The 100,939-nt window shown below is 47.1% G+C and overlaps 4 protein-coding genes across 6 annotated transcripts in view; 1 reads left to right on the top strand and 3 right to left on the bottom strand.

Moving 5' to 3' along the window:
* Window positions 1–549: 549 nt before the first annotated feature.
* oclnb (occludin b) lies at window positions 550–24,953 on the bottom strand. 2 transcript variants are annotated; one of them, XM_084322000.1, is made up of 9 exons: window positions 24,845–24,953; window positions 23,860–23,931; window positions 22,042–22,753; window positions 19,532–19,696; window positions 15,593–15,699; window positions 10,473–10,571; window positions 4,108–4,279; window positions 3,258–3,299; window positions 550–1,650 (listed from the first exon to the last, which is right to left on the bottom strand). In XM_084322000.1, exons 2-9 carry the CDS (start codon window positions 23,889–23,891, stop codon window positions 1,552–1,554), a joined length of 1,428 nt encoding a protein of 475 aa, XP_084178126.1. In that variant the 5' UTR covers window positions 23,892–23,931; window positions 24,845–24,953; the 3' UTR covers window positions 550–1,551. The 2 variants fall into 2 exon arrangements, with proteins under 2 accessions (XP_084178126.1, XP_084178127.1); XM_084322001.1 differs by having other exon boundaries at window positions 23,860–23,926; window positions 24,845–24,889.
* A 2,243-nt stretch (window positions 24,954–27,196) lies between these two features.
* marveld2b (MARVEL domain containing 2b) lies at window positions 27,197–64,419 on the bottom strand. 2 transcript variants are annotated; one of them, XM_084312571.1, is made up of 7 exons: window positions 64,343–64,419; window positions 53,332–54,579; window positions 51,447–51,482; window positions 43,427–43,611; window positions 32,531–32,702; window positions 32,247–32,297; window positions 27,197–28,621 (listed from the first exon to the last, which is right to left on the bottom strand). In XM_084312571.1, the coding sequence occupies exons 2-7, from the start codon at window positions 54,553–54,555 to the stop codon at window positions 28,499–28,501; spliced, it is 1,791 nt and encodes a 596-aa protein (XP_084168697.1). In that variant the 5' UTR covers window positions 54,556–54,579; window positions 64,343–64,419; the 3' UTR covers window positions 27,197–28,498. The 2 variants fall into 2 exon arrangements, with proteins under 2 accessions (XP_084168697.1, XP_084168696.1); XM_084312570.1 differs by lacking the exon at window positions 64,343–64,419 and adding an exon at window positions 62,020–62,149.
* Window positions 64,420–67,940: 3,521 nt separating this feature from the next.
* On the bottom strand, window positions 67,941–85,452 carry ak6 (adenylate kinase 6). The gene is made up of 5 exons (XM_084329144.1): window positions 85,292–85,452; window positions 81,389–81,481; window positions 78,608–78,666; window positions 71,508–71,653; window positions 67,941–68,462 (listed from the first exon to the last, which is right to left on the bottom strand). Exons 1-5 carry the CDS (start codon window positions 85,326–85,328, stop codon window positions 68,273–68,275), a joined length of 525 nt encoding a protein of 174 aa, XP_084185270.1. The 5' UTR covers window positions 85,329–85,452; the 3' UTR covers window positions 67,941–68,272.
* A 2,184-nt stretch (window positions 85,453–87,636) lies between these two features.
* The window catches only part of rad17 (RAD17 checkpoint clamp loader component), a 37,911-nt gene continuing 24,608 nt past the window's right edge, over window positions 87,637–100,939 (top strand). Inside the window, exons 1-4 of the mRNA XM_084338150.1 lie at window positions 87,637–87,721; window positions 90,827–91,090; window positions 95,397–95,477; window positions 95,600–95,765. Coding sequence (XP_084194276.1) covers window positions 87,680–87,721; window positions 90,827–91,090; window positions 95,397–95,477; window positions 95,600–95,765 — 553 coding nt within the window. The 5' untranslated portion in view covers window positions 87,637–87,679. The remainder of the gene's footprint in view (window positions 87,722–90,826; window positions 91,091–95,396; window positions 95,478–95,599; window positions 95,766–100,939) is intronic.

Below are 100,939 nucleotides of genomic sequence, written 5' to 3'. Positions count from 1 at the left end.
TTTCTCTGGTCTGCATCCCCTTAACAATTGTGTGTATTGAGCCGTACTGTATTGTACAGTGTCCCCCCCCCCTACCCACCCCCCCCCCCCCCCCCCACCTCCAATGTACAGCCCCACCCCACCTACCCAACGCACAGTTTCTATGTCAAATGTATGTACTCTTCTTCTGGATTTTTTTTAGTATCACAAACAGTACTGTATTTGAAAATCTGGTATGTCATAAATGTATAGATGTAGCAGTACTGTCTATCTGTATGTCATGTGTGTCATATGATGAATTGAAAATGGGGGACCCTGATGGAAACAAGACGAAAGTCTTTCTCAGGTCTGCATCCTCTTAACAATTGTATGTATTGAGCTGTACTGTACTGTACCCATTCTGCAATCTGTTAATAAACTTTTCAATCAATCAATCAATCAATCAATCAATCGTACCCATTCTGCAATCTGTTAATACAGTTTTCAATCAATCAATCAACTGTAGTGTTTGAAAACATTCGTTTCTTTGGTAAACTCAAAGCGCAATATATTATGATGATGCGATATCTGTGACCGATGACAAAAATACTTTATTAAATCACTTTAATTCCATATTTACACAACAAAAAGTAACACATTTAGATTTTTGACCTTGGTACTTGCTTTCTGCAGAGCTAAACAGCAGTGGATATACTATTCTTATAAAACTAAAACAAACAAATAATCTCACATAAACCAGTTCCATCAAAAACTTAAAATAAATCAAATACACATAAATCCTGTGGAATAAAACTTGGTAGTATATTAAAAGGCAATGCAGAATTGTTCTTAGGCTTATAAACAGAGGGGTAATAACCTCTTTGGGTAACAATCTGAAATTCATCAAAAGACGGTATTTGTGAATGGTTGCAAGTCTAGTGTCCTAGAGTATGCAGTGAATGAGATGCAGTGAATTAAGAGACAATTAAGAGACATATGGTCATAGAGACGGTGAAAAAATAAGCTGTGTTTTATGCAGTGAATTAATCACAAACACTGACTTTTTATGAACAATTAAAATAGCTAAATTTGATTAAAGAAAACAATTAAAATAGCAATAGCTACACAGGTCAAATGCACCACGATGAAGTCCCTACCTAGGGGGTGTGCTGCTAAAACAACACATTACATTTGTACTCGACCTTCATTGTTCAAGACATACTATTTATATTAAAAAGAAAAAAAAAGTATAAACCATAAAAACATAAGTAAAACTTCACAAGAACAGCTTAGGACACAGGAGTCAACATTAAAAAAAAGAAAAAAATCTTAAGGAGAAAAAGGAAATAAATACAATTCACGTGCCTCATTTCATCCTCAAAAAAGGTTTCACCTGGACTCTCTGAGGGTTGACGGACTGACCAACGGGAGGTTAATACAAAATGCACGCACACTTCCTTCATCCCTTCCTTCCTGGAGGAAACCACAGAACGGGCCAGACTGTATGGATAAAGCCGTCATATTAGGCCACAGGCTCCGATCATCCCACTGATCAACACGCCTGCATGTGGGGGGGGGGTCAAAGGTCAGGGTTCACGGCCGACGGTCGTACTCGCTGACCTTCCTCTTGATGTGCGACAGTTTGGACTTGAAGTACTTGCACCTCTTCTTCTTCACCAGGTAGTCGGAGGACTAATGAGAGGAGAGACACAAACGGTCATATTTTATTCACATATCTTCACCTGGTAGTCGGAGGACTAATACGTTATGCAGGTGTGTAACTCCAGGAGCTCACAGGGAATGTTTTTGTTGTGTATTTGGTAAGGCTGAGACCACTTATCGATTTATAGATAATTATCGATAACTGCGTAAAATCTAAAAAAAAAAATGCATGTGTAAAATATATATATATATTTTTTATATACTTTATACTATACTAAAATACTAGGTCTTGTGGCATGTTTTAGTTAAAACATCCCCATTTCATGTATTCAGTTGAATTGCAACTCTGCACTGTAAATTCAATATGCAGCGCACTCCTCCATCACATCCAGAGACCAGACTGTAACATGAGAAGGATCACTGTGGTCACTAAAGATGGCAGCAAGGACAAAGAATTGCTGCAAAATAAACATAAATTTGTTGTTTAAAAAATTAACGATAATTTTGTCCCGATTTATCGATTCTTCCAAATGGCATATCGTCTCAGCCTTAGTATTTGGCAGGTTTGTTGTCCACATTCACCAGCTTTCATACCAACACCAAACGGTGGCATCATGGCATGGTCAGACACGCCGAGTTTCCTCACGTGTCGATGCCGATGATGCAACAGTGAGCTGTACAGGATATGATGATTCTGCTTGGTGTTCAATCATTCACTGCTCATCAGCACACAATCCTCTCCGCTGTGCCCACATTGGTTGGTGTTTCGTGTGAATTCACCAATTTGAACTTTGACCAAGTGAATGAGGCAGGATTTCGCAACGGAAGGTGAAAAAGGCAGTCGTGTGGTTTTTGAAAGATGGCGAACGAGAGACGAAGACACATTGGTGCACACGGCGTCACTATTCATCCTCCTTTGCTAAGAAATAAGCCTCACTCATTTGGTCAAAAGTTCAAAATGAGTGAAATCACAGAAAACACCAACCAATGTGGGCATGGCTGAGAGGACCTCGGCTGGCGGGCAGTGCATGTGAATGATTGAATGAACCCCCCTTTAGCCAAAATGTTTCCAAATTACTTCAACTTCAACATTGTGAAATGGCACAACACACCTATGCCCGACCCATATGGGAGCAGCAGAGGGGACTTCGGCAGTGAATGTGACTGAATGAACCCCTAGTATCATGTTCAGTCCAGCCCATTGTTGGCACAACTTGGGAATAAACCTATTGTGACCGCAGCATGATACTGGGTTTATAAAAAAAAAAAGGAAAAGAAAATAGCCACGTAGAAATATAAATACACAGTATTATTACACTAGTATTTGGCCGTGCCAGCCAGGTAGTCTTGCATGTTGGGCTGAACTGGATATAATGCTGCCGGGAGTCCAATCAATCACTGCTCATCAGCCAAAATCCTCTCAGCTGCTCCCACATTGGTTGAGGATAGGTGTGTCGAGAGACTTCGCAGGTCAAAGTTGAACTAAATTTGAACTTTGACCAAGCGAGCAAGGTAGTATTTCTAAGCAGCAGAAGGCAAAAAAAAGGAGGTGAATCACATACATTTTCCCATAGACAAGGTGTTTGGATCCACTGTGCATTTGTAACTTGTGTGCTCCATTAAGAACGTTCTTTTACCTTTTTAATGTTCTTCAGTCTGGTGTATTCATCCATGGCATCCTGGGGTTTACAGAAGACCAAGAGAAAAGGTCAATGTCTTCAACGCCAATGACACCAAATAAAAACAATATGATGTGAATGACTTGAATTCTATCATCTAAGAAAAACCACATAGGTGGGTGCCAGGGGTGGCCCGATGGTCAAAGAGTGACCAAACCGTAACGGGAAGGTCATAGGTTCGATCCCTGCAACAGCCAATGTGTCAAAGTACCGTTGAGCAAGACACTGAAGCCCCATCTCTTCCAGAGGCACCACAAATGGCTGACCCCTAACCTCTGACCCCTAACCCCTCTGGAGAAATGCCTACATGATGGTGCGTCTCAGAGGGATATGGCAAGAAATACATTCTTAATGTGTTATATGGTGATCGAGCGCTCTCTAAATGGCTAAATCACTGGCCATTTCAACACCTGGCCCAGGGACTATGGTGGAGAATTTGCCGTTTGGCTAACATTGGCACATGTGCAGTGATGTCGATCAATGTGCACAAACTTTTTACTTTGTAAAAAAAATAAAGTGGGAAATAAATACTAAATAAATTCCTAACATTAAATATAACGTCTAATATACACATGCTTGATCGCATTCACCCACCAACACAAATGCACGCAAACGCGCACACACACACACGGACATAACACACTATACAGTATGATATTTATTCATTCCTATACTTCATATTATTTCAATATGTAAATGCATATACATCCATTTAGGGCACTATTTTGAATTTCCTGTTGGATGCCAAGTGGCACGTCGTGGTCTCCGTACTTGTACTCGGACTGTAAAGTTGAACACTAAAACCCACCAGGAACTGGGGGCTGCCCTCCGGGTGTCGGTCCAGCTGCTTGTCCAGGTCGGCCAGGCCCTGGTTGATGTCGTCCAGCTCTGCCTGCAGGGCCTTGTAGTCCTGGTGGTCCCGGTCAAACTCCTTCTTGTAGTCCTGGCGCTCCTGCTCGTCCACGATGGGAGGAAACTCACTGGAAGAACGGAGGATGAAGTCAATTCAGATACCGAGCTGAAATTAGAAAAGCTTGTCGTGCGACGATTACCCTCCTATTAGTTACATTAAATTAAAAAAATTATATTTCTTGATTCTGAACAATTTTATCATGGATGAACAAAACTCTCAATGCGAATGGTTGATTTGAATTTTAAGGACTTTTTAAGCACCTTGTTTAAAAAAATTTGCTGTTTTCAAGGAATTCCAGGCCTCTGCTTTTTTTTTGGTAAAAAAATCAAGCACTTTAAGCACTTCAAGGACCTTGTGCGAACCCTGATTTGATCAGTTTGGATGAACTCAGGCAGCCCCAGTGTGCAGCTCCCACCTCTGCTGCGCTCAGTCAGCACTCCACCAACCAGACAGACAGACAGACAGGAGAGACAGAGAGACAAAGAGACAGACAGACAGGAGAGACAGAGAGACAGAAAGACAGGCAGCCAGACAGACAGGCAGCCAGACAGGAGAGACAGAGAGACAGAGAGACAGAGCGACAGAGAGACAGGCAGCCAGACAGACAGACAGACAGACAGGAGAGACAGAGAGACAGGCAGACAGACAGGAGAGACAGAGAGACAGGCAGACAGACAGACAGACAGGAGAGACAGAGACAGAGAGACAGGCAGCCAGACAGACAGGCAGCCAGACAGGAGAGACAGAGAGACAGAGAGACAGAGAGACAGAGAGACAGGCAGCCAGACAGACAGAGAGACAGGCAGACAGACAGGAGAGACAGAGAGACAGGCAGACAGACAGACAGACAGGAGAGACAGAGAGACAGAGAGACAGGCAGCCAGACAGACAGGAGAGACAGACAGACAGACAGACAGACAGACAGACAGACAGACAGACAGACAGACAGACAGACAGGAGAGACAGAGAGACAGAGAGACAGACAGACAGACATACAGGCAGACAGACAGGAGAGACAGACAGACAAGCAGCCAGACAGGAGAGACAGAGAGACAGAGAGACAGGCAGGAGAGACAGGCAGCCAGACAGACAGACAGGAGAGACAGAGAGACAGACAGACAGACAGGAGAGACAGACAGACAGACAGACAGACAGGAGAGACAAAGAGACAGACAGGCAGCAGACAGACAGAAAGGAGAGACAGAGAGACAGGCAGACAGACAGACAGACAGAAAGGAGAGACAGAGAGACAGACAGGCAGACAGAAAGGAGAGACAGAGAGACAGACAGGCAGGCAGACAGACAGACAGAAAGGAGAGACAGACAGACAGACAGACAGACAGACAGACAGACAGACAGACAGACAGACAGACAGAAAGGAGAGACAGACAGACAGACAGACAGACAGACAGACAGACAGACAGACAGACAGACAGACAGACAGAAAAGAGAGACAGACAGAAAGGAGAGACAGAGAGACAGACAGGCAGCAGGCAGACAGACAGGAGAGACAGAGAGAGAGACAGGCAGACAGACAGACAGGAGAGACAAAGAGACAGGCAGGCAGCAGGCAGACAGAAAGGAGAGACAGAGAGACAGGCAGACAGACAGAGAGACAGGAGAGACAGAGAGACAGGCAGGCAGACAGGAGAGACAGGCAGACAGACAGGAGAGACAGGCAGACAGACAGGAGAGACAGGCAGACAGACAGGAGAGACAGGCAGACAGACAGGAGAGACAGACAGACAGACAGGAGAGACAGGCAGACAGACAGGAGAGACAGGCAGACAGACAGGAGAGACAGGCAGACAGACAGGAGAGACAGAGAGACAGACAGGAGAGACAGAGAGACAGGCAGGCAGACAGAGAGACAGACAGACAGAGACAGACAGACAGGAGAGACAGAGAGACAGGCAGACAGACAGAGAGACAGAGAGACAGGCAGGCAGACAGGAGAGACAGAGAGACAGGCAGGCAGACAGGAGAGACAGGCAGACAGACAGGAGAGACAGACAGGCAGACAGACAGAGAGACAGAGAGACTGACGGGCAGACAGACAGGAGAGACAGAGAGACAGACAGGCAGACAGACAGAGAGAGAGACAGAGAGACTGACGGGCAGACAGACAGAGAGACAGAGAGACAGACAGGCAGACAGACAGAGAGACAGAGAGACAGAGAGACTGACGGGCAGACAGACAGACTGACGGGCAGACAGACAGAGAGACAGAGAGACAGACAGGCAGACAGACAGAGAGACAGAGAGACTGACGGGCAGACAGACAGAGAGACAGAGAGACAGACAGGCAGACAGACAGAGAGACAGAGAGACTGACGGGCAGACAGACAGAGAGACAGAGAGACTGACGGGCAGACAGACAGAGAGACAGAGAGACAGAGAGACTGACGGGCAGACAGACAGAGAGACAGAGAGACAGAGAGACTGACGGGCAGACAGACAGAGAGACAGAGAGACAGGCAGGCAGACAGACAGAGAGACAGAGAGAGAGAGACAGAGAGACTGACGGGCAGACAGACAGAGAGACAGAGAGACAGAGAGACAGAGAGACTGACGGGCAGACAGACAGAGAGACAGAGAGACAGAGAGACTGACGGGCAGACAGACAGAGAGACAGAGAGACAGGCAGGCAGACAGACAGAGAGACAGAGAGACAGAGAGACAGAGAGACTGACGGGCAGACAGACAGAGAGACAGAGAGACAGAGAGACAGAGAGACTGACGGGCAGACAGACAGAGAGACAGAGAGACAGGCAGCCAGACAGACAGGAGAGACAGACAGACAGACAGACAGACAGACAGACAGACAGACAGACAGACAGACAGACAGACAGGAGAGACAGAGAGACAGAGAGACAGACAGACAGACAGACATACAGGCAGACAGACAGGAGAGACAGACAGACAAGCAGCCAGACAGGAGAGACAGAGAGACAGAGAGACAGGCAGGAGAGACAGGCAGCCAGACAGACAGACAGGAGAGACAGAGAGACAGACAGACAGACAGGAGAGACAGACAGACAGACAGGAGAGACAAAGAGACAGACAGGCAGCAGACAGACAGAAAGGAGAGACAGAGAGACAGGCAGACAGACAGACAGACAGAAAGGAGAGACAGAGAGACAGACAGGCAGACAGAAAGGAGAGACAGAGAGACAGACAGGCAGGCAGACAGACAGACAGAAAGGAGAGACAGACAGACAGACAGACAGACAGACAGACAGACAGACAGACAGAAAGGAGAGACAGAGAGACAGACAGACAGACAGACAGACAGGCAGGCAGACAGACAGGCAGGCAGACAGACAGACAGACAGACAGACAGAAAGGAGAGACAGACAGAAAGGAGAGACAGAGAGACAGACAGGCAGCAGGCAGACAGACAGGAGAGACAGAGAGAGAGACAGGCAGACAGACAGACAGGAGAGACAAAGAGACAGGCAGGCAGCAGGCAGACAGAAAGGAGAGACAGAGAGACAGGCAGACAGACAGAGAGACAGGAGAGACAGAGAGACAGGCAGGCAGACAGGAGAGACAGGCAGACAGACAGGAGAGACAGGCAGACAGACAGGAGAGACAGGCAGACAGACAGGAGAGACAGGCAGACAGACAGGAGAGACAGACAGACAGACAGGAGAGACAGGCAGACAGACAGGAGAGACAGGCAGACAGACAGGAGAGACAGGCAGACAGACAGGAGAGACAGAGAGACAGACAGGAGAGACAGAGAGACAGACAGGAGAGACAGAGAGACAGGCAGGCAGACAGAGAGACAGACAGACAGAGACAGACAGACAGGAGAGACAGAGAGACAGGCAGACAGACAGAGAGACAGGCAGACAGACAGAGAGACAGAGAGACAGGCAGGCAGACAGGAGAGACAGAGAGACAGGCAGGCAGACAGGAGAGACAGGCAGACAGACAGGAGAGACAGACAGGCAGACAGACAGAGAGACAGAGAGACTGACGGGCAGACAGACAGGAGAGACAGAGAGACAGACAGGCAGACAGACAGAGAGACAGAGAGACTGACGGGCAGACAGACAGAGAGACAGAGAGACAGACAGGCAGACAGACAGAGAGACAGAGAGACAGAGAGACTGACGGGCAGACAGACAGAGAGACAGAGAGACTGACGGGCAGACAGACAGAGAGACAGAGAGACAGAGAGACAGACAGGCAGACAGACAGAGAGACAGAGAGACAGAGAGACTGACGGGCAGACAGACAGAGAGACAGAGAGACAGACAGGCAGACAGACAGAGAGACAGAGAGACTGACGGGCAGACAGACAGAGAGACAGAGAGACTGACGGGCAGACAGACAGAGAGACAGAGAGACAGAGAGACTGACGGGCAGACAGACAGAGAGACAGAGAGACAGAGAGACTGACGGGCAGACAGACAGAGAGACAGAGAGACAGGCAGGCAGACAGACAGAGAGACAGAGAGACAGAGAGACTGACGGGCAGACAGACAGAGAGACAGAGAGACAGAGAGACTGACGGGCAGACAGACAGAGAGACAGAGAGACAGAGAGACTGACGGGCAGACAGACAGAGAGACAGAGAGACAGGCAGGCAGACAGACAGAGAGACAGAGAGACAGAGAGACAGAGAGACAGAGAGACTGACGGGCAGACAGACAGAGAGACAGAGAGACAGAGAGACTGACGGGCAGACAGACAGAGAGACAGAGAGACTGACGGGCAGACAGACAGAGAGACAGAGAGACAGGCAGACAGACAGACAGGAGAGACAGAGAGACAGGCAGGCAGCACCTGGTCCTTTTTAATTCTGTCACATCATTACAGTTGGAACAGTTAACAGTTTGCCAGGTTCGATATTTGGAGAAAGAAAGTGACGGCCCTGATAAGGAGATTCCATCATCTCTCTTTCACATCCACTCGTCTGCAATCTCCTATAGGGCTGGGCGATATGGCCAAAAATGTTATCACGATATATCACGATAACATTTTTCATATCGTTCGATAATTATCTATATTTTTATTAGTATTAAAAAAAATATATATATATTTTTTTTTAATTATTATTTAAACAACAAATGTATGTTTATTTTGCAGCAATTCTTTGTCGTTGCCGCCATCTTTAGTGTTACATCCCCTCACACTCCAGTTCTCAGGCTGCAGCTGGTTTGAAAGCGAAAGTAAACAGGCTTCTCTGCTGGCTGTGGCTCCAGGGGAGTTGAACAGTTCTGGCTCTGCTAGTTTCTTTTCTATCTTTTTTGGTGGACAAACCACCGCACATGTGCACCGTGACTCGTGACTGGAGTCTAGCTCTGCTAGCACACATAGCCTACTGTGTACAGACAGTTTCAAACTGTATTTTAAATTAGAAAGCAAACAAAATAAATGGACAAGAGAAAAATAAATCTCAATTTGGTCAGTATTGTCATTTGGACAAGCAAAGCCATTACTTTAAGTTGCGGGCAAGAAAGACAGGTCTGTCCACCGTCTCTGGTTTTAAAGCTGCCCTGTTGCAGCTCACAATACAAATAAATTTAATTTGTTTTAATCTATATTATTTTTATTATCGATTATTGCTCCAGTAGAGTTGCTCAGTGGCTAATGGTGTCAGACTGTGGTTGTACTGGGCAGCTCCCAGGTGTCAGACTGTGGTTGTAACTGGGCAGCTCCCAGGTGTCAGACTGTGGTTGTAACTGGGCAGCTCCCAGGTGTCAGACTGTGGTTGTACTGGGCAGCTCCCAGGTGTCAGACTGTGGTTGTACTGGGCAGCTCCCAGGTGTCAGACTGTGGTTGTACTGGGCAGCTCCCAGGTGTCAGACTGTGGTTGTAACTGGGCAGCTCCCAGGTGTCAGACTGTGGTTGTACTGGGCAGCTCCCAGGTGTCAGACTGTGGTTGTACTGGGCAGCTCCCAGGTGTCAGACTGTGGTTGTACTGGGCAGCTCCCAGGTGTCAGACTGTGGTTGTACTGGGCAGCTCCCAGGTGTCAGACTGTGGTTGTACTGGGCAGCTCCCAGGTGTCAGACTGTGGTTGTACTGGGCAGCTCCCAGGTGTCAGGCTGTGGTTGTAACTGGGCAGCTCCCAGGTGTGAATGGAACTGTGTGAATGTGAAGCAGGGCGTAGCTGAAAAAGAGCATCTGTGCTCAGCGAACCTACCCTGGGTAAATAAATGTTAAACAAACAATATCGCGATAATTATCGTTATCGTTTTATCGCCCAGCCCTGAATCTCCCGCCCCTTCCCCGATCATCCACTCACGTGTTGAAGTCCACCTCGTCCAGCTCGTCTCCAGACTCTGCGTCGAGGTCCCTCAGCTTGCCCTTCAGTCCCCCCAGAGAGCTGGTCATGTCGGAGTCTCTGCAGACGCAACACACATCGTCATCAACCCCGTCACTGCTGGGGAGCGCCGCTTGACCCTTTCACTGCCACACGACAGAAGGTTAACCCTTTACTATCACACTACCGACGGTTAACCTTCTGTCGTGTGGCAGTGAAAGGGTTAACCTGATGTCGTGTGGCAGTGGAAGGGTTAACCTGCTGTGTATTGTTGCAGTGAAAGGGTTAACTAGTCAAATAATAAGACTTTGTTGACTAATCAATTAGTTGATTTAAAAATGGACAAATCTGTACAATTGCGTTTCCCACACGTGCAATTAAGCAGAAAAACCTCTTTAGAACTAGTGCGTACCAGAAGATATGCTTATCATTTCTCAGGAAATAAGTAATTTGGATGGAAAAAACGGCATAGAAAATTATAAATGAACAAAGTCTTGGTTGACGAAGACCACACCGACGGATACATGGACCTACCTTGCTGGGGAGACATTCTATTGTCTATATGTTTGCTCACTGAATCACTGAATAAAATATTGAGCTATTAAAATACCCCACACTATACTTTTAGGGTGTAAGCTGGCCCTGAGTGAGTCTTTATTGATCTCTGAACTTGAAGGTACATCTGGTTGTAAGCAGAAGCTAGTATACACAGCATGCATATTATATTATATTATATTATATTATTATTATTATTATATAAAATATATTCAATATAGGTGAGAAGACGAGACACAGAAGTCCGGCCCCGGCTTAGATTATTTCACCCTCCCTAGCGGTTTATAATTAAAGATAACCAGTGCAAATCTTTGTCCTTCAGACGAGCAGCACATACCGAGTGAAACCGCACTGTTTCCCTGATCCAATACACAGCAAGAGTTTCTATGACAGTGCTCCAACCAAGCAGCCATTCATACCCATCATGAGAGACTTCTTGTTTGTCTGTTGTCAATATCTGTGATTGAAGCTTCTAAATTGTTGTGATTTTATATTTAAAAAAATTATATATATAATATATATGTGGAGAAAAAAAGGGCTTTTGTGGCAGAGTACTGTCCAAAAGGATCTCAAAAAGTAACTTAGAGCAGCCAAGGACAGCTAGAAGAACAGACTGGATGGTCTACAGGCCAACAGCCCCAGAGGGGAGTGTGTGTGTGTGTGTGTGTGTGTGTGTGTGGGGGGGGGGGGGGGGGTCAAGGCATGGCTGGCGAGTTGAACTCGTTTTTCAACAGGTTTGACCAGATGAGCCCCAGGGCGCCTATTGCTTATTAACAGCGGAGCAGTGCTGCCGTTGCTTCCGCGTTTTCCCTGATTGGCTGCGACACGCCCCGCGGCAGGCGCGGCAACCGCAGAGCGGAGCAATGCCGCGGAGCGGAGCGGCAGAGCTTGCGGCATTATGTAGTCCTAATCCGCCATGATTTTCATTCGAAGCTCAGCTCACCTGGCAGCGCAGCGGTCCTGCGGTCCGTTGTTGACAAGTTCGAATCCCATCAATTTCTTTTTTTTTACGTGTATTATTTCGCCGGTTAAGGTAAGGCATGGTTAAGGTTAAGGTTAAGGTTAGGCATTGTTTCGGAGTTGGTTAAGGTTAGAACGGTTACGTTTAGGCGCTGTTAAGGAGCTGGTTAAGGTTAGAGTTTGTCTTAGAGAATGGCAATATTCTTTCTATGGTTAAGGTTAAGGTTAGGCATGGTTAAGGTTAAGGTTAAGGTTAGGCATTGTTTCGGAGTTGGTTAAGGTTAGAACGGTTAAGTTTAGGCGCTGTTAAGGAGCTGGTTAAGGTTAGCGTTTGTCTTAGAGAATGGCAATAGACAGCCTATTTCCGCACTGCCGCTCTCCCGCGTTGCCGCGGTCACATGGTCAAATTGTCACATTCTTGCACTCCTCCGCTGTTAGAAAGCAACACGCAGCCCGTAGGGGTGGGAATCACCAGTGTTCTGAAGGATCAGATTAAACCGAATATATATATTTATTTATATATATATATTTAATTGTATTTGTATATCCCCTGATATCCCCTGATATCCCCTGTATATTCCTTGTACAATATGCATTGAATATCCCTTCTAGTCTACTGAACATCCCATAATAGTCTCCATTCTACCATTGGACGAGACCTTGGTGCCAGGTCGCCATACCCCTCAGACCAAGTTCAATCGTACCGCTCAACATGTATGGACAAGTCCTAGTTCCGCGTAGGAATATGTCTACCGCACCACTAATGGTACTATTTATTCATAGTGCGTATATATACTGCGCTATTAAAGTAGAACTTTCTTTTAGTCCAGTTCCTTATCCTCCAACAGAGTGACAGACGCAAAAGCCTCCCCGCGAACCACGTGTGGGCAGTAAGGCCAATTCGGCCCAGTATCGGCATTGAGACATCGTGTATATTAATATTTGAATAGTCATATTTGGCACTATATCGTCGAGTTGGACGTATTCTATTAAGCTAATAATAGTCTATTCATATATAGTGCCTCGTGCGGTAAGAGTTCTATAGTAATCAGCACCCCCATCGTTTCGGGCATCAGCTGGACGCTTATCCAGGGTGGTTGACCCCACGTGAAGCTGCACCCGAGGAGCTCCAGGCCAAAGAGCGAGTGGACCTGTATATTGGATTATTCTACCGACGACGGCTAGCCTTCCCCGGCTTGGATTATGCTTTGAGTACTTTGATTATTCTATGGATAAAGGCCAACACTGCGGTGTGTTGGAAATACCCCCCCCCGGAGAGGATGACAGGTGAGACGGCGCTCTGCACAGTGAGGTCGCCTCACGTCTCTCCGTCGTGGACCGGAGGACGCCGGCCACAGAGGGTCCAACTGCATTCATCTGTGTATCGAGGATCGTTGGGCACCGTGTCGCACAACTGTGGACTCTCCCAAGATACCCTCGGCCAGACGGGATCCAGCCAGACTCTACCCCCCCCCCTCCAGCTGTCCTACAAGCAGTCGGAACCTTCCCCTAGTGTATCCAGCTATATAATCATTCAAGTATCATCGCTATTGTTCCCTAAATATTCCAGGTTGTATATTTGCTTCCTGCGCAATCAGAGATTGGACATTCGATATTGATCTACCTACGAATACTCATTTGCCATAAAAGTGCATACTATTTCAAATCATAAATGTAATTAAGTGATCGTTGTACATACCTTTTGCTATGTATTAAAACTCAAACTTTCGATTTGGTACATTTGTGTTGGATCCGTTTATCAGGTGGGAGTGTTCAACATATTCATACCTAGTACTGGGTGGCCAGAGTCTAAAGTACAAGAGGTAGTGGTAGTAAGTATCATATCTAACCATACAGTCAGGGAATTGTACCCCTCAGTTACAACCAGTATCCATCACGATACGATATCGATTCGCTGGAGACATTTAAGTCCGACTAAAAACACACTTTTACTCCCTAGTCTTCAATAAACCCCGATTTTCCCACACGCTAACTCACACACTCATGCAATTGATCCTGCCCCTTCCCTCTTGTACCTGTGCTTGTGTTCTACTGTCCCCTGTGCCACTCTGTGCTCCATTATCCTGTAGGTTGCTTCATTGTACTTTAGTAAATAACCCCACGTCTAGTGTTCTGCTATTGTCCCATGTGCTATATTGTACTTTGTGCTACTCTATCCATGTGTTGGCTTACTGTTGTCTTATTGTACCGTCTTGTCCTGCTGTGCCTTTTTGTATTATGACTTTTTATGCTTTTGACTGTACACAGCACTTGAGTTTTTAAATGTGCTTTATAAATAAATTACTTGTTATTATTATCGACAGTATACATACGCCTCACCTGCCCAGCTGATTAGACCCTCACCTTTATTTATATTTGATTAATAGTTTAACGTGTTCTTTTCTTCTGATATTTCTATTCTATATTATTTTGTTATTTCTATTACCCTGCCTGTACCTCCCCTCCCCCGTGCTGCTATGACACCGGCATTGCAGGGGGACTAATAAAGAAACATCTCATCTTAATTCAACAGGCCGACTACTTTTAATTTAGGTTGGATAGAAAATGGTGTTGCAGTCACTGACGGTTTACAATATGAGCCGTTTCAGCCTCTAAAAACATGTCAACATGACTTGCACCACACACAGAGTTTCGATCCGATGACTCAAATGCATTCCCGAGATTCCGCAGACACAACTTCTGCTAAAGTGTCTAAAATGTATTTTTTTGGCGCAGATATGCTACAGGGATTGCTAAATAATCACTTACACGGTGCCACGACAAGACAAGTGTTACTTTATCAAATTATTATGCAAGGACTTGATTTTGTTTGTCTGCCTGGATTGACACTGAAGATAAATGTGCTAAATCCAGAAATCACCACTAGATTTAACCTAAATTTCATTCTACCATAGCATGTTGCATACACACACATATATACAGTGTATATATATATATATATATATATATATATATATACACATACACACACATCTATATATTTATTTTTTGTTTGCCTCTATCGCCCCTCCCAAGCCATTGGAATGCTTTGCAAAACACATTCCGTTTAGGAAATACTTTAGCCTCCTCTAGTAGGTGACACTATGCGGGTGAGATGACCTAGAATCTATTATCCACCAAATAAGGCCTTTACAAAACACAACACCACCTACTTTGCCTACCTAGTCAGTGAAGGTATTACCTACCAATAGATTGTTCTGCCAGTTAAGGCTTTCTTTATCCCAACATCATGCCAAGTTCACTCAAGAGACTTTACGGCCAGAGCCATCGATAAACCAAAGAAAGTCATTGTAGTTTGATGGCAATTTAAGTTTTTACCATCCACCGTTTAAATAATTTACCACGTTATACCATGGTAAAAGTCAAGTATCACCATGCTACCGCTTCTACTTGGTATTATACCATTTAAACCATGATACGGATGGTATTGGCATCATTTCCTGGTCACTACCACAATGGCAGAGGCTAAAAAAAACAGACCGGAAATATCATGATCCTTTTTTTGGTAAGGGATAATCCAACTTCCTGTGTAGTTGTGGTTGAAAACGCTGTTGCTCGCGGCTCACCCAGGCAGGTAGAGGGGCTTGTTGTAGGCCAGCTGGTCCCTGGATCCCCCCACCTGGTCGTTATAGTCGTGCAGCATGGCCTCCGGCTCACCAGACACATTGTTCACCTGCACATGGTGATAAAGGGGAGGGGTCGGTGGTTACAGACGGTGGCCAGGACAGAAAGCTATAGGGCTTAGCGTAGCGGGTGGGGAGTGAAGACATTTTGCTATACGGCGTCATGTATGCCGGGCGCCATCTTTGGTGGGTCACCTACATCAACTTGTTTTTCGAGAAATTGCTCAAATGTTTACGGGAGGTAGAAGGTGAAGAAAAAGAAGGGTTGAGGTTTTTCCACACAAGATTTCCCCAAACGATCTTTTATTGCAGAAATCCACCGTTAACAACATACACAGTCAACCAGAGCGATTCTCTACAGACGGCGGCTTTGTGACGTCCCCAAGCCCAGGAGGGGCTCCGATATCACCTACAATATGACCGACCGTACATCCACTCACTCCAGAAGGGAGTATGGCTCCTAAGTTTGAGAACTTTCATAAACCAGTTGCTAACGGTTAGTAGAGACGGTTGCACCGGAATTCTGTCGCCAGTGAACAGCTTGGACCCAAGTGTATTTCCTGTCAGCTTGGACCCAAGTGTATTTCCTGTCAGCTTGGACCTAAGTGTATTTCCTGTCAGCTTGGACCTAAGTGTATTTCCTGTCAGCTTGGACCCAAGTGTATTTCCTGTCAGCTTGGACCCAAGTGTATTTCCTGTCAACTATTGCGCTGCGACAGGAAATAACCTCCTTTTAGAAAGTTATTGTTGTCACTTTGAAACAGTCTATAGGACTCACTTTTAAGAGGACACCAATGGGGGAGCTCTGAACCGACACTAGGGCTGGGTGATATCAGAAAAGAGAAATCACGATATCGAGAACACATGATATAGGATAAGATTTTCCTTTATTGATCCCCTTGGGGAAATTCAGGTATCATAGCAGCACAGGGGGGGGGGGGTACAGGCAGGGTAATAGAAATGACAATACAATAGAGAATAGAAATATCAGATAGATAACAAGATAAAATATGAATAATAAAAACAAGATAAAATATGAATAATAAAAACATTAAAAACCAAAACAAAATGTAAGATAAAAAAGGTGAAGGTCTCGTCAGTCGGACAGGTGAGACATATGTATACTCTATCGATAATGATAACACACTGTACATATGTATACTTGATCGATAATGATAACACACTGTACATATGTATACTCTATCGATAATGATAACACACTGCACCAGAGTCCGTGCAGGTTTCAGTAGTTAAGAGTTAAATAGGTCTAACAGTTCTCAAGTACTCCAGACGTTAGTTCTCTAGATGTTGGCAGCAGTCCTTGCCAATGTTTAGGGTTAGTAGCCTGATGGCTACCGACATGAAGGACTGGCCGAGGCGATTTGTGGTGTGGCAGGTGGGCTAGACTCCCACTAGCCAGCTTGTTAGTGTCTCTTGAGTTGATGTTAAACCCCCCCCCCCCCCCCCCCACCAAAAAAAAGTCTATTGCACGCGTTGAAGGACCAGAGTCTCGTCAGGTCGATACCTGTTGGGTTATGGAAAATATCATGTTAGGTCATCCATTTTGGACTGTATAGTAATGGGAAGTGTGATACAATAAACTGAAACTGTGAATTTCAGCTGACATTCGCAAATATTACAGGAATCACTTTGGACAAACTTTTTAGCATTGATTTAGGGAAAGAAAATCGTGTATCACAATTCATGAAAAAGTTAATAACTACAATACGACACAAGTTGTTGCCGAGCCGTAAATTAACACCGAAGTAACACAAACCAATTTTCAAATAGCTTCCAATTCAGAGGGTCCCTTACTGGTTCACTTAGGAGATACTTGACCTAATTAAGACTGCAGTGACCGGTCATCTGCATGAGGTAAGCACTGGTCTGGGACCGACGGGTGCAGTGACCGGTCATCTGCATGAGGTCAACACTGGTCTGGGACCGACGGGTGCAGTGACCGGTCATCTGCATGAGGTCAACACTGGTCTGGGACCGACGGGTGCAGTGACTGGCCATCTGCATGAGATCAACACTGGTCTGGGACCGACGGGTGCAGTGACCGGTCATCTGCATGAGGTCAACACTGGTCTGGGACCGACGGGTGCAGTGACTGGCCATCTGCATGAGGTAAACACTGGTCTGGGACAGACCGGTTCAGCTACTTCGCCATGCATGCCTGAACTTCCACAGATACTATCACTGTCAGAGCTTTCAGCCAATCACATGCCAGAACACCACAGATGATACCATGTCACAGATGGAAAGCTTTCAGCCAATCACAGCCAACAAAACATCAGCGCACGATGAACGCACAGGTGGGAAGGTTCTAGCAATTTGAATAGAAACAACACTCGTTTTCAGAACCCAGATGGAGGAAATAATAATAATAAACTTTATTTGTATAGCACCTTTCATACAGAAAGTGCAGCTCAAAGTGCTTCACAACAGGAAAATAAAGTGAGGCATAAAATGAGCACATAAAGTGCAGACATATGAAATCACAGGTTTTCACATTAGGATCCAACAGGCCACCTTGTTTATGGTTCGATTCAGTTTTAAAGTAGTAGTCGACAGAGTTTCTTTCCCGCCACTGTCCACGTGGCGTACATCATAAAGAGGGTAGTACTGTACGTCTAAGGATAATTAGCTTCCTACGAATGTCTTAGCCGAGGATATCATGTTTGAGGAGTGATAGTAAAACCTAGTATTCTGTCAACATCTTCTTATCCAAGGCCGTCGTTCTATTTAGAAGCTGCTCGGCACGACGGGGGTAAGACAACAAACGAGAGTGCCTTAGGAGGCCACACCCAGAAACTGGAGTCCCTTCCCCCGCTGCCCGCCCTCACAAAGACACACACTGTCACCCTGCCTTTACTCACTACAGCAAGGTGACTGGGTCTCGTTTGAATATATACACTAGAGCAGCGTGCAGACCGGATTCAGAGCTCTATTCACACAGTGTACTGTAAATAATGCAAGTATAATTACAGTAAATAACCCTTTAGTACACTTGCACAAAATGCACTCAAGTGGTTTCTTTCCCTCTCTCTCCTCCCCCCCCCCCCCCCCCCACACACACACACACGCACACACACACACACACACGGTAAATTCCATAGACTTGCATTTGCATTCATTCCCCAACTCCTTACCCTAACCTTAATCATAACGACTAGATGCCTAACCCTCACCCTTAACCCAACCCTAACATTAACCCTAACATTAACCTAACCTAAAAAATAGCTCCTTTGCCTTGTGGGGTCTGGCCAATGTCCGCAAAAATCTTGTTTTCATCACATGTAGGGACATTTGGCCCCCACAACGGTAGAAAAACAAGAGCACAGACACAAACTATATATATATATATATATATATATATATATATATATATATATATATTAAGGCTGAGACCACTTATCGATTTATCGATAACTGTGAACGTTTTTTGCATGTGTAAATTTAAATACTTTATACTATACTAAAAGACTAGGTCTTGTGGCATGTTTTAGTTAAAACATCCCCATTTCATGTAAATTCAGTTGAATTGCAACTCTGCACTGTGCGTTCAATATGCAGCGCACTCCTCCATCACATCCAGAGACCAGACTGTAACATGAGAAGGATCACTGTGGTCGTTTTGAACGGGGAAATCTGTAACACTAAAGATGGCGGCAACAACAAAAAATTTCTGCAAAATAAAATTTTTTTTTTTTAATATACTAATAAAAATATCGATATTTATCGATAATTGAGCCGATTTTTTTGGCATATCGTCTCAGCCTAAATATATATACACACATACACACAGACATACACACATATATATATACACACACACACACATACAGACATACACGCACGCACAGTTTGCACACTCACCCATTCTCCGGTAGTGTTGGCCAGACCGTTGTTCATGAGCTTGACATCTTCCCAGAGGATGCGGTCTTTGCCCCAGCGCCTGATCAGGTTGCGGGTCCTGCCAGCGAACACGGCCAGGATGATGAGGGCCACGCACACCACGAAGCCCAGGACGATGGCTATAGCCTGGGAGGAGACGAGAGAGAGAGAGGGGACACACAGCCGGACGTCAGGAGCGCTTCGATCCAACACCCCCCGATACGTACGGTTACAGACCCGCCACAAAACGCTAAACATTCTAAATTGGTCCAGGTTTATTTCCCGTCGCAGTGTTTGCGAATACAAGAGCTGACTTTAACCCTTTCACTGCCTCACTGCCAAAGGGTTAACCCTTTCGCCGCGACAATACAGAAGGTTAACACTTTCACTACCACACTACAGACGTGGTAGTGAAAGGGTTAACCTTCTGTAGTGTGATAGTGAAGGGTTAACCGTCTGTATTGTCGCGGCGAAAGGGTTAACCTTCTGTAGTGTGGCAGTGAAAGGTTAACCTTCTGTAGTGTGGCAGTGAAGGGTTAACCTTCTGTAGTGTGGCAGTGAAGGGTTAACCTTCTGTAGTGTGGTAGTGAAAAGGTTAACCTTCTGTAGTGTGGTAGTGAAAGGGTTAACCTTCTGTAGTGTGGTAGTGAAAGGTTAACCGTCTGTAGTGTGGTAGTGAAAAGGTTAACCTTCTGTAGTGTGGTAGTGAAAGGGTTAACCTTCTGTAGTGTGGTAGTGAAAGGTTAACCGTCTGTAGTGTGGTAGTGAAAGGGTTAACCTTCTGTAGTGTGGTAGTGAAAGGGTTAACCGTCTGTAGTGTGGTAGTGAAAGGGTTAACCTTCTGTAGTGTGGTAGTGAAAGGTTAACCTTCTGTAGTGTGGTAGTGAAAGGTTAACCTTCTGTAGTGTGGTAGTGAAAGGGTTAACCTTCTGTAGTGTGGTAGTGAAAGGTTAACCGTCTGTAGTGTGGTAGTGAAAGGGTTAAACTTCTGTAGTGTGGTAGTGAAAGGGTTAACCGTCTGTAGTGTGGTAGTGAAAGGGTTAACCTTCTGTAGTGTGGTAGTGAAAGGTTAACCTTCTGTAGTGTGGTAGTGAAAGGTTAACCTTCTGTATTGTGGTAGTGAAAGGTTAACCTTCTGTAGTGTGGTAGTGAAAGGTTAACCTTCTGTAGTGTGGTAGTGAAAGGGTTAACCTTCTGTAATATGGTAGTGAAAGGTTAACCTTCTGTAGTGTGGTAGTGAAAGGTTAACCTTCTGTAGTGTGGTAGTGAAAGGTTAACCTTCTGTAGTGTGGTAGTGAAAGGGTTAACCTTCTGTAATATGGTAGTGAACGGTTAACCTTCTGTAGTGTGGCAGTGAAAGGTTAACCTTCTGTAGTGTGGTAGTGAAAGGTTAACCTTCTGTAGTGTGGTAGTGAAAGGTTAACCTTCTGTAGTGTGGTAGTGAAAGGTTAACCTTCTGTAGTGTGGTAGTGAAAGGTTAACCGTCTGTAGTGTGGTAGTGAAAGGTTAACCGTCTGTATTGTCGCAGCGAAAGGGTTAACCTTCTGTAGTGTGGCAGTGAAAGGTTAACCTTCTGTAGTGTGGTAGTGAAAGGTTAACCTTCTGTAGTGTGGCAGTGAAGGGTTAACCTTCTGTAGTGTGGTAGTGAAAGGTTAACCGTCTGTAGAGTGGTAGTGAAAGGTTAACCTTCTGTAGTGTGGTAGTGAAAGGGTTAACCGTCTGTAGTGTGGTAGTGAAAGGGTTAACCTTCTGTAGTGTGGTAGTGAAAGGGTTAACCGTCTGTAGTGTGATAGTGAAAGGTTAACAGTCTGTAGTGTGGTAGTGAAAGGTTAACCTTCTGTAGTGTGGTAGTGAAAGGGTTAACCGTCTAGTGTGGTAGTGAAAGGTTAACCTTCTGTAGTGTGGTAGTGAAAGGGTTAACCGTCTAGTGTGGTAGTGAAAGGTTAACCGTCTAGTGTGGTAGTGAAAGGTTAACCTTCTGTAGTGTGGTAGTGAAAGGGTTAACCGTCTAGTGTGGTAGTAAAAGGTTAACCGTCTGTAGTGTGATAGTGAAAGGTTAACCTTCTGTAGTGTGGTAGTGAAAGGGTTAAATAAACCTGTACCAAAATGGTTCCCCTAACGACGCAATTCCATTGAAAAATGCCTACAGTCAAAGATGAAAAGAGTGCTTAGCGGAGTGTATATACTGTACATATACTGTATATTTTAACATTTTTGCTTTGTTTACACTTGTTTACGTACTTGACTTTCTATTTTATACTTATTTTATACTATTTTTATTTGATCTAGCACACACTCAGGAGCAAAACAAAGAAGCATTTCATGCAAAAGTATTCTGTATTTCTGTATGACAACAACTAATAAAGAAACTTGAAACTTGAACTTGAGAGTTTATGAGGAATGGAGATACGACAGCCTAGAATAAGACACTTGTACTAAAGACCCCCACAGACCCCCTTGTAACCCCGATAAGGACCCCCGGTGGTACAGACCTCCTGCGCCTCCACCACACAGTAGTGGTACATGTACTGGTTGATGAAGAGGCCCGAGGTCTGGGCCTGGTTCTGGTTCTGGTACTGGGCACAGATCTGGCGGATCTGTTGGTACATCATGGATCCGGAGGACTGGGCCATGGGGTTCACCGCCACCAGGTAGACGATGGTACCGATGATCATCAGAAACGCCAAGAGGGCACAGACGATAATGGCCGCCAGGAAGAACTTGGCGGAACGGGAAGCATTTTGCCGTGACACAACCAAGACAAAGATGATGAGGACCGCGATGAAGGTGATGCCGGCGATGCCAATGATGAAACCTTTCCCGGCTTTGGGATTCATCTGTCCTCCCCCTCCGTACGATCCCCCTCCTCCGTACGAGCCGCCGCTGCCGTATGAACTGCCGCCGTATGAACCACCGCTGCCATATGAACTACCGCCGCCATACGAACCACCGTAAGAGCCGCCACCCATTCCCATCCCCATCCCCATCATACCACCACCCATCATGCCCATGTCGTAGTCCCAGGCCAGCGTGGACGCCACGCAGGCGAACACGGCCACGCACAGGACGATGATGATTATTGACATGATCTTCATCACGCCGGGAGGGGAGGTCCAGCGGTAGAAGTGCAGTAGCTCTCCCTCGGGGTAGTGGGAGTAGACCGGGTTGGAGATGTGCTCGCTGTGTCTGTGTCTGTCGCCATGGCTGCAGAGAGAAGGAGAGGAGATGTTAAGAGCTGCCAATGCTGAGAGAGAGAGAAGGAGAGGAGATGTTAAGAGCTGCCAAGCCTGAGAGAGAGGAGGAGAGGAGATGTTAAGAGCTGCCAAGCCTGAGAGAGAGAGGAGGAGAGGAGATGTTAAGAGCTGCCAAGGCTGAGAGAGAGGAGGAGAGGAGATGTTAAGAGCTGCCAAGCCTGAGAGAGAGAAGGAGAGGAGATGTTAAGAGCTGCCAAGCCTGAGAGAGAGGAGGAGAGGAGATGTTAAGAGCTGCCAAGCCTGAGAGAGAAGAGGAGAGGAGATGTTAAGAGCTGCCAAGCCTGAGAGAGAAGAGGAGAGGAGATGTTAAGAGCTGCCAAGCCTGAGAGAGAGGAGGAGAGGAGATGTTAAGAGCTGCCAAGCCTGAGAGAGAGGAGGAGAGGAGATGTTAAGAGTATACTGGTTACATTCAGAGCCGATTGATTGAAAACTTTATTAACAGATTGCAGAATGGGTACAGTACAGCTCAATACACACAATTGTTAAGGGGATGCAGACCAGAGAAATACTTTCGTCTTGTTTACATCAGGGTCCCCCATTTTCAATTCATCATAACATATATGACACACAGATGGACAGTACTGCTACATCTATACATTTATGACATACCAGATTTACAAATACAGTACTGTTTGTGATACAAAAAGAGTCTAAAAAAGAGAGTATATACATTTGACGTACTGACAAACTCAATGTCTCCATTTCATGCAGTGAATTTCAGCAAGTGACCTCAAGTGACCTCTACGTCAGGCTAGGGTTAGGCATGACATCTCCAGTGAGGAGTCAGGGTTATAGGTTCATAAACTAAATGAAGCCAACAGGTTATTGGCCTCCAAAACCTCACATGTACCTAACCTGTAGGGGAAAAAGTGCTTATATCCCAGAAAATGTGCAAAATCTCGAATTGTTCCCACATTTACGATAATATATACACTAATGATATGGTAAGGTTCTTTGAATTAAAGCATTTACCAAATGAAAAATAGATTAATTTGGCTGGGGATTAGAAGAGTATAGCTAAAATGATAAAGGATGATAGTTCACTAGTTTACTCACTGGTAAGCAGGGGGGTTGGATTTGTGAGGCATGCTGGCGTCGACCGATACAGTGCAGCTCTCCACTCCTGTTCTGCCAAAAAGTCAAGTCAAGTCAGTTTTATTTATATAGCACGTTTACAAATGACTAGCAGCCAAACCAAAGTGCTTCACATGATAAAAACACACAGCCTACAATGCAATAAAATACACTAACATTACAGAAGAAAAGATATAGTACAGTATACATATAAGAAAGCAAGGGCAAAGTGCAATATAAAAAGAGACAGGAAAATTGGATAAAAAGTCCCAAAGCGCCAACATTTGATGTGAAAGAAATAATAATAGTAATAATAATAATAATGAAAGAAATCAATGTGATTTTCACCCTGGGAATGATGTATAACTCTTGCCTAAAAGCTATGCTCAAATAATTAAGTTACCCCTTTTAATTCAGGCACTGTTTATCTTTATAACTGCAAATATACAAAACCCGACAGCTCAAATACCGGTGGGACAAAATAATGTCCTGGTTGGTGTGAAAACAAACTGGGACAACATCATTGACATTGTTGGTCAAACTTGTTGTGGCCATTTCACACAATGAGCTGCGGACCAGCTACTGTTTTAACCCCCTGGGCTGCCGAGGAGGGTGGACACTGTTTTAAACACTTAAAACACGGACAATGTCGGCTTGATACGTTTATTTTACTGGATTTATTTTATTTTTATATACACTGCAATTCAAAGACCAAACCACAGAGCACTGTCATTCTAAACATATCCCTTATTATTGTGTGCTCATTTCAAAGATGTTTTAAATACACCTTGCAAAATCAGTGACGAGAAATACGGCAATTACAACGAGTAAAATCACTAATACAATTTATTTTCATTTTTTGTTCTGAGACCTCAAAGAAAGGCAAAGAAAAAGTGCTTAATTAATAATGTCTTCTCTGACATTACAAATATATATATATATAAATATTACTGCGACCAAAACTCACCTGTTGTTAATTCGACGACTGAGACGGTGACCTGCTGTCGGCTGAACTGCGTGCGCACTCAGCTTGGAGGCAGCTTGGTACACACCTGTGCGCGTCACACCAGTGCGCGTCACCGTCCGTCACACCTGTGCGCGTTCAGTGTGCGCGCTCTCCCTGGAGCTGACAGGCGTGCGTGTCCCCTCCCCTCCCCCACACGGGACACCATCACCAATACCGTCAAAAGCAAACCAACCTGTCCTTCCAACTTGTGTTGTGTCTTGTCACGTGCTTAGTAAGGAATTCCCCAAACTACCGATTTATTACATTCGGGTTTCTCCTAGCAGAGGGGGGATATAGGTTTCTACTAAAATATTAACTAAAGTGGGTAAAGCAGTACTGTCTATCTGTATGTCATGTATGTCATATGTTATGATGAATTGAAAATGGGGGACCCTGATGTAAACAAGACGAAAGTCTTTCTCTGGTCTGCATCCCCATAACAATTGTGTGTATTGAGCCGCACTGTACTGTACCCATTCTGCAATCTGTTAATAAAGTTTTCAATCAATCAATCAATAAATGTACTGTAATGAACCATTTTTAGACCATTTTCAATCTACATTTACATTTAGTCATTTAGCTGCTATACGCTTTTATCCAAAGCGACTTACAAGTTCTGTACGACAAGTCATCAGGAAGAAGGGCACAACTCTATCAGCTGAGTAACAATGTTCATCAAAGTGTTGAGTGCTACAGTGTATAGGTTAGTATATTAAGTGGATAATCTAATAAACCATTGTCTCTCAATACTATTCAAATGCGTGGCCTAAAGTCTAAAGGGCTCACTAGTCTACTAATAACCATTTGTCACAACTTTAGGCTCCTGGCCATACTGTTGTGTAAATTGATACCCGAGGGGCTTTTGAGAGTTGCAGAACCTGACACTGTCGTTTGAAAAGAAATGAGCTTCCCTTGGAAAAACCGGTCCTCCGGGCTAATCCTGGGTTGCTACACAGCAGCAGCCATTTTATGAGGCAGGCGGGTAGCCTCATTTAAATGGTGCCAACCATGGAGCTAGAAATAGGGCTCTATATGCCTATTCTGTCATTGTTTATTTAATTTGAATTAAATTCTTGGTTAACTTCAAATAATTCATTACATGTTGATGACTCCAGAGAGAGACAAGAAGATAGATACCAGTTTAATCATCTCTGTGCGTTCAGTAGAAAGCTATCTGGCTGCACGTTAGCCTAGCTTAGCACAATGAATGGAAGTGGACATGTATTGATTGATTGGAAACTTTATTTAACAGATTACAGTACGCTTCAAAACACCCAATTGTTAAGGGGATGCAGACCAGAGAAAGACTTTCGTCTTGTTTACATCGGAGTATGATTCTGAATCCAGACCGCCATGGGTTAATGATTTTGATTTCCATTGATCATTCTTATGTTATTCTGTTCTCAACGCATTCCACTATGTAATGAATAAAGATTTTCAACTGGAATATTTCATTCATGGAGATCTAGGATGTGTTGTTTAAGTGTTCCTTGAGTGTTTTAGCAGTGTACTATTCCCTGGCTGCTCTGTGATCCCTTCACTATTCATTCATGCCTGTATGTGGAGCCATCCGTGTCCCCTTTATTATCTTCCCCAATTCATCGTCTGTGGAGCCACTTTCTGTGTCCCCTTTATTATCTTCCCCAATTAATTTCCCCAATTCACTATCTGTGGAGCCACTTTCTGTGTCCCCTTTATTATCTTCCCCAATTCACTGTGGAGCAACTTTCTGTGTCTCCTTTATTATCTTCCCCAATTAATTTCCTCTTTATTAACTTCCCCAAATTCACTGTCTGTGGAGCAACTTTCTGTGTCCCCTTTATTATCTTCCCCAAATCATCATCTGTGGAGCAACTTTCTGTGTCCACTTTATTATCTTCCCCAATTCATCATCTGTGGAGCAATTTTCTGTGTCCCCTTTATTAACTTCCCCAATTCATTGTCTGTGGAGCAGCTTCAGATTTCATACCTGGTGAAGTTTTCCTTTTAACAATCTAGTTTCTGGATTTGGGAGAGTTGTTCCGTGGTCGGTAATAGTTTGAGCATCCAAAACTATCCTAACATCTTTCCTAACTTTCACAAATTAATTTGGCCTTTTATTTTTTAAATAATCTTTCACAAGCCTATTCAGTTATTATAATTTTTTTTTTGTTGCAACTGTGCGAGTTAAGACTTTTTCTTTAATTTATTTTCTTTGGCACTGTAGTATTTGTATTATCTGCACAAACTAAAACTAAAGTAAGGAATCGCCAGAACAGCGGAATATAAACGAGAGAAAGACTCGAGACAAACTGAAAATACAGACCAGAAGGATATAAAAACAAAGCGATTCATTATGACAAGAAATACACCAAGATGCAACATTCAGAAAACCAATTAAATTAATAAAAACATTTACAACATTGTTTACAAATGAGGCATTCGAAAAGGATTGAATAACAAAGAAAAACATTAAAAAGGCACACCAACACATCCATCTGTGATTTTCAACACTGTGATTTAAATAATCAGACGAGCAGTATCCCATCATCAAAGGTTCACATCACAAACTCGCAGTATGAAAGTTATATACAGGGGAGAAAAGTATCAACTGTGTCAACAGTCTAGATATGGCAATATTGTGGACAAGCAAAACACAAGTTTGGTGAATAAGTCATTATTATTCAAATAAATCTCAAAACACATAATGGGCTATTACAAGTCAATAAATCCTGCTCGACCCTAAAACCTAAATCCATTTGACTATCTCAGAACAAACATAGTAACGTCTTTCTCCTACTTGCCTCATTTGATCTGCTTTGAGCTACAAGCAGACACAATAATGAGACTGAGCGCTGTGGGAGCTTTGAAGGAGAAACCTGTAACACTAAAGATGGCGGCAACAACAAAACTACTTGTTACAAGACAAACATATCCAGAGAAAACAATTGTGATAGAGAATTGTGAATTAAAAAAGGCAAACAAAAAGTCTGGGAATGGCAGTGAGTGGTTGCCATGGTAACCAAGGACAACCACTGGATGGCACAGCTTAGAATCTGGTCTAAGTGAGGGGGGGGGGGGGGGGGGGGAAAGGCTACCCCCCCCCCCCTTTTGACCAAATTAACCATTCTTTGCCGTCAATAAATTACCTGCAACTTAGAATATGAAAGAAAAACGATGATATGTATGACAGATTCAGAGATGCCTCCCCATTCAAAGAGACGGGGGTCAGCTCTAGTTAGTCCTGGTTATCAAGATGGCGGCAGAGTGAACTGACTTCTCTTTAACCCCTTCACTGCCATACTACCAAATGGTACACCCTCCCCAGACTGAGTCGGGCAGCGCAACGACCAGGAGGGAATTAGCATAATGACAAAAATGTATCAAAGGAGAAAATTGGAGAAAAGGTGAAAAGGCTAAACATTTTAAAGTCCCTGTATTGATCTGGCACCAATAAAAGTATTTCTAAACAAAAAGGGAAGAGTGCCTCGATCCTCCGTTTTGTTTTAAGTCTACCGATAAACCCCACAACTAACCCTCCAATCATTGAGATTTGACCGAGTGTGCATCGTGGCAGCACTTCTTACACAGAGTGCGTGGATGTGTGTCTCCCAGCAGACGAGGGGCCGTCTGGGTTCAGCCGCTGAGGCCGTCGCTCCAGTCCTTCACCTTGTTGTATTCCTGGATCTTCTGCTTGATGTGGGACAGTTTGTTCTTCAGATAGTCACATCTGTCCCTCTTCTCCAAAAAAGTTGGGTCCTGACGAGACAAATTAATGAACCAATAAGCCATTTTGAATTTCATGTAACAATTCTTTGTGCAGTTTTTCTTTTGATCAGGGGTGGCGTTCTGGCTAGGACAGGAGGGCACTCCAGAGAGTGGTGCGCTGAGCTGAGCGTACTACGGGTATTGCACTACCACCCCTGCAGGTCTTATATAACAGGAGGTGCAAATCCAGAGCCTGCAGAATTATGAAAGACCCTCACCACCGCAACAACAGCCTGTTCAAGCTGCTGCGGTCAGGCAAGCGCCTACGGTCACACGCTGCGAGAACAGAGAGACTCCGGCTCAGCTTCTTCCCCCAGGCCATCAGAACACTGTACTCTCCACTCACAAATACACATGAGCACACACACACACACACACACACACACACACACACAATGCGGCAACCGCTAAAACAATCACTTTAAGCAAAATGTCCCGTTAAAAAATTTAATCTTTAGAAACACTATAAAAGAAGGAGGTACTGTATAGTTTAGAAACTTTAAGAGTTAACATTGTAAATTGTATATTGCATAGTAGTGTATATAAGAACCTAGCATGTCTTTTTTTTACCATGCATATCGTGTCTTATCTATTTTATTTTTCTATAAAAAAATTTCTATGCCTATTTTATTCTATTTTATTATTGTATTTTTGCACAATCAATGCAGGCATGGCCACCCGCATTTCACTGTATGCCCTGGTATGTATGTGACAAATAAACCTCTGGATTCTTCTTGATTCTAGTGTCGCTGGTCTGATCCCCGGCGCGGATGGGAAGGTGTGTTCCAGCTATGAACTGGCAAGAGGAAGATGGCTGTTGTTGTCTATGGTGCCAACGTGTCCTTGAGCAAGGCACGGACCGCCCAGCTTTAGCACTGAACCCCCAACTTTAGCACTGATGGGAGTTTGACTGTGGGCGAGCCAGTGCTCCGACCGCTCTGAAGAAATGCATGTGTAAAACTAATTAACACGCTAACTGTTCCCATGTGAATCGAGGAGGGACATGTAGAAAGACAAAATTCCAATTGCTGTGATTAAATTGACAATAAAAGTAATATTATAATATTTTATGGAGTAGACACCAGTCCCCACCAACTAATTTCTCACTCACTGCTTGTTTTTTATTTTCATAATTTCTCTCTCTCTCTCTCTCTATCCGTCTCTCACTCTCTGCGTTTTCATTACGCAACCATGAAACTAGCAGCAGTCACACAAAGACACGGGACATTCTCCCAGTGTAACACAGTGATGGTGACGTGAACACACGGGGACATTCTCCCAGTGTAACACGGTGATGGTGACGTGAACACACGGGGACATTCTCCCAGTGTAACACGGTGATGGTGACGTGAACACACGGGGACATTCTCCCAGTGTAACACGGTGATGGTGACGTGAACACACGGGGACATTCTCCCAGTGTAACACGGTGATGGTGATGTGAACACACGGGGACATTCTCCCAGTGTAACACAGTGATGGTGACGTGAACACATGGGGACATTCTCCCAGTGTAACACGGTGATGGTGACGTGAACACACGGGGACATTCTCCCAGTGTAACACAGTGATGGTGACGTGAACACATGGGGACATTCTCCCAGTGTAACACGGTGATGGTGACGTGAACACACGGGGACATTCTCCCAGTGTAACACGGTGATGGTGATGTGAACACACAGGGACATTCTCCCAGTGTAACACAGTGATGGTGACGTGAACACATGGGGACATTTTTTTCCGTAGCCGCTCTCTGATTGGCCACTGACTGACGCTCTCTGATTGGCCACTGACATGTGCGCCCAATTGCGTGACGAGCTGTGTCTTTGCCCATTTCCGGGTCTAACAGCCTGCAAACTACCTAACGCCTAGTTTATCACTGGTTAAGCTTAGGCGACTCTTTCGCAGTTGGTTATGGTTAGAGTTTGGAATCAGGGCTGGTGTTCTATCGCCCTGCTCTAAGACAAACTCTAACCTTAACCAACTTCGAAAGAGTGCCTAAGCTTAACCGGTGTAGAAACAGGCGTCACACGATTGGGCGCACATGTCACATGAAGTGGCCAATCAGAGAGCGTCTCCGCAAAATGCGGCTACGGAAAAAAATAACGCAGGGGAGACCATAGATAGCTTAAGGCGGAGTCACCAGCGTCACTGAACCGCCGCCATCTTGCCCCAGTCAGCCTTTCTGTTACGTTCTATGGTAGCTGTTGGAGGGTGAGTGATCTGCACAGACAAAACTCGCTACTCATAACTCGCTGAAATATTGACGGATTTACAAACGGTTTGGTTTATTACAAGCATTATTAACGTGGCTATGATTCAAGCGGTTTGTAAAAAAAACATCTTAAAAAAAAAAAAAAAAATGTATAAGTATGCAGTATCATAACTACATCTTTGATGGTTATAGCAAACCAACCCGTTTGTAAATCAGTCAATATTTCAGCGAGTTATGAGTATTTTTGTCTGTGCAGATCACTCACTCTCACTCAAAGCTGACTCGAGCAAGATGGCGGCCCTACGACGACGTCGCTCTCCATTGGCCGGCAGCGCTGGTAAGCTATCTAGTGTTCTATATATATCTATGGGGGAGACTAGTCAGACGAGAGAGCAGGACAGGAAGTGGTAGAGTGGGCGTGAGGCAACATCCGCTTTGATCTGCTTTAGGAAAACTTCCCAATCTGCCTTCCTGAAAACAGGTCCTACCATGATAAGAGGAAGACCAATACCAAGTCTTCCGTCTAGTACACACTCTACAGGTTCCTCTGGAAAGAACAATGCAATGGGTACTAAGGTTTAAGAAATCACTATAATCTCCCGTTGTAAATTGGCAATGCTGTTTGGAAGCCATTAGGGGCGTCTGTAGCATCAGCATCGTCGATACCTGGAGCTCACATCAGAGGGGCACAGGTCTGGTGAAGTTGGCAATACTATTAGGGGGTCGTTATGGACCATGATGTAATCCATCCACCGTGTGTAGTTCCATAGTATTTGGAGGCATGTTAAAACTTTAGATTGGGTTTCTTCATTGAGCGCTTATCCTTAACATTAGGGCACAAGTATCTTGTGTTTTATCTAGTGCTGTCAATAGATTAAAAAAAAAATTAACTAATTAATCTCACAATTTTCTGTAATTAATCTAGATTAATCTAGATTAAAAAGAGCATTTTTCTACTTAAGACCGAAGCTTGTAACAGATATTTACTTGAGTAAAATCATGGAATTAATGTAAAATCAACACAAAGAAAGTATATTTAGATTCAAAGACTATTTTAATAGCTTTCTTTGAATACAGTTTCTCTCCTGTGAAATACAAATGTTCAACAAAACCATCAACATTGACTCAGCTAGACCTCTTTCTTATATCCGCGGCGCTACGATTGAAGATTTTTCACTCCATAGATTAATTTATTTTAATGCTTTAAATAATTTAAATTAATCTCCAAAGTTAAATCATTAACTTTGACAGCCCTAGTTTCATCATATCATGGTTGGATTTTTGTCTGTAAAGCACTCTGTAAAACTGAAGACTGCTATGTCAATAATTATATATAATAATAAATAATGCATAAATAAAAATTATAAATTAAATAATAATAATAATATTATGGGCACTTACCGCTTTCTTTCTCTGGTACTCCTGTAAAATTTTATCGATGCGTTCCTTTTCCTACAACATATGAATGAGTGAATGAATAGTTTATTTCAAACAATAAAAAAAATCAATAAAATACAAAGATAATTTGCTTTGAAAAAGAAAAAATAATAAAGTAAGATCAAATAAATAAATAAATAATAACAAAACATGTGCAGACAAAATCACTTGACGATCAAGATAAGACATTAACGATTATTATTGGACATAATTCCATGCACTGTGTGCGTGTCTGAGGGGCCCTGTACCAGTTGGCTGGAGGGGCGGGGGGGCAGGTTGCGCATGATATCGTCCATCTCCTCGAACTTCTTGGCCAGGACCTGGACCTCGGCGTGCAGCTCCTTGTACTCGGCGTACTGGTCGTTAAACACAGCCTTGTACTGGTCCCGCTCCTCGTCCGAGTGGATGGCAGGGTACTTCCTGCAGAGGAGAGAGGGGAACACGTTAAACACAGCCTTGTACTGGTCCCGCTCCTCGTCCGAGTGGACGGCAGGGTACTTCCTGCAGAGGAGAGAGGGGAACACGTTAAACACAGCCTTGTACTGGTCCCGCTCCTCGTCAGAGTGGATGGCAGGGTACTTCCTGCAGAGGAGAGAGGGGAACACGTTAAACACAGCCTTGTACTGGTCCCGCTCCTCGTCAGAGTGGATGGCAGGGTACTTCCTGCAGAGGAGAGAGGGGAACACGTTAAACACAGCCTTGTACTGGTCCCGCTCCTGGTCCGAGTGGATGGCAGGGTACTTCCTGCAGAGGAGAGAGGGGAACACGTTAAACACAGCCTTGTACTGGTCCCGCTCCTCGTCCGAGTGGACGGCAGGGTACTTCCTGCAGAGGAGAGAGAGGAACACGTTAAACACAGCCTTGTACTGGTCCCGCTCCTCGTCAGAGTGGACGGCAGGGTACTTCCTGCAGAGGAGAGAGGGGAACACGTTAAACACAGCCTTGTACTGGTCCCGCTCCTGGTCCGAGTGGATGGCAGGGTACTTCCTGCAGAGGAGAGAGAGGAACAAGAGCTTCTCGTTGGTTTCTCTATTTCCTCCCATCTTTAGTCACTTTTCACTGCATGCTGTTCAATAAAAAGCAAAACTGTAAGCACTTAGACTCACGTCTAAGTACTGGGTCTATGCGTCTTTTGAGGATGTGAGAGTGAGTTTAACCCATAGCACCGCTACTCACCCCACCTTCTTGACTGCGCTTCACGATACCATCCGTTACATATATATATAAATAAAAGAGAGAGATAGTCAGTGGGGCTATTTATATTCATCAGACAAAATGATAGTCCCAACACCAAAAAAAAAAAAAAATGGATATGAGACTGTTTTTATTGCATTTGCTGTGTTTTGTGGATGTAAAAGGTTTTGTTTATGTTAGTATTATTTGTACTGTCTAACACTGGAGAAAGTGAAACAGTAAAACAGAGTTTTATGATGGATTAACAACAATTCCAAAATGCTTATTGTCCACATTTACAGACTCTGGAAGATATATATGATAAAAACGGTCTTTGAGCGTTTCAGGACCTAAAAGAGTTTAATGATATACCTGGCGAGTCATTCTTCCTTTATCTACAACTAAGGTCGGTGCTCAGGGCCCACGGTGTCGGGCTCATGTCGGGCTCATGTCGGGCTCATGTCGGGCTCATGTCGGGCTCAGGGCCCACGGTGTCGGGCTCATGTCGGGCTCATGTCGGGCTCATGTCGGGCTCATGTCGGGCTCATGTCGGGCTCAGGGCCCACGGTGTCGGGCTCATGTCGGGCCCACGGTGTCGGGCTCATGGCGGGCTCATGTCGGGCTCATGGCGGGCTCATGTCGGGCTCATGTCGGGCTCATGTCTGGCTCATGTCTGGCTCATGTCGGGCTCATGTCGGGCTCATGTCGGGCTCATGTCGGGCTCATGTCAGGCTCATGTCGGGCTCATGTCGGGCTCATGTCAGGCTCATGTCTGGCTCATGTCGGGCTCATGTCTGGCTCATGTCGGCCTCATGCCGGGCTCATGTCGGGCTCATGTCGGGCTCATGTCGGGCTCATGTCGGGCTCATGCCGGGCTCATGTCGGGCTCATGTCGGGCTCATGTCGGGCTCATGTCCAATGTCTAATGTCTTTTGTGTCGTTTGTGATGTTTAAGTTTTTTACTTGGTATTTTGTATTCATTAGTTAAGTTTTGATCTGTAAGTATTTCTTATTGTCTTGTCATTATTATTGTGTTATTATTATTGACGTTGATGTTGTGTTGTTTGTTAAAAAGAAATTAAAAAGAAATTGATACAAAAAAAAAATTGCAGATATAGCCGGCTACCCCATATGTATATTATGGTCAATGATATCACAGATTGAGCCAGAGAATCAGAGAAGCTCAAAAGGGAATTTTGGGGTCGTGGTATAAAAAAATTTGAGAACCCCTGATCTACTGTGTTGCTCCGACTAAAGAGTGCACGGTGAGAGTCAGTCAGTCAGGACTAAAGAGTGCACGGTGAGAGTCAGTCAGGACTAAAGAGTGCACGGTGAGAGTCAGTCAGGACTAAAGAGTGCACGGTGAGAGTCAGTCAGGACTAAAGAGTGCACGTGGGAGTCAGTCAGTCAGGACTAAAGAGTGCACGGTGGGAGTCAGTCAGGACTAAAGAGTGCACGGTGGGAGTCAGTCAGTCAGGACTAAAGAGTGCACGTGGGAGTCAGTCAGTCAGGACTAAAGAGTACACGGTGGGAGTCAGTCAGTCAGGACTAAAGAGTGCACGGTGAGAGTCAGTCAGTCAGGACTAAAGAGTGCACGGTGAGAGTCAGTCAGTCAGGACTAAAGAGTGCACGGTGAGAGTCAGTCAGTCAGGACTAAAGAGTGCACGGTGAGAGTCAGTCAGTCAGGACTAAAGAGTGCACGGTGAGAGTCAGTCAGTCAGGACTAAAGAGTGCACGGTGAGAGTCAGTCAGTCAGGACTAAAGAGTGCACGGTGGGAGTCAGTCAGTCAGGACTAAAGAGTGCACGGTGAGAGTCAGTCAGTCAGGACTAAAGAGTGCACGGTGGGAGTCAGTCAGTCAGTCAGTCAGGACTAAAGAGTGCACGGTGGGAGTCAGTCAGTCAGGACTAAAGAGTGCACGGTGGGAGTCAGTCAGTCAGGACTAAAGAGTGCACGGTGGGAGTCAGTCAGTCAGGACTAAAGAGTGCACGGTGGGGTCAGTCAGGACTAAAGAGTGCACGGTGGGAGTCAGTCAGTCAGGACTAAAGAGTGCACGGTGAGAGTCAGTCAGGACTAAAGAGTGCAGGGTGGGAGTCAGTCAGTCAGGACTAAAGAGTGCACGGTGAGAGTCAGTCAGGACTAAAGAGTGCACGGTGAGAGTCAGTCAGGACTAAAGAGTGCACGGTGAGAGTCAGTCAGTCAGGACTAAAGAGTGCACGGTGAGAGTCAGTCAGGACTAAAGAGTGCACGGTGAGAGTCAGTCAGGACTAAAGAGTGCACGGTGAGAGTCAGTCAGGACTAAAGAGTGCACAGTGAGAGTCAGTCAGGACTAAAGAGTGCACGGTGAGAGTCAGTCAGTCAGGACTAAAGAGTGCACGGTGAGAGTCAGTCAGGACTAAAGAGTGCACGGTGAGAGTCAGTCAGGACTAAAGAGTGCACGGTGGGAGTCAGTCAGGACTAAAGAGTGCACGGTGAGAGTCAGTCAGTCAGGACTAAAGAGTGCACGGTGAGAGTCAGTCAGGACTAAAGAGTGCACGGTGAGAGTCAGTCAGTCAGGACTAAAGAGTGCACGGTGAGAGTCAGTCAGTCAGGACTAAAGAGTGCACGGTGAGAGTCAGTCAGTCAGGACTAAAGAGTGCACAGTGGGAGTCAGTCAGGACTAAAGAGTGCACGGTGAGAGTCAGTCAGTCAGGACTAAAGAGTGCACGGTGGGAGTCAGTCAGTCAGGACTAAAGAGTGCACGGTGAGAGTCAGTCAGTCAGGACTAAAGAGTGCACGGTGAGAGTCAGTCAGTCAGGACTAAAGAGTGCACGGTGGGAGTCAGTCAGGACTAAAGAGTGCACGGTGAGAGTCAGTCAGTCAGGACTAAAGAGTGCACGGTGGGAGTCAGTCAGTCAGGACTAAAGAGTGCACGGTGAGAGTCAGTCAGTCAGGACTAAAGAGTGCACGGTGAGAGTCAGTCAGGACTAAAGAGTGCACGGTGGGAGTCAGTCAGTCAGGACTAAAGAGTGCACGGTGGGAGTCAGTCAGTCAGGACTAAAGAGTGCACGGTGAGAGTCAGTCAGTCAGGACTAAAGAGTGCACGGTGGGAGTCAGTCAGTCAGGACTAAAGAGTGCACGGTGAGAGTCAGTCAGTCAGGACTAAAGAGTGCACGGTGAGAGTCAGTCAGTCAGGACTAAAGAGTGCACGGTGAGAGTCAGTCAGTCAGGACTAAAGAGTGCACGGTGGGAGTCACTCAGGACTAAAGAGTGCACGGTGGGAGTCAGTCAGTCAGGACTAAAGAGTGCACGGTGGGAGTCAGTCAGTCAGGACTAAAGAGTGCACGGTGAGAGTCAGTCAGTCAGGACTAAAGAGTGCACGGTGGGAGTCAGTCAGTCAGGACTAAACAGTGCACGGTGAGAGTCAGTCAGTCAGGACTAAAGAGTGCACGGTGAGAGTCAGTCAGTCAGGACTAAAGAGTGCACGGTGAGAGTCAGTCAGTCAGGACTAAAGAGTGCACGGTGGGAGTCAGTCAGTCAGGACTAAAGAGTGCACGGTGAGAGTCAGTCAGTCAGGACTAAAGAGTGCACGGTGAGAGTCAGTCAGTCAGGACTAAAGAGTGCACGGTGGGAGTCAGTCAGTCAGGACTAAAGAGTGCACGGTGGGAGTCAGTCAGTCAGGACTAAAGAGTGCACGGTGGGAGTCAGTCAGTCAGGACTAAAGAGTGCACGGTGAGAGTCAGTCAGTCAGGACTAAAGAGTGCACGGTGGGAGTCAGTCAGGACTAAAGAGTGCACGGTGGGAGTCAGTCAGGACTAAAGAGTGCACGGTGGGAGTCAGTCAGGACTAAAGAGTGCACGGTGAGAGTCAGTCAGTCAGGACTAAAGAGTGCACGGTGAGAGTCAGTCAGTCAGGACTAAAGAGTGCACGGTGGGGGGTCAGTCAGTCAGGACTAAAGAGTGCACGGTGAGAGTCAGTCAGTCAGGACTAAAGAGTGCACGGTGAGAGTCAGTCAGGACTAAAGAGTGCATGGTGAGAGTCAGTCAGGACTAAAGAGTGCACGGTAAGAGTCAGTCAGTCAGGACTAAAGAGTGCACGGTGAGTCAGTCAGGACTAAAGAGTGCACGGTGAGAGTCAGTCAGGACTAAAGAGTGCACGGTGAGAGTCAGTCAGGACTAAAGTGTGCACAGTGAGAGTCAGTCAGGACTAAAGAGTGCACGGTGAGAGTCAGTCAGTCAGGACTAAAGAGTGCACGGTGAGAGTCAGTCAGGACTAAAGAGTGCACGGTGAGAGTCAGTCAGTCAGGACTAAAGAGTGCACGGTGAGAGTCAGTCAGGACTAAAGAGTGCACGGTGGGAGTCAGTCAGGACTAAAGAGTGCACGGTGAGAGTCAGTCAGTCAGGACTAAAGAGTGCACGGTGAGAGTCAGTCAGGACTAAAGAGTGCACGGTGAGAGTCAGTCAGTCAGGACTAAAGAGTGCACAGTGAGAGTCAGTCAGTCAGGACTAAAGAGTGCACGGTGAGAGTCAGTCAGTCAGGACTAAAGAGTGCACGGTGAGAGTCAGTCAGTCAGGACTAAAGAGTGCACGGTGGGAGTCAGTCAGGACTAAAGAGTGCACGGTGAGAGTCAGTCAGTCAGGACTAAAGAGTGCACGGTGGGAGTCAGTCAGTCAGGACTAAAGAGTGCACGGTGAGAGTCAGTCAGTCAGGACTAAAGAGTGCACGGTGAGAGTCAGTCAGTCAGGACTAAAGAGTGCACGGTGGGAGTCAGTCAGGACTAAAGAGTGCACGGTGAGAGTCAGTCAGTCAGGACTAAAGAGTGCACGGTGAGAGTCAGTCAGTCAGGACTAAAGAGTGCACGGTGAGAGTCAGTCAGGACTAAAGAGTGCACGGTGGGAGTCAGTCAGTCAGGACTAAAGAGTGCACGGTGGGAGTCAGTCAGTCAGGACTAAAGAGTGCACGGTGAGAGTCAGTCAGTCAGGACTAAAGAGTGCACGGTGGGAGTCAGTCAGTCAGGACTAAAGAGTGCACGGTGAGAGTCAGTCAGTCAGGACTAAAGAGTGCACGGTGAGAGTCAGTCAGTCAGGACTAAAGAATGCACGGTGAGAGTCAGTCAGTCAGGACTAAAGAGTGCACGGTGGGAGTCAGTCAGGACTAAAGAGTGCACGGTGGGAGTCAGTCAGTCAGGACTAAAGAGTGCACGGTGGGAGTCAGTCAGTCAGGACTAAAGAGTGCACGGTGAGAGTCAGTCAGTCAGGACTAAAGAGTGCACGGTGGGAGTCAGTCAGTCAGGACTAAAGAGTGCACGGTGAGAGTCAGTCAGTCAGGACTAAAGAGTGCACGGTGAGAGTCAGTCAGTCAGGACTAAAGAGTGCACGGTGAGAGTCAGTCAGTCAGGACTAAAGAGTGCACGGTGGGAGTCAGTCAGTCAGGACTAAAGAGTGCACGGTGAGAGTCAGTCAGTCAGGACTAAAGAGTGCACGGTGAGAGTCAGTCAGTCAGGACTAAAGAGTGCACGGTGGGAGTCAGTCAGTCAGGACTAAAGAGTGCACGGTGAGAGTCAGTCAGTCAGGACTAAAGAGTGCACGGTGGGAGTCAGTCAGGACTAAAGAGTGCACGGTGGGAGTCAGTCAGGACTAAAGAGTGCACGGTGAGAGTCAGTCAGTCAGGACTAAAGAGTGCACGGTGAGAGTCAGTCAGTCAGGACTAAAGAGTGCACGGTGGGGGGTCAGTCAGTCAGGACTAAAGAGTGCACGGTGAGAGTCAGTCAGTCAGGACTAAAGAGTGCACGGTGGGAGTCAGTCAGTCAGGACTAAAGAGTGCACGGTGAGAGTCAGTCAGGACTAAAGAGTGCACGGTGAGAGTCAGTCAGGACTAAAGAGTGCACGGTGGGAGTCAGTCAGTCAGGACTAAAGAGTGCACGTGGGAGTCAGTCAGTCAGGACTAAAGAGTGCACGGTGGGAGTCAGTCAGGACTAAAGAGTGCACGGTGGGAGTCAGTCAGGACTAAAGAGTGCACGGTGAGAGTCAGTCAGTCAGGACTAAAGAGTGCACGGTGAGAGTCAGTCAGGACTAAAGAGTGCACGGTGAGAGTCAGTCAGTCAGGACTAAAGAGTGCACGGTGAGAGTCAGTCAGTCAGGACTAAAGAGTGCACGGTGAGAGTCAGTCAGTCAGGACTAAAGAGTGCACGGTGGGAGTCAGTCAGGACTAAAGAGTGCACGGTGAGAGTCAGTCAGTCAGGACTAAAGAGTGCACGGTGGGAGTCAGTCAGTCAGGACTAAAGAGTGCACGGTGAGAGTCAGTCAGTCAGGACTAAAGAGTGCACGGTGAGAGTCAGTCAGTCAGGACTAAAGAGTGCACGGTGGGAGTCAGTCAGGACTAAAGAGTGCACGGTGAGAGTCAGTCAGTCAGGACTAAAAAGTGCACGGTGAGAGTCAGTCAGTCAGGACTAAAGAGTGCACGGTGGGAGTCAGTCAGTCAGGACTAAAGAGTGCACGGTGGGAGTCAGTCAGTCAGGACTAAAGAGTGCACGGTGAGAGTCAGTCAGTCAGGACTAAAGAGTGCACGGTGAGAGTCAGTCAGGACTAAAGAGTGCACGGTGGGAGTCAGTCAGTCAGGACTAAAGAGTGCACGGTGGGAGTCAGTCAGTCAGGACTAAAGAGTGCACGGTGAGAGTCAGTCAGTCAGGACTAAAGAGTGCACGGTGGGAGTCAGTCAGTCAGGACTAAAGAGTGCACGGTGAGAGTCAGTCAGTCACGACTAAAGAGTGCACGGTGAGAGTCAGTCAGTCAGGACTAAAGAATGCACGGTGAGAGTCAGTCAGTCAGGACTAAAGAGTGCACGGTGGGAGTCAGTCAGGACTAAAGAGTGCACGGTGGGAGTCAGTCAGTCAGGACTAAAGAGTGCACGGTGGGAGTCAGTCAGTCAGGACTAAAGAGTGCACGGTGAGAGTCAGTCAGTCAGGACTAAAGAGTGCACGGTGGGAGTCAGTCAGTCAGGACTAAAGAGTGCACGGTGAGAGTCAGTCAGTCAGGACTAAAGAGTGCACGGTGAGAGTCAGTCAGTCAGGACTAAAGAGTGCACGGTGGGAGTCAGTCAGTCAGGACTAAAGAGTGCACGGTGGGAGTCAGTCAGTCAGGACTAAAGAGTGCACGGTGAGAGTCAGTCAGTCAGGACTAAAGAGTGCACGGTGAGAGTCAGTCAGTCAGGACTAAAGAGTGCACGGTGAGAGTCAGTCAGTCAGGACTAAAGAGTGCACGGTGAGAGTCAGTCAGTCAGGACTAAAGAGTGCACGGTGGGAGTCAGTCAGTCAGGACTAAAGAGTGCACGGTGAGAGTCAGTCAGTCAGGACTAAAGAGTGCACGGTGAGAGTCAGTCAGTCAGGACTAAAGAGTGCACGGTGGGAGTCAGTCAGGACTAAAGAGTGCACGGTGGGAGTCAGTCAGTCAGGACTAAAGAGTGCACGGTGAGAGTCAGTCAGTCAGGACTAAAGAGTGCACGGTGGGAGTCAGTCAGGACTAAAGAGTGCACGGTGGGAGTCAGTCAGGACTAAAGAGTGCACGGTGGGAGTCAGTCAGGACTAAAGAGTGCACGGTGAGAGTCAGTCAGGACTAAAGAGTGCACGGTGAGAGTCACTCAGTCAGGACTAAAGAATGCACGGTGAGAGTCAGTCAGGACTAAAGAGTGCACGGTGAGAGTCAGTCAGTCAGGACTAAAGAGTGCACGGTGAGAGTCAGTCAGGACTAAAGAGTGCACGGTGAGAGTCAGTCAGTCAGGACTAAAGAGTGCACGGTGAGAGTCAGTCAGTCAGGACTAAAGAGTGCACGGTGGGAGTCAGTCAGGACTAAAGAGTGCACGGTGAGAGTCAGTCAGTCAGGACTAAAGAGTGCACGGTGAGAGTCAGTCAGTCAGGACTAAAGAGTGCACGGTGGGAGTCAGTCAGTCAGGACTAAAGAGTGCACGGTGGGAGTCAGTCAGTCAGGACTAAAGAGTGCACGGTGAGAGTCAGTCAGTCAGGACTAAAGAGTGCACGGTGAGAGTCAGTCAGGACTAAAGAGTGCACGGTGGGAGTCAGTCAGTCAGGACTAAAGAGTGCACGGTGGGAGTCAGTCAGTCAGGACTAAAGAGTGCACGGTGAGAGTCAGTCAGTCAGGACTAAAGAGTGCACGGTGGGAGTCAGTCAGTCAGGACTAAAGAGTGCACGGTGAGAGTCAGTCAGTCAGGACTAAAGAGTGCACGGTGAGAGTCAGTCAGTCAGGACTAAAGAATGCACGGTGAGAGTCAGTCAGTCAGGACTAAAGAGTGCACGTGGGAGTCAGTCAGGACTAAAGAGTGCACGGTGGGAGTCAGTCAGTCAGTACTAAAGAGTGCACGGTGAGAGTCAGTCAGTCAGGACTAAAGAGTGCACGGTGGGAGTCAGTCAGTCAGGACTAAAGAGTGCACGGTGAGAGTCAGTCAGTCAGGACTAAAGAGTGCACGGTGGGAGTCAGTCAGTCAGGACTAAAGAGTGCACGGTGGGAGTCAGTCAGTCAGGACTAAAGAGTGCACGGTGAGAGTCAGTCAGTCAGGACTAAAGAGTGCACGGTGAGAGTCAGTCAGTCAGGACTAAAGAGTGCACGGTGAGAGTCAGTCAGGACTAAAGAGTGCACGGTGAGAGTCAGTCAGTCAGGACTAAAGAGTGCACGGTGGGAGTCAGTCAGTCAGGACTAAAGAGTGCACGGTGAGAGTCAGTCAGTCAGGACTAAAGAGTGCACGGTGAGAGTCAGTCAGTCAGGACTAAAGAGTGCACGGTGGGAGTCAGTCAGGACTAAAGAGTGCACGGTGGGAGTCAGTCAGTCAGGACTAAAGAGTGCACGGTGAGAGTCAGTCAGTCAGGACTAAAGAGTGCACGGTGGGAGTCAGTCAGGACTAAAGAGTGCACGGTGGGAGTCAGTCAGGACTAAAGAGTGCACGGTGGGAGTCAGTCAGGACTAAAGAGTGCACGGTGAGAGTCAGTCAGGACTAAAGAGTGCACGGTGAGAGTCACTCAGTCAGGACTAAAGAATGCACGGTGAGAGTCAGTCAGGACTAAAGAGTGCACGGTGAGAGTCAGTCAGTCAGGACTAAAGAGTGCACGGTGGGAGTCAGTCAGTCAGGACTAAAGAGTGCACGGTGAGAGTCAGTCAGTCAGGACTAAAGAGTGCACGGTGGGAGTCAGTCAGTCAGGACTAAAGAGTGCACGGTGAGAGTCAGTCAGTCAGGACTAAAGAGTGCACGGTGAGAGTCAGTCAGGACTAAAGAGTGCACGGTGAGAGTCAGTCAGTCAGGACTAAAGAGTGCACGGTGAGAGTCAGTCAGTCAGGACTAAAGAGTGCACGGTGGGAGTCAGTCAGGACTAAAGAATGCACGGTGAGAGTCAGTCAGGACTAAAGAGTGCACGGTGAGAGTCAGTCAGTCAGGACTAAAGAGTGCACGGTGAGAGTCAGTCAGGACTAAAGAGTGCACGGTGAGAGTCAGTCAGTCAGGACTAAAGAGTGCACGGTGAGAGTCAGTCAGTCAGGACTAAAGAGTGCACGGTGAGAGTCAGTCAGTCAGGACTAAAGAGTGCACGGTGGGAGTCAGTCAGTCAGGACTAAAGAGTGCACGGTGAGAGTCAGTCAGTCAGGACTAAAGAGTGCACGGTGAGAGTCAGTCAGTCAGGACTAAAGAGTGCACGGTGAGAGTCAGTCAGGACTAAAGAGTGCACGGTGAGAGTCAGTCAGGACTAAAGAGTGCACGGTGGGAGTCAGTCAGTCAGGACTAAAGAGTGCACGGTGAGAGTCAGTCAGTCAGGACTAAAGAGTGCACGGTGGGAGTCAGTCAGGACTAAAGAGTGCACGGTGGGAGTCAGTCAGTCAGGACTAAAGAGTGCACGTGGGAGTCAGTCAGTCAGGACTAAAGAGTGCACGGTGGGAGTCAGTCAGGACTAAAGAGTGCACGTGGGGGTCAGGGGTCAGGTAGGCGCTCAGGACTCACGCCACGTAGTCTGCGATGATGAGCGGTTTGGGGATGTGTCCCGCGGGGATGTGACCCTGGAGGATCTCAGGCTTCATCATCATCATCGTCGGGGGAGGGGCTGCGTGGTTCTCCTGGGCGTCCATCGCCTCCCCCTGGAGGGTCGGGAGAGGAGTCTCATCGGAGGCCCTGGAGCTGGCACCCAACTGGGGGGGGGGGGGATAAGATAAGGTGGGTAAGGTGAGGTGAGGTCAAATAATACTAAACTGTCCCCGGGGGGAAATGACCTTGTTGTTACAGTACAGATTAATATTGAAGACGGATATGTAATAGATGTATGTGTAGAAATCGTCGGAAAGGAGAGACGCACAATTTCTATCTTGCAACCACACCAAGTAGGTAGTGTGTCATTTATTATCTTCTTAGCACAAGTGACAGCTGTCAGATCTATGTCGTGCTAAACTCTGTCAGCTCCGCGTCACCAAAAACATTTTATGAATGACATTCCACCAGCGCGTCTTCTCTAAGCCCAACCCCCAACCAACCTCATTAAAGTGACAGTGCCCCATCAATACATCAAAACAATCTAATGGTGAATTATGTCCATAGCACCCACTACATACGTCCCCCCAGAATTCATCATAACAAAAGAAGTCAATGAACAGGAGGGCGGAGAACCCTGCCATAACGGCTCCGCCTGACCCCTGTAGCGGCCGGCACCGCTGTAGGGAAAACCTTAAGGGCCCTACGGCCACTCGGGCACAGGATAGGTGGCGAGGGGGTCTCGTGGGCCTTACTCGGAAGACTGGGCAAGGTAGGGGGTCGTCCCCGCCGTGGGGGCTGGGCCAGTCCAACAGGTTTGCCCAAGTCCACATGAGCCGGTTTAAGGCGGTCTATGGAAATGTGTTCCAGCTTCCCGCCCATGTCCACCACAAAGTACTTGTCTCCAGCCTCCTGGACACGGAACGGACCGTCGTATGGAGGTTTCAAGGGGTCCCGGTGGGCATCGTGACGGATGAAAACATATCCCGCTGACTGCAGACTTGTAGGGACGTGCGACCGGGGAAGGCCGTGCTGTGAGGTGGGGACCGGCGTGAATACCTTAGCCTTCTCCAGAAGTGCTGTCCGCTGCTGGGCTGCACACCAGGGGGCAGTAATGTTAGGGATGAAATCCCCTGGCACCCGCAGAGGCTGACCGTAAACCAGCTCAGCCGAGGAGGTCTGAAGGTCTTCCTTGGGGGCCGTCCTGAGACCAAGCATGACCCACGGGAGCCGGTCGACCCAGCCGCTGTCAGTAAGGCTGGCCCGAAGTGCTGCTTTCATTGAGCGGTGAAAGCGCTCGCATAACCCATTGGCCTGTGGGTGGTATGACGTAGTCCGGTGTAGCTTCACGCCCAGGCTCTTGGCGACAGTGTTCCAGAGCTCGGACGTGAACTGTGGGCCCCGGTCTGAAGAGAGGTCGGCTGGAGTGCCAAACCGGGCGACCCAGGTTCCAATAAAGGCTCTGGCCACCTCGGCGGACGTCGTGCCTGACAGTGGAACTGCCTCTGGCCAACGGGTAGTCCTGTCCACCATAGTAAAGAGGTAACTGAAGCCGTGTGAGGGGGGCAGGGGGCCCACTAGGTCAACGTTCACGTGGTCGAACCTCCTTTCAGGTACAGGGAAGTGCTGCAGGGGGGCCTTGGTGTGACGGTACACTTTAGCGCGCTGGCACTCCAAACAGGAGTCAGCCCAGTCTCTTACATCTTTTCTAAGCCCAGGCCAGACAAACTTGGCGGACACTAGCCTCTGCGTAGGTTTCTTTCCCGGGTGGGAGAGGCCGTGAACAGCGTCATAAACACGCCGCCTCCATCCTGTGGGAACGATGGGGCGGGCCTGTCCCATAGAGACATCACACAGGAGTGTGGTGCCAGCGCTGTCAAAAACCACATCCTCTAACCGCAGGCTTGAGGTGGCTGACCTGAAATCCTGCACTTCAGGGTCGGTAGCCTGGTCCGCCGCCATACCGGTGTAATCCAGCCCCAAGTGGATGGCGCCCACTACAGCCCGGGAGAGGCAGTCTGCGACAAGGTTTGCTTTACCTGCCACATGTTGAATGTCAGTAGTGAACTCTGAGACATATGAGAGCTGTCGCTGTTGACGGGCGGACCATGGCTCAGACACCTTGGCCATGGCGAACGTCAGCGGCTTGTGATCCACGAAGGCCGTGAACTGGCGGGCCTCCAGCAGGAAACGAAAATGGCGGATGGCAAGGTAGAGGCCGAGGAGCTCCCGATCGAAGGTGCTATACCTCCGCTCGCTGGGGCTTAACTGGCGGCTGAAAAAAGCGAGCGGCTGGCAAGCCCCGCCTACCCACTGTTCAAACACTGCGCCCACGGCAAAATCTGAGGCGTCGGTGGTGATGGAGATTGGGGCCTTAAAGGAAGGATGTGCCAGCATGGTGGCGTTGGCTAGGGCAGCCTTGGCATCCAGAAAAGCTTTGTCTCTCTCAGCAGACCAGTCGACCGCATGTTTTGGCGCTTTACCCCTAAGGGCCTCATACAACGGCCGCATAATCCGAGCCGCCTGGGGAATAAAGCGGTGATAAAAGTTGATCATTCCGAGAAACTCCTGCAGTGACCTAACCGTGGGCGGCCGGGGAAAATTCATCACCGCTTCCACCTTCATGGGAAGAGGGACCGCTCCCTCTTTAGTGACTCTGTGCCCCAGGAAGTCAATGGTCAACCGCCCAAACTGGCATTTGGCCGGGTTGATTATCAGTCCATGCTCATTTAGCCGCTCAAAAAGCATCCTGAGGTGGGACATGTGCTCAGCCTTAGAGGCGCTGGCTATGAGGATATCATCCAAGTATACAAAAATAAAATCCAAGTCTCGTAGCACAGAGTCCATAAGGCGCTGGAACGTCTGTGCAGCGTTTTTGAGGCCGAATGGCATGCGCAGAAATTCAAATAGTCCAAATGGAGTTATGACTGCTGTTTTGGGGACATCCAGCGGTTGGACGGGCACCTGATGATACCCACGCACAAGGTCCACCTTGGAAAACATTAATTTCCCTGAAAGGCGGGCAGAAAAGTCCTGAATGTGCGGGACTGGGTACCGGTCCGGCGTCGTAGCATCGTTGAGCCGGCGGTAATCCCCACACGGGCGCCACCCGCCTCCCGGCTTGGGGACAATGTGGAGAGGGGAGGCCCATGGGCTGTCGGAGCGACGGACAATGCCGAGGCGTTCCATGTTCTCGAACTCTGCCTTGGCAATGCTGAGCTTGACCGGGTCGAGGCGCCGAGCCCGGGCATAGACTGGAGGGCCGGTCGTGGCGATATGATGTTCCACTCCATGCTTGGCTGTAGATGATGAGAACGTGGGCCGCGTGAGGCACGGGAACTCGGCGAGAAGGTGTTGAAACTCATCTGCGGCGGAGAGCATGCTAGAGAGTCTGATGGAGTCTGCACCCCCAAGCGCACCAGCATAAGAGCAGAATGTAATGGCATCAATTAAGCGGCAATTTTTAACATCCACTAACAGTCCATAATCACACAAAAAATCAGCGCCTAGAAGAGGGACGGCTACATTAGCTGTGATAAAGTCCCAGCCAAACCGTTGGCCACTAAAACACATTTCGACATACCTGGTGCCGTATGTGCGGATGGGGGTGCCGTTGGCGGCCTCCATGGGGGGTCCGTGTCCGCCGGATAGGATGTCCACTCTAGAAGCCGGCAAGACGCTCCTCTGCGCGCCCGTGTCGCACATGAAACGCCGCCCGGAGATGGTGTCCTGGACAAACAGTAGCCTGCCAGCCTGACCGACGCTCATGGCCACTAACGAGCGCCGGCCCGGGCATTTCCCGGCCCACTGAAGCTGCACGGCGGGCGGCACTGCTTGGCTTTAGGTCCAAACCGTGCATGGTAATAACACAGCCCCGCGTTCGCGTCACGCTGCTGGCGAGGGGCTGTCGCTGCTGCGGTGAAGTTCCAGTCTCCCGGCGGCGAAACAAAGGCTTGGGTTGGGAAAACTGCCGCTGCACAGTGCTGTTGACCAGCCAAAAAAAACTTATCAGCCTCCTCGGCCAGAGCGCGGCAATCGTCTATAGTGGTGTTGGCCAGAGCGGCCCGAACCGGAGAAGGCAGCTGACGCAGGAAAAGTTGCATGAAAAGGAAATCAGGCTTGTGCTCTCCCAATAAATCCAGCATCCTATCCATGAGCTCCGATGGCTTGCTATCACCGAGCCCTTGCAAAGAAAACAATCGGCTGGCCCGCTCGGTATCGGAAAGTTCGAATGTCTTTAACAGATGAGACTTGATCGTGAGATATTTATCTCGAGCCGGAGGGTTCTTTAGGAGGCTCACCACTCTGCTGGCTGTCGAACTTCCCAGGGCTGACACCACATAATAATATCTTGTTGTATCCGAGGTAATCTCACGCAGCTCGAACTGTGCCTCCGTTTGCGCAAACCATGCCGAGGCTGACGACTCCCAGAACTCAGGTAATTTCAGTGAAACTGCGTTCGTAGACATGTTGCCGCGGAAGCGTCTTCAAAACGTATAACAGGGTCACCACTGTAGAAATCGTCGGAAAGGAGAGACGCACAATTTCTATCTTGCAACCACACCAAGTAGGTAGTGTGTCATTTATTATCTTCTTAGCACAAGTGACAGCTGTCAGATCTATGTCGTGCTAAACTCTGTCAGCTCCGCGTCACCAAAAACATTTTATGAATGACATTCCACCAGCGCGTCTTCTCTAAGCCCAACCCCCAACCAACCTCATTAAAGTGACAGTGCCCCATCAATACATCAAAACAATCTAATGGTGAATTATGTCCATAGCACCCACTACATATGTATACTATAAAGATAAAAGGCAAGATATATGAAATTATACAACACAATGTAAATATATGAAACAGTCTAAATATATTCAATTATACAACAGTATAATACATGGTGAGTACAGTGGTTCTCAGCTGGTGTGTCTTTTAGTCATTTTAAGTATGATTGGAGAACTTTGCTCAAATGTAAAGAAACTCTACGTCAAACAAAAATGTGTACATTTTCTTCATTAAAATATAATGACATCTGCCTTTTTTTCCCAATCAAAGTGAATCAGATTTTGCACCTTGGCCACCAGCGACTCACATTTTGATCTCTCCTCTGGTGTGATCATTCTATGTTTCTGATAGTATAGGGAGGTGTAGTGGTCACGTCATTTTCGTTTTTTCCTGTTCCACCCTCTGTGGAATGCAATGTATTTCCCCATTGACCATTTCTAAATCGGCTAATTTTAGATAAATAAAGCATTAACGTTGGCATGGTGTACCTTTCTGTGCGTATTTTTCCACAATCTATAGCTCAACATGAAAATATTCGCAATTAATCATAAAGGTAGCAAAATAACAACGTTTATGTTTTCGTTCGCTGGGAAACTACACGGCTATTTGGCGCTGCCGACTGACGTCACCACAGCGTAGCCTCCTGCCTACTAGTCACAGACCTAGGATCAGATTTCCCTTACATTCCATAAGCTTAACAATTCGTACAATGGGAAAATAACTGACCCTGAATCTGTGGCTAGTATCTGTTTCACCCAACACTAGTGCTCCGTGATCATAGTCATTTATCTCTAAAGCTAACCACTATTTGTAAAAGCCAACACCACGTTACCATATTTGTATTTATAATTTAAATCGTATAACGTTATTTCGCTGCATATTAAATCACTGTAAATACTAATGTAAATCATTGTGTCCTTGTACATATTGTGTATAGTTTATAACGTTAGTAGCTAGCTAGCTTGCTAGCCGGCTATCCCGAAACTCCTAACATGCCCCGATTTAAAATGGTTCTCTCCTCTTTGTATACCTTTGTCCTCACAAACAAAGTATTCTGCCAGGGAACTTATGGACACGACAGTAGTAGTAGTTATAAGGTGTTTGAGCTTGTAACGTTAACGTTAGTTAGCCATCGTGGTAGCCCCTTTTCGTGACTATGATGCACCGAGTGACGGGGATCAGGCGACAGCCTAACAGACCAATAGCGCTGCGTACTGAACAACAGGCTGCCTAGTGGTAATTGTAGTTCTTTTTTTACGACAAATTAAAAACCTTATAACTACCTTTGTTTCAACCAAAAATGCTTAAACAATCATGTTAGTGGTAGAATGGAACTCATTTTGTGCAAAAATGGAAAGCTTGCCAATGTTCATGCGGCAGAATTGTTACAATAGCCGATAATCCATTTTCCCTATGATAAATCCCTATACGGGTGGAACAACCAGTGACGTCAGACTACACCTCCCTATTACACACAGTATTAAAAGACTAAAATCTATTTGTGTGCCTTGTGAGTTATTATCCTTTAAGTGCCATGGAATCAAGTGGGATTGAGAACCACTGGGTTGGTCTATTTTATTTATATTTTTTTAATGAGGCATTTTCCATAGGAGTTATTAGCAGGTCTGTTGAGCACGATGTTAGCCATGACACTTACCACAGAGAGAGGTATTGATATGTTAGCCATGACACTCACCACAGAGAGAGGTATTGATATGTTAGCCATGACACTTACCACAGAGAGAGGTATTGATATGTTAGCCATGACACTCACCAGAGAGAGAGGTATTGATATGTTAGCCATCACACTCACCAGAGAGAGAGGTATTGATATGTTAGCCATGACACTCACCACAGAGAGAGGTATTGATATGTTAGTCATGACACTTACCACAGAGAGAGAGGTATTGATATGTTAGTCATGACACTCACCACAGAGAGGTATTGATATGTTAGCCATGACACTCACCACAGAGAGGTATTGATATGTTAGCCATGACACTCACCACAGAGAGGTATTGATATGTTAGCCATGACACTCACCACAGAGAGGTATTGATATGTTAGCCATGACACTCACCAGAGAGGTATTGATATGTTAGCCATGCCACTCACCACAGAGAGGTATTGATATGTTAGCCATGACACTCACCAGAGAGGTATTGATATGTTAGCCATGACACTCACCAGAGAGGTATTGATATGTTAGCCATGACACTCACCACAGAGAGAGGTATTGATATGTTAGCCATGACACTCACCACAGAGAGGTATTGATATGTTAGTCATGACACTCACCACAGAGAGAGAGGTATTGATATGTTAGTCATGACACTCACCAGAGAGAGAGGTATTGATATGTTAGCCATGACACTCACCAGAGAGAGAGGTATTGATATGTTAGCCATGACACTCACCAGAGAGAGGTATTGATATGTTAGTCATGACACTCACCAGAGAGAGAGGTATTGATATGTTAGCCATGACACTCACCACAGAGAGAGGTATTGATATGTTAGCCATGACACTCACCACAGAGAGGTATTGATATGTTAGTCATGACACTCACCAGAGAGAGAGGTATTGATATGTTAGTCATGACACTCACCAGAGAGAGAGGTATTGATATGTTAGCCATGACACTCACCACAGAGAGGTATTTATATGTTAGCCATGACACTGACCAGAGAGAGAGGTATTGATATGTTAGCCATGACACTCACCACAGAGAGGTATTGATATGTTAGCCATGACACTCACCAGAGAGAGAGGTATTGATATGTTAGCCATGACACTCACCAGAGAGAGAGGTATTGATATGTTAGCCATGACACTCACCAGAGAGAGAGGTATTGGTATGTTAGCCATGACACTCACCAGAGAGAGAGGTATTGATATGTTAGCCATGACACTCACCACAGAGAGAGGTATTGATATGTTAGTCATGACACTCACCAGAGAGAGAGGTATTGATATGTTAGCCATGACACTCACCAGAGAGAGGTATTGATATGTTAGCCATGACACTCACCAGAGAGAGGTGTTGATATGTTAGCCATGACACTCACCACAGAGAGGTATTGATATGTTAGCCATGACACTCACCACAGAGAGGTATTGATATGTTAGCCATGACACTTACCACAGAAAGGTATTGATATGTTAGCCATGACACTTACCACAGAGAGGTATTGATATGTTAGTCATGACACTCACCACAGAGAGAGGTATTGATGATCCAATCGTTTTCATCTGAGAAGAAATAAAAGCAGAAATGTAAAAGATTAAGCGATGAGGGCTGACCTCAGCTAAAGAAATAGAAATAGAAAATAGTTTTACAATCTTTGTGATTTTTGTCTGTAATTGGCAAATTTGTAAACTTTCATTTCCATCGTTTTAGTAGGGCTGGGCAATTAATCAAATAAAAATGTCAATATAAAATCAACCTTTAGCCAGGTTATGTTTCAAATCATTGGGGACTCCACATCCACCTCTGGCCCCATCAACTCCCCAAGGCTCTGTGCTTGGCCTCCTGCTATTTATTATCTACATCCGTCCCCTCGGTCAGGTCATCCACCGCCACAGCCTTAGATTTCACTGTTACGCCGATGTCACACCCAACTCTACTTCAAATCTAAAAACCCTCCACCCACCTCCCACCCCAGTCTCTCATCAACTGCCTCCATGACGTAAAAAACTGGACGACATCAAAACGCACTCAAACTCCACAATAGCAACAAAACAGAGTTCATGGTTTGTGGCATCCAAGGCCTCGGAAGGTTGCTTCCATGGTGCCGTCGGTTGATGGCTGCTCCATCTGTCCTTCCTCTGGGTGTAAGACTCAGGACTCCAATCTTTCATTCGAGTCACACATCAAATCTATCATCAAACCACCTTTTTCTCCACCTCAAGAGCATTTCCAGGCTCCAGCTCTCACTCACTCAGTGACTCCGTTGCAGAGACCCTCGTCCACGCTTCTGTAACATCTCTACCGTCCTCATCCTTCCCCACACCAGACTCCTCATCCTTCCCCACATCAGACTCCTCATCCTTCCCCACACCAGACTCCTCATCCTTCCCCACACCTGACTCCTCATCCTTCCCCACACCAGACTCCTCATCCTTCCCCACACCAGACTCCTCATCCTTCCCCACACCAGACTCCTCATCCTTCCCCACACCAGACTCCTCATCCTTCCCCACACCTGACTCCTCATCCTTCCCCACACCTGACTCCTCATCCTTCCCCACACCAGACTCCTCATCCTTCCCCACACCAGACTCCTCATCCTTCCCCACACCAGACTCCTCATCCTTCCCCACACCAGACTCCTCATCCTTCCCCACACCAGACTCCTCATCCTTCCCCACACCAGACTCCTCATCCTTCCCCACACCAGACTGCTCATCCTTCCCCACACCAGACTCCTCATCCTTCCCCACACCAGACTGCTCATCCTTCCCCACACCAGACTGCTCATCCTTCCCCACACCAGACTGCTCATCCTTCCCCACACCAGACTGCTCACTGTTGGGGACAGAGCCTTCAGCGCCGCTACAGCTACTCCTACCCTCTGGAACACTCTCCGCAATGAGCGTTTGATTTGAATCAGCTCATTAATCAGCATGGAAAAGGAGCATTCGAAATTACTTATTCAGCGAAGACCACAATGGCCGAATACTCAACATCTCAACCATCAAGTCAGACATTGAAGTGATTGATTTAAAGCCCACATCAGTAAGCTGTAGTACTCTGAACTGGTTGAGTTTAACGCTTGGTGTGTGTGTGTACGACGTGTGTGTGTTTGTGTGTGTGTGTGTGTACGATGTGTGTGTGTACGACGTGTGTGTGTGTGTGTGTACGACGCGTGTGTGTACGACATGTGTGTGTACGACGTGTGTGTGTGTACGACGTGTGTGTGTGTACGACGCGTGTGTGTACGACATGTGTGTGTACGACGTGTGTGTGTGTGTGTACGACATGTGTGTGTACGACGTGTGTTTGTGTGTACGACGTGTGTGTGTGTGTGTGTGTGTGTGTGTGTACGACGTGTGTGTGTGTGTGTACGACGTGTGTGTGTTTGTCATCATCATGCTTCACCTCTTGTGCCAGCCCCTCTCTCCTGAGCCGTGCCGCCTCGTGCCTCCACAGCTTCAGACACACCCCGGTGCCAATGAGGTAACAAATCATGTTAACAAAGAGGAAGGTGATGGCCGCGTTCTGGCCCGCCTCGGCGCGACAGAACGCCCCGTTCACGCCGTTGTTGAAGACGGGCATGCTGCACAGCCCGCCGCGGGTGGTGTCCCGCACGTACAGCGTGCCCGCCGCCATGTAGAGCGTCCCCAGGACCAGGTTGATCACACACTCCGTCAGGGGCCACCAGGAGGAGTCCAGCAGGATGGTGCGATAGACCATGGTGATGCCGAGGACCAGCATGACGACCGTCACTATCCACACCAGGCCGGCGATCACCAGCACGAACGCCGTCTTGGGGCCCGTGTAGTAGGAGCCCTGGCCGTACGCGGCCGCGCCGCCGCCCAGCCCGCCGTAGAGCTGCGGCTGGGAGTAGCCGTACATGTTGAACCACTCGTTGTCCTTGTGCACGTAGGCGCAGACGCAGGCGAACACCACGGCGCCCAGCAGCAGCTCCACGCAGCCCAGGATGCGCAGCAGGCCCGCCCAGGACTTCATGTAGGCGTAGCGCTGGTGGTACTCCTCGACCCGCTCGATGTAGGTCATGGCCGAGCGGTAGGTGCGCGCCTCCGACACGGACTCGAAGGCCTCGGCGCCCAGCAGCAGGGCGTCGCGCTCCTTGCGAGAGTTGTAGCTGCCGCCGGAGCCGCCGAAGGGGTCCCGGTAGGAGGAGCCCGAGAGGGAGGGGGACGAGGGGGGCGAGCAGCGGACCCCCAACGTGGTTTGGTTGTTGGGGTCCTTTTGCGTCGACGAGGGGGCGGGGGAGTCGGGGGGCGGCGGAGGGGGGGGGAAGGACACACCGCCGTCGCTGCTGCTGCGGTTGCCGCCGCTGTTGCTACGGAAGAACTTCTTGAAAGAATCCGGGATGAAGCGGTGGACGGGCTTGATGTCCATGTCGTCGCGGTCGCCGTCCGGCTGCTTGCGCTCCTCCCCGCCACTAGGGGGGTAGACGATGATGTCGGGGAGCCCCACGGCCGGCTGCTGTGGCAGGGGAGGGGGGGGCAGGGGGTCCAGGCTGAGAGCCAGGGAGCGGGGGGGCTCCTGGTCCCGCCACAGGGACTCCACCGGGACCTGGTCGTAGAGGGGGAACTCCTGGTCCCGGTCCCACCGGACACCTCCTCCTGAAGACATGATGACGCTCTTTGTGCCTTTGTCCTACGCAGAGAGAGAGAGAGAGAGAGAGAGAGAGAGAGAGAGAGAGAGAGAGAGAGAGAGAGAGAGAGAGAGAGAGAGAGAGAGAGAGAGAGAGAGAAGAGGAGAGGAGAGAGAGAGACAGAGAGACAGAGAGACAGAGAGACAGAGAGACAGAGAGAGAGAGAGAGAGAGAGATCCTGAGAAGCTTCAAACTGTCTTTTCATAGCATCAACAACGAGGCACAACGGATAACAGCAAGAACTCCATGTTGCCAAAACGCTTTCTTTTAGATTGTGTTACGAAAAGTATGACCGACATTTATTTTAAAAGAGTATCACTCTAATCAAACAAATATGTTAATTCATTTTCCGAGTGAATAGAAGGAAGAACATGGCTAACTAAGAACACAAATGGATAGTCTTAGTTCAGAGACAGTGATTGCATACAAACGGTCTGTAATTAGGGGCTAGCCCGGATTCCTGAGTGTGGACCATAGAAATGGAACAATGGTAGATTCCCTCTCACTGCACCAGCAAGACGGAGAGGAAACCTACATGCGACCTCACAGACAGTAGGCTACATCGCATATGCAGTCATTGCTAAATAATATCGTTTTGTGTAATATATACGATTGATTGATTGATTGATTGAAAACTTTATTAACAGATTGCAGAATTGGTACAATACAGTACGGCTCAATACACACAATTGTTAAGGGGATGCAGACCAGAGAAAGACTTTCGTCTCGTTTACATCAGGGTCCCACATTTTCAATTCATCAAGAGTATATGCACACACACATATATTATATATACATAAACATGTAAAACCTAAAAAATATAAGTTACGTATTTAAGAAAGAACATCACACCAAAATAAATATATGGTAACACCACAATAGCCAAGGAAATCTGCAAGCAACTTCTAAACTGTATATCGACACAAACAAGAGAATGTCCTGATGAATGTAAAATGGGGGGGACCCTGATGTAAACAAGACGAAAGTCTTTCTCTGGTCTGCATGATCCTCTTAACAATTGTGTGTATTGAGCCGTACTGTATTGTACCCATTCTGCAATCTGTTAATAACGTTTTCAATCAATCAATCAAAGAGAGAAACGGATGGGGGCGAAATACCTCCGTCACACCACGTGGTCACTCAGCCACACCTGCATGTCCAGGGGTTGAGTTGAGTCAGTGTGTTTACTGTTTAGACGGCTGGACTCCAGGTGTCGAGTTGAGTCAGTGTGTTTACTGTTTAGACGGCTGGACTCCAGGTGTCGAGTTGAGTCAGTGTGTTTACTGTTTAGACGGCTGGACTCCAGGTGTCGAGTTGAGTCAGTGTGTTTAGACGGCTGGACTCCAGGTGTTGAGTTGAGTCAGTGTGTTTAGACGGCTGGACTCCAGGTGTTGAGTTGAGTCAGTGTGTTTAGACGGCTGGACTCCAGGTGTTGAGTTGAGTCAGTGTGTTTACTGTTTAGACGGCTGGACTCCAGGTGTCGAGTTGAGTCAGTGTGTTTAGACGGCTGGACTCCAGGTGTTGAGTTGAGTCAGTGTGTTTAGACGGCTGGACTCCAGGTGTCGAGTTGAGTCAGTGTGTTTACTGTTTAGACGGCTGGACTCCAGGTGTCGAGTTGAGTCAGTGTGTTTACTGTTTAGACGGCTGGACTCCAGGTGTCGAGTTGAGTCAGTGTGTTTACTGTTTAGACGGCTGGACTCCAGGTGTTGAGTTGAGTCAGTGTGTTTAGACGGCTGGACTCCAGGTGTTGAGTTGAGTCAGTGTGTTTAGACGGCTGGACTCCAGGTGTTGAGTTGAGTCAGTGTGTTTACTGTTTAGACGGCTGGACTCCAGGTGTTGAGTTGAGTCAGTGTGTTTACTGTTTAGACGGCTGGACTCCAGGTGTCGAGTTGAGTCAGTGTGTTTACTGTTTAGACGGCTGGACTCCAGGTGTCGAGTTGAGTCAGTGTGTTTACCGTTTAGACGGCTGGACTCCAGGTGTCGAGTTGAGTCAGTGTGTTTACTGTTTAGACGGCTGGACTCCAGGTGTCGAGTTGAGTCAGTGTGTTTAGACGGCTGGACTCCAGGTGTCGAGTTGAGTCAGTGTGTTTACTGTTTAGACGGCTGGACTCCAGGTGTCGAGTTGAGTCAGTGTGTTTACTGTTTAGACGGCTGGACTCCAGGTGTCGAGTTGAGTCAGTGTGTTTACTGTTTAGACGGCTGGACTCCAGGTGTTGAGTTGAGTCAGTGTGTTTAGACGGCTGGACTCCAGGTGTTGAGTTGAGTCAGTGTGTTTAGACGGCTGGACTCCAGGTGTTGAGTTGAGTCAGTGTGTTTACTGTTTAGACGGCTGGACTCCAGGTGTTGAGTTGAGTCAGTGTGTTTACTGTTTAGACGGCTGGACTCCAGGTGTTGAGTTGAGTCAGTGTGTTTACTGTTTAGACGGCTGGACTCCAGGTGTTGAGTTGAGTCAGTGTGTTTAGACGGCTGGACTCCAGGTGTTGAGTTGAGTCAGTGTGTTTAGACGGCTGGACTCCAGGTGTCGAGTTGAGTCAGTGTGTTTACTGTTTAGACGGCTGGACTCCAGGTGTCGAGTTGAGTCAGTGTGTTTACTGTTTAGACGGCTGGACTCCAGGTGTCGAGTTGAGTCAGTGTGTTTACTGTTTAGACGGCTGGACTCCAGGTGTCGAGTTGAGTCAGTGTGTTTACTGTTTAGACGGCTGGACTCCAGGTGTCGAGTTGAGTCAGTGTGTTTAGACGGCTGGACTCCAGGTGTCGAGTTGAGTCAGTGTGTTTACTGTTTAGACGGCTGGACTCCAGGTGTCGAGTTGAGTCAGTGTGTTTACTGTTTAGACGGCTGGACTCCAGGTGTCGAGTTGAGTCAGTGTGTTTACTGTTTAGACGGCTGGACTCCAGGTGTCGAGTTGAGTCAGTGTGTTTACTGTTTAGACGGCTGGACTCCAGGTGTCGAGTTGAGTCAGTGTGTTTACTGTTTAGACGGCTGGACTCCAGGTGTCGAGTTGAGTCAGTGTGTTTAGACGGCTGGACTCCAGGTGTCGAGTTGAGTCAGTGTGTTTACTGTTTAGACGGCTGGACTCCAGGTGTCGAGTTGAGTCAGTGTGTTTACTGTTTAGACGGCTGGACTCCAGGTGTCGAGTTGAGTCAGTGTGTTTACTGTTTAGACGGCTGGACTCCAGGTGTCGAGTTGAGTCAGTGTGTTTACTGTTTAGACGGCTGGACTCCAGGTGTCGAGTTGAGTCAGTGTGTTTACTGTTTAGACGGCTGGACTCCAGGTGTCGAGTTGAGTCAGTGTGTTTACTGTTTAGACGGCTGGACTCCAGGTGTCGAGTTGAGTCAGTGTGTTTACTGTTTAGACGGCTGGACTCCAGGTGTCGAGTTGAGTCAGTGTGTTTAGACGGCTGGACTCCAGGTGTCGAGTTGAGTCAGTGTGTTTACTGTTTAGACGGCTGGACTCCAGGTGTCGAGTTGAGTCAGTGTGTTTACTGTTTAGACGGCTGGACTCCAGGTGTCGAGTTGAGTCAGTGTGTTTACTGTTTAGACGGCTGGACTCCAGGTGTTGAGTTGAGTCAGTGTGTTTAGACGGCTGGACTCCAGGTGTTGAGTTGAGTCAGTGTGTTTAGACGGCTGGACTCCAGGTGTTGAGTTGAGTCAGTGTGTTTACTGTTTAGACGGCTGGACTCCAGGTCTTGAGTTGAGTCAGTGTGTTTACTGTTTAGACGGCTGGACTCCAGGTGTTGAGTTGAGTCAGTGTGTTTACTGTTTAGACGGCTGGACTCCAGGTGTTGAGTTGAGTCAGTGTGTTTACTGTTTAGACGGCTGGACTCCAGGTGTTGAGTTGAGTCAGTGTGTTTAGACGGCTGGACTCCAGGTGTTGAGTTGAGTCAGTGTGTTTACTGTTTAGACGGCTGGACTCCAGGTGTTGAGTTGAGTCAGTGTGTTTACTGTTTAGACGGCTGGACTCCAGGTGTTGAGTTGAGTCAGTGTGTTTACTGTTTAGACGGCTGGACTCCAGGTGTCGAGTTGAGTCAGTGTGTTTACTGTTTAGACGGCTGGACTCCAGGTGTCGAGTTGAGTCAGTGTGTTTAGACGGCTGGACTCCAGGTGTCGAGTTGAGTCAGTGTGTTTACTGTTTAGACGGCTGGACTCCAGGTGTCGAGTTGAGTCAGTGTGTTTACTGTTTAGACGGCTGGACTCCAGGTGTTGAGTTGAGTCAGTGTGTTTACTGTTTAGACGGCTGGACTCCAGGTGTCGAGTTGAGTCAGTGTGTTTACTGTTTAGACGGCTGGACTCCAGGTGTTGAGTTGAGTCAGTGTGTTTACTGTTTAGACGGCTGGACTCCAGGTGTTGAGTTGAGTCAGTGTGTTTACTGTTTAGACGGCTGGACTCCAGGTGTCGAGTTGAGTCAGTGTGTTTACTGTTTAGACGGCTGGACTCCAGGTGTCGAGTTGAGTCAGTGTGTTTACTGTTTAGACGGCTGGACTCCAGGTGTCGAGTTGAGTCAGTGTGTTTACTGTTTAAACGGCTGGACTCCAGGTGTCGAGTTGAGTCAGTGTGTTTACTGTTTAGACGGCTGGACTCCAGGTGTCGAGTTGAGTCAGTGTGTTTACTGTTTAGACGGCTGGACTCCAGGTGTCGAGTTGAGTCAGTGTGTTTACTGTTTAGACGGCTGGACTCCAGGTGTCGAGTTGAGTCAGTGTGTTTACTGTTTAGACGGCTGGACTCCAGGTGTTGAGTTGAGTCAGTGTGTTTAGACGGCTGGACTCCAGGTGTCGAGTTGAGTCAGTGTGTTTACTGTTTAGACGGCTGAACTCGCCTGGAATGAAGAAGTAACTGTGTGACTCTCAGCCATTGTGGTTAGTTAGTGTAACATTTTCAAATCCTTGACGAATCCATTATGACAAAACCCTATAGGCCTATATGTCGAGGGAACTAGTTTTTGTATGATTCCTTAATCAAATGAGTCAACGATTATCCTGGTTATTAGTCTGCTTCCGAAATAAGATTTCTTCATGGGATCGTAAGCCAAATGCTTTCAGAAGTGTGTCTTTTATAATTTTTTTTTTGTTATTTGGGGGGTTAATTAATGGCATGAGATGGTTGAGGACCCCAGGTGTAACCCGTAACATTATGGATATTCACGCAAGAGTACGCAATATACATAGAGGGTTATATGGATAATATATCAAATAATAAAACTAAAATAGACAGTGGTTGCAAAATAATCTCTCCAATGTCTACATCCCATAATACCCTACATTCCTCATTTGACTGTGCTGCACCGAGTGAGTCCACAGTCACTGCAACTTGTTCCTGTTTGCGGACGACTCAGCCCTGCTGGTCTCTGACAAGAACAAGTTACAGGTTGAAAAAACCCTCAGCTCGGAACTAGGCAGAATCTGCATATGGCTCGCTGATAACAAACTATCATTACACATGGGCAAAACAGAGTCCATTCTCTTCGGTTCAAATAACAAACTCAGCAAGACCGACGGCTTCTCAGTTACAGTGGGTGACAATATTGTCACAAGGAAAGATGAAATTACCTACCTGGGTTCCATCCTAGAGGCTAATCTCTCCTGTGACAAAATGGCATCCAATGTAATAAAAAAAGTCAACCAACGAACTCGATTCTTGTACCGGATCTCCTCTCTGGTAAACAAGAATACCCTGAAGACTCTGGCAGGAGCACTCATTCAGGGGTACTACGACTATGCTTGCACCTCATGGTACCAAAGCACCTCAAAGGCGCTAAAAACAAAATTACAAACATCTCAAAACAAACTGGTCAGACTACTGCTTGACCTTACTCCTAGAACCCACCTCACCCCTGCCCACTTTGACAACCTAGGATGGCTTAGAGTAGATGACAGAGTACAGCAACTTGCAATGGGCCTGGTCTACAAGATACACTACACGACCAAGGTACCCATGTACATGGCAAAATACTTCCCAAAGGTCAGTGAATACCACGATCACAACACCAGAGGGAGCTCCACAAATCATGTTAAACCCAGATTCGGCTCAAATAAGGGACTAAACACGTTTCGCAATTATGCCACATCAATGTGGAACGCCCTACCCAAAGCTGTAAAGGAATGTGGATCACTACCCACTTTCAAAACCTCTCTCAAGAGACACCTACGGGAGACTGCAATTCAACACTGGCCCCTGTAAATATCCTAACCCAACCCCCTCCAATGTACAGTCATTTACCTAGTATGGTTTTGTCAATAGTCCAATGTTCAATTTTGTTTGTTTGTACAGAGTCTCCCCCCCCCCCCCCTCAATGTACAGTTTTGCTTGTTTATACAGTGTGCCCCCCCCCCCCCCAACCACCTCCAATGTAAATTACCCAGTATGGTTGTCAATATCCCAGTGTACCCAACCCCCCCCCACCCAACCTCCTCCAATGTACAGTTTCTACGTCAAATGTATATACTCCCTTTTCTTAACTCCTTCTGTATCACAAACAGTACTGTATTTGCAAATCTGGTATGTCATAAATGTATAGATGTAGCAGTACTGACTATCTGTATGTCATGTATGTCATATATGTCCTGATGAATTGAAAATGGGGGACCCTGGTGTAAACAAGACGAAAGTCTTTCTCTGGTCTGCATCCCCTTAACAATTGTGTGTATTGAGCTGTACTGTATTGTACCCATTCTGCAATCTGTTAATAAAGTTTTCAATCAATCAATCAATCAACTTGCTCCTTAATAGGAAACCAACGTATGTTGACCATGAAGGACTGGTTCTGACCGAACCGTTCGTTATACAAGAATCACAGAGACTTTACACAGGCACTCAGAGTTGCACAAGGGTTTCAGACAGAGATACGGGACGGTTTGAAAGCTCGGCGTTGCTAATAAACATTAATATTTTTTTATAAACTGGTCAACACTGCATTATTTCCGGCGTTGGGTGCATGATGCGCATGCGCTGTGATCACAGCGCAGGCGCACCAGGCAGCCAACGCCAGAAATAATGCCGTTTTGAGCCGTGTTGACGAGTTTATAAAACATATTTAAAATGTTTATTAGCAACGCCGAGCTTTCAAACCGTCCCGTATCTCTGTCTGAACCCCTCGTGCAACCGTGAGTGCCTGTGTAACATCTCTGTGATTCTTGTAGAACGAACGGTTCGGTCAGAACCAGTCCTTCATGGTCAACATAGGTTGGTTTCCCATTGAGGAGCAAGTGACTGTGATTCACTCGGTGCAGCACAGTCACGGAAGGGGCTACTATTCCTCAGTGAGTCGAGGCCATTTGGCTCGAGATCAACGCGCTAGTTTATCGATCTATTGGGGGGCCCAGAATTCCACTGACAATTAAACGAAACATTTAATTAACGCGTGTATTGCATGTTGTTGATTAAAAACGGCATATCTCCTGACACCGTATCGAAGTGATAGCGTCAGATTAATAAAGACATGTTCCTACCTTGTTTGTGTTTGTTATCCACCTGCTCCACCTGCTCCACCTGCTCCTCCTCCTCCATTACCTTCCGCACACCGGAGACAGGTAGCGGCGTCACGTGACCTGCCCCTCCCTTTGGCGTGATCTTTTTTCGTAGCCGCAGTTTGCGGAGACGCTCTCTTATTGGCCACTGACGTCTCTGGTCATGTGACATGTGCGCCCAATCATGTGACGCCTGTTTCCACACCGGTTAAGCTTAGGCCCTCTTTCGAAGTTGGTTAAGGTTAGAGTTTGTCTTAGAGCAGGGCGATAGAACACCAGCCCTGATTCCAAACTCTAACCGTAACCAACTTCGAAAGAGTCGCCTAAGCTTAACCAGTGATAAACTAGGCGCGTTAGGTTACTTAGGTAGTTTGCAGGTAGTTTGCAGGCTGTTCGAGGCGGAAATTGGCAAAGAAACAGGCGTCACGCGATTGGGCGCACATGTCACATGACCAGAAACGTCAGTGGCCAATCAGAGAGAGTCTCCGCAAACTGCGGCTACGAAAAAAAATCACACCTCCCTTTGGGGTCTCATCACACCGATACACAGGGTCCTGGATCAGTTTGGTCTCATCACACCGATACACAGGTCCTGGATCAGTTTGGTCTCATCACACAGATACACAGGGTCCTGGATCAGTTTGGTCTCATCACACAGATACACAGGTCCTGGATCAGTTTGGTCTCATCACACCGATACACAGGGTCCTGGATCAGTTTGGTCTCATCACACAGATACACAGGTCCTGGATCAGTTTGGTCTCATCACACCGATACACAGGTCCTGGATCAGTTTGGTCTCATCACACAGATACACAGGGTCCTGGATCAGTTTGGTCTCATCACACCGATACACAGGTCCTGGATCAGTTTGGTCTCATCACACCGATACACAGGTCCTGGATCAGTTTGGTCTCATCACACCGATACACAGGTCCTGGATCAGTTTGGTCTCATCACACCGATACACAGGTCCTGGATCAGTTTGGTCTCATCACACCGATACACAGGTCCTGGATCAGTTTGGTCTCATCACACCGATACACAGGTCCTGGATCAGTTTGGTCTCATCACACCGATACACAGGTCCTGGATCAGTTTGGTCTCATCACACCGATACACAGGTCCTGGATCAGTTTGGTCTCATCACACGATACACAGGTCCTGGATCAGTTTGGTCTCATCACACCGATACACAGGGTCCTGGATCAGTTTGGTCTCATCACACCGATACACAGGTCCTGGATCAGTTTGGTCTCATCACACCGATACACAGGTCCTGGATCAGTTTGGTCTCATCACACCGATACACAGGTCCTGGATCAGTTTGGTCTCATCACACCGATACACAGGGTCCTGGATCAGTTTGGTCTCATCACACCGATACACAGGTCCTGGATCAGTTTGGTCTCATCACACCGATACACAGGTCCTGGATCAGTTTGGTCTCATCACACCGATACACAGGTCCTGGATCAGTTTGGTCTCATCACACCGATACACAGGTCCTGGATCAGTTTGGTCTCATCACACCGATACACAGGTCCTGGATCAGTTTGGTCTCATCACACCGATACACAGGTCCTGGATCAGTTTGGTCTCATCACACCGATACACAGGGTCCTGGATCAGTTTGGTCTCATCACACAGATACACAGGTCCTGGATCAGTTTGGTCTCATCACACCGATACACAGGTCCTGGATCAGTTTGGTCTCATCACACCGATACACAGGTCCTGGATCAGTTTGGTCTCATCACACAGATACACAGGTCCTGGATCAGTTTGGTCTCATCACACCGATACACAGGTCCTGGATCAGTTTGGTCTCATCACACCTGCGACGCCGCCTCTGGTTGAAGTGAAATCACCTGGGCAGTCAAACCGGCACCCTCCATACATGCCCGGAAAAGTAGATAATTAGGGATGCTCGATATTGGCTTTTTTACCGATACCGATATACCGATATTGTCCAACTCTTAATTTCCGATACCGATATCAACCGATATCAACCGATACCGATATATGTAGGGTTTCCCCCCCCAAAAAACGGAATAATTTCAGGTAATTAACATTACATATCTCTTGTTGTGGAATTAACACAACATTATGCATACTTTTGACAATAAATAAAATCAGAATTTGTTCTTACTTGCTTGCCTGAGTAAATAAAGGTTATAGAAATGTAAAAAAAATAATATCGGTAGGCCGATAATATCGGACATCCCTATAGATGATGTATGTTTCCCCTTACTGTATTTTATTGATGTTATATATAACTGTTGTAAAGAAAAGTAGATAATACCGGTATGTTATGTGTCAGACAGGAAGTAGCAGCATTAGCTGCACTCCAATGGACAATGTAGGCCAGGGGATGACGGATTCCAGTAGACTGCGGGAAAAGAAGAAGAAGAGCCCATCAAAATAATTGCGGAGGGCAGTAATACGCCACGATGCGTCTACACTGCCGGAAATTCAAAAGAAGAAGAAGAAGATACTGTATATGTTTCCCCTTACTGTATTTTTTTTTTTTTTTTTTTTTTTTTTTCTCCCTCCATTTTCCTCCGATTTTCTCCCATCCCAATGTTAGTCGTATGCCAATTCCTAGTCCCTTCCTGGTCGCTGCGCACTTACCCCCCACAGTCAGATCATCTGGGAGAGTGGAGGCTACCACATGCTTCCTCCGACACACGTCCAGCCAATCACCGCTTCTTTTCACCTGGCAGCGCGGATTCTCATCGAGAGGGCGTAGCGTGTGGGAGGACCACACTATCCCCCTCGAGTCCTATCCGCGCTTAGCAGGCGCCCCGACCGAACTGTAGGAATCGCTGTTTACAACGACCCGGACCCACCCCGCCAGCTTCTCCCACCCTCTCTAATACAGCCAATTGTATTAGTGCAGACGGCCAGCCAAGCTGGTGACAACGCCGGAGCTGTGAGCTGGATTCAAACAGGCGAATCCAGCTCACAGCTCCGGGGCTGGTGACGAACGCAATCTCCGCTCGGCCACCTAACCGCCTCTTACTGTATTTTATTGACGTTATATATAACTGTTGTAAAGAAAAGTAGATAATGTATATGTTTCCCCTTACTGTATTTTATTGACGTTATATATAACTGTTGTAAAGAAAAGTAGATAATGTATGTTTCCCCTTACTGTATTTTATTGACGTTATATATAACTGTTGTAAAGAAAAGTAGATAATGTATATGTTTCCCCTTACTGTATTTTATTGTCGTTATATATAACTGTTGTAAAGAAAAGTAGATAATGTATGTTTCCCCTTACTGTATTTTATTGACGTTATATATAACTGTTGTAAAGAAAAGTAGATAATGTATGAATGAAAGTGTTGACCAATTAGCTGGCAGTGGGCACAGGAGGCGGGGCTCATGTGCGCTCAGGTGCAGTCTATATGTATGTGTTCACAGGTGTGCAGCGGGAGGGAATTGGGTAATTATCACAGGGAAGCCACACTATCTTTTTACCGTGCTCGTTTGTTTTGTTTTCAGTTATATTGAGTCACTTTTTGGGTTTATTTTATATGCTTATATTTGTCCACACTGCAAGTAAGAATAAAAACTCTCAAAAGTACTCAAGGAGAAGACATCATTTTATTATCAACAAGCATCACGCGTTGGAAAGAGCTTCACCCAGTATTCCCTCACTGGCATCTTTTCTTGTTATGTTGCCCTTACAATAACTGTTGTAAAGAAAAGTAGATAATGTATATGTTTCCCCTTACTGTATTTTATTGACGTTATATATAACTGTTGTAAAGAAAAGTAGATAATGTATGTTTCCCCTTACTGTATTTTATTGTCGTTATATATAACTGTTGTAAAGAAAAGTAGATAATGTATGTTTCCCCTTACTGTATTTTATTGACGTTATATATAACTGTTGTAAAGAAAAGTAGATAATGTATGTTTCCCCTTACTGTATTTTATTGTCGTTATATATAACTGTTGTAAAGAAAAGTAGATAATGTATATGTTTCCCCTTACTGTATTTTATTGTCGTTATATATAACTGTTGTAAAGAAAAGTAGATAATGTATATATATTATATATACATGATAGTAAACATACCCACTGACTCCACCCCCCATACATGATGTACATTATAGTAAACATACCCACTGACTCCACCCCCCATACATGATAGTAAACATACCCACTGACTCCACCCTCCATACATGATAGTAAACATACCCACTGACTCCACCCTCCATACATGATGTGTACATGATAGTAAACATACCCACTGACTCCACCCTCCATACATGATGTGTACATGATAGTAAACATACCCACTGACTCCACCCTCCATACATGATGTGTACATGATAGTAAACATACCCACTGACTGACGCCTTCCTCCAATTCAAAGTGAAGTGAAATCGGAGATGGAGGTTTCTCGTTTGTTTCCCCTCAAAGATATTTTAGCATGTAGCCTACTGAGTGGTGGAAATATAATATATATATATATTTTTTTTTAAATACACAATACATGATTGCAGTTCAACTATATTGCTTTTAATAATGTGGTAATTTACACACGGTCAGTAGGTTGACTATTAATTAACAAGATACTCGATTCAATGAGCTAACTAACTAAACAGACAGTCCCAACCATATGGATATCAAATAAAACAAATAGGTGGTTGCAAAATGATTTTACGATGTCTACTTTCCCTACATTTCATTTTATTTAGTGAGACAAAGTCATTTGGCTCGAGATCAACACGCTAGTTTATGAATCTATTGGGGGGGAACAGAATTCCACTGACAATTAAACTAAACGTCCTACCCACTTTCAAAACCTCTCTCAAAGAGCACCTATGGGAGACTGCAATTCGAAACTGGCCCCTGTAAATGTCCTAAACCAACCCCCTCCAATGTAGTTACCCCCCCACCAATGTACAGTTTCTTCCCCCTCAAATGTATATACTCTTTTTAGACTTTTTGTACTCATAAACAGTACTGTATATTTGTAGATCTGGTATGTCATAAATGTCTAGATGTACCAGTACTGTCTATCTGTGTGTCGTGTGTGTGTCATATATGTTATGATGAATAGAAAATGGGGGACCCTGATGTAAACAAGACGAAAGTCTTTCTCTGGTCTGCATCCCCTTAACAATTGTGTGTATTGAGCTGTACTGTATTGTACCCATTCTGCAATGTTAATAAAATGTTCAATCAATCAGTCCGGGCAATTAACGTGTATGTTATTGATTAAAAACGGCATATCTCCTGACGGTATCGAAGTGATAGTTAGATTAAAGACAGTCGAATATTGCTTTCAATGTCAATGTAGTAATTTACACAAGATAAGTAGGTCAGGAGGTTGACTATCAATTGACAAGATACCCTGACTGTTGATTCAATGAGCTAACTGGGTTAGCAATGAGTTAACTGTTGGCTGGTATTCATATATAGTGGGCTATTCCATTTGCAGGTCTCTTGGCAAACTACATAAAAATTCAGCGAGACTCGACATTAGTGAATAATATACACAACTCTACATCTTACTTATACCACTCTTTTGAGCCATAACGTGAGGGCCGCCCAACCTCTCCTGTTTTTTTTTAAACAGACATATTATTTATTGGCGGTTTTTATGCATGATATGTCTATTATGGCTATAAAATAAACTGTAATTTGTTGACCTAGCTAAGGTATAAAAAAATTAAAATGGGTAGCCTAATATAACATTATTCTAGCTTTTAAAAAGTTAATCTTTTCAGCAATAAAACATTCAACAACATTACATTGTTCAGCTACATTTCTTTATGTTTATCGATACATTGGAATGCAATACATGCAAAGACACACATGAATTGTGCCTAATAATAATAACAACCATGAAACCAATCAACTAACTAATGAAGTTTAGCTTATTTTTTTTTTTTTTTTTTTTTAACATACAAGCTCCAGAAATATTAAAATTTCTCCAATACTTGTACATTCCCAAATTACAAAAATACTCTCCCGAAGAAATACAATGCTACTTTTGGAAATACCGTTCAGGGGGGGGGGGGGGGGGGGCAAAGAAGCCATTACCCACAAACATCTCCACATGTATGTGCATTTGCCAACTGTATCCATGTATTTTGCATCGTCTGTGACTGTGAAGTCGACTTAAAGTCCGTTAATGTTCTGTGAAATCCCCCAGGTACAGATGGGCGTGCGTCTTCCTTTGGCTGCACCACCCCTCCCTCCCCCCACTCTAGTTATTGTCCTTCATCCATCGCTCCATCCACTGGACGATCTGCTCCAGGTTGCGTTCCAGATCCTCGGGCTCGTTGCTGGGCAGCTGGTGCACTATCTCCACCTTGTAGGCCTCCATGGCCTCCTCATAGATGGTCTGGAAGATCTCACACTGCACGTTGTCCTGAAGCTTCTTACCCGCGTAGCCCCTGTCGTGGAGGGAGGGAGAGAGAGAGAGGGAGAGAGAGAGAGAGAGAGAGAGAGAGAGAGAGAGAGAGAGGGAGAGGGAGGGAGAGAGGGAGAGAGAGAGGGAGAGAGAGAGGGAGAGAGAGAGAGAGAGAGAGAGAGGGGGGAGGGAGAGAGAGAGAGAGGGGAGGGAGAGAGAGAGAGAGAGAGAGAGAGAGAGAGAGAGAGAGAGAGAGAAGAGAGAGAGAGAGAGAGAGAGAGGAGGGAGAGAGAGAGAGAGAGGGGGGAGGGAGGGGAGAGAGAGGGAGGGAGGGAGAGAGAGAGGAGGGAGGGTGAGGGAGAGAGAGGAGGGAGGGAGAGAGAGAGAGGAGGGAGGGAGAGAGAGAGAGAGGAAGGGAGGGAGGGAGAGAGAGAGGAAGGGAGAGGGAGGGAGAGAGAGAGAGAGGGAGAGAGAGGGGAGGGAGAGAGAGCGAGAGAGAGGGAGAGAGAGGGAGAGAGAGAGAGGGAGGGAGAGAGAGAGGGAGAGGGGATTGCGAGAGGGAGGGAGAGAGGGAATATCAGTGATGTCTGTCCAGAGTCCAGACCCTTTCACTTCCGCACTACCAACACTACACCTACTGTAGACCTCAGTATATTTTTACTGTATTTATTTACTGTATATTTTATTCCATTTTTATTCTATTTTACTCTACTCTTATCCTAGGCAACTTGATTTGATTTGTTGTATTATTCTAATTCGTGACCTGTTCTGTCTAAATGTTTAAATGTTGAGCGATTTGCAGTGTCAAATTTCCCACGGGATAATACAAGTATTTCTATTCTATTCTAAACGGTTAACCCTTTCACTGTGACAATACACAGAAGGTTAAGCCTTTACTATCACACTACTGACGGTAACCGTTGGTAGTGTGATAGTAAAGGGTTAACCTTCTGTAGTGTGGCAGTGAAAGGGTTAAAGCTGCTGTGGGTTAAGATCACGTGCCCGTGGTCAAATGCACACAAATGTAAATTTCATGTCAACACTGAAATGCTTACAATGGCGAATGGACATCATTTACATACTGTAGCACACACACCAATGCCTCCTTGTGCTTTCTGTGTATTATTAGTTCGTTTTTTTTTTATCCACTTTTTCTCCCATTTTCTATATTTTCTCCCATCCCAATTTCGTATCATCCAATTCAACCCTCCCCTGTCTCGAACGCTGTTTCTTGCCTCCCACAAGCCGGCTGCAATGTGGACTAAGTCATACATAGCACAAGTCCCCTCCGGTACTTTTTTTTTTTTTTAAACTTTGGCCATTCCCCTGGCTCTTTTATACGTTTATCGCATTTATTCTGGTCAAGGATGACCGACAGAAACAGGCTGAAAGGGTTCAGATGGGGGGGAAGACACTCTGGGAAAGGCACGGCTGCAGTCCGGGATTCGAACTCGCTAAACCCCAGATCCGTGACGAGCACGGTTGTCCCCGGCGCCGAAATAGCGCTCGAGGTACGTGGTGAGCTACTGGAGCTCCCCTTCCCCTCCGGTACTTGAGGTAACAGCAGTCGCATATTTTCACCTGCGCAGCTCGATCTCTCAGTGGCGAGGAGTAACGCGTGGGAGGCTCACGCTGCCCCCGACACTTCCTGATTCTACTGCGCAGGCGCACCAACCAACCTGTAGGAGTCGCTGTCCACAACGCCCGATCCCCACCCATCAGTTTCCCACCCCCTAATACGGCCAATGTGTATTAGTATGAACGACCAGCTAAACTGAAAGCAATGTGGAGCGCTGGGCTTGAACAGGCGAGCCCAGCGTCTCCGCATTCGTGGCGAGCGCCTTGCCCACTACGCCACGTAGCCACCCTTATTATTAGTTCGTTTTATAAGTATTAATAATAATAATACACTTTATTTCTATGGCACCTTTCATACAAAAATTGCAGCCCAAAGTGCTTCACAGCAGTGATGTAGACACAAAATAGACATAGGCATAAAATTAGCATAACATTATTATAGAAATGAGCAGCAAATTTATACTAAAACCTCCAGAAAGAATTTTAATAGATTTCTGACATTAAAATCTATAAAAGGTTTCTGACAAAATAAAAACAATGCATAAAGTGCAGACATAAAACAAGTATAAAAATGACAGAACAGTGCAAAAAAAAAAAAAAAAAAATGCTCTCATTTACATAAATGAGCATAAATTAGAGAAGAATTGTGCAATGCAATAACATAGTTCTCATCTACAGTACACAAATGAGTCCAAACAGCTGTTCCATAGCGTTGGTCCTTGTGCTAAGCTAGGCTAGCTGCTCCCTACTGCTTCCAGTCCTTGTGCTAAGCTAGGCTAGCTGCTCCCTACTGCTTCCAGTCCTTGTGCTAAGCTAGGCTAGCTGCTCCCTACTGCTTCCAGTCCTTGTGCTAAGCTAGGCTAGCCTGTACCTGGACCTCTCTCTGGGGGCTACTGGACAGAGATTAAATCGATCTTCTTGTCCGACTCTGGATTTCCCAAAGTGTTACTTTAAATCGCCGATAATCACAGTAGTGTAGTGACCATTGTTAGTGGTCCCATCCTGACCAGCCACAGCCATCATGTACCGCCCTCTGCCTTGTGGCTACTGCCATCTCCTGGGCTGTACCGTTCTCTAGAAGGCCATGGAGGCTCCAGTATGTAGGGATGGGGATCGAATCCTGTACTTTTAAGGGTATCGACCGAATCACGTCGGTACTAGAGAGGACCGATTCACGTGAGAGCCACCGGTGACACATTTCGGTATTGCAAAAAAAATAATAACGAAAAACACGCTTACCTAGGATTTGACTTGATTAAACAACAAAGCAGTCAAGCGGAAATGGCAAGTGGGGTTACTTTACAAAGCTAGATGCAGATAACGCTCGCTGAAATATTATATATTATATATAAATTAACAAATTGTTCTAAATAAATAATCGGAAGTTTGAACAGGTAGGTAGATAAAATTTTTGCGACTAAAATACAGAAAAAAGGTACCGTTGGGTACCGGTATCGATTCAAAGGTACCGGTATCGGTGTGAATGTGAACGGTACCCAACCCCAAGTACCTGCTCTCCAGACGGTTGTAGAGGTTGGTGTTGTCGGTGCGGAGGACGAAAACGATGTGGAACCATCGCTCAGGGAAGAAGTCACAGCCGTGGTAGTCCACGATCACACCGCCCTCCACCATCTGGTCGTCGAGCTCATCTATCACCTGTGTGATCACAAAACAAATACAATCAATAAGCACAATGGCTATCAGGGATTGTCTGCAGTCGACAAACTGCTGTAGATGCATCACGATTAATCAAATAAAAAGATTACAAAAAGAAACTTGATGAAAAAAAATTACTGCATCGACATTTCATTGGTGGCAGTCAAATGTTCCAAAGCATCTTGTACGTATTTTGCCAAAAATACTAAAGAAGAAGAAGGATTTCATTCAGAAGCACGAAGGTTGTTCATACATGCTCTAAAAAGACATGTGTTCAAATGTTGCTTTAGCTTGATGTGCATTCACGGGGAAAATAACATTTAAATGTTCAATTGTCTGGTTTATTTTAAATTAATCGTTCAAATTAAATAAATGGATGAATCGATGACTTAAATAATCATTAGTAGCAGCTCTAGACATGTCATTCTCTAAAATGTCATTTTTAAGTTTCTTTCTTCCTTTTTAAAAATCATATCTAATGTTTTTGAGAATAATGTTTCATTTTGATTTCATGTTCTGTGTGGGATGCAGCCTGCCTGTACTCTCTCATGTCTCCCTCTGGTGGTCAGTTTAAATATTGAACGTTCCCTCCATCATATTTAATTGACTAGAAGTTAAAGGGGAGATGAAGCGTTAAACAATATGAGCCTAGTTTGTTTGTCGTGTACCTTGGGTAAGACATGGTCCTATAATCAAATGTGAAATCCTGCTTATTTGTCTGAAAACTCAAATGTAATTTCCCCGTTTTTGCCATGGGCGCCGCCATTTTAGATTTTGCTGGATGGTGACGTCACGGTGATGGTTTGGGCTGCGTGTATGCCTTCTACAACGCTGTTCCGTTTCCGCGTTGCCGTTTTGCGCTCTGATTGGCCGCTGAAGCACGCCCCCCCGAGTGACGCGCAAACAGCCAGCAGCACTGCAGCTTCACCCAGCTCTAGTTCTAACAGCCAGCAGCACTGCAGCTTCACCCAGCTCTAGTTCAAACAGCCAGCAGCACTGCAGCTTCACCCAGCTCTAGTTCTAACAGCCCGCAGCACTGCAGCTTCACCCAGCTCTAGTTCTAACAGCCAGCAGCACTGCAGCTTCACCCAGCTCTAGTTCTAACAGCCAGCAGCACTGCAGCTTCACCCAGCTCTAGTTCTAACAGCCAGCAGCACTGCAGCTTCACCCAGCTCTAGTTCTAACAGCCAGCAGCACTGCAGCTTCACCCAGCTCTAGTTCTAACAGCCAGCAGCCCTGCAGCTTCACCCAGCTCTAGTTCTAACAGCCAGCAGCACTGCAGCTTCACCCAGCTCTAGTTCTAACAGCCAGCAGCGCTGCAGCTTCACCCAGCTCTAGTTCTAACAGCCAGCAGCGCTGCAGCTTCACCCAGCTCTAGTTCTAACAGCCAGCAGCGCTGCAGCTTCACCCAGCTCTAGTTCTAACAGCCAGCAGCGCTGCAGCTTCACCCAGCTCTAGTTCTAACAGCCAGCAGCACTGCAGCTTCACCCAGCTCTAGTTCTAACAGCCAGCAGCACTGCAGCTTCACCCAGCTCTAGTTCAAACAGCCAGCAGCACTGCAGCTTCACCCAGCTCTAGTTCTAACAGCCCGCAGCACTGCAGCTTCACCCAGCTCTAGTTCTAACAGCCAGCAGCACTGCAGCTTCACCCAGCTCTAGTTCTAACAGCCAGCAGCACTGCAGCTTCACCCAGCTCTAGTTCTAACAGCCAGCAGCACTGCAGCTTCACCCAGCTCTAGTTCTAACAGCCAGCAGCACTGCAGCTTCACCCAGCTCTAGTTCTAACAGCCAGCAGCACTGCAGCTTCACCCAGCTCTAGTTCTAACAGCCAGCAGCACTGCAGCTTCACCCAGCTCTAGTTCTAACAGCCCGCAGCCCTGCAGCTTCACCCAGCTCTAGTTCTAACAGCCAGCAGCCCTGCAGCTTCACCCAGCTCTAGTTCTAACAGCCAGCAGCACTGCAGCTTCACCCAGCTCTAGTTCAAACAGCCAGCAGCACTGCAGCTTCACCCAGCTCTAGTTCTAACAGCCAGCAGCACTGCAGCTTCACCCAGCTCTAGTTCTAACAGCCAGCAGCACTGCAGCTTCACCCAGCTCTAGTTCTAACAGCCAGCAGCACTGCAGCTTCACCCAGCTCTAGTTCTAACAGCCAGCAGCTCTGCAGCTTCACCCAGCTCTAGTTCTAACAGCCAGCAGCACTGCAGCTTCACCCAGCTCTAGTTCTAACAGCCAGCAGCACTGCAGCTTCACCCAGCTCTAGTTCTAACAGCCAGCAGCACTGCAGCTTCACCCAGCTCTAGTTCTAACAGCCCGCAGCACTGCAGCTTCACCCAGCTCTAGTTCTAACAGCCAGCAGCACTGCAGCTTCACCCAGCTCTAGTTCTAACAGCCAGCAGCACTGCAGCTTCACCCAGCTCTAGTTCTAACAGCCAGCAGCACTGCAGCTTCACCCAGCTCTAGTTCTAACAGCCCGCAGCACTGCAGCTTCACCCAGCTCTAGTTCTAACAGCCCGCAGCCCTGCAGCTTCACCCAGCTCTAGTTCTAACAGCCAGCAGCCCTGCAGCTTCACCCAGCTCTAGTTCTAACAGCCAGCAGCGCTGCAGCTTCACCCAGCTCTAGTTCTAACAGCCAGCAGCGCTGCAGCTTCACCCAGCTCTAGTTCTAACAGCCAGCAGCACTGCAGCTTCACCCAGCTCTAGTTCTAACAGCCAGCAGCACTGCAGCTTCACCCAGCTCTAGTTCTAACAGCCAGCAGCACTGCAGCTTCACCCAGCTCTAGTTCTAACAGCCAGCAGCACTGCAGCTTCACCCAGCTCTAGTTCTAACAGCCAGCAGCACTGCAGCTTCACCCAGCTCTAGTTCTAACAGCCAGCAGCACTGCAGCTTCACCCAGCTCTAGTTCTAACAGCCAGCAGCACTGCAGCTTCACCCAGCTCTAGTTCTAACAGCCAGCAGCACTGCAGCTTCACCCAGCTCTAGTTCTAACAGCCAGCAGCACTGCAGCTTCACCCAGCTCTAGTTCTAACAGCCAGCAGCTCTGCAGCTTCACCCAGCTCTAGTTCTAACAGCCAGCAGCACTGCAGCTTCACCCAGCTCTAGTTCTAACAGCCAGCAGCACTGCAGCTTCACCCAGCTCTAGTTCTAACAGCCAGCAGCGCTGCAGCTTCACCCAGCTCTAGTTCTAACAGCCAGCAGCGCTGCAGCTTCACCCAGCTCTAGTTCTAACAGCCAGCAGCGCTGCAGCTTCACCCAGCTCTAGTTCTAACAGCCAGCAGCACTGCAGCTTCACCCAGCTCTAGTTCTAACAGCCAGCAGCACTGCAGCTTCACCCAGCTCTAGTTCTAACAGCCAGCAGCACTGCAGCTTCACCCAGCTCTAGTTCTAACCAACTGTGAAAAGCCCCAACTTGACACATGGAGATCAACCCCGAGGTTGGAAAATCACTTAGATTTCGTAAATATTTACCCGTTTCTCATACGGTTAACGATTCAGAAACAATCATTGCTCATCTCCGTGTGTTTATGTCGTTGCAGATGCTCAACAAGGTGGGTTTGATGCTCAGTCATGGCGGCGAAAGTGTCTTTATTATTTTGATTAGTTAACGTCATCATTAGTAGGTAAGTTATGAAGTCATTGTTTATCATAAATCCAACAGCATGACTGGCTCGTCTATTCTGTGCTAGATCAAGACACTATTTCAATAATGGATGACGGTGAAAGCATACACGCCACCGAGAACAGTTAGTACTCTGTAGATATAACGTCAGCTAGCGAGGTTGCTTGTCCACGGTAGCCCCTCCCTGTCCTCCCTGAGCTCGCTTTAGGACACCTGCGTTACCGTTTGACAGGTATTTTCTATATATATAGTGTTTTATTGTTCGCCCGTATATGCTTCTTGTATCGCCGCTGCTTACAGCGCGCATTGGAACGGAGACAAAGTTATACCGTTAGTTTTGTATACAGCCGAGCCACTCAACACATATTGAACGGAAAAAAAGATAACCGTTAGCTGTTGGATAATAAAAGTGAGAAGAGAGAGGTGTTTTGCTACAGCGCTGTGGTGGTAACGTTAGTGCCGTTATTAGTTGGAAACGGTGTTGTGGTGTTGCCAAGGGAGAGGAGGAATACCATACTCCCACATCGATCTGCCGACGGCGACGGGCAGAAGATAACGGAGAAAGAAGAGACGTTTAGACTGAGTTCGGTTGAGGCTGAACTCATATAGCAACCAACAGACTTTAGGTGATAGCCTAATCTATACCTTTCTGTTGAACTAATTCTAATCATTAATCATTCTGGACCTTCAGAACATGCAGTATTATTAATTTGCTCAAATGTCGTGGCCTCACGGTGCCAACTGCAGGTCTCGCCATCTCAGGTGCCAACTGCAGGTCTCGCCATCTCAAAGATGACGGAGCATACATATGCAGCATCCCCCTGTTGGGGTTGCTCAATGCTGTAAAATATTACATAATGTGTTTTTATGAATAACGATATTTGAGGAGCCTAATAACATTACTACAGCGTGCTGCAGGTAGTAGTAGCTAGGTACATGGGAGACTGCGGGCGAAACCATCTCCGTGACGTCAGCAACAAAATGGCGGCGCACATGTTGATAAATGCTACATAAATGGACATAACAAATCGTTTTTTCTTAGAAATGGCTTATTTTTATAACGTGATTTTTTTCTGTGGTTTATCTAAATACTAATTTGATGCTATGTTTGTATCGCTATGCTTCATCTCCCCTTTAAGCCCAGTGAGAGAATGGAACAGAATGACTATTCTAGCCTGAAATCACAACAAATTGCCTCAATGGGCTTCACAGAACAAGTACAGTAGTAAAGAAAGCGAAGCAGCGCCTCTACCACCTGAGACAGTTAAGGAAGTTCAGAGTATCGGGGAAGATACTCCAGTCCTTCTACTCAGGAGCTGTAGAGAGCATCTTGACCGGAAACATCACTGCCTGGTATGGAAACAGCACGGCACAGGACAAGAAGGCCCTACAGAGAGTGGTGCGCTCAGCCGAGCGTACCACGGGTATTGCGCTACCTACCCTGCAGGTTCTATACAACAAGAGGTGCAAATCCAGAGCCTGCAGAATAATGAAAGACCCCCACCACCCCAATAACAGCCTGTTCCAGCTGCTGAGGTCAGGCAGACGCCTGCGAACTCCAGCTACTAGGACGGAGAGGCTTAGGTTCAGCTTCTTCCCCCAGGCCATCAGAGCCTTGAACAATGAACATTGAGAGCCACAGAAACTGAACTATCCACACACAAGCACACACAAGCACACACACGACACGCACGCTGAGCACGCTCACACACTAGCAGCCACTTTAACACTCATGCCGCACACACGCACACTTATGGCCAAGAGGAAAGGCCACTTTAAATTAGTATAACATCAGGAACAGTGTATTGCACTACTAAAGCTACCTAGCATGTCCTATATGCTCTGTAAATACTATGTACAGATACCGAGATGTCACACCATGTTACCTGTTTATTGCACTGTTGTTTTTATTGGATTCTATTATATGTTGTACCACTGTATTTTATTGGATTCTATTATATGTTGTACCACTGTATTGCACATCGTCGCGGGCAAGACCTGCCGCATTTCATTGTATACCTGTATGCCGTGACAATTAAAACTCTTGACTTGACACATCACAATAGATCCACAATAACAACAACCACCATAAAATCCACAAAGTTTCACACTCTTCATTGTTACAATTTTTAACACTATTACACCATATTCTTATCTATTTATTTGTACCTCATTGTACTTTAGTTTGTATATTGTTGTATAGTGTTTGGACTTTATTATTTTTACTTTTTACTGTATGAAGCACAATCTCAGGGGGCTCGTACAGAACCAAGCGTTTCACTGTAATGTACATGTGAAAAATAAAACAAAACTTGTTATCTGCCCTCCTACAGTATAAACAGCTATGGAATAACTAGATCTTCTCAGACTGGGGGTCCCTGGACTCGGGTTGGGGGTCCTCGACACCAAAAAGGTTGAGAGCCACTGCTCTACCGCCACCTACTGTTAGAATGGTGTATATTCATGAAGCCGTATTGATTGTCATTCGGGTATTTCCGGTCTACTAACCACAATGTAATGTACAGGGCGCACTTCTTCTGTGGTCACCTGTTATTTTACTCGTACATTAAAAAGGTGCTAAATCATCGCACCTCTGTCCGGGCCTTCCGACACACTAACCCTAACCCATTTACGCGGCTGCTCGGGCCCTTCTAAGGTGTCTCTCCTCCACATTGCCTGTGGTGCATTTTTTCCTATTGCTAGGTTTTAGTGAGTTTTTCCTTACCTTCGCGTGGGGTATCTCTGGGAGTGTTGCATTTATTTAAAAATGTTTGGACTTTATGGTGTTTTTAGTTTTGTTCTTGATTTATTGTGATGTTTCTTCTTGACTTGTTTAAAGAAGACGTGTCCGGCCCATGGGGACATTAACGTGTGTCGTCGGGCCTTAAAGAAGACGTGTCCGGCCCATGGGGACATTAACGTGTGTCGTCGGGCCTTAAAGAAGACGTGTTTGGCCCATGGGGACATTAACGTGTGTTGTCGGGCCTTAAAGAAGACGTGTCCGGCCCATGGGGACATTAACGTGTGTCGTCGGGCCTTAAAGAAGACGTGTCCGGCCCATGGGGACATTAACGTGTGTCGTCGGGCCTTAAAGAAGACGTGTCCGGCCCATGGGGACATTAACGTGTGTTGTCGGGCCTTAAAGAAGACGTGTCCGGCCCATGGGGACATTAACGTGTGTCGTCGGGCCTTAAAGAAGACGTGTCCGGCCCATGGGGACATTAACGTGTGTTGTCGGGCCTTAAAAATACATTTGATTTGATTTGTGTAAAAGGGGCTAATGACTGGTTGTTAATTTACAGTCCAGATGAGCATCAATGCCGGACGTTGTGCACTCACCCGATCCTCATCCAGAACTGGACACTGGTACTCTTCATCAAAGCCATCAAAAAGCTGCCCTACAGAGAAAACAAGTATTATTGTTATGAACATCTCTGCTAAAGGAGTCTGCAAACTGTGCCATTTCAATACGTGTTCTCCCTCTCTCTCATAATTGAATGACTCACACCTATGACTGTGACTTGAAATACATGAGCAAGAGAAAGAAAAGAGAGCTGAAGCGAGGGAGACAAACGGAGAAAAGAGAATGAAAAAAAAAATATATATATATATATATATATATATAATTCATATAGCTAAGTGAGTACATTTCAACTTAGGAGTGAGTTTACACCAAGGGGCCATTACGTGGTTTCAACCTCATTAGAGCGGCAGGACAGCATTCTGAATTAAAAGAGTTAAAAATGTCGATCCACTTGTTGCAATAATAAATAATAAAAACACAAAGTGTCTAAAAAACATCAACCTTCGTCTGTGATAGTCTATCCCAATAATAGACAAACAAAATGCAATATTAATTTACAAACAAAATGCAATATTAATTTACAAATCAAATAACTAGACACGATCAAAAACCTGTGCTCTTCCTCCATTTGGCAATACCCGAGTCAAACAAATCCCACCGATGACCCCGACCTGACACAAGGACAGTGGCACTGCTCCCTCTAGTGGTGGGAGGTTTACAAAACAACTCAATGAAACATGACACAAATGGCTCTTACACCACAGTTGCTATTGCATGTCCATATTTGTGTTTCATTACACATAATTTTTTTTTATCCACTTTTTCTCCCATTTTCTATATTTTCTCCCATCCCAATTTCGTATCATCCAATTCAACCCTCCCCTGTCACGAACGCTGTTTCTTGCCTCCCACAAGCCGGCTGCAATGTGGACTAAGTCATACATAGCACGAGTCCCCTCCGGTACTTGAGGTAACAGCAGTCGCATCTTTTCACCTGCGCAGCTCGATCTCTCAGTGGCGAGGAGTAACGCGTGGGAGGCTCACGCTGCCCCAGACACTTCCTGATTCTACTGCGCAGGCGCACCAACCGACCTGTAGGAGTCGCTGTCCACAACGCCCGATCCCCACCCATCAGTTTCCCACCCTCTAATACTGCCAATTGTATTAGTACGGACGACCAGCCAAACTGAAAACAATGTGGAGCGCTGGGCTCGAACACGCGAACCCAGCGTCTCCACATTGGTGGCGAGTGCCTTGCCCACTACACCACCTAGCCGCCCTCATTACACATAAATTGTACATACTTACCAACTGTTTGGCCTGTTTTATAGCAACACTACTATCACAACATCTAAGAAGGGAGATCCCCCCGCCTTTGAACGGCCCTTCGAAGGTTTCTCTCCTCCACATTGCCTGTGGTGCTTTTTTCATATTGCTAGGTTTTTAGTGAGTTTTTCCATACCTTCGTGTGGGGTATGTCTGGGAGTGTTTTATTTATTTATTTGACATTTTATTTTGGATTTCATGGTGTTTTTTTTGTTTTGTTCTTGATTTATTGTGATGTTTCTTCTTGACTTGTTTAAAGAGGACGTGTCCGGCCCATGGGGACATTAACGTGTGTCGTCGGGCCTTAAAGAAGACGTGTCCGGCCCATGGGGACATTAACGTGTGTTGTCAGGCCTTAAAGAAGACGTGTCCGGCCCATGGGGACATTAACGTGTGTTGTCGGGCCTTAAAGAAGACGTGTCCGGCCCATGGGGACATTAAGGTGTGTTGTCGGGCCTTAAAGAAGACGTGTCCGGCCCATGGGGACATTAACGTGTGTCGTCGGGCCTTAAAGAAGACGTGTCCGGCCCATGGGGACATTAACGTGTGTTGTCGGGCCTTAAAGAAGACGTGTCCGGCCCATGGGGACATTAACGTGTGCCGTCGGGCCTTAAAGAAGACGTGTCCGGCCCATGGGGACATTAGCGTGTGTTGTCGGGCCTTAAAGAAGACGTGTCCGGCCCATGGGGACATTAACGTGTGTCGTCGGGCCTTAAAGAAGACGTGTCCGGCCCATGGGGACATTAACGTGTGTTGTCGGGCCTTAAAGAAGACGTGTCCGGCCCATGGGGACATTAACGTGTGTTGTCGGTCCTTAAAGAAGACGTGTCCGGCCCATGGGGACATTAACGTGTGTTGTCGGGCCTTAAAGAAGACGTGTCCGGCCCATGGGGACATTAACATGTGTCGTCGGGCCTTAAAGAAGACGTGTCCGGCCCATGGGGACATTAAGGTGTGTCGTCGGGCCTTAAAGAAGACGTGTCCGGTCCATGGGGACATTAACGTGTGTTGTCGGGCCTTAAAGAAGACGTGTCCGGTCCATGGGGACATTAACGTGTGTTGTCGGGCCTTAAAGAAGACGTGTCCGGTCCATGGGGACATTAACGTGTGTTGTCGGGCCTTAAAGAAGACGTGTCCGGCCCCATGGGGACATTAACGTGTGTTGTCGGGCCTTAAAGAAGACGTGTCCGGCCCATGGGGACCTTGCTGTGCCAGCTCCCCAACACCCTCTCACCTTGCTGTGCCAGCTCCCCAACACCCGCTCACCTTGCTGTGCCAGCTCCCCAACACCCGCTCACCTTGCTGTGCCAGCTCCCCAACACCCGCTCACCTTGCTGTGCCAGCTCCCCAACACCCGCTCACCTTGCTGTGCCAGCTCCCCAACACCCTCTCACCTTGCTGTGCCAGCTCCCCAACACCCGCTCACCTTGCTGTGCCAGCTCCCCAACACCCTCTCACCTTGCTGTGCCAGCTCCCCAACACCCGCTCACCTTGCTGTGCCAGCTCCCCAACGTTGACGTAGGTCAGTCCCGTCTTCTGAGCCAACTCTTTTCCCAGGGTGGTTTTCCCAACACCAGGGGTCCCTGTTTGAAGTAAAGAGGATTTTTAGAGGCGATGGTGTCTCAGGAGGTAGAGCGGGTCGTCTGGTAATCAGAAGGTTAGGGTTAGACAGTGTCTCAGGAGGTAGAGTCTGGTAATCAGAAGGTCAGGGTTAGACAGTGTCTCAGGAGGTAGAGCGGGTCGTCTGGTAATCAGAAGGTTAGGGTTAGACAGTGGCTCAGGAGGTAGAGCGGGCGTCTGGTAATCAGAAGGTTAGGGTTAGACAGTGTCTCAGGAGGTAGAGCAGGTCGTCTGGTAATCAGAAGGTTAGGGTTAGACAGTGTCTCAGGAGGTAGAGCAGGTCGTCTGGTAATCAGAAGGTTAGTGTTAGACAGTGTCTCAGGAGGTAGAGTCTGGTAATCAGAAGGTTAGGGTTAGACAGTGGCTCAGGAGGTAGAGCGGGCGTCTGGTAATCAGAAGGTTAGGGTTAAACAGTGGCTCAGGAGGTAGAGCGGGTCGTCTGGTAATCAGAAGGTTAGGGTTAGACAGTGGCTCAGGAGGTAGAGCGGGCGTCTGGTAATCAGAAGGTTAGGGTTAGACAGTGTCTCAGGAGGTAGAGTCTGGTAATCAGAAGGTTAGGGTTAGACAGTGGCTCAGGAGGTAGAGCAGGTCGTCTGGTAATCAGAAGGTTAGGGTTAGACAGTGGCTCAGGAGGTAGAGCAGGTCATCTGGTAATCAGAAGGTTAGGGTTAGACAGTGTCTCAGGAGGTAGAGCAGATCGTCTGGTAATCAGAAGGTTAGGGTTAGACAGTGTCTCAGGAGGTAGAGCAGGTCGTCTGGTAATCAGAAGGTTAGTGTTAGACAGTGGCTCAGGAGGTAGAGCAGGTCGTCTGGTAATCAGAAGGTTAGGGTTGGACAGTGTCTCAGGAGGTAGAGCTGGTCGTCTGGTAATCAGAAGGTTAGGGTTAGACAGTGTCTCAGGAGGTAGAGCAGGTCGTCTGGTAATCAGAAGGTTAGGGTTAGACAGTGTCTCAGGAGGTAGAGTCTGGTAATCAGAAGGTTAGTGTTAGACAGTGTCTCAGGAGGTAGAGCGGTCGTCTGGTAATCAGAAGGTTAGGGTTAGACAGTGTCTCAGGAGGTAGAGCAGGTCGTCTGGTAATCAGAAGGTTAATGTTAGACAGTGGCTCAGGAGGTAGAGCAGGTCGTCTGGTAATCAGAAGGTTAGTGTTAGACAGTGGCTCAGGAGGTAGAGCGGGCGTCTGGTAATCAGAAGGTTAGGGTTAGACAGTGGCTCAGGAGGTAGAGCAGTCGTCTGGTAATCAGAAGGTTAGCGTTAGACAGTGTCTCAGGAGGTAGAGCTGGTCGTCTGGTAATCAGAAGGTTAGTTTCAAGTTCAAGTTTCTTTAATAGTTGTCATACAGAAGTACAGAATACTTTCATACAAAATGCTTCTTACTGTTACGCTCCAGAGACTGTGCTAGACAAGATAGTATCAAATAACATAGTATAGCATGTAATTTAGAAGAAGAAAATGAGGTCACAGTGTTCGGTATAGACATATGTACAATGTTCTGAGTTACCATATAATATACAATACTATGCAGTGTACTAATGTACAGTACTATATAGTGCAAAGCAGAAATGGGATGAGGTACAATTTAGGTACAAGGTTAGGGTTAGACAGTGTCTCAGGAGGTAGAGCGGTCATCTGGTAATCAGAAGGTTAGGGTTAGACAGTGTCTCAGGAGGTAGAGCGGTCATCTGGTAATCAGAAGGTTAGGGTTAGACAGTGTCTCAGGAGGTAGAGCGGTCATCTGGTAATCAGAAGGTTAGGGTTAGACAGTGGCTCAGGAGGTAGAGCAGGTCGTCTGGTAATCAGAAGGTTAGGGTTAGACAGTGTCTCAGGAGGTAGAGCGGTCATCTGGTAATCAGAAGGTTAGGGTTAGACAGTGTCTCAGGAGGTAGAGCGGTCATCTGGTAATCAGAAGGTTAGGGTTAGACAGTGTCTCAGGAGGTAGAGCGGTCATCTGGTAATCAGAAGGTTAGGGTTAGACAGTGGCTCAGGAGGTAGAGCAGGTCGTCTGGTAATCAGAAGGTTAGGGTTAGACAGTGTCTCAGGAGGTAGAGCGGTCATCTGGTAATCAGAAGGTTAGGGTTAGACAGTGGCTCAGGAGGTAGAGCGGTCATCTGGTAATCAGAAGGTTAGGGTTAGACAGTGGCTCAGGAGGTAGAGCGGTCGTCTGGTAATCAGAAGGTTAGGGTTAGACAGTGGCTCAGGAGGTAGAGCGGTCGTCTGGTAATCAGAAGGTTAGCGTTAGACAGTGTCTCAGGAGGTAGAGCAGGTCGTCTGGTAATCAGAAGGTTAGGGTTAGACAGTGGCTCAGGAGGTAGAGTCTGGTAATCAGAAGGTTAGGGTTAGACAGTGGCTCAGGAGGTAGAGCGGTCGTCTGGTAATCAGAAGGTTAGCGTTAGACAGTGTCTCAGGAGGTAGAGCAGGTCGTCTGGTAATCAGAAGGTTAGCGTTAGACAGTGTCTCAGGAGGTAAAGCGGTCATCTGGTAATCAGAAGTTTAGGGTTAGACAGTGTCTCAGGAGGTAGAGCAGGTCGTCTGGTAATCAGAAGGTTAGGGTTAGACAGTGTCTCAGGAGGTAGAGTCTGGTAATCAGAAGGTTAGGGTTAGACAGTGGCTCAGGAGGTAGAGCAGGTCGTCTGGTAATCAGAAGGTTCCCGGTTGGATTCCAGCTCAACATGGGAACGTGTCCGAACTTAGTTTCCTTGAGCAAGACACTTGACTTGACAGGTTGACACCTTGCATGGTCGACTTAGTGGTCGCCTCCGCCATCAGTGTGTGAATGTGTGAGTGAACGGGTGAATGTGAGGCATCATTTGTATTTAAAGCACTTTGGATAACAGCAGGAATTCTACAGCTCAAACATCTCAAAACAAACTGGTCAGACTACTGCTTGACCTGACTCCTAGAACCCACCTCACCCCTGCCCACTTTGACAACCTAGGATGGCTTAGAGTAGACGACAGAGTACAGCAACCTGCAATGGGCCTGGTCTACAAGATACACTACACGACCAAGGTACCCATGTACATGTCAAAATACTTCCCAAAGGTCAGTGAATACCACGATCACAACACCAGAGGGAGCTCCACAAATCATGTTAAACCCAGATTCGGCTCAAACAAGGGACTAAACACGTTTCGCAATTATGCCACATCAATGTGGAACGCCCTACCCAAAGCTGTAAAGGAATGTGAATCACTACCCACTTTCAAAACCACTCTCAAAGAACACCTACAGGAGACTGCAATTCGAAACTGGCCCCTACAAATGTCCTAACCCAGTTGTACAGTAAAGACCAACTATGGCTTTGTCAGTATTCCAATGTACAGTGCCCCCCCCCCCCCCCTCTAACCAACCGCCCCCCCCCCCCCACCTCCAATGTACAGCCCCACCCAACCCCACCCCACCTACCCAACCTCCTCCAATGTACAGTTTCTACGTCAAATGATATACTCTTTTTCTGGATTTTTTTGTATCACAAACAGTACTGTATTTGCAAATCTGGTATGTCATAAATGTATAGATGTAGCAGTACTGTCTAATCTGTATGTCGTGTATGTCATATGATGAATTGAAAATGGGGGACCCTGATGTAAACAAGACGAAAGTCTTTCTCTGGTCTGCATCCCCTTAACAATTGTATGTATTGAGCCGTACTGTACCCATTCTGCAATCTGTTAATAAACGTTTCAATCAATCAATCAATCAATCAATCAATCAATCAATCACGTTTCAGTGGAAGCTTTGTAAACAAGTCTGTCCGTGAAGAGGGTTGTCTCACCTGTCAGGAGGATGTTTGGACGCTTCGTTATTTTCATGTCTGGACTAGTTATAATAATAATAATGTATAATAATGTATAATAATAATAATGTGTGGAGTTGATGTGATGATGATCGCAGCTAGCATGCAGTTAACTGAACATGTGAACACGTGATGACCGTCTGTCGCGGGACTGTGACGTCAGTGTGACGCGCCTCGCATGGAGACGGACCCTGTTTTAAAGGGAACACGCTCGTTAGATATTAAATACACTCCTATGTTCATAACTTCTTACGTTGCAGATTTGTCCGAAACAAACGTTTAAGTTAAGGAAAAGTGAGAGACTTTTTTTTTTTTAATAAATCACACGGCCAAACAAAAAAAAAGGTAACGTTACTCAGAATAGCTTACTTGATCATAATGTAACGTAACGAAGCTGATGCTGGTAGTAGCACTGAAGTTAGCTCACCACCAACTTTGTTAAAACATGTATTTATGTATTTCTCTACAGCAAACATGTTTATTAAGCTCATTTCGCTGTCCTGACTAGACCGGCTAATGTCTGCATTGTGTTGTTGTGTCTGCTTTACCCTACTACTAACTAGCGACCCTTCAATTAGTTGACGTTAGCTACTAACCTAGCCACCTCACAACATAATAATAGTCTGCAACAGACTCCACTACCCTGTTGGTTGATTGATTGAAAATGTTATTAACAGATTGCAGAATGGGTACAGTACAGTACAGCTCAATACACAGTGACACAATTGTTAAGGGGATGCAGACCAGAGAAAGACTTTCGTCTTGTTTACATCAGGGTCCCTCATTTTCAATTCATCATAACATACATGACATACAGATAGACAGTACTGCTACATCTATACATTTATGACATACCAGATTTACAAATACAGTACTGTTTGTGATACAAAAAGAGTCTAAAAAAGAGAGTATATGTAACGGATGGTATCGTGAAGCGCAGTCAAGAAGGGCTGGGGTGAGTAGCGGTGCTATGGGTTAAACTCACTCTCACATCCTCAAAAGACGCATAGACCCAGTACTTAGAAGTGAATTCACCTCTTGGTATAGCGGTCTGTGTTGCTGCCTGCGGCGTGGGAGACCGGGGTTCGACTCCCACTCGGGGCATCGAAGTGCCTTGGGTGGAGTGGAGTGAGTTTGAGAGGGTGAGTGTAACGGATGGTATCGTGAAGCGCAGTCAAGAAGGTGGGGTGAGTAGCTGTGCTATGGGTTAAACTCACTCTCACATCCTCAAAAGACAGATAGACACGTTGCGAAGTAGTGAATTCACCTCTTGGTATAGCGGTCTGTGTTGCTGCCCGCGGTGTGGGAGACCGGGGTTCGACTCCCACTCTGGGCATCGAAGTTTGAGGTGACGTTGTCACAACCGTTACAATGGTGCCGATTGACCTGGATGCCTTGGGTGGAGTGGAGTGAGTTTGAGAGGGTGAGTGTAATGGATGGTATCGTGAAGCGCAGTCAAGAAGGGCTGGGGTGAGTAGCGGTGCTATGGGTTAAACTCACTCTCACATCCTCAAAAGACGCATAGACCCAGTACTTAGTAGTGAATTCACCTCTTGGTATAGCGGTCTGTGTTGCTGCCTGCGGCGTGGGAGACCGGGGTTCGACTCCCACTCGGGGCATCGAAGTGCCTTGGGTGGAGTGGAGTGAGTTTGAGAGGGTGAGTGTAACGGATGGTATCGTGAAGCGCAGTCAAGAAGGTGGGGTGAGTAGCTGTGCTGTGGGTTAAACTCACTCTCACATCCTCAAAAGACAGATAGACACGTTGCGAAGTAGTGAATTCACCTCTTGGTATAGCGGTCTGTGTTGCTGCCCGCGGTGTGGGAGACCGGGGTTCGACTCCCACTCTGGGCATCGAAGTTTGAGGTGACGTTGTCACAACCGTTACAATGGTGCCGATTGACCTGGATGCCTTGGGTGGAGTGGAGTGAGTTTGAGAGGGTGAGTGTAATGGATGGTATCGTGAAGCGCAGTCAAGAAGGGCTGGGGTGAGTAGCGGTGCTATGGGTTAAACTCACTCTCACATCCTCAAAAGACGCATAGACCCAGTACTTAGTAGTGAATTCACCTCTTGGTATAGCGGTCTGTGTTGCTGCCCGCGGTGTGGGAGACCGGGGTTCAACTCCCACTCGAGGCATCGAAGTTTGAGGTGACGTTGTCACAACCGTTACATATACATTTGACGTCCTCCTCGTTTGACCAGCAACACGTCAAAATGAAGCCAATGATAGATGGATACTGTTTGTAAACTAACCAAAGACGCGAGCCAGTGAGTGAGCTAAACTATTCTGTTTTAATTGCCTTCTTCCAGTTTCCTCCATCTGGCACCGACAGCTGTCTGCAGGTCGATGTGAAGCACCAGCGGTCAGGATGTCAACACTGTCTCTGGGAGGGAAGGTACCTTCAAACAAAGTGAGTTTGACAAAGAGGTCTAAATAAACTGTGCATGTTGTTGCATATGTTTGAGAGAGATGGAGACATGTTGTTGTTATGCACCGGTGACGCCAAGGGAAAGATGCTGCAAATACATTGTCTTGAATGAATGAATTAATGACAATTTTATTAACAGATTGCAGAATGGGTACAATACAGTACGACTCAATACACACAATTGTTAAGGGGATGCAGACCAGAGAAAGACTTTCGTCTTGTTTACATCAGGGTTCCCCATTTACAATTCATCAGGACATTTATGACATACATGACATACATGACATCATGACATTTATGACATAGGGACATACATGACCTACAGGTATATAGTACTGTTACATTTGTGACATATACGATATGCAAATATACAGTACTGTTACCCATAGATCCTAACAGAGAGTATATGATGGGGCCCTGCTGGTCTCTGACAAGAACAAGTTACAGGATGAAAAAACCCTCAGCTCAGAACTCGGCAGAATCTGCACCTGGCTCGCTGATAACAAACTATCATTACACCTGGGTAAAACAGAGTCCATTCTCTTCGGATCAAATAACAAACTCAGCAAGGCCGACAGTTACAGTGGGTGACAATATTGTCACAAGGAAAGATGAAATTACATACCTAGGTTCCATCCTAGAGGCAAATCTTTCCTGTGACAAAATGGCATCCAAGGTAATAAAAAAAGTCAACCAACGAACTAGATTCTTGTACCGGATCTCCTCTCTGGTAAACAAGAATACCCTGAAGACTCTGGCAGGAGCACTCATTCAAGGGTACTACGACTATGCTTGCACCTCATGGTACCAAAGCACCTTAAAGGCACTAAAAACAAGATTACAACTGGTCAGACTACTACTTGACCTTACTCCTAGAACCCACCTCACCCCTGCCCACTTTGACTACCTAGGATGGCTTAGAGTAGACGACAGAGTACATCAACTTGCAATGGGCCTGGTCTACAAGATACACTATACGACTAAGGTACCCATGTACATGTCAAAATACTTCCCAAAGGTCAGTGAATACCACGACCACACACCAGAGGAAGCTCCACAAATCATGTTAAACCCAGATTCGGCTCAAACAAGGGACTAAACACGTTTCGCAATTATGCCACATCAATGTGGAACGCCCTACCCAAAGCTGTAAAGGAATGTGAATCCCTACCCACATTCAAAACCGCTCTTAAAGAGCACCTACGGGAGGCTGCAATTCGAAACTGGCCACCGTAAATGTCCAACCCCCCCCACCCCCACCCCCTCCTAATAGACAGTCTCCTCCCCACCGTATGTATATATTCTCTCCCCACCGTATGTATATTTCTCTCCCACCCACCCACCCCCTCCTAATGTACAGTCTCCTCCCCACCGCATGTATATATTCTCTCCCCACCGTATGTATATTTCTCTCCCACCCACCCACCCCCTCCTAATGTACAGTCTCCTCCCCACCGCATGTATATATTCTCTCCCCACCGTATGTATATTTCTCTCCCACCCACCCACCCCCTCCTAATGTACAGTCTCCTCCCCATCATCATATGTATATACTCTCTGTCAGGATCTATGGGTAACAGTACTGTATTTAAGCATTACATCACACGCAGGAGTGGTTTGTGACCAATAAACCATGCCTAGGGGTGGTTTATTGGTCACAAATCACGACTGCACGTGGTGTAAAGCTTTTATACAACTGCCAGATTCATCCAACCTTATTTCTATACAATAAACACACATTAATCGAAGATTTATTGAAAAAACCATCCGCCAGAAAAAGTAGTTCCCACAACTCCATGTGGAAGCAGCTTGAAGTGCATCCAACCAAACTAACACATCCAACTGTGTATTATTGGAATGATTGAGAGAAGTTGCCTCATGTGGAAGCAGCTTGAAGTGCATCCAACCAACTAACACATCCAACTGTGTATTATTGGAATGATTGATTGAAAATTTATTAAAACGTTTTCTTTGCCCTATAGGAAAAAAACGTTTTCTTCGCCCTATTTTTTTATTTATTTCTTTTAGCCTAAACTTAACCAGTTGGAAACCAGGGGTACAGTAATAAAATTAGCAATCAACCAATCAATCAATTCAATAGACCATGCTCACTTAAAACAGCGCTGCTTCTCTCTCAGTCTGACTCCCCCGCTGTTGCAGACAGGAGTGTGTGTGTGTGTGTGTGCGTGTGTGTGTGTGCGTGTGTGTGTGTATGTGTGTGTGTGTGTGTGTGTGTGTGTGTGTGTGTGTGTGTATGTGTGTGTGTGTGTTTGTGGGTACGCCAGCGTCGGACAGTGAGAGAGAACGCTGCAGTCAGTAAAGTAGGAAGGAAGAAATTTAAATCAATCAATTAATCTATCAATCAATCCGCGATTTTTCTTTTGTTCTAGATTGAGTCAAGACCCATCAATTACATCATCCAACATTGTTTAAAGGACTAACACATTCCCCTTGACAGAATCGCTTCATATTTAGTCGTTATGGTGCTTTCAACATAACCATTTGTTGTCCGCGATCCTGTTTTCTCCCGGAGTGAGCCGGGGAGGGTTATGTGATTTGGTTGTGGGCGGGTCCTGAGCCCAGGACCGTGGATTGTTGCCAATAAAGACGTGTGAATGGCCAATCAGAATCGAGAAATTTGCATGCCGTTGTATAAATTTGCATATTGTATATGTCACAAATGTAACAGTACTAAATACCTGTATGTCCCTATGCAATAAATGTCATGTATGTTGTGTATGTCATAAATGTCACTATGAATTGAAAATGGGGGACCCTGATGTAAACAAGACGAAAGTCTTTCTCTGGTCTGCATCCCCTTAACAATTGTGTGTATTGAGCCGTACTGTATTTTACCCATTCTGCAATCTGTTAAATAAAGTTTTCATTCATTCATTCATTCATTCATTCATTCATTCATTCATTCATTCATTCGGTGGGGAGGAGACTGTACATTAGGAGGGGGTGGGTGGGCGGGAGAAAATATAAAATAAAATATAAAAACACTGGGCAGGAGTTTTCTGTTCAGACGCAATCACTCATACAGTTGTTGACGTGGTGCCCCCCCCCCCCCCCCCCCCCCTGCAGGTGAACCGCTGGGTGGAGCCGTCATTTGGGGAGCTATTTGGGGGCGGCACCTCCTCCTCCTCCTCCCCTGGGGGTAGGAAGGGAAGCCAGGCCCGGCCATCTTCCGTCGACCCCAGCGGGAGAAAGTGGCCCAGGAAGAGGAAGGGGGAGTCGGACAGCTCAGAGCTCCACACCCCCTCCTCCTCCTCCTCCTCTCTTTCCAGAGCGTCATCTCAGAGGGAGCAGGATGAACCGTGGGTGGACAGATACGCACCCCGCTCACAGGTACACACTGTCACATACACACCCTGCTCACAGGTGCACAATGTCACATACACACCCCCTGCTCACAGGTGCACAATGTCACATACACACCCCCTGCTCACAGGTACACAATGTCACATACACACCCCGCTCACAGGTACACAATGTCACATACACACCCCCTGCTCACAGGTACACAATGTCACATACACACACTGCTCGCAGGCAAGCCCTGATCTACCACACATAGGAGTGGGCGTAGTGTGAGAGGTGTGGTGGGGTGGGCGTAGTGTGGTGGGGTGGGCGTAGTGTGGTGGGGTGGGCGTAGTGTGAGAGGTGTGGTGGGGTGGGCGTAGTGTGGTGGGGTGGGCGTAGTGTGAGAGGTGTGGTGGGGTGGGCGTAGTGTGAGAGGTGTGGTGGGGTGGGCGTAGTGTGAGAGGTGTGGTGGGCGTAGTGTGAGAGGTGTGGTGGGGTGGGCGTAGTGTGAGAGGTGTGGTGGTGGGCGTAGTGTGAGAGGTGAGGTGGGGTGGGCGTAGTGTGAGAGGTGAGGTGGGGTGGGCGTAGTGTGAGAGGTGTGGTGGGGTGGGCGTAGTGTGAGAGGGGGTGGGGTGGGCGTAGTGTGAGAGGTGTGGTGGGGTGGGCGTAGTGTGAGAGGTGTGGTGGGGTGGGCGTAGTGTGAGGGGGTGGGGTGGGCGTAGTGTGAGAGGTGTGGTGGGGTGGGCGTAGTGTGGTGGGGTGGGCGTAGTGTGAGAGGGGGTGGTGGGGTGGGCGTAGTGTGGTGGGGTGGGCGTAGTGTGAGCGGTGTGGTGGGGTGGGCGTAGTGTGAGAGGTGTGGTGGGGTGGGCGTAGTGTGAGAGGTGTGGTGGGGTGGGCGTAGTGTGAGAGGTGGGGTGGGCGTAGTGTGAGAGGTGAGGTGGGCGTAGTGTGAGAGGTGAGGTGGGGTGGGCGTAGTGTGAGAGGTGAGGTGGGGTGGGCGTAGTGTGAGAGGTGGGGTGGGCGTAGTGTGAGAGGTGTGGTGGGGTGGGCGTAGTGTGGTGGGGTGGGCGTAGTGTGAGCGGTGTGGTGGGGTGGGCGTAGTGTGAGAGGTGTGGTGGGGTGGGCGTAGTGTGAGAGGTGAGGTGGGGTGGGCGTAGTGTGAGAGGTGTGGTGGGGTGGGCGTAGTGTGAGAGGTGTGGTGGGGTGGGCGTAGTGTGAGAGGTGTGGTGGGGTGGGCGTAGTGTGAGAGGTGAGGTGGGGTGGGCGTAGTGTGAGAGGTGGGGTGGGCGTAGTGTGAGAGGTGTGGTGGGGTGGGCGTAGTGTGAGAGGTGGGGTGGGCGTAGTGTGAGAGGTGAGGTGGGGTGGGCGTAGTGTGAGAGGTGGGGTGGGCGTAGTGTGAGAGGTGGGGTGGGGTGGGCGTAGTGTGAGAGGTGAGGTGGGGTGGGCGTAGTGTGAGAGGTGTGGTGGGGTGGGCGTAGTGTGAGAGGTGAGGTGGGGTGGGCGTAGTGTGAGAGGTGGGGTGGGGTGGGCGTAGTGTGAGAGGTGGGGTGGGGTGGGCGTAGTGTGAGAGGTGTGGTGGTGGGCGTAGTGTGAGAGGTGGGGTGGGGTGGGCGTAGTGTGAGAGGTGTGGTGGGGTGGGCGTAGTGTGAGAGGTGAGGTGGGGTGGGGTGGGCGTAGTGTGAGAGGTGGGGTGGGGTGGGCGTAGTGTGAGAGGTGGGGTGGGGTGGGCGTAGTGTGAGAGGTGAGGTGGGGTGGGCGTAGTGTGAGAGGTGAGGTGGGGTGGGGTGGGCGTAGTGTGAGAGGTGGGGTGGGGTGGGCGTAGTGTGAGAGGTGAGGTGGGGTGGGGTGGGGTGGGCGTAGTGTGAGAGGTGTGGTGGGGTGGGCGTAGTGTGAGAGGTGTGGTGGGGTGGGCGTAGTGTGAGAGGTGTGGTGGTGGGCGTAGTGTGAGAGGTGAGGTGGGGTGGGCGTAGTGTGAGAGGTGTGGTGGGGTGGGCGTAGTGTGAGAGGTGTGGTGGGGTGGGCGTAGTGTGAGAGGTGTGGTGGGGTGGGCGTAGTGTGAGAGGTGTGGTGGGGTGGGAGTAGTGTGAGCGGTGTGGTGGGGTGGGCGTAGTGTGAGAGGTGAGGTGGGGTGGGCGTAGTGTGAGCGGTGTGGTGGGGTGGGCGTAGTGTGAGAGGTGTGGTGGGGTGGGCGTAGTGTGAGAGGTGTGGTGGTGGGCGTAGTGTGAGAGGGGGTGGGGTGGGCGTAGTGTGAGAGGGGGTGGGGTGGGCGTAGTGTGAGAGGTGTGGTGGTGGGCGTAGTGTGAGAGGGGGTGGGGTGGGCGTAGTGTGAGAGGGGGTGGGGTGGGCGTAGTGTGAGAGGTGTGGTGGTGGGCGTAGTGTGAGAGGGGGTGGGGTGGGCGTAGTGTGAGAGGGGGTGGGGTGGGCGTAGTGTGAGAGGGGGTGGGGTGGGCGTAGTGTGAGAGGGGGTGGGGTGGGCGTAGTGTGAGAGGTGAGGTGGTGGGCGTAGTGTGATCGAAATAAAATCGTGATCTCGATTCATAGACCTATGCAATCTAATTTCTAAATTCTTTTTTTTTTAATTATTATTTAAGTTTAAGTCTAGCACTTTGATATGTTATGTTGTCTGTTAAAGAAAGAGTGCAATCAATTATTTTATTGAAAAAATAAGAATCATGTGAGAGAATCGTGATCTCAATTCTTAGAGAGAAAAATCGTGACTCACATTTGAGCAAGAATCGCCCAGCCCTATTGTATATACCAGTGGTTCTCAAACTGTGGTACGCGTACCACTAGTGGTACTTGGTGGTACTGCTGGTGGTACTTGAAAACATTTCCAAAAAAGCAAAACATTTTTTTTTTTTTTTTTTTTTTTTGCAGTCAGGCCACTGAACTTAGAAGCAGGCCAGGCCAGTGTTTCTGTTTGCGGTGGCGCGATAGTTAGATAATCTAAGTGGGGAACAACCAGGAGATCACTGTGACAGAGAGTAATACAGTCTAAACAGTCATACATCTTTAATTCAACTTCAGCCCTGATCATAACCATTTATTTTTAGATTTCTTGTAATGTCAGATAAAAAATGAAATACTCCCACTTTTCTGAAAAGAGTTGGTGTTAAATCTGACATTACAAAAAATCCATCAAAATATGTGTTGCTGCTGATCATTGACACATGCCTAGCCTGTAATAATCCCCCCCAGAAAAATGTACTTTGTATTTGATATATTGAAAATATTTTACTTTTTGTGTTTTTTTTAACAATAATTTGTGATGCCATCACACAAACTGGCATTTAAAGGGTAAACATTCAAAAATGTATTGAATATGTGTTTTCTTTTCTTGTTTACAATAATTTGTGATGCCCATCACAAACACTGGCATTTAAAGGGTAACATTTCAAAAAATCCTGCACCAGAATGCAGGAAATTAAGTTTTTGTAAAAAAAAATTTGTGTGTGTGTGTGTGTGTGTGTGTGTGTGTGTGTGTGTGTGTGTGTGTGTGTGTGTGTGTGTGTGTGTGTGTGTGTGTGTGTGTGTGTGTGTGTGTGTGTGTGTGTGTGTGTGTGTGTGTGTGTGTGTGTGTGTGTGTGTGTGTGTGTGTGTGTGTGTGAGAGAGAATGACGGACAATTGCTTGCTGTGTGAGAGAGAGAGAGAGTGAGAGAGAGAGAGATAGAGAGAGAGATTTAAGTACATTTGCTGAAATACAGTTGTTCTTAATTTTCTCACTTGCTATGTGAGAATGTTAGTTATTATGTTCTCAATGCCCCTTGCATTGTATGAGTTGTGTGGAAGCGTTTGCTAGTTCTAGTGCTATCCCTTTGTACATTGTGGCTGTGTCTGACAAAAGTTAACAATAAATAATGGTATTAGGAATACATTTTCCTCCTGCGTGAACTGTGCATAGCTGAATAGACTGTATTTTAACACCGGTCATATGGTGGTACTTGGAGAGCCAGCTACGTTCTCAGGTGGTACTTGGTGTAAAAAGTTTGAGAACCACTGGTATATACAAATGGAACGTATTCGACATTACAGTGCATGATTTTTTTCACAAATAAGAATAACATAATAATAAATATAGTTATAAAGTGCAAAACAGGACAGAACAGTGAGACAACGATAAGACAATAAAGTAAAGTGCAGTGGTTGGGGACATGTATACAGTGCAGCACAAAGTTCAAGTCCAAATGTCCAGCCCTTAGCAGCTCGCCATATATTATTTTTTTTATAAATAATTTTTTTGTATTCGACTAAGAGGTTGGCAGTCGACCCACGGCTCCTTTCGACCGATTAGTCGACTAATAGGGCTCAGCCCTAGAATCTCTCCACTGAAAGGTAGTTGTGTTTCTGCAGGCTGAGTTGGCGGTCCACAAGAAGAAGATTGAGGAGGTGGAGAACTGGATGAAAACTCATGCAGATACTAAAACGGCAAAGGTTTGGAATTCAGCTCTCTAGATCTCAAAAGATGACACGTGATCACTGTTAAATGCTGGATAGGGAACGTCTAGTTGTCGTTCTGCCCAGACGGCTCTCTGTTTGCCTTTCCTTGTCCACAGGGTGGCGCTATCCTGCTGCTGACGGGCCCGTCGGGGTGTGGCAAGAGTGCCACGGTGCAGGTGCTGGCCCGGGAGCTGGGCTTCAGGCTACAGGAATGGACCAACCCCTCCAGCCTCTCGGAGTACAGCACAGACCCCGACGCCTACAAGCTGACCTTTGACCCTGGTGAGGAACAAATATGTCAACTCTCGTACGCAGAGCTGCCTACGCCTGTACGTCACAGCCTGCTAAACACCTCTGTCTCTACGCCTGTACGTCACAGCCTGCTAAACACCTCCGTCTCTACGCCTGTACGTCACAGCCTGCTAAACACCTCTGTCTCTACACCTGTACGTCACAGCCTGCTAAACACCTCTGTCTCTACACCTGTACGTCACAGCCTGCTAAACACCTCTGTCTCTACGCCTGTACGTCACAGTCTGCTAAACACCTCTGTCTCTACACCTGTACGTCACAGCCTGCTAAACACCTCTGTCTCTACACCTGTACATCACAGCCTGCTAAACACCTCTGTCTCTACACCTGTACATCACAGCCTGCTAAACACCTCTGTCTCTACACCTGTACGTCACAGCCTGCTAAACACCTGTCTCTACACCTGTACGTCACAGCCTGCTAAACCCCTCTGTCTCTACACCTGTACGTCACAGCCTGCTAAACACCTCTGTCTCTACACCTGTACGTCACAGCCTGCTAAACACCTGTCTCTACACCTGTACGTCACAGTCTGCTAAACACCTGTCTCTACGCCTGTACGTCACAGTCTGCTAAACACCTCCGTCTCTACGCCTGTACGTCACAGTCTGCTAAACACCTCCGTCTCTACGCCTGTACGTCACAGCCTGCTAAACACCTGTCTCTACGCCTGTACGTCACAGTCTGCTAAACACCTCCGTCTCTACACCTGTACGTCACAGTCTGCTAAACACCTCCGTCTCTACGCCTGTATGTCACAGCCTGCTAGAGAGCTTGTAAAAGTGCAAGGCATCTCATTTGTGATTATTTACTACTACAAGAATTTTTTTTTAGCCGATATCGCAATACGTTTTTCTGTGCCACGATGCGTATTGTCACTACTACTGTCCTCATTTTCTATCTTCTCTGCACTCTTTCTCATATCTATGACTTTGATTGAACCCTTTCACTGCCACACTACAGACGGTTAACCTTTCACTACCACACTACAGACGGTTAACCTTTCACTACCACACTACAGACGGTTAACCTTTCAAGTTTCAAGTTCAAGTTTCTTTAATAGTTGTCATACAGAAGTACAGAATACTTTTGTACAAAATGCTTCTTACTGTTGCGCTCCAGAGACTGTGCATGACAAGATAAGTATGAAATAAAAACATAGTAAAAATTAGAAGTAAAAAAAAGAGGTCACAGTGTTCAGTTTAGACATATGTACAATGTTCGTAGACGTAGTTACCATACAATATACAATACTGTGCAGTGTACTAATATACAATACTATATAGTGCAAGGCATAAATGGACGAGGTGCAGTTTAGGTACAATTCACAGTAGGTGTACGAGTTGTAGTGCAAATCCTTTATCAATAAATATAAAGTGTAAGTGTGTTTGTGTGATCTAAAGTGTGGAGAGTGGGTGCTGCAGTGTGTTGTTTGTTTGAGTGAGTGTGTGCGTGTGGGTGTGTGTGCTGTGTGCATTTGATGGTTGTTGCATAGTGATTATTGTTCGTTTAGCGATTATTGTTCGTTTAGCAGCCTGATGGCCTGGGGATAGAAGCTCCTTCTGAGTCTTTCTGTGCTCGCCATAAGACTCCGGTATCGCTTGCCTGACGGCAGCAGTTCAAAGAGGCAGTTGTTCGGGTGGCTCGAGTCCTTAATAATTCTCTTAGCCTTCCCCTTGCACCGCTTGTTGTAAATGTTCTGGAGGGTGGGAAGCCCCCCTCTAATTGTGCGTTCGGCTGAACGTGTCACTCTTTGTAGTCTGCTACGGTCTTGTGCAGTGCTATTCCCAAACCAGGAGGTGATGTTGCCGGTCAGGATGCTCTCTATTGTACATGAGTAGAAGTTCCTAAGGATCTTCTGACTGACTTGGAACTTCCTTAGGCGCCTGAGGAAGTAGAGGCGTTGTCGTGCCTTCTTCACAACACTGTCAATGTGTGTGGTCCATGTCAAGTCCTCGGATATGTGGGCTCCGAGGTACTTGAAACTGTTCACTCTCTCAACTGGTGCCCCGTCGATGCTGAGGGGGCTGTAGTCCTTGACCCCCGACCTCCTGAAGTCCACAATCATCTCTTTTGTTTTGCTGACGTTCAGGGAGAGGCAGTTCTCCTGACACCACTGTGACAGGTTCTCTACCTCTTCCAGGTAGGCCCTTTCGTCGTTGGCAGAGATCAGGCCCACCACTACTGTGTCATCAGCAAATTTGATGATGGTGTTGTTGTTCCGCTGTGCTACGCAGTCATGTGTGTACAGGGAGTAGAGGAGGGGGCTCAGAACACAGCCCTGGGGGGCCCCTATGTTGAGCGTGATGGATGAGGAGGTGCAGTTGCCGGCTCTTACCACCTGGGGTCTGCCCGTCAGGAAGTCCAGGACCCACTGGCACAGGTCATAGTTCAAGCCCAGGTCCCTGAGCTTGGCTATGAGTTTGGAGGGGACTATGGTATTGAATGCTGAGCTGTAGTCGATGAACAGCATTCTCGCATAGTTCCCCTGCCTCTTGTCCAGATGTGATGCTGCTGTGTGCAGCACATGGGCTATGGCGTCCTCCGTGGACCTGTTGGGGCGATATGCAAATTGCAGAGGGTCCAGGTTGATGGGGAGGGAGGAACAGATGTAGCCCTTCACTAGCTTCTCAAAGCACTTCATGGCTATGGAGGTGAGGGCTACAGGGCGGTAGTCGTTGAGGCAAGCGGGCGTAGATTTTTTGGGTACAGGGATGATGGTGGACTTCTTCAGACAGGTGGGGATGACGGCCTGTTCCAAGGACAGGTTGAAGATGTCAGTGAATACCGGGGCCAGTTGGTCGGCACAGACTTTTAGGACGCGGCCGGGGATGCCGTCCGGTCCTGCTGCCTTCCTGATATCCACTTTTTTAAAGATCCGTCTCACCTCATGCTCTGTTACCCTGAACACTGAGTCTCCATCAGCAGACCCCCCCCCCCCCATTGCCGTGGTTTGTAGGCTGGTGTTGTTATTCACAGCCTCAAACCTCGCATAGAAGGAGTTGAGATCATTTGCTAAGGAGATGTCACTGTTCAGTTTGAGGGGGGTTCCTTTGTAGTCTGTCATTGTTCTGAGGCCCTGCCACATGCCTCTAGAGTCAGCCTGTTCAAACTGAAGTTCAACTTTATCCCTGTAACGCCGTTTTGCCTCTATTACTGCTCTCCTGACGTTGTATCTTGCCATCTTGTGTTCTTCCATGTTGCCTGTCACCAGCCCGGTGTTGTATGCTGATGTGCGCACTTTCAGAGCCTCACGGACGGATTTGTCTACCCAGGGCTTTTGATTTGGGTAGATATTAATTTTGGTGGAGGGGATTATTACTTCTACCTGAGTACAGACATAGTCAATCACCGTTTCGGTGTATTCGTTAATATTGGCTGTGTTCACTACCACACTACAGAAGGTTAACCTTTCACTACCACACTACAGACGGTTAACCTTTCACTACCACACTACAGACGGTTAACCTTTCACTACCACACTACAGACGGTTAACCTTTCACTACCACACTACAGAAGGTTAACCTTTCACTACCACACTACAGAAGGTTAACTTTTCACTACCACACTACAGAAGTTTACCCTTTCACTACCACACTACAGAAGGTTACCCTTTCACTACCACACTACAGACGGTTAACCTTTCACTATCACACTACAGAAGGTTAACCTTTCACTACCACACTACAGAAGGTTAACCTTTCACTACCACACTACAGACGGTTAACCCTTTCACTACCACACTACAGACGGTTAACCTTTCACTACCACACTACAGAAGGTTAACCTTTCACTACCACACTACATACGGTTAACCCTTTCACTACCACACTACAGACGGTTAACCTTTCACTACCACACTACAGAAGGTTAACCCTTTCACTACCACACTACAGATGGTTAACCCTTTCACTACCACACTACAGAAGGTTAACCTTTCACTACCACACTACAGACGGTTAACCTTTCACTACCACACTACAGAAGGTTAACCCTTTCACTACCACACTACAGATGGTTAACCCTTTCACTACCACACTACAGAAGGTTAACCTTTCACTACCACACTACAGAAGGTTAACCTTTCACTACCACACTACAGACGGTTAACCCTTTCACTACCACACTACAGAAGGTTAACCCTTTCACTACCACACTACAGAAGGTTAACCTTTCACTACTACACTACAGACGGTTAACCCTTTCACTACCACACTACAGACAGTTAACCTTTCACTACCACACTACAGAAGGTTAACCTTTCACTACCACACTACAGATGGTTAACCCTTTCACTACCACACTACAGAAGGTTAACCTTTCACTACCACACTACAGAAGGTTAACCTTTCACTACCACACTACAGAAGGTTAACCCTTTCACTACCACACTACAGAAGGTTAACCTTTCACTACCACACTACAGAAGGTTAACCTTTCACTACCACACTACAGAAGGTTAACCCTTTCACTACCACACTACAGAAGGTTAACCTTTCACTACCACACTACAGAAGGTTAACCCTTTCACTACCACACTACAGAAGGTTAACCTTTCACTACCACACTACAGAAGGTTAACCTTTCACTACCACACTACAGACGGTTAACCCTTTCACTACCACACTACAGACGGTTAACCCTTTCACTACCACACTACAGAAGGTTAACCCTTTCACTACCACACTACAGATGGTTAACCCTTTCACTACCACACTACAGAAGGTTAACCTTTCACTACCACACTACAGACGGTTAACCCTTTCACTACCACACTACAGAAGGTTAACCTTTTCACTACCACAGGTTAACCTTTCACTACCACACTACACACTGATAGCTTATCAGTGAGCTGGATACAATCCTACCTGGAGGGGAGGGAACAGATGGTGGAAGTAAACGGTACACTATCCCCCCCCCTCACAGTGAGCTGTGGTGTTCCACAAGGAAGCATACTAGGACCGCTACTATTCCTAATTTATGCAAATGACATGTCGTCAGCTTGTGACTGCAACTTGTTCCTGTTTGCGGACGACTCAGCCCTGCTGGTCTCTGACAAGAACAAGTTACAGGTTGAAAAAGCCCTCAGCTCGGAACTAGGCAAAATCTGCATATGGCTCGCCGACAACAAACTATCATTACA

This window comes from Notolepis coatsorum (genome assembly GCF_963971535.1).
Source record: "Notolepis coatsorum genome assembly, chromosome: 1".
Lineage (NCBI taxonomy): Eukaryota > Metazoa > Chordata > Actinopteri > Aulopiformes > Paralepididae > Notolepis > Notolepis coatsorum.
The sequence above is the reverse complement of the archived record's forward strand: the minus strand, read 5'-3'. Positions and strand labels throughout refer to the sequence as shown.

Coding starts and splice junctions, on each gene's coding strand:
- ak6 (XM_084329144.1), bottom strand. CDS start 85,328: ATGAAAATAACGAAGCGTCCAAACATCCTCCTGACAG. Junction 81,482..85,291: donor TCCAAACATCCTCCTGACAG/GTGAGACAACCC, acceptor TACTTCAAACAG/GGACCCCTGGTGTTGGGAAA. Junction 78,667..81,388: donor TGGGGAGCTGGCACAGCAAG/GTGAGCGGGTGT, acceptor TTTTCTCTGTAG/GGCAGCTTTTTGATGGCTTT.
- marveld2b (XM_084312571.1), bottom strand. CDS start 54,555: ATGTCTTCAGGAGGAGGTGTCCGGTGGGACCGGGACCAGGAGTTCCCC. Junction 51,483..53,331: donor GAGAGGGGCTGGCACAAGAG/GTGAAGCATGAT, acceptor ATTTCTTCTCAG/ATGAAAACGATTGGATCATC. Junction 28,622..32,246: donor AGTACCAGAGAAAGAAAGCG/GTAAGTGCCCAT, acceptor TTGTCTCGTCAG/GACCCAACTTTTTTGGAGAA.
- oclnb (XM_084322000.1), bottom strand. CDS start 23,891: ATGCCTCACAAATCCAACCCCCCTGCTTACCA. Junction 15,700..19,531: donor CCAACACTACCGGAGAATGG/GTGAGTGTGCAA, acceptor CACCATGTGCAG/GTGAACAATGTGTCTGGTGA. Junction 10,572..15,592: donor AAGCCCCTCTACCTGCCTGG/GTGAGCCGCGAG, acceptor TTGCGTCTGCAG/AGACTCCGACATGACCAGCT.